General features: G+C 36.8%; 29 protein-coding genes and 1 pseudogene across 40 annotated transcripts in view; 13 read left to right on the top strand and 17 right to left on the bottom strand.

The window, feature by feature from the left end:
• LOC18008067 (kinesin-like protein KIN-14Q) overlaps window positions 1-363 on the top strand; it is a 5424-nt gene extending 5061 nt beyond the window's left edge. The window contains exon 18 of the mRNA XM_024151933.1: window positions 1-363. This exon is cut by the window's left edge and continues 551 nt beyond it. Coding sequence (XP_024007701.1) covers window positions 1-220 — 220 coding nt within the window. The 3' untranslated portion in view covers window positions 221-363.
• Window positions 364-732: 369 nt separating this feature from the next.
• On the bottom strand, window positions 733-3615 carry LOC18008227 (endoplasmic reticulum oxidoreductin-1). Its single transcript, XM_006390618.2, has 9 exons — window positions 3324-3615; window positions 2773-2904; window positions 2329-2590; window positions 2100-2210; window positions 1903-2021; window positions 1713-1817; window positions 1417-1619; window positions 1196-1319; window positions 733-1115 (listed from the first exon to the last, which is right to left on the bottom strand). The coding sequence occupies exons 1-9, from the start codon at window positions 3492-3494 to the stop codon at window positions 930-932; spliced, it is 1413 nt and encodes a 470-aa protein (XP_006390680.1). The 5' UTR covers window positions 3495-3615; the 3' UTR covers window positions 733-929.
• Window positions 3616-6647: 3032 nt separating this feature from the next.
• On the top strand, window positions 6648-7132 carry LOC112082775 (annotated as a pseudogene).
• A 2572-nt stretch (window positions 7133-9704) lies between these two features.
• On the top strand, window positions 9705-10582 carry LOC18008404 (cysteine protease inhibitor WSCP). The gene has a single exon (XM_006390617.2). It carries the CDS (start codon window positions 9745-9747, stop codon window positions 10426-10428), a length of 684 nt encoding a protein of 227 aa, XP_006390679.1. The 5' UTR covers window positions 9705-9744; the 3' UTR covers window positions 10429-10582.
• Window positions 10583-14531: 3949 nt separating this feature from the next.
• On the top strand, window positions 14532-19160 carry LOC18008071 (putative DNA (cytosine-5)-methyltransferase CMT1). Its single transcript, XM_024152699.1, has 20 exons — window positions 14532-14687; window positions 14798-14894; window positions 15073-15180; window positions 15267-15386; window positions 15473-15575; window positions 15734-15903; window positions 16026-16091; window positions 16179-16451; window positions 16554-16612; window positions 16699-16765; window positions 17035-17364; window positions 17443-17514; window positions 17608-17694; window positions 17788-17875; window positions 17945-18063; window positions 18161-18265; window positions 18340-18383; window positions 18482-18551; window positions 18645-18748; window positions 18857-19160. The coding sequence occupies exons 1-20, from the start codon at window positions 14545-14547 to the stop codon at window positions 19002-19004; spliced, it is 2373 nt and encodes a 790-aa protein (XP_024008467.1). The 5' UTR covers window positions 14532-14544; the 3' UTR covers window positions 19005-19160.
• A 3759-nt stretch (window positions 19161-22919) lies between these two features.
• Window positions 22920-26828, bottom strand: LOC18008940 (tyrosine-sulfated glycopeptide receptor 1). Its single transcript, XM_006390615.2, has one exon. It carries the CDS (start codon window positions 26355-26357, stop codon window positions 23088-23090), a length of 3270 nt encoding a protein of 1089 aa, XP_006390677.1. The 5' UTR covers window positions 26358-26828; the 3' UTR covers window positions 22920-23087.
• Window positions 26829-37193: 10365 nt separating this feature from the next.
• On the top strand, window positions 37194-39011 carry LOC18009356 (RING-H2 finger protein ATL3). Its single transcript, XM_006390614.2, has one exon. It carries the CDS (start codon window positions 37875-37877, stop codon window positions 38856-38858), a length of 984 nt encoding a protein of 327 aa, XP_006390676.1. The 5' UTR covers window positions 37194-37874; the 3' UTR covers window positions 38859-39011.
• Window positions 38914-40989, bottom strand: LOC18009357 (F-box/kelch-repeat protein SKIP6). 3 transcript variants are annotated; one of them, XR_002897655.1, is made up of 3 exons: window positions 39694-40989; window positions 39211-39296; window positions 38914-39097 (listed from the first exon to the last, which is right to left on the bottom strand). XR_002897655.1 is itself a non-coding variant. In XM_006390613.2 (2 exons), exon 1 carries the CDS (start codon window positions 40948-40950, stop codon window positions 39805-39807), a length of 1146 nt encoding a protein of 381 aa, XP_006390675.2. In that variant the 5' UTR covers window positions 40951-40989; the 3' UTR covers window positions 39022-39102; window positions 39777-39804. The 3 variants fall into 3 exon arrangements, 1 of the variants encoding a protein (XP_006390675.2); XR_002897656.1 differs by lacking the exon at window positions 39211-39296 and having other exon boundaries at window positions 39013-39097; XM_006390613.2 differs by lacking the exon at window positions 39211-39296 and having other exon boundaries at window positions 39022-39102; window positions 39777-40989.
• A 4424-nt stretch (window positions 40990-45413) lies between these two features.
• On the bottom strand, window positions 45414-46100 carry LOC112082774 (uncharacterized protein At1g43920, Chloroplastic-like). Its single transcript, XM_024150206.1, has 4 exons — window positions 46058-46100; window positions 45826-45977; window positions 45545-45742; window positions 45414-45446 (listed from the first exon to the last, which is right to left on the bottom strand). Exons 1-4 carry the CDS (start codon window positions 46098-46100, stop codon window positions 45414-45416), a joined length of 426 nt encoding a protein of 141 aa, XP_024005974.1.
• A 903-nt stretch (window positions 46101-47003) lies between these two features.
• On the top strand, window positions 47004-47626 carry LOC18009062. The gene is made up of 2 exons (XM_006390612.2): window positions 47004-47366; window positions 47483-47626. Exons 1-2 carry the CDS (start codon window positions 47125-47127, stop codon window positions 47544-47546), a joined length of 306 nt encoding a protein of 101 aa, XP_006390674.2. The 5' UTR covers window positions 47004-47124; the 3' UTR covers window positions 47547-47626.
• A 33-nt stretch (window positions 47627-47659) lies between these two features.
• LOC18009462 (pumilio homolog 23) lies at window positions 47660-51739 on the bottom strand. Of its 2 annotated transcripts, none has more exons than XM_006390611.2 (11): window positions 51533-51739; window positions 51070-51342; window positions 50606-50969; window positions 50186-50488; window positions 49903-50073; window positions 49559-49702; window positions 49304-49423; window positions 49017-49202; window positions 48756-48904; window positions 48380-48562; window positions 47660-48210 (listed from the first exon to the last, which is right to left on the bottom strand). In XM_006390611.2, the coding sequence occupies exons 2-11, from the start codon at window positions 51321-51323 to the stop codon at window positions 47835-47837; spliced, it is 2250 nt and encodes a 749-aa protein (XP_006390673.1). In that variant the 5' UTR covers window positions 51324-51342; window positions 51533-51739; the 3' UTR covers window positions 47660-47834. The 2 variants fall into 2 exon arrangements, with proteins under 2 accessions (XP_006390673.1, XP_024006655.1); XM_024150887.1 differs by having other exon boundaries at window positions 51070-51313.
• A 2655-nt stretch (window positions 51740-54394) lies between these two features.
• LOC18009264 (alanine aminotransferase 2, mitochondrial) lies at window positions 54395-57877 on the top strand. The gene is made up of 14 exons (XM_024150888.1): window positions 54395-54664; window positions 55142-55192; window positions 55306-55356; window positions 55491-55556; window positions 55646-55707; window positions 55800-55878; window positions 55971-56075; window positions 56178-56288; window positions 56369-56506; window positions 56595-56790; window positions 56869-57023; window positions 57121-57195; window positions 57292-57495; window positions 57606-57877. The coding sequence occupies exons 1-14, from the start codon at window positions 54434-54436 to the stop codon at window positions 57720-57722; spliced, it is 1641 nt and encodes a 546-aa protein (XP_024006656.1). The 5' UTR covers window positions 54395-54433; the 3' UTR covers window positions 57723-57877.
• Window positions 57878-58032: 155 nt separating this feature from the next.
• Window positions 58033-60031, top strand: LOC18008978 (translation initiation factor eIF-2B subunit alpha). Its single transcript, XM_006390609.2, has 5 exons — window positions 58033-58458; window positions 58585-58737; window positions 58877-59018; window positions 59278-59519; window positions 59598-60031. The coding sequence occupies exons 1-5, from the start codon at window positions 58063-58065 to the stop codon at window positions 59802-59804; spliced, it is 1140 nt and encodes a 379-aa protein (XP_006390671.1). The 5' UTR covers window positions 58033-58062; the 3' UTR covers window positions 59805-60031.
• A 406-nt stretch (window positions 60032-60437) lies between these two features.
• Window positions 60438-61249, bottom strand: LOC18009461 (MADS-box transcription factor 23). The gene is made up of 2 exons (XM_006390608.2): window positions 60625-61249; window positions 60438-60442 (listed from the first exon to the last, which is right to left on the bottom strand). The coding sequence occupies exons 1-2, from the start codon at window positions 61247-61249 to the stop codon at window positions 60438-60440; spliced, it is 630 nt and encodes a 209-aa protein (XP_006390670.2).
• Window positions 61250-62398: 1149 nt separating this feature from the next.
• On the top strand, window positions 62399-63658 carry LOC18008979 (ethylene-responsive transcription factor ERF073). Its single transcript, XM_006390607.2, has 2 exons — window positions 62399-62748; window positions 62868-63658. The coding sequence occupies exons 1-2, from the start codon at window positions 62511-62513 to the stop codon at window positions 63512-63514; spliced, it is 885 nt and encodes a 294-aa protein (XP_006390669.1). The 5' UTR covers window positions 62399-62510; the 3' UTR covers window positions 63515-63658.
• A 655-nt stretch (window positions 63659-64313) lies between these two features.
• LOC112081417 (40S ribosomal protein Sa-1-like) lies at window positions 64314-66539 on the bottom strand. The gene is made up of 5 exons (XM_006390606.2): window positions 66261-66539; window positions 65346-65608; window positions 65070-65267; window positions 64703-64919; window positions 64314-64602 (listed from the first exon to the last, which is right to left on the bottom strand). The coding sequence occupies exons 1-5, from the start codon at window positions 66403-66405 to the stop codon at window positions 64532-64534; spliced, it is 894 nt and encodes a 297-aa protein (XP_006390668.1). The 5' UTR covers window positions 66406-66539; the 3' UTR covers window positions 64314-64531.
• A 569-nt stretch (window positions 66540-67108) lies between these two features.
• On the bottom strand, window positions 67109-68904 carry LOC18009059 (40S ribosomal protein Sa-1). Its single transcript, XM_006390602.2, has 5 exons — window positions 68650-68904; window positions 68075-68337; window positions 67799-67996; window positions 67446-67662; window positions 67109-67352 (listed from the first exon to the last, which is right to left on the bottom strand). Exons 1-5 carry the CDS (start codon window positions 68792-68794, stop codon window positions 67282-67284), a joined length of 894 nt encoding a protein of 297 aa, XP_006390664.2. The 5' UTR covers window positions 68795-68904; the 3' UTR covers window positions 67109-67281.
• A 423-nt stretch (window positions 68905-69327) lies between these two features.
• LOC18009460 (DNA-directed RNA polymerase I subunit RPA12) lies at window positions 69328-71348 on the bottom strand. Of its 3 annotated transcripts, none has more exons than XM_006390601.2 (6): window positions 71212-71348; window positions 70441-70561; window positions 70303-70343; window positions 69762-69830; window positions 69616-69672; window positions 69328-69524 (listed from the first exon to the last, which is right to left on the bottom strand). In XM_006390601.2, exons 2-6 carry the CDS (start codon window positions 70556-70558, stop codon window positions 69450-69452), a joined length of 360 nt encoding a protein of 119 aa, XP_006390663.1. In that variant the 5' UTR covers window positions 70559-70561; window positions 71212-71348; the 3' UTR covers window positions 69328-69449. The 3 variants fall into 3 exon arrangements, with proteins under 3 accessions (XP_006390663.1, XP_024010931.1, XP_024010932.1); XM_024155163.1 differs by having other exon boundaries at window positions 71207-71300; XM_024155164.1 differs by having other exon boundaries at window positions 71109-71234.
• A 193-nt stretch (window positions 71349-71541) lies between these two features.
• On the top strand, window positions 71542-78430 carry LOC18009057. Its single transcript, XM_024155451.1, has 13 exons — window positions 71542-71749; window positions 71838-72004; window positions 72206-72275; window positions 72358-72422; window positions 72541-72618; window positions 73196-73276; window positions 73760-73897; window positions 73984-74082; window positions 74166-75496; window positions 75659-75876; window positions 75959-76107; window positions 76433-76471; window positions 76557-78430. Exons 2-13 carry the CDS (start codon window positions 71876-71878, stop codon window positions 78213-78215), a joined length of 4056 nt encoding a protein of 1351 aa, XP_024011219.1. The 5' UTR covers window positions 71542-71749; window positions 71838-71875; the 3' UTR covers window positions 78216-78430.
• Window positions 78431-80486: 2056 nt separating this feature from the next.
• On the bottom strand, window positions 80487-82121 carry LOC18009351 (chaperone protein DnaJ). Of its 2 annotated transcripts, none has more exons than XM_006390598.2 (6): window positions 81793-82121; window positions 81568-81652; window positions 81412-81479; window positions 81192-81248; window positions 80911-81102; window positions 80487-80753 (listed from the first exon to the last, which is right to left on the bottom strand). In XM_006390598.2, exons 1-5 carry the CDS (start codon window positions 81880-81882, stop codon window positions 80944-80946), a joined length of 459 nt encoding a protein of 152 aa, XP_006390660.1. In that variant the 5' UTR covers window positions 81883-82121; the 3' UTR covers window positions 80487-80753; window positions 80911-80943. The 2 variants fall into 2 exon arrangements, with proteins under 2 accessions (XP_006390660.1, XP_006390661.1); XM_006390599.2 differs by having other exon boundaries at window positions 80586-80749.
• Window positions 82122-83050: 929 nt separating this feature from the next.
• LOC18009150 (probable complex I intermediate-associated protein 30) lies at window positions 83051-85766 on the bottom strand. 5 transcript variants are annotated; one of them, XM_006390596.2, is made up of 8 exons: window positions 85591-85766; window positions 85013-85086; window positions 84600-84713; window positions 84344-84400; window positions 83905-83990; window positions 83699-83779; window positions 83517-83615; window positions 83051-83419 (listed from the first exon to the last, which is right to left on the bottom strand). In XM_006390596.2, the coding sequence occupies exons 2-8, from the start codon at window positions 85062-85064 to the stop codon at window positions 83228-83230; spliced, it is 681 nt and encodes a 226-aa protein (XP_006390658.1). In that variant the 5' UTR covers window positions 85065-85086; window positions 85591-85766; the 3' UTR covers window positions 83051-83227. The 5 variants fall into 5 exon arrangements, with proteins under 5 accessions (XP_006390658.1, XP_024008667.1, XP_006390659.1 ...); XM_024152899.1 differs by having other exon boundaries at window positions 85013-85124; window positions 85591-85760; XM_006390597.2 differs by having other exon boundaries at window positions 85013-85077; window positions 85591-85760.
• Window positions 85767-87553: 1787 nt separating this feature from the next.
• LOC18009353 (auxin-responsive protein SAUR50) lies at window positions 87554-88207 on the bottom strand. The gene has a single exon (XM_006390595.2). The coding sequence runs from the start codon at window positions 88057-88059 to the stop codon at window positions 87703-87705; it is 357 nt and encodes a 118-aa protein (XP_006390657.1). The 5' UTR covers window positions 88060-88207; the 3' UTR covers window positions 87554-87702.
• Window positions 88208-90489: 2282 nt separating this feature from the next.
• Window positions 90490-96236, bottom strand: LOC18009263 (CCAAT/enhancer-binding protein zeta). Its single transcript, XM_006390594.2, has 16 exons — window positions 95376-96236; window positions 95178-95250; window positions 94963-95082; window positions 94622-94697; window positions 94305-94373; window positions 94135-94215; window positions 93971-94042; window positions 93609-93701; window positions 93270-93416; window positions 93078-93161; window positions 92845-92988; window positions 92521-92610; window positions 92305-92387; window positions 91830-92222; window positions 91429-91651; window positions 90490-91336 (listed from the first exon to the last, which is right to left on the bottom strand). The coding sequence occupies exons 1-16, from the start codon at window positions 96091-96093 to the stop codon at window positions 90671-90673; spliced, it is 3132 nt and encodes a 1043-aa protein (XP_006390656.1). The 5' UTR covers window positions 96094-96236; the 3' UTR covers window positions 90490-90670.
• A 319-nt stretch (window positions 96237-96555) lies between these two features.
• LOC18009295 (protein TIFY 11B) lies at window positions 96556-98920 on the bottom strand. Its single transcript, XM_006390593.2, has 4 exons — window positions 98608-98920; window positions 98015-98138; window positions 97477-97827; window positions 96556-96880 (listed from the first exon to the last, which is right to left on the bottom strand). Exons 1-4 carry the CDS (start codon window positions 98759-98761, stop codon window positions 96673-96675), a joined length of 837 nt encoding a protein of 278 aa, XP_006390655.1. The 5' UTR covers window positions 98762-98920; the 3' UTR covers window positions 96556-96672.
• Window positions 98921-102682: 3762 nt separating this feature from the next.
• On the top strand, window positions 102683-105078 carry LOC18009195 (pollen receptor-like kinase 3). Its single transcript, XM_006390592.2, has 2 exons — window positions 102683-103748; window positions 103854-105078. The coding sequence occupies exons 1-2, from the start codon at window positions 102852-102854 to the stop codon at window positions 104895-104897; spliced, it is 1941 nt and encodes a 646-aa protein (XP_006390654.1). The 5' UTR covers window positions 102683-102851; the 3' UTR covers window positions 104898-105078.
• A 1858-nt stretch (window positions 105079-106936) lies between these two features.
• On the top strand, window positions 106937-109198 carry LOC18009355 (exocyst complex component EXO70A1). 2 transcript variants are annotated; one of them, XM_024153182.1, is made up of 2 exons: window positions 106937-108174; window positions 108256-109198. In XM_024153182.1, exons 1-2 carry the CDS (start codon window positions 107030-107032, stop codon window positions 108905-108907), a joined length of 1797 nt encoding a protein of 598 aa, XP_024008950.1. In that variant the 5' UTR covers window positions 106937-107029; the 3' UTR covers window positions 108908-109198. The 2 variants fall into 2 exon arrangements, with proteins under 2 accessions (XP_024008950.1, XP_006390653.1); XM_006390591.2 differs by having other exon boundaries at window positions 106938-109198.
• A 109-nt stretch (window positions 109199-109307) lies between these two features.
• LOC18009459 (transmembrane protein 87A) lies at window positions 109308-111683 on the bottom strand. Its single transcript, XM_006390590.2, has 4 exons — window positions 111419-111683; window positions 110010-111024; window positions 109792-109928; window positions 109308-109718 (listed from the first exon to the last, which is right to left on the bottom strand). The coding sequence occupies exons 1-4, from the start codon at window positions 111616-111618 to the stop codon at window positions 109535-109537; spliced, it is 1536 nt and encodes a 511-aa protein (XP_006390652.1). The 5' UTR covers window positions 111619-111683; the 3' UTR covers window positions 109308-109534.
• A 558-nt stretch (window positions 111684-112241) lies between these two features.
• LOC18009354 lies at window positions 112242-114112 on the bottom strand. Its single transcript, XM_006390589.2, has 6 exons — window positions 114107-114112; window positions 113923-114001; window positions 113146-113750; window positions 112887-113052; window positions 112729-112788; window positions 112242-112629 (listed from the first exon to the last, which is right to left on the bottom strand). The coding sequence occupies exons 1-5, from the start codon at window positions 114110-114112 to the stop codon at window positions 112769-112771; spliced, it is 876 nt and encodes a 291-aa protein (XP_006390651.1). The 3' UTR covers window positions 112242-112629; window positions 112729-112768.
• Window positions 114113-119022: 4910 nt separating this feature from the next.
• LOC18009152 (inter alpha-trypsin inhibitor, heavy chain 4) lies at window positions 119023-122443 on the bottom strand. Its single transcript, XM_006390588.2, has 11 exons — window positions 121969-122443; window positions 121603-121761; window positions 121298-121513; window positions 121136-121225; window positions 120671-121057; window positions 120428-120587; window positions 120263-120340; window positions 120061-120161; window positions 119810-119980; window positions 119653-119727; window positions 119023-119565 (listed from the first exon to the last, which is right to left on the bottom strand). The coding sequence occupies exons 1-11, from the start codon at window positions 122347-122349 to the stop codon at window positions 119113-119115; spliced, it is 2271 nt and encodes a 756-aa protein (XP_006390650.1). The 5' UTR covers window positions 122350-122443; the 3' UTR covers window positions 119023-119112.
• Window positions 122444-127298: 4855 nt separating this feature from the next.
• LOC18009151 lies at window positions 127299-128533 on the top strand. The gene is made up of 2 exons (XM_006390587.2): window positions 127299-127707; window positions 127794-128533. The coding sequence occupies exon 2, from the start codon at window positions 127812-127814 to the stop codon at window positions 128316-128318; it is 507 nt and encodes a 168-aa protein (XP_006390649.1). The 5' UTR covers window positions 127299-127707; window positions 127794-127811; the 3' UTR covers window positions 128319-128533.
• Window positions 128534-132551: the final 4018 nt, after the last annotated feature.

The raw sequence follows: 132551 nt of genomic DNA, 5'->3' as shown, positions 1-132551 counted from the left end.
ACTGAGACGAAGCATGCAGAAGAGAATGCAAATGAAATCTACGCCTAGACAGCAACCGTTGAGAAGAGGTGGCATTAATGTCGGAATGGAGAAAGTTAGGTTGTCTATAGGAAGCAGAGGAAGGTTAGCTCACAGGGTTCTGTTGACTAATGCTCGTAAGGCAGGTCTAAAGGAGACACCACTGAAACAGATACAGAAGGAGAAAGAGAGATGGATCTGACGCAGGCCCGTCCCTTCTTTAAGCATGTAAAGCATTGGCTTTAGGCCACATTATATGAAAAAATTGGCCAACAATTTCTAATGATGTTCGTAGCATAGATGGTCAAGTATGATGCTCATTTCTCTTATTTTTTTCTTTTAGGAATCTCGACATAATAGTTGAGACTTAACATTTTCTCTTTGATGTAAAAAAAAAAAACCGTTCCTTCGTCGCTTCTGTTTTCGCCGACATAGATTTTTATCATTGCTTCGTCATGTAAATTAGAAAGTTTGGATTTTGATTTTGACAATTTGGATATTTATTCATTTCAAGATATGCATTTTTTTCTCTTAGTATCTTCCACTTCTTTACTTTGCATTGGTTATCAAAATGTGTTTTGGTTATCTCTGCTGAACCTTCTCAAGAACAGGGACTATTAACTAGATTCGGAGAGAAGCGACAGAGTATATTTTTCTAATGTGCAAGAGCCAAGAGGGCATCAAAGTATAGCTTTCGACATACTCTTGCATCTGTATAATAAATTTTGTTATCTCCAGAATCTCTATTCTTTTTTCATCTGTTAACCAAAATCTTTTGTATGGGTTTCTATAATGATTTTTTACTTAATTTGTTACAACGATGACTATCCATCCTAGGCTTACATTTACTGAGCATGAATGCCTCAAAGCTGGATAGTTCCGTTGTGTTACTGAGGAGAAATGGGAGTAATTCACCAGAAAGAAGCAGCTAAATCCCATATTCTTCTCAATCTGCCAGGTTTAGCTGATGCCTTAGCTATCTGATCCTCCATTAGCCTCTCTACGTCGGGTCCCATGTCATGGACCATTTTAACCGACTCAGAGAGACGGTTGAGCAAATTCACAAGTGCAATCACCTCATTCCGTTGCAGTTGCAGCTTTAAAAAAGATATGAACATTTCAGACCATTGATGCCTATATACACCAAAAACATACATATACATGTTAAGAAACTCACTGTTTGGTCACCCTTGTCTTGATTCCCAACAGAGAAGAGAATCTTCAATGCTGTCCCGAGACCCTGAACCTGAAGTTTCCCCCAAAGGCGGCATTTTTCACAACCTACGCAATCCATCAGTGCACTGCAAACACAATACATATTAAGCTGTATTACTATTGACACACTCTCTCATATTACGCTCCAAGAGTGTGTCATTTTCAAGAAATATAAAGACGAACCTTATATTTCTGAATTGTTTCTGGATCTGCTGTTTCAATTCCGGTCCACTCTGACCTTGCCACAGCTTAGCTTCATCAAACGGAACAGGACATGCTGTTTGAAGTTTTGGACTATACAATAACTGTTTAATCAAGGACTGTGTTTTCAGATCTTCAGCATGGTTTCCTGTGTCATACTCTGCCTGCTCCAAGTATGCTTTTGCCTGCATAAAACGTTGTAAGACTCAGCCCTCATAGACTGATTCAGAGAAACATGTCAAAACTCCAAAAGGCCGACTTGCAGAGAAGTTACTCACTTTAGTTACAGCACGTAGCACGAAGAGATAAGTGAAGTACATATTTCTGACACGATCCGGATGTCTCAAAATACGATCATACATCAGCTCGATATTCTGTCCCCACTGCATTTCAATCAAAACATTTCAACCATTACCATAATTTATTCACGTTGAGAGCCTTGTCTATCTTTTCCTCAGAAACACAAACCTGGTTGCGTGACTCATCAAGAAGATAGTCACCAGCTATGTGCATCGAGATTGAAGAATGAAGACCGGATATAAGTTTGTACAAAACCTTTTTCTCTGGACATGTCTCCCCAGAAGAATCTGCAAAAACATTCACACACATCACACTACAAGCCTTTGTCTCACAATACCAATATGGTTGGGAAGGAAAAAACTCACACTTTGGGCAGTTCTCCGAATATATGGAGTCCCAAATCCTTCTAGCAGAAGGTCCAGTATAACCAGTAAACCTCTCAGGGTTTAGTTGAAGATTGACATAAGTCATCTCACCTAGACATAAGCCAGTTCCAACCATCAACACATAAGACACACTTAAAAGAACCAAAGTTCTCAGAAAAAAATGCTCTTTTTACAAGCATTGACTATAGTGTTCTTGGTAACTACGTACCACTATCTGTGTCATCGTCATGCGTCCATGGATTATGGGTTTCGACCCAACCTCTGAACGCTCTGTTATCTATGGTACGGTCAACAGCAGCTTGCGGTTTTCCCTCTTGACAAATCAGATTATCAGAAGGAAGACCCGCAATATTATATGGCCTTTTAAATGGTTCAGGGAATTCATTCTCTGGACATTCACAGACACTGCAATCACGCAAACGACACATTCCATCGTCTGGCCAGAACGGGCAGTCACACCACAGTTTAACCTACCCAACATTTGAGGGATCAAAACGATGTTATAGAGTAATGGCAAAAGTTAGCTATTCAGAAGAGTAACGTCAAAGAAAAGAATTTATCCACATCCAAGAAACTAGACCACTGATTCACAATTACCCAAATTTGTAATTTTTTTTCCAGCAAAATCGAATTCTAAAGCAGAATCACTAACCTTAAAGTACCGGAAAAATGGGGTTGAGACGAGATCTTGAAGCAAAGGATTCAAAACCTCACTATTGAGATTGTCCACTGTTTCGTAATCACAGCAACAGTCCTCAACTATGCCTTTGTATTTACCAGTTTCCTGTGTATCCAAATGGAAAACCAGAAAGAACAAAATCAAATACTGATCAAATATGAGTCCACTGAAAAAGATTGAATCTTACAACATTACTGACTATCACACATCTTGCATTTAAAAACAAAGCGTTGGCACATTTCAGGAAAACGATTCAAATTTTGGCTAAAGAGTGTCAATACCATCAAAAGATTCAATTTTTATCACCCTGAATCAAAAAGCAAACCTTTTTTTTGGCCATTAACAAATGAAAACATCCACTATTCTTCTCTTCTCTATTCATCAACATTCCCTCAATACTTAAAAAACTCCATCAATTCAAGCACGAGAAGGCACTTGAGACCCTTAATTCAAATTCCTTCATCAAATGATCAAACTCAAAGCAAAAAAAAAAAGAAGAAGAATCTAGAACAGTAATAAAAAACCTGAAGTGAACAGCTGCAAGAATTCCGATCGGTGAAGAAAAAACCAACATTAGAAGCAGTCCTAGAGCTAACAGCAACTGCCAATAACACAACAACCAAAGCCGCCAAAGGCCATCGCCATGTTTTTCTCTTCCCTTGCCTCTCTTCTTCTTTGATCGCGCCTTTTCCCATTATTATGAATAATAGGAAACAAATAATCAAAATGGGAAAAATAAAACCTTTTCACAAGAAACACGTTTTATTGCGTCTTCCGGAAATTCTCAAAACCCCATTGTTGTTGTGTCTGAAGATCGGCTCATATTAAGCAAAAAGTCATGAAATGCGTTAGTCTCAATGCTGCGGCTTTTTTTATTTGGTTTGACATTTCAGCAAGACACGGGGTTTGAATACCACGCGCCACGCGTTTAGGCGGCGCGTGTTGGAGACATTTATTTCGTTTGTCTCGTGACGTGCTTTAACCAATAGGATCCATTTGTTCTTGTAATAAACATCATGCCGTTCCGACGCTTCTCGGTCAACGAATGGACACGCCTCTCCTGTCGTTTTGATTGGCTTATGAGTTGAAAATGGTCGCCACGTCTGCGATCTCCATGATTTATATATATTTAATGCATCCAATTTCTCTGTTTCTTATATTTCTAGTTCGATCTATTCTTTTGTCGACCCCAAATATATTATACATAAATCTTGTCAGAGTTAATGCATATTCTTCTTTTCTTGTTTAAAAAATATAACTGTTTTTTTTATAAAAAATTAGAAATTGGAGAAAATTGCTTTATTAAATCTCCAAAACAACAAAAATCAAACACAAAAAATCTCTAAAACAACGCTTTATCCAAAATATGGTCGTTCTTACAGAAATAAGAAATAAGAGTGATCACGTTGTGAGTGGAACTAACCAAACCCAAGTCTGATTAAAAAAGGAGTTAGAAACTCTTTAATAATTATTTAGGATATGAACCAAATCCTAATTATAGTCACTTAAGGTTGAGTCTGTTTTAGAGAAAGCATTGATCTCGACTTCAACCTTGAGCGCATTTTCCACCACTAAACCTTTAGATGCTTTCTTTAAGGTCGGCAAGTGGTACAAACTTCTCAAAACCCCATCCATTATTATTATATGTTGCATTACGCCATCCCTCCACTGTCCATAAGAAAAGAGACGAGAAATCAATCAAAAGTTTTGGCAGAGAACAACATTAAAGGACATAAAGATAGCGTGAAACACTAACCTAGTGTCTCCACGTGGTTAGATGGGATTGATCAAGAACTCGTAGCTTGGCTCGAACAGGAGCCTTATCATTACGCTCACTAGCTCAACAAGTAGAGTGAGCATGAATTGCCCTTTACATAACCATCTCTATTTGGATATACCTTCATTAATATCCTATTTCATTAGCATTATTTCTAGAGAGAGAGGGAGAGAGGGAGAGAGGGAGAGAGGGAGAGAGGGAGAGAGGAAGAGAGAGAGTCACCAGTTACTTCTTCCGGAAGAAAAAAAAAGCGTTGGATTTGTAAGAGTCACTAGAGAGTTGAGAATTTGGTGAACTTTCGTGCATGTGAAAATGAGACTCGGAGATGAGACTAGACTTATTCATCTAGTTGCACCCAAATTATTTACATGATATACTTCATACTTCTGGCTAATCAGAATGGTTTAGGCATTTGGTCCATATATAGTCTCATTAGATTGATAAATTCAGAAATATCATCATTTTCCAAACATAGCAATAAACTCGACGTAAATTAAGATCTGATTAAGTTCAGTTCCTGTTCTAGGTCTAGGGTCCTTATGCAAAAAGTCCACAGATGTTGGTTAAAATTGACCATTGTGCATGTTCCTCATGCTGAAAATCTAATGGTCATTTGAGTCTAAAGTCTAAACCCATATATTCATATTTGATATATATACATATATATATACATTCTCCAATTAATATTAAGTGATTTTTAAGAATTTTGTTTTGTTTCAAATTATATGATGCTTTCAACTTTTATGCAAAATTGACTAGTTTTTTTTTTGTTATCACCATTTATATTTTACAGATTGTTTTATAATTGGTTAAATTGTGCTAAATATACGAGTAATAAATGATATTTTAGTTCAGCAAAAAACAGAAATCAAAATGATTTTTTTAATCGGTTTAGAAAACCTTAAACATCGTTTATAATGAAATGAAGGAAGTAAAAAAAATGGTGGAAGTAACACTTAAGAATTATTTACATTCTCACTCAACCATATAAGTTCAGTGAGTTGAGAAAAAACCGTTTGTCTATAACATTATTAGTGGTCTTAAGCTAAAATGAGTATGCTGTCATCAAACAAATATTGTATATTCGATGTACACTATATTTTCATAAATATACTTACATTCCCACTTAAAAAAATCCGCATGCAGTTCAATAAGCTCGATGAAATACCACTTGCCTACATTTTTGGCACTCGTTGGTAGCAGTTGAATCCTTAATGTTGAACACCACTCTTTGTTTCACCCAGGTTAGTTTTCTCTCTTTGAGCTTTTGCTAACTTCAACTCTCATTCTCATTATTCTTTTTCATACATTGTTCTACACTCCTCTTCTCTCCTTTTCTTATACATATCGCGATTTTACTAGTTACCTTCATCCTTTTTAGCTCACTAGACTTAATAATTTCTTCTAGTTTCTAGACTAAGCTCACAAGAAACAGTTGCTCTGAACACTAACAACTCTTACTGACTCTTAACTACTACAATTTAGACTAACTTAGACTAACTAGGACTTAGTTATTCTAACCAAAACAACTTGGGCTTTAGACAGAAAACGCAGGCCCATTGATCTCCTTTGGGCAATTCTACTCTTATGGCCCATCTTCTCTTTTGTTGACTTTGTTGACCTTTTCATCTTCTTCCGTCTTCTCTTCGACACTTCTCTTCTTCTTCTTGATCTCTTAGCTTTAGACTTTAGTTCTTTGATGTTGAATGATTCTTGTTTGCCTTTTCCTTTTCAGGGACAATCAAGGAATCATTGCTCAACACTTAATGACTGACGAGTGACGACAGTGTTAGTACATATAAGTAAAATAAAAAAAAAAAATCCTTGTTCGACAATGATAGTCCAGTCTTTAACCAAAAAGCGACAAGAATCAAGAAGAGTAAGAAATGGACAGAGTAAAAAAAAAAAATACACTTGCTCTGCAATATTGTCTTATTGATCGTCCTTTTCTTTTTTGCTATATATGTTGTTAGTTAACAACTTAACATGGACCATTGTGCATGTTCCTCGTGCTGAAAATCTAATTGTCATTAGAGTCTAAAGTCTAAAACCACATACATCTTTAATCATAATGTCAAATGTGAGGTGAGGAAAAAGCCAATAATATTTAGAGTTGATAATTTTGAGTTTTATTAACAAACACTCCTTTCGAGCCAGCCGGGCCTACCGGTTAGTTTCCATTATCAAGGCTACCACCACGGCCGGTCAAGTTATGGGAATTCCATGATTCCTCATCGGCTCGTGAGGAGCGGGCGATTCTCATCGGTGGTAGCCGGTTTAGCCATAATAGCTCGTTTAAGATTGAGAAAGCTGGAGAAGGAAAAGGAGAAAACACTTACAAGTTGACCACCTCTACCGGAACCGTTGGAGCTATATATCCCAGGGGGCTGGTCAGGTGCACAACAACTAGTTGTCACCAATGATGATGTTAAGACCTTAATCGTCAAGTTCGTCAAGGTCATCGGTGATTATGCTACTACTACTTCAACTTCTCGGGTTGAGAAGTTAGGTCTAAGGATGTTCCCATTCTACTAGTCAAACGACAATACAAAAATCATGTAATATTGTAAAGCCTGAGACTTGTCCATGGCCAAAAATAATGGGTTGTTTTACAATAAGTTGAGAATACAATAAGTTGTTTTACAGAATACCCGCATGCACGCATGTATTACCTGAACTTTTCTTTACTTTCATCATAAAATTAAATAAAATTATGTTTTCCAGCGCTTTATGAGACACAACTTTAATTAGTATCAGATATTCTAGTTCTAGTGACCTATTACCAATGACCTATTTGTTAAACTAACCAGTAAAAGTTGAATTGCACTCCAAGCCTCTGATTTTTATTTAATTTGTCTTTATACATCGGTAAAACACCGTGATTATATAATTGATTAATCCAGAGTTTTAAACAAAGTTTCTCAATCTCAGATTTGATGTAAACAAAAAAAAATCTCAGAATTTCTGAAAACTATGATACCTATTGGATACAGGCGCTGCGTTAAATGACACATCCAAAAATGCCTTTTCTTTGTTAGTTGTCGCATTCTGGTTCAAGACAAAAAAAAAAGGATGGAGTATTAAATGCTTATATTCTATCTTCTTTCGTAAAGTATAAGAAAAACAGAGCATCATTTTATGGTTATCTTAATTCTGATCTCCTTAGCAACTAACAACTCTTCTCTAATCTTACGCTTATGGTCATTTGTGAGCTCTTAAAATCATTTTTTAAGAGAGAGAGGGAGAGAGAGAGAGAACTTCACTAATTAGCATACAAGCTACTGTCCGATAACCATGGACAATATGAAGATGGAACTTTAGTCCGAATATTATTATTTTTTTTTTAAATAAAAGTCGAATATTATCTATTTTCTATCCTCCAAATTAAATTACAAAAAGAGTTATTGTTGATTAAATAGGTTATAAGAGTATATTTATGTAGGAAAATCTTAAAATGAGAATATGAGAGGATCGTTACAGACAAGTAAAACACAACTTAATTAAACAGTGGCCGGGTATAGTCATTGCATTAATTTTAGGAGTAAAATGCTCGAGTGGTTACGTGTTTCTTCGTGATTGGAGCAATGAAAGGTTATAAAACTAGGAGGAGAATATGTATAATTGATTTATCAAAAAATTAAATAAAACACCTATACAGAGATTTTGTATGCTGTATACATATGTGTTATTATTTTTTTTTGTGGAGAAAGCGTGTTGTGTATGGTGTTATGTTAATTCCAAAAAAAATATGGCTCTACTCGTAGATTATGCGAATTCTTCTAGATTTTCTCTCTTATACTGTAAGGTTTAATCAGTCTTGTCTTCCTCTTCTTGATTGTTTTCGCTTTGTGATTATTATTGTAGTGCTGGATTTTGTAGGAAAAAAAACAATTTTCTTGAATTTTCGCTCTTCATTCCTTTTTTCTTATGATTTCCATCATGTTCTTACCATCACACACAATCATTCGTACGTTAATTTTCTAATCTCTCTGTTTAAAAGCTTGTCTTCTTCCCATGAATTATTCTATATATCGTCCTCAATATTTTAGTTAACATGAACCATGTTCCTCGTGCTGAAAACCGAAAGTTTGATTCGACTACTAGAGTATAAACCCCTATTTTCAACCCTCTCTGTACTAAGTTAGAAATCAATGATCCGTGTCACCTATCACGAGACTTATCAGAATGTAACGTGAGAAAAATTTGTTTGCTTCACACTTGTTTCACAAGTTATGTCTTGTTTGTATTTTATTTACATCTTGTGCTAAATTTGCATTGTAGTTTCAAAAGATGCCCTTTTTGGGGAAGAAGATTAATAAATTAAGTAGGCTCTTTTATAAATAATTTAACATTATTTATAGAGAGAGAGAGTCACCAGTTACTTTCTCCAGAAGAAAAAAAAAACGTCGGATGTGTAAAAGTCACTAGAGAGTTGAGAATTTGGTGAACTTCCATGCATTTGAAAATGGGACTCGGGGATGAGACTTGAGTTATTCATTTAGTTGCACCCAAATTATTTACATAATATACTTCATAAAATTCTGGTTAATCAGAATGGTTTAGGCATTTGGTCCATATAAATATATACTCTCCATAGATTGATAAATTCATAAATATCATCATTTTCCAAACATAGCAATAGACTCGAAGTAAATTTTTAGCTCTAGTTCTAGGGTGCTTATGCAGAAGTCCACAGTACATAGTAAAAGCAAATATGCGTGTTCTACAATAATAGTCCAGTCTTATAACCACAAAGCGATAAGAATCAAGAAGAGTAAGAAATGAACAGAGTAAAAAAAATGTACTTGCTCTGCAATAAATGTCCTATATTGGTCGTCCTTTCTTTTTGCTAAATATGTTTGTTAGTTAACATGGACCATTGTGCTTTGTGCATGTTCCTCGTGCCGAAAATCTAATGGCCATTAGAGTTTAAAGTCTGAACTCATCTTTAAAGCTTATCAGAATATCAAATGTGAGGTGAGGAAAATAATATTTCAAGTTGATAATTTTAGGTTTTTATTTAACAAAAGTGACAGATTCATCTCTTCATTTTACCATCAGACGCGGTTTAAAACTTGACCGCATAAACTTCCTATAAATACCGACACAATGGGTTTGCTCTCTACATCTCAACTCACTCAAACCCTAAAAACACAAAAACAATCACAATGAAGAAACCTTCAATGCTCTCTTTTCTCATCACTCTCCTGTTGGCTGCAGCTGTTTGCACCCAGGGATCAGATGAACCGGTGAAAGACATCTCCGGAAATCCACTTACAATCAGTCAACAATACTTTATTCAGCCGGTTAAGACCGAAAGTAACAATGGAGGTGGTCTTGTCCCAGCCGCCATTACGATACTTCCCTTTTGTCCACTTGGCATCACCCAAACACTCCTTTCGAGCCAGCCTGGCCTACCGGTTAGTTTCAATTATCAAGGCTTCACCACGGAAACCATCGTCCATACATCTGCACAAGTAAACATAGAGTTCGAGTCCAATATCTGGCCGGTCTGCACCGAGTTTTCCAAGTTATGGGAATTCGATGATTCCTCATCGGCTCGTGAGGAGCGGGCGATTCTCATCGGTGGTAGCCGGTTTAGCCATAATAGCTCGTTTAAGATTGAGAAAGCTGGAGAAGGAAAAGGAGAAAACACTTACAAGTTGAGCACCTCTACCGGAACCGTTGGAGCTATCCCAGGGGGCTGGTCAGGTGCACCACAACTAGTTGTCACCAATGATGATGCTAAGACCTTACTCGTCAAGTTCGTCAAGGTCGTCGGTGATTATGCTACTACTACTTCTACTTCTCGGGTTGAGAAGTTAGGTCTAAGGATGTTCCCATTCTACTAGTCAAACGACAATACAAAAATCATGTAATATTGTAAAGCCTGAGACTTGTCCATGGCCAAAAATAATGGGTTGAGATAATACCCGCATGCACGCATGTATTACCAGAACTTTTCTTTACTTTCATCGTAAAATTAAATAAAATTATGTTTTCCAGCGCCTTATGAGACACAACTTTAGTATCAGATATTCTTATTATTTTAATGACCTATTACCAAAGATTCCATATCCTTGTTTTTGTTAAACGTAACCAGTAAAGGTTAAATTGCACTCCAAGCCTCTGATTTTTATTTGTCCTTTCACATATCGGTAATTAAAACATTGTGATATATAATTGATAAATCCAGAGTTTAATCAAAGTTTCTCAGATTTGATGTTAACAATTTTTTTTTTAGAATTTCTGAAAACTGTGATACCTTTTGGATACAGGCGCTGTGTCAAATGACACACACAAAAATGCCTTTTCTTTGTTAGTTGTCGCATTCTGGTTCAAGATTAAAAAAAAAAGATGGAGTATTAAATGCTTACACTCTATCTTCTTTTTCGTATAGAAAAACATCTTTATAGTTAACTTGATTCTGATCTCCTTAGCAACTAACAACTCTTCTCTAATCTTAGGCTTATGGTCCTTTGTGAACACCTAAACTCATTTTTTAGAGAGAGAGAGAGAACTTCTCTAATTAGCATACAAGCTACTGTCCGATAACCATAGACAATATGAAGATGGGACTCGTTGGAATTAATATTATTATTAATTTTTTTAAAACTTATATATTATCTATTTTCTATCCTCCAAATTAAATTACAAAGGATTTGTTGTGTTGTTGATTAAATAGATTATAAGAATATATATTTAGGGTGTTATGTTCATTCCAAAAAATAAAGATATGGTTCACTACTCGTAGATTATGCAGAGTCTTCTGGATTTTTCTCTCTTATACTGTAAGTTTTAATTAGCCTTTTTCTTCTTGATTGTTGTCGCTTTGTGATTATTATTCTAGGGCTGGCTTTTATAGAAAAAAAAAACATTTTTTTGAATTTTCACTCTTTTTTCCTTTTTTCTTATGATTTCCACCATGTATTTACCATCACACACAGTCATTCATACGTTGGTTCCCTAATCTCTGTTTTAAATCTTGTCTTCTTCCCATGAATTATTTTATCGTCCTTAATATTTTAGTTAACATGAACCATTGAGCATGTTCCTCGTGCTGAAAATCGAAGTTTGATTCGACTACTAAAGTATAAACCCCTATTTTCAATCCTCTCTGTACTAAGTTAGAAACCAATGATTTATGTCACCTACCAGGCTATCACGAGACTTATTAACGTGAGAAAAAAATGTGTTTGCTTCACACTTGTCAAAAATTATGTCTTGTTTGTATTTTATTTACATCTTGTGCTAAATTTGCATTGTAGTTCCAAAAGATACCTTTTTGGGGAAAAAGATGAATAAAGTAGGCTCTCTTTAAAATAAAAGAATAAAGAAAATTAACATTATTTCTAGAAAGAGAGAGAGTCACCAGTTACTTCCTCCGGAAGAAAAAAATGCGTCCGATTTGTAAGAGTCACTAGAGAGTTGAGAATTAGGTGACTTCCAAGCATGTGAAAATGGGACTCGGGGATGAGACTTGAGTTATTCATTTAGTTGCACCTAAAGTATTTACATGATATATACTTCATACTTCTGGCAAATGTTTATATAGGCATTTGGTCCATATATATACTTTCCCTAGATCAGCGGCGGAGCTAGAAATTTTTTTTATCAATCTTAGGCTTATGGTCCTTTGTGAACTCCTAAAATCATTTTTTAAAAAGAGAGAGAGAAGAGAGAGAGAGTGAGAGAGGGAGAGAGGGAGAGCTCAGAGAAAGAGAGCTTAAACTTCACTAATTAGCATACAAGCGGTACTGTATGAATATGGGACTTTAGTTGGAATATTATTATGTTTTTAAAAAACTCAAATATTATGTATTTCTATCATCTGAATTATTTTACAAAGGAGTTGGTTTGTAGTTAATTAAAGAGTTTTTACATTCTATATCACTTTCTGATTTTTAATTATATTCTATATCACTTTCTACTACTCTAACATTTTCTTACTTTTTATATTAATTAAAAGATAATTATCTCATTCTTCTATCATTTATAATTTATTAGCTAAAGATAAAAAAAATCTCTTTCTTTTGTTTCCTTTTCTCTTGTAAAATAAAAAAAATATCTGCTTTCTTTTCCATTTTATTTTTTCTCTTTTCTCTTTTTCCTCCAAACTTATATACCACATATTTTATTTTTATAAAAATTAATTTAACAATAATTTCTACACTATCAGTTACATCGAAATTATATCTATATTTTGAAACCCATTTTACAATATATTACTTATATATATAATTCACATAAATAGATAAAATGTACATGTATTTATATAGTTAATGTGAGAGGTTTTAGTGAAAAAACTCCTCAACTAAGTTTGAATCGGATAGAAACTCCTCAACTATTTTTGTAATGTAAAAATCTCTTAACTAAGTTTTCGTAATGATTTAGCCCCTCTGTAAACAGTACCGTCAAATCTTAACGGATTACAGTTAAATGAAAACGTGGTGTTTTGTATTTTATAAAAAAAATGACTTCAATAAAAAAAACTCAAAATCGATTTGAAACTATAAAAATCCCCAATTCAAAAATTAGGGTTCCTCATTCAATTTGAAAATCTCTTAAATTCTTCTTCTAAGTAAATTCGTTGAAGGAAGAAGAACAAGGTTTTAAACATCAAAGTAAAACAGTTGCCTCATCTTCTTCAAAGCTTCAGATTTTTGATTCTTTCTCTTTTTTCTCCCAATTTACGAAAATATTTCTCTCAATTCAAAGGTTTTTCTCTCAAATTCATTTTAATCAACACAACAAATCATTTCCAAGCTCACCCAATTGACTTCCAAACCATAAAAACTACTTAGAATCACACTTTCAAAATTTAGGGTTCATTAATTTAGGTTTAAGAATTTGAGGATTTTTGAGCTTAGGTTTAATTTGGGATTCTTATAACTGGTTTTCAAAAAGTTTGTTATTTATAGTAAAAATCGTGTAGTTTTTGCTAAAAAAAAACGATTTGTTAAGATTTGGCGGTGCTGTTCACGGAGGGACTAAATCATTACAAAAACTTAGTTGAGGTGTTTTTACGTTACAAAAATAGTTGAAAGGTTTTTATCGATTCAAATTTAGTTGAACAAAAAACCCTTAATGTGATGCGTACATGTATTTGTATACGTATCTTATACTGTAAGTTTTACTCTGCCATTTTCTTCCACTTCTTGATTGCTGTCGCTTTGTGATTATTATTGTTGAGCTGGCTTTTATAAGAAAACAAAAAAATTGAATTTTCGCTCTTTTTTTGTCTTATGATTTCCACCATATGTTCTTACCATCATTCGTACGTTGAAACCCTAATTAATCTATCTGTTTGACATCTTGTCTTTTTCCCATGAATTATTTTATCGTATATGTTAGTTAGCATGAACCATTGTGCATATTCCTCGTGCTGAAAATCGAAGTTTGATTCGACTACTATTTTCAACCCTCTCTGTACTAAATTAGAAACCAGTGATCCATGTCACTTATTACGAGACTTATGTGACGTGAGGAAAAAGCCAAAAAACATTTAAGTAGGGTTTTTTACTAACATAGAATATATATATATATATATATTTTCTTTGACAGGGTCTTAATTTTAACCGCACAAGCTTTCCCATCTCACCAAATTTGTAGGAATCGTGATGATTCTAATTGCTATTTGTCACCTAGTTAAGACTAGAAAATAATAACGAATAAAAACCGTAATTGTGAAAATAATAATCTTTACTTAATTTCCCATTCCTTTATCTAGTTTCCTATATGGGCCCTTTATATTAGGCCCAATAAAATCTAACTTAAATAGAAATAGAAAAATGAATAAAAGAAACCGAGATTCTCCCGCTTACTGATTTTCCCAAAATTTTGAAGATAGCTCAAAAGTTTTTTTTTTCTTTCTCCATTTCCCAAAAAAAAACACACTCCCTTTTCTTCTTCCTCTCTGTGCCGCTTTCTCTTCTCTTTCTCAGACGCACGAAGACCAGATTAGTCAAATGGCTGGAAGTACAAAAAAGCGGGCTGAACCCGAACCGAATCCGTGCTTTGTTGGAGAACCCATCCCGCTCGCCGAAGCTATGAGCAAATGGCCATTTCGCTACAGTTCTTCAAAGGCGCGAAAATCCGTGAATGTCGACTGGTAATTGGTTTTTTTTTTCTTTCACTGTTAAAGTCATCTTCGAAATTCCTTTTCTGATTCGTTTCTCTAATGATTTTGTTGCTTATCTGCCTTCGTGGTGCTCAACACAGTGGCGAGGAAGAGGAAAAAATGCAGGCAACGCATCATTATCGCCGAGCTAATGTAGATGGAATTCAAATCGCTCTTGGCGATGATGTCTACGTTAAGGTACCGATTTGTTTTGTTTTATGTCGCTGCGATTAGATTACTGAATTAGGTTCAGGAAAACTTCATATTGTCATTTTGAGTTAGAGATAGATATTTCTACTGTACATTTTGTTGTTGATATGAGTTAGATAGAGAGATAACAATGTATATGGTGTATGAAGTAATGCTTTCAATGCAGGCTGAAGAGAATAAGCCTAACTATATCGCTAAAATTGTGGAATTCTTTGAATCGATCGACAAAGAAGCTTATTTTAGAGCTAGATGGTTCTATAGACCTGAAGACACGGTGAGATGTTATTGCCTTGATTAGGTTTTTCCCTTTCATTTGAAACAATGCCTCTTGCTCCTGCTGATGGATTCTCTTAATTGTAGGTGATTAAAGGCCTTGCACATTATGTGCAAAGAAATAGAGTTTTTCTTTCTAATGTTGAGGATGACAATCCTCTCAACTGCATCATCTCGAGGGTGGAGATTCTTAAAATTCCTCCAAAGGTGTAAATTATTCTGAATGAAAAGTCTTCTGCTGTGTCTTTTTATGAATGTATTCAATCTGATGCTTAACACACTTGTTACAACAGGTCGTTTCAAGACCTGAGGAGAGAATAATGCCACAACCATGCGAATACTACTATGACATGGGATATGACTTGGACCACCTCACCATTTCATGTGTAGATGATGGTAAATTTCTATTGCACATGGTTACTGTTTTAACTAATGTCAACTTTAGTCGTTCAAGGTTTGGTTTCTGTAGTTGTATCATTCATAGCCTTACCAAATTTCTTGATAGTGTTTTGAAGAAAACTGATGAAGTCTGTCTTGCCAAAAAATGTTAACAGTTAACACAGATAGTGTACCATCATCAACAATTTCGAGTGGTTGTGACACCAATTGCATTGAAAACCCGCAGAAGAATGAAAAATACTTGTTGGATCTGTACTCTGGCTGCGGAGCAATGTCAACGGGGTTGTGTATGGGAGCATCCCTGGCAGGCATAAAATTGACTACGGTATACATTTTTTCATGAATGCTCATGTTTCACTTTGTTGGTTGTATGAAATGTGTTCCCCACATTGAAATTTTTTGCTGTATCTGAGCAAAAGATTTACTTTGCTATTTCTGGTTTTGCAGAAATGGGCAGTAGACATCAATAAATTCGCTTGTGCTAGTTTGAAACTTAATCACCCTGAAACCGAGGTTATACTATAGTGGCGGTATTTATATAGTAGATTCAGTGTCCACACATATAATCAATTGATTTAGGAACGTTGAGGCGTTGAGCAGGTGAGAAATGAAGCTGCAGAAGACTTTCTAAGATTGCTCAAAGAATGGAGAAAGCTATGCCTGAAGTTTGCACTTATTTCCAGTACCGAGAAAATAGAGTCAGATAAAGATTTAGAAGATGAAGAAGAAGATGGCGACAAAAAGGATGATGCATACGGGGACAGTGATGAGTCTGATATTCCACCTGGAGAGTTCGAGGTAGAAAAGTTCGTTGCTATTTGTTTTGGAAATCCCAATGAAGTTAAGGATGCTTCTTCTGTACTTCATCTTAAGGTACACCCACTTGATTATAAAAACCGGAATCTCCGTTAGGTACACACAAATCTATTTTTTGTAATTCAAACATTAGCTTTCATTCTGTTCCAATACTTTCAGGTGCACTGGAAAGGTTATGGTTCTGAGGAAGACACTTGGGAGCCTTATGATGGAATACGGTAACAATTCCATATTACTTTATTTGTCTCCGTTTGCATTGATATTTTATGGTTATTGATATGGTTTACTTATATATTTACACCAGTGAATGCAAAGATAAGTTAAAGGAGTTTGTCACAGAAGGGTTTAAGTCGAACCTATTGCCACTTCCTGTAAGTCTTTTTACTTGCTTTAAATAGCATTTTTAGCTATTTTTAATCTGTAGCTTTTTCATCAAGCTTTACTACACGTTTGATGTATAAATCAAATCCTATTGTAGGGTTTAAGTCGAACCTATTGCCACTTCCCCTGAATTGTACTGCTACCAACATTATCATCACTATATATAAGATTTTGGTTCATAAAGAATACATCCTCTGAAGTTTTCTGGTTTTCGCTTTTGAAATAACTTTAGTCTTTTCAAAATTTGTTTCCATCTCAGGGTGGTGTTCATTTTGTGTGTGGAGGTCCTCCATGTCAAGGGGTTAGTGGCTTTAACCGTTTCAGAAATAAAGATGCACCGCTTCAAGATGAAAAAAACAAGCAATTGTTGGTATATATGGACATGATCAACTATCTGAAGCCAAATTACGTGCTCATGGAAAATGTCGTCGATCTGCTGAAGTTTTCGAATGGGTTTTTAGCCCGTTATGCTGTGGCTCGTCTGGTTGCGATGAACTATCAGACGAGACTAGGCATGATGGCTGCGGGTTCTTATGGTCTTCCTCAAATCAGAAACAGAGTATTTCTATGGGGCGCTCAACCAACAGAGGTAAATAGTTGTTACATAATAAGTTAGGACTAATATAAGGACATGATCTTTATTGCTCTCTCATAATTTTGTTAACAGAAACTGCCTCCGTACCCTTTGCCCACTCACGAGATTCTCGGAAAAAGCTTATTAGCCCCTAAAGAATTTGAGGTAAGTCATTTTCTTTTGTGGACGGTTTTACTTTTAAATCTCATAGACTTTTACTATCATTTGCATTGCTTATTCATTTAGTTGTAAATGCAGGAAATACAAGTTGGACATAGCCAGAAGAATCTTCTTCAGTTAGAAAAGGCTCCTACTCTTGCAGATGCGATAAGCGATCTCCCACCAGTGTGTATCTAAGCCTTAAAAATGGTCATATTTGACTATAAAATATTATGTGTTCAAAGTTCACTGTTCAATGCGTCTTTTTTTATGCTGCAGGCGACAAATTGTGAGGAGAAAGATGAAAGGAGCTATGAAACAGAACCCCAAACGGACTTCCAGAAGTTCATAAGTCTTACAAGAGCTGGTGAGAATCTTAAAATCCAAAGATTTTCCATAAACGCTGACCTAATAGTAACGAATATTCTTGTTTCAGATTCCCTAATCCCAATGGGTGGTGGAGATGCTTCACAGTCAAGAAAGCTGTATGACCATCAACCACTTCAACTAAATGAGGACGATTTTGAACGGGTTTGCCAAATAGAAAAGAAGAAGGTGTGGCTATCTTTTGATGCTATATGTTATAGTACTTGCTTACTGGTTCAGTGTGTAATAATCTCTTGTTCATGTTATTGTACTCTTACTGCTACAGGGTGCCAACTTCAGAAGTTTGGCTGGTGTTTTAGTTAGAGACAACAATACAGTAAAATTTGACCCTTCTGTAGAGCGACCAAAACTGAAATCTGGAAAATATCTGGTACAAATGAATTCATCCCCAGCCTTATGTTTTTTTCTTCAGCTTCTTTATGACATGGCGTTTGTATTCTTCAGGTTCCTGATTATGCAGTGTCATTCAAAAACGGAACATCAACAAAGTGACTACCTATTACTAATATGCTTCTCTTGGATTCTATTTCCATTACCTGGTAATTTTAGATTCAGTAAAGTAACTCATTTGCTATCTGAATGTCAGGCCATTTGGTCGATTGTGGTGGGATGAGATTGTTAATACGGTTGTGACAAGAGCACAACCTCACAACCAAGTAAGTCTTTTTTTTTCTTACATTTCCATTTTCTTTTTGTGCACCCCTTGAATTATTTAGTAACCACTTTGTCATTAAATTTGGTTTCTGCAGACTCTAATCCATCCGTTGCAAGATCGTGTGTTGACTGTCCGTGAGAATGCCAGATTACAGGGGTTCCCTGATTTTTACAAGCTATGTGGACCAATAAAGGAAAAGTAAGCCATTAGTTCCTGCTCCTTTACAAGCATGTTTCTAGATTTTGCTGTGTGTTTGACGTTGGAGATTTCTAATATTAAAATACTTGTTTTGCATCTGAGTTTCAGATACTGCCAGGTTGGGAATGCGGTGGCTGTTCCTGTAGGGATTGCGTTAGGATACGCGTATGGCATGGCAAGTCAAGGGCTGTCCGGTGATCAGCCTGTAATAAAGCTCCCTTTCAAGTATCCTCAATGTCTGCAGGGAAAATGCTGAGGAGCATTCTGCTTGAGAAGGTAAAAAGAAAAAGGTCTTGTCATTTTATGATCTCAACGAAAAAGATGATGATTCAAACACGAAGAGGACGATCTTGTTTGGTTGTGTGTAAGTATTGGATTTTTTACGCTGATTCTTTTGTCAGCCCTAACAGTTTCTGACCGTCTCTAATACTTCAAAACTGAGTGATTGATGTTTGTTACTACAGCTTTGCATCATCGATTTGCAACCATATGCTTTAGATTAGGACCAAACAAAAACACAAAGTGGCATCAATTCCGATGAGAATTTAGGCATCCGCCAAGTTCATTGACCAGATTCCTACAAAAATCTAAGAACATGCACCTTTTCATAATTACAATTGTGGATTGGTTCAAGCAATTTAATGAGAAAAGCTACAACCTGTCTAAAGCTGAGCCTCCAATTCCTTCATTCCTCTAAAGCTAAGCCTCTCGAAATCATACTTTCTTCTCAAGTGTACATATTCTTTTCTCCGTCCTGGTATAAGCGCTTCTTCAAGGTCCAAAGTACGAGATGGTTAATCGTTATTTGAAGAAAACGTGCAAAGCCTCCAATTCAGTAACCAATACATTCACAGATTGGGATCCATTACTTGGAATCACAATGAAAACAGCTTATTCATCCTCAGTTGTTACCTTTTTTCTGCAGAGGCGATAATTTGGAAGCATGTTTCCATAACTGATAAATTGATGAGAAATATTAGCCTCTCATAAAAATAATATTACAAGATGCATTCTCTTATATAGAGATAAGCTAAACCTAACTTTCCTAATTTAAGATAAACATAAATGTAAATAATATATTTAGAGATAAATGTAAATTTCTTAAACTAAGATCTTCCATAATCTTCTGAATCCTTATCAGTATGGTCGATCTCATCGATCTCCCAATATCCTCCCGCAAGCTCATATGTGGTAACACGTATGAGATTGGACATGTCTTCAAAATATCGGTGTTATACTCCACCGTCGAGTCAATTGGCTTCAACACCCAGCCGTTAGGTCATTAACGACGTTTATACCCGGTCGTAGGGTTCTTCAAATAGTAGAAAGGACAAAACTCGCAACTGCGATGTCCAAAAATAATTCGCGATTGCGAAATAACAACTCACGAGTAAAAGAAGTTGAATCAAAAGAATATCTTTGAGAGGGCAGAAAACATCATCAAATATAAACGAACCAAAATCAAAGGTCCATGCTCATAAAAAATTGCCATACATGTAATATATGGGATCATGAAATCATAAAGAGAAACACCATCTTCGGAACGTGTTCTCCAAAAATACTAGCAATTGTGCTAGCCAATTAAAAATTCAAATTGCCTTGATATGACTATTTATTGGCCGAAATAATAAAATAAGCTACAAACAGACTTCAACTTTGGTGTCTTCAGCACCACCACATACGTGAAGAAGATAGAAAGAAAAACAAAAAACCACAATCCATGAGAATTGGATCTAGGTTCTGATACCATGATTAATTGATGAGCATAAGAACACAAAAGTGTTTAGAAAGAATTATATTAGACTCTCATAAAAATAATATTACAAAATGCATTCTATTATATAGAGATAAGCTAAACCTAACTTTCCTAATTTAAGATAAACATAAATGTAAATAATATATTTAGAGATAAATGTAAATTTCCTAAACTAAGATCTTCCATAATCTTTTGGATCCTTATCAGTATGGTCGATCTCATCGATCTCCCAATAATAACTGATAATAAAGCTGGAAGCGTGTATCAAGAATGGAATATAAAAGTTATAGCAGATATTTTAAAGGTTGACACAATTCAGTACCAAACATCTGTTCAACAATTAAAAGTCTCAAAATTTCCATCTGTAATTACTAAATGAAACGTTCTTCTCACACTTTCGTTTCTAACATAAACATTTTGTAGGCATGATAATATCCAACATATAATTTGCAAATGAAGTCTTTACCTTTTCTTATTTTATGTATTAGCATATCTCTTATATCCGAATCAATGGGGATTTATGCCTATCTTAGAGGAACATATACCTTGTTCGAGGCAAACAAAAAAAGTGAGGAAAGATAGAAATAATCTCTACACATATCTTCTTAGAAACTTCTTTGTTCCACATCTCGTTGACATACATCGAACATCAACTAGCTAGTCTACTCGAGTAGAACTAGAACTAATATAGAATAAGAAAAGGTAAAGACTTTTAAAAAAAAAAACCGTGGAAGCAAAATTGTATGTAAGACGCACAAATCTTGGAACTTTATTTTTTTTTATTAACTCTAAGTGTGTGATACATGTAAATTAAATATCTTGATACTATCACATATATATTGTATGTTACAAGTAAACTCCGTCCTCGTATGGCGAGATATTCCTTCTCGGGCAAATCCCTTGATTTTGTCGAGACCAAAATAAGACCATGTTCAGTCCCTTGCGTTTCCTTCATATCCAAGAAAAATCAACGTTTCTTGGTCTCTACGATACCTTTTTTTCTAGCTCTTATCATTATCCATTAGCTCCATAGACTCCATTTTCTATGTAAATCAAAATTCGAGATCAGACGCATATATATAGTAATATAGATAGCTACATCCTCATATCTAGAATCAGACAATTAAATTATATCCATGGCTGAATTTCCGGCGAAGAAAAAACCTAATTCCAAATCCCGGATTAGCTCCACAACCAAATGTTCTTCGTTGGTGAAACAGCATCGTGCCCGTCTATATATACTCCGCCGCTGCGCCACCATGCTCCTCCGCTCATACATTGATCACGACGACGACTACTAAAAGATTATAACCTTAAGATATGAGTCATAAGGCTATATTTGATTCAACTAAATTCATTCTTTTGGTTGACCTCCAACACATCTAGAGTTTCTTGTGTGCCTTTTTCCCTTAACATGAACTAGGGTTTTGGCTTCCCGCCTGCTTACTTGCTTCACACGTGACTTAGAAAAAACGTTCTATTGGAGATTTTCATTTCAACAGATGTTCCACCGACATCGTTGATGAGGGTTTCTTCGGCCATATTTTTATAAGATCATGAAGACAGAGTATAGAGAGGGTTTCTTGTTAATCTTGATCTAAATCAGATTAGGTGTTTTGGCCTCTAGCTCCCTCTATATCATGTTCTTTTAAGTTTTATTTTTTTTCTCCCTTATTTATGGTTGACTTGTAATAATTAAGAAAAATATAATGTAACCAATAAGAGATTCCATAAATGTCAATTTTGGTTTTTGGTCTTGAGGGCTACAATTGTCAAGATCACAAAAGTGAAGTTATCAGCTATGGTCTCAAAAGTCAAAAATACCTAACGAAATTACTTTTTCAAAGTCGGTTAGTTGCAGCATCGTTTCTCAGTTACCACCAAACGACGCCGTTTTATTTAAATGCATATCCAAACACACCTTAAAAGTCCAAATCTAACCGCTTATCGTTTGACAAACATTTCATAATTTTTTTGCAAAAACTCTCTTTCTTTCTCTCCGTCTCTGCGTCCTCCATTGATGCTTAGGTATGTCTCGGCTTCTCAGATTTAACCTCTCGTTTGCTTCGTCTTTGCCTCGGGTCATACCACTCTTTGCCCTTTTCTTTGTTGCATTTTTTCTTTTGCTTGATGTCTCTTCGGTAACTATGCACACCACGTATTCGTTTAAATGCCGCTTACAAACCTCACACACTTCAATTTTACAGTCGTATGCTAAGAGCATGATAGATCTAGCGAGAAATTCAATAAAATCCACTGTGATTTCAGAAAATTGGTTTTGAAATCCTGTGATTCGATATGACACATTCATTGATTTATTATACAGGCATCTGTTTTTATATATATCATATGGAAGCTTCAAATGCTTAAGATGTTGTGTGAAATAATAAAGAAGTAGTTTTGAAAGCCACAAGCTGCAAAATTTCATGTTCTTTACATTATCAAAGCTTCTGTTACCATCAAAATATAATTTACATGGAAATGATGGTTAAGATATGCATTTGACAAGAAAAAAATAAGTGTATATATTTACTTATGCAGATGTGTGTTTTTTTAATGATGAAAGTAGAAAAAGGCACACAGTTATGTCTCTTCTTCGGGTTCTCCTCTGTTACTTTGGTTTGTGTTCTCCGTTTCTATGTCTTTAAGCCAGTCAACAACTTGTTGGATGTTTGGTCTTTTCATAGGATTTTGGTTCACACACATGCAGGCTATGTCAAGCACACGAAGCATCTCTCCTTCATTACCACTTTCCCGCAGCAATGGATCAAAAACCTCCTCTGGTTTCCCTTCCCTTCTCGTCTGATGAACCCACGCGACCAATTCTCTCGACATCTTTGGCCTGAAAACCTCCATTGGTCTTTTCCCAGTGAGAAGCTCGAGCATGACGACACCAAAACTGTACACGTCACCTCTCAAAGTGGCTACCCATGCTTGTCCATACTCTGGGGGAATGTAACCCAATGTGCCCACAAGCTCAGTTGTAACATGGGTGCGATATGGAAGGATCAATCTTGACAACCCGAAATCTGCCAGGTACGCCTTGAAATTTCCATCCAAAAGGATGTTGCTGGACTTGATATCTCGGTGCACTATGTGTGGTTCACATATCTGGTGCATGTATGCTAGTCCACAACTTGCCCCCCTGACAATGTGAAGTCTTTTTGGCCAATCCAGTTGGGCTGGACCCTCGGGATTTTCATGCAGCCAATAATCAAGACTTCCGTTCTCCATGAACGAGTAAATAAGTATACGTGCGCTATCATGGACGCAATAACCTTGTAGAGCGACCAGGTTTTCATGTTTGGCCCTGGACAGAACTTCTACCTCTGCCTTGAATTCTTTCTCCATCAGACCATAGTCTCCTGTGAGTTTTTTAACCGCCAGTTTCGTCCCGTTATCCAAGATAGCCTTATAGACAAGGCCAAACCCGCCGCAGCCAATTATATTAGCTTGGCTGAAGTTGTTGGTAGCTTTCAAGAGCTCAAATATAGTCAGGTCTTTAACTTCGTATCTACTGTTTCCAAACAGCAGCACGAGGCTTATGTCTTTCTCCGAACCTGGAGGAACTTCAGAGTACGAGGCGTTGGAGTTTATCTCCAGTTCGGCGTTCTCAGAGTCTCCTGGATTTACCCTCCTCTTCGACATCACCCACAGAGCGAGCAGCACCAAAATCAAACTGACGCCAAAAAACAGCCCAATGACAAGCCCCAAAACAAGTGGTCTGTTGACCTTTTTATCCACCTTTGTTGTAGAGTGTGGAGTTGGAGTTGTGCAGGGGGTTAGCAGTACACCACCGCAGAGCAATGGGTTTCCTTCAAAATATGCTTTTTTGAAGGTATCGAACTGACTCCCTGTGGGTATCGGCCCACTGAGAGTATTGTTTGCAACATTGAAATAGGACATAAAATGGAGGCCAGTGAGCGACCAAGGGATTCTACCAGATAGACTGTTGTTGGACAGGTCAAGCCTCTCTAAGTTTGTGAGGTTTGACAATTCATCTGGGATACTGCCAGACAAATTGTTTTGCAAAAACTCCAAGTCATGGAGAACCCTTAGCCGTCCAACCTCGATCGGTATACTCCCGGTCAGTTTATTCTTTCTGATGTATATCGCAGGTGGGAGGCTGGAAAGCTGATTGTATTGCTGAGTGATGGTGACATTATCAGGACTGATAAAGACAGGAAGCTCTAGATAGCTCCGCTCTGTTGCATCGTATGCTCTTTGGGACATCAGAGCCCTCAGCTGAAACAATTCCTTTGGAAGCTCTCCTGTAAGAAGGTTATCAGAAAGATCCAAGTAAAAGAGGTTTGGAAGAGTTCCTAGCCAACCGGGAATCGACCCCTCGAGTCGATTTAGTGACAGGTCCATAACTTCTACGCTCTTGAGCTTGACCAGCCAAGCTGGTATTTTACCTTTCAATCTGGATCCACCCGTACCGAATATTTGGAGACTTGGAAACCCATCTGACGCAAGAAAGTCTTCGTTGCTTGGTATTGTTTCGTCGTAAAAATTCTTTGCAATGATGAGAGTAGACAGCTTCCTGCAGCCTTGCAGAATGCTGATAGCGCCTGTAATGTTCGTCATGTTATTGTCTGAAAATGTAAAGAACGACAGGGACTCCAATTTCAGTACTTGCGGGGATATCTGTCCCGTTAACTTGTTGCCTGCAAACCTCATTGCTGTGAGCTTTTTGCAGGAGTAAACCGTCGAGGGGAAATCGCCGATGAAGCTGTTGTTTCCAAGGTCCAGAACGCTGAGGCTCTGAAAACGAGAAAAGTCTAGCTCCGATAAAGCTCCTCCCAGCCGATTAACCCGTAAAATCAACTTCACAAGTTTTGTGCAATTGGCAAGAGAAACCGGGACAGAACCTGTGAGGTTATTGATATGGAGCTGGAGGCTGCGCAGATTGAAAAGCTTACCTATATCCGCTGGTATTTCTCCTTCGAGGTGATTGAAGTAAAGCTCAAGCAATCTCAGTTTGGTGAGACGAGTAATCCCATCATCAATCTTTCCAGAAAGATGGTTCACTGGTAAAAAGAGTTGCTCCAGCTCAGAAAGGTTGTAGATTTCTTTTGGGATCTCACCAGAGAGCTTGTTGAAGCCTGCCCGAAGAACACTTAGCCTCAAGCATCTGCCTAATCCTTGAGAGATATCGCCGGTGAAATCGTTATAAGAGAAATCCAATTTGGTGAGCTGAGGTGAATTTGTGCACATGAAGGAAGGGATTGGACCCGTGAAGCTGTTGTTGCTGACATTGAAACTGGTCAAATTGAAAGCACCCTGAAGAAAAACAGAACCGCCGAGTATTTCTCCCTCAAGAAGATTGCTGGAGAGATCAACGGTCTGAATTGGGAAGTTTCGGTTGCTTCCACTGCCAGATGATTGTTCAAGTGGCAGTTCACCATTGAAACTGTTGTAACTAAGATCAAGAACCGTGAGCTGATCAAGAGCGGAGAAGAAACCTTGCGGGAGAGGACCAGAGAGACGGTTACGGGAAAGGTCAAGTTGAGAGAGACGACGGATATCCAAAACAGACGACGGGAGATTGCCGGAGAGTCCTCTGGAGGGCAAAAGAATCGAAGTGACTCGATTTTCGGGAGAATCATCGCAGGAGATTCCTTCCCAGGAGCAACAATCAGTGGACGAATTCCAATGCAAAGGAGAGACTGAAGATGATACGTTGCCGGAGAACAAAAGGAGAGAATCTCGATCTTGGAGATTACAGACAGCCTCTGAAACTGTAAATAAAAAGACAGAGAGGGAAAGAACATAAAGGAGGAGGAAGAGAACCATGTGTACTGGTCTCACAAGGAGACAGGTGGATTTAGATCTCATCTTCTCGTCAATCATGGCGAGAACAAGAAGAGAAGAAGAAGCTGAGAAAGATTAAGCTTAAAGAAGAAGAAGAAGAAGAAGAAGAAGAAGACGAAAGACAGGGAAAATAAGCAACAGACATCATTATCCAATCTGGGTTTCTGTGTCGAAGCTTGTAAATGGCTCTCAATACCACCGTTGACCATAGGGAATAGTCAGACCAAACAGAAGAAAACTTCTTGTCACACCCAAAGTTACCTTTTTTCCTTCTTTTTTCTTTTAAATTTTATTTAATCATGTTATCTTTTTTGTCCCGATTGTGGTTGTGGCTTGTGGCCAGTGGGTATTGTTTTTTTATATAAAGTGTTTTCTTTTTATTATTCCTCTTGTGATAAAAGTTTTTGTTATGTAAAGTTTTTTCTTTTATAAAGCTTTTATTGGGTTATTACTCCTGTAATAAAAGCTTGTACAGCCCTATGTAAATAACTGTTAAAGTCAGCGCTATATACTCTATATATTTCTTTTACTCATCTATATAATAATATATCCATGAATATATTATAGTGAGTTAGCTATGCGTTGACATAAAAAAAAAAAAGCGAGATTGGTTATGTTATGTCATCTATTCATTGGTATGAATATATTTTTGTATATGCGTTTCAACTATTGATCTGTTCAGATTCATTTAAGAGAGGAAAATACAAAAAAAAAAAACAAGCAGGAAATTGGGTCATTTCATGTTTGGAGATGGAGGTGCGTGCGTGCGTGCTATGATGTTGATCATGAAAATTGAATTTGATGATATTATACTCATGATGGGCACAAACATTATGATTTGAAACAAATTAAAAAATTACCGAAAGGGAAGAGATGGTGAGGAATAGTATGATAAACATTTTTGTATTTTTTTCTGTGTATAAAAAATGAGAGGAGTTTACCTTTTGGGGCGGCTGGTTAGTGGTGGCTCGTCGTGGTGGTGGTGTTACACACCTTTTTTTGCTTTTTCTGTATAATCATCATTTTATATTTCGTGTTTTTCTTTATTTGCTTTTTAGCGGATCTTCTTATATTTTTTTAGTATGCCAAGTGGAAGCCACATTTAACATTAGATAGTGGTCATAAAGAAAGAAAGGTAGATGAAGAAATCAAATTATACTAATTTTGTTGTGAAAACTTAGAAACTTTATTAATTACTGGAAAATGTATATATAGAGTACATAGGGAATTTAGGTTAAGTACAATGCCCTGATGGGCCTAATGGGCCGGTATAAGAGTCCATATATGATATGTGTTATAACACTCCCCCTTGGACGAGTGAACCGGGCCAGCTACTCAATCGGGATCTCGATAATGCGCTGGGGAATGTTGCCTCATTAAAACCTTACCAGGAAAAACCCAGTGGGACAAAACCATGGTGAAGGAAAAAGAGTACAACACGCATTACTCCCCCTGATTGTAGCATCACTGCAGATCTCTAAGTCTATACATTCCTATCTGTTTGACGAGCTTCCGCTGTGTTGAAGTAGGCAATGATTTGGTGAAGAGGTCAGCTGAATTCTCACTGGATCGGACCTGCTGAACGCTGAGAGTGCCGTCCTTCTGCCAGTCTGAAGTTGAGAAGAACTTCGGTAGAATGTGCTTCGTCCGATCTCCTTTGATATATCCTTCCTTGAGCTGAGCTATGCATGCCGCGTTGTCTTCATACATCACCGTGGGCTGTGTGTCTTCGTCCATACCACAATCTCTGCGGATGTGCTGAGTCATGGAGCGCAGCCAGACGCATTCCCTACTAGCCTCATGAATGGCTAGGATTTCAGCATGGTTTGATGAAGTGGCAGTGAGTGTCTGCTTCATTGATCTCCAAGAGATGGCTGTTCCTCCATGCGTAAAAACGTAGCCAGTTTGAGACTTGGCAGTGTGCGGATCTGATAGATATCCTGCATCGGCGAAGCCGACTAACCCATCTTTATTTTTGTTAGTATAGAAGAGTCCTAAGTCTTGAGTACCTCGAAGGTATCTTAGGAGATGTTTTATACCGTTCCAATGCCTCTGAGTTGGGGATGAACTATATCGAGCGAGGAGGTTCACGGCGAAACATATGTCTGGTCTAGTGTGACTAGCCAGGTACATTAACGCTCCTACAGCACTGAGGTACGGCTTTTCAGGACCAAGGATTTCTTCATCATCCTTTTTGGGACCAAGAGGGTCATCACTTAAGCTTCTAACTACCATTGGGCTGGTCAATGGGTGAGCTTGGTCCATATTAAATCGCTTGAGTACCTTTTCGATATAAGCCGATTGATGCACAAGGATTCCTCCTTTGATGTACTCAAGTTGTAATCCCAAACAGTACTTTGTTTTGCCTAGGTCTTTCATTTCGAATTCTGCTTTTAAGCAGTCGACTGTTTGGGAGATCTCACCAGATGTTCCGAGGATGTTTAGATCATCCACGTATACTGCTATGATTACAAATCCTTTGTTTGAGTACTTCTTGATGAAGATGCATGGACTGATGGGGTCATTTTTGTAGCCTTCTTTGATGAGGTAATCGCTGAGGCGGTTGTACCACATACGCCCACTTTGTTTCAGTCCATACAAGGATTTGTTCAGCCTGATGCAGTATTGATCTCGAGATGCATTTTTGTCTTTTAGTTCAATGCCATCTGGGAGTCTCATATATATTTCGTTGTCCAGGGGCCCATAGAGATATGCGGTTACAACATCCATTAACCGCAGATCAAGATTTTCTCTTATGGCCAGACTTATGAGGAATCGGAATGTTGTTGCATCCACCACTGGAGAATAAGTCTCCTCATAATCGATTCCGGGTCTCTGTGAGAATCCTTGTGCTACAAGCCGTGCTTTGTATCGAACGACTTCACCGAGTTCGTTCCTTTTGCGCACAAAGACCCATTTGTGGCCCACTGGCTTGATGTGTGATGGGGTCCGGATGATCGGACCGAACACGTTTCTGAGTTTGAGACTCTTTAACTCCACGTTTATGGCTTCTTTCCATTTTAGCCAATCTGTTCGATGTGTACACTGTGTTATTGACGTGGGTTCTAGATCCTCTTGCGTGAGCGCAACATCAAGTGCTACTTTGTATGCAAAGAGTGCATTTAAGTCGACTTCTTTTCGATTCCATTGTATTCCGGACATATTGTAATTGATGGAGATCTCATTGTTATCTTCTGAACCTGGAGATTCGGCGTCCCGAACTTCCATTGAGGGTTCATTAGATTGAGTCTCAGCCACGGCTATGTCTGATATTGCAGGAATCCCGGTTTCGGTTATTGCACCTTTCTTTGATTTCCGGAGATTCTTATCTTTGGAACCGAGAGGTCTGCCCCGTTTGAGACGTGGTGCAGACTCTGTAGCAACTTGGGTCTGTCCCGTTGGGACGGCTATTCGTACTGGTGCATTACAAGCTGGGATGTACGATTTGGTTACTTTGGTCGGGTCAGCAAAGGAATCTGGCAATTGATTAGCTAGCTTTTGATAATGAATAATCTTTTGGATCTCTGAATCACATTCTAGAGTCCGAGGATCTTGCCAATTTAATGATGTTTGATTCCATGAAAGATCTTTGACCAGCTTGTTTGTCTCACCACCTAAAGAGGGATATACCGATTCATCGAATTGGCAATCCGCATATCTGGCCTTGAAGAGATCTCCAGTGGTTGGCTCGAGATATCTTATGATGGTGGGAGAGTCAAAACCAACATATATTCCCATCCTTCTTTGAGGTCCCATTTTGGTTCGATGTGGTGGAGCAATGGGTACATATACTGAACACCCAAATGTTTTGAGATGGGAGATGTCTGGCTCATGACCCGAGAGTAGTTGGGATGGGGAATATTTGTGTTCACTAGATGGCCGGATGCGTATGAGTTCAGCAGCATGTAATACTGCATGTCCCCATGCTGAGGCCGGGAGCTTTGATCTCATGAGTAATGGTCGGGCTATCCATTGAATGCGTTTAATGAATGATTCAGCCAATCCATTTTGAGTATGGACATGTGCTACAGGATGTTCCACGGTTACCCCCATGGCCATACAGTAGTCATTAAACGCTTGTGAGGTAAATTCACCAGCATTGTCAAGGCGGATAGTCTTTAGTGGGAAGTCAGGGAAATGGGCCCGCAATTTGATGATTTGGGCCAAGAACCTAGCGAAGGCTTGGTTCCGAGAGGACAAGAGACAAACATATGACCAACGGGTCGATGCGTCTATAAGGACCATGAAGTACCGGAATGGTCCGGAAGATGAATGTATAGGTCCACAGATATCGCCCTGGATTCTTTCTAGGAAATGAAGTGTTTGTTTAGAGATTTTAACTGGTGAAGGCCGAGTGATCAATTTGCTTTGAGAACAAGCTGTGCACATGAGGTGTTGAGGATAAGCTCGGTTTTCTTTGAGGGTATGCCCTTGAGAGTTTTGAATTAGTTTACGCATCATATTTGCACCGGGATGACCGAGCCGGTCGTGCCAAATAGTATAATCAGTAAACCGGGCTTTGAGAGTGGTATTAGCTTCAATCATACTGACTTTAGCATGGTAAAGTCCAGTAGAGAGCGCGGGTATGGTTTCGAGGATTTGTTTATGGCCGTCTACGGTTTTAGTGACTAGGAGGGATTCTTTGTTCCCTTGACCTTGGGTTTCTATGTGGAAACCATTCTGTCTTATATCCTTGAAGCTCAGAACATTTCTCTTCGAACTAGGAGAATATAGAGCATCTGGTATTTCAAGTTGTGTGCCATTTGATAGCAACACATAAGCATGGCCATATCCTTCGATAAGGTTTGAGGGACCCGCGATGGTGCTAATATTTGCGGTTTGATAGGTTAGGTTTATGAAGTAACTTTTGTTTCTTAAGATAGTGTGGCTGGATCCACTATCTACGACTATGGTTTCCATTTGCTGGTGTGCTTCATTATGAATAGAAGATAGAATTCGGTATTGAGGAATTCAGAAAATGTGATAAATCATAAAGTAAAGCAGTGTCTGAGAATAAAGGCAAATGGAAAAAAAAAAAAAATGAAACAAATCCCAAAATGAAAAAAAAAATAAAGAACAAAATCAAATTGTATCAGAGTTTCAGATGATTGAATTAATCGAGGAGATCAGCTGTTTCATAGTCCATGGGGTCGGTCTGCTCGTTTGTGGTGTTCTCATCATCAAGGAGGTCGTCACCTTCCAGGTTAGCAGCATCGACTGGCTGAGTCATGTTGGCTTCAGCAGGAGCTTTTCCGTACTTCTGGTATAGATCGCAGTGGATCTTGGGGGTGCGACATTGCTTTGTTGGGTGGTTGAACATCCCACATCTGGTACAAGCAGAGTGATCGGGGTTGGTGTGGCGGGTCGGCTTGGTGATGCCTCGACCACGACCAGGAACATAACTGAGGTTAGGTCGGTTGCCACGACCATGTCCGCGTCCACGTCTTCCACGTCCATGTCCTCGGCCATTACCACGTCCATTACCACGTCCACGGCGGTGATCTGAGGATCTATCGGGTTGAACATGGTAGGACTCTTGACGAGAAGCTGGGACAGGAGCCGATCCCGGGGGCCTCATAGCGCTGTTCCTCATAAGCAGCTGGTTATTCTTCTCAGCGAGGAGAAGACAGGACAACAAGTCTTCGTACAATGTGTGTTTCATTGCACGGTATTGTTGTTGGAGCACAACATTCTCTGTGCTGAATGTGGATAATGTTTTCTCGAGGAAATCATTATCTGTCACATTCTCGCCACAGAGTTTCCGGATGGCAACAATACGAAAGAGTTCGTTGTTGTAATCATCTACGGATTTGTAGTCCTGGAACCGAAGGTTCTTCCAGTCGAAATCTGCCTGAGGCAACTGGACCATTTTCTGATGGTCATATCGCTTTTTCAGCGCTTGCCACAATTCAAGTGGATTCTCAAGAGTGAGATATTGCTGCTTAAGGCTCGGGGCCAGATGATGGCGTATGTGACATATCGCCTGAGACTGTCCCTTACGGGATGCGGTGTTACCGTCGGTAATACACGCATCGAGTTCTTTCGATGCAAGGAACAAGCGCATGTCTAGGGCCCACTCGAGGTAGTTATCCCCGGAGACGTGAAGGGCCTCGAATTCACATTTCTGAATGTTTGACATCTTTGGATTTCTGACAGGCTAATGAAACTGGGAGCTAATAGACCTCAGTTAGCCGCTACAAATTCCAAGGATTGATCACCAAAACTGGAGAAGCTGCTGGTTGAAGAAGGAAAAACTCGGATCTGGTTTTTTTTTTTCGGTTGATCGTCGTGTACTGTAAGTGTGCGTGAGGGCGCGTCCGACGTTGGATCGACAAACGGTTTTCACCAGTAGATTCGTCTCGTCGAGGGCTTCGATTTGATATGTAGATCGTCTTCTGGTTCCTCACGGTTTGGAAGATATGCGTCTTTTAAGTTTCGACTTGCTTTTAAGGTTTTGGTGGTGGCCGGATTTATTAGGGTTTTTCGCTCAGAGAGTCTTATCGTGCTGATAACGTGTTGTGAAAACTTAGAAACTTTATTAATCACTGGAAAATGTATATATAGAGTACATAGGGAATTTAGGTTAAGTACAATGCCCTGATGGGCCTAATGGGCCGGTATAAGAGTCCATATATGATATGTGTTATAACAAATTTTTTTTTTTGGGGATAGTATTTATTTTGTTTGACTTTTGATTTTATGGGGTTATAGAAATACTCGAAGCTGTTCATGTGTTGTTTTTTTTTTTTAATTTACTAATGGGCAAATGGCGTACATAGCTGACAAGTTAATTTAAACAATATGGTATTAAATTTATTAAGGGTCTTTTTTGGATATTGCGTTATAAATTGATAATTTAAAAATTGAGTAAAATAAATTAAATTAAAAAGAAAAAAAATTCAAGTTGCTGTTGAGATTTTAATAAAAATAATTAAAAAGAAATAAATTTATGCTTGTCTGAGTTCTAGAAAAAAGAAACTGCTTCCGAGTCTAAATAAAAAGAAGCTATCATGATTAATACTTTAATTAGTGTTTAGTAACAGTAAGTAATGATAGTGTGAATTTGTTTTTTTTTTAATAATTCATTTACATTATGGATTTTTGAAAGAAATCCTAAGAATAGTTATCTCTTCAGTGGAATCGAATATAAAGGATTTCACATTAAATAATACCGAAAAATCTTAGGAATTGGGATAGAACTCCTTTTTATTTGCTTTTTTATCTCTATCATCTAAAATAAAAAGGGAATTTAGAAGGCTGTGGCTCAGATTGATGCTTTACAAAACGATAAGTCGATAACATATAATTATTAGCCGGGTATAAACCGATAATGTCTAGTTTGTTCAGGTAAATAAAAAATGAAGGGAATTCCATCTCCGTTATTGTTTTCCCACTGAAGTCTTTTAGATTAATTCAAATATAGAGAGAGAATCTCTAATAATTTATTCTCAACTCGAGCTATATTTTATATATCTTTGATTCATATACCTGAAATCCAGGATTAATCAAGTTTGTCGTTTTCTCATCTCACGATGGAATGAGGAATAGCCAATAGCTACTGTATTTTTTATTTAGTTTATTTAATTGTTTTTGGCTATCTTCTTAGTTTTATAAATTGTATCCATTTTAGAACACAGCACATCAGCTTATCTGTTTCTCTATCTTGAAAAGAACTCACCCAAATATATTTTGTTCGTCTGACAAATTCTTCTCCTTTTCTTCCTAATTTACAATTTCAATGTTACTCACTTTTTTTAATTGATAAAATAATTTTGTAAAACAGATCAATTCAACGGCTTGGATCAGAATATTCCATTTTTCTTAATTCTTTACAATATAGAAGATTGTCGTGGTTTATTTTGTACTTGACATTTTTTTAAAACGTGAACTCTGTGATATATTTCTTGTCCTTTTGTAAAATGCACCCAGCTATATTTTTCCTTTTCCGGCTCCAGATACAGCTAATAGTATTAGAATATAATATAACGTCACCATTTTTTATTAGATTTTCCGAACCATTTGCAAATATTTTAAGTACTACTTAAGGTTTTCAAATAATCGACAAAAAATACAGCCAAACGGTAATAATACAAGCTCTCTTTTTTTTTTTGTACTACATGTGTGAATAGCATTATCCTTATGTTATTAAAATTTTCTGACGACCCAAAATCTATACTGTCGTGAAGTTTTCTATAAATCAAGGGAGATAAACGTTTGACTTTATACAAAAAATAGTATCCAATGCCATACATATTATATACTACAATTGGAGATAGTTTACTTTCTATATTGATCGGCTAAATGATATAACATATAGAGGCTTTGAGTTGGACCCGTAAGATCAGGCAAAAGAACAAAATCTAACAACTTGGCCTTTTAGAATATAAGATATATAAAAATACATGCATGTTTGTGTCTCTTAAACTATATGGCTTTTAATGGTTGTAGTTTTTAGATATTTTTTTAATATTTTTCCCCACAAACTCATTTAATCATTCAGTCAATTTTTTAGAAAATGTTGAAACCAATACTAAAGCGAAAGCTAAATTCGAAAAAACAAAACTAAAAAAAACTAAACACCAAAATCCTATCAAGAAACTAATAACCCATTCAAAGTAAAATGTGATCAAATGTTTTAATAAAGATCCCGTTTGCAAGATTCCATTTACTTGGTAACTAGTTGGTATACCCAAAACAAATCATGAGATGTTTGAGTAAAGTTAAAGCAAAACTAGCCTAGCCATATATATAGTGCTAGTGATACTCTGTAAATAGCCAATAAAGGAGACAACCGCCTACCGGTCAGACCCTTTCTAGTGCAAATTTGACCACCGAAAAACGGGTCTGTGAGAGACTCGACCCGTTTATTCAATTACAACTTATTTGGGCCATAAATTGATCTGGCCCATGCAGTAAACAAGCTACGGCCCCACCCGATTGCCCATTGCGGGAATTGATAAGCCTGAATCCATGATCCATATAGTAAAGCCTTTGAATGTTACAAATTTTTTATTCAAGTGCTTCTCTTCGTATATGTTAATTCAAGTTGGCTGCTGATAAATTATAGCGCCCGTAATAGCTAGTTACAAAACTGCGTCATGGTCATGGACTCATGGTCCGTCCATGTATTGCGTATGCTCATGGTCCATGTAATGCGTCATGCTCATGGTACATGTAATACCTAATCGGGGATATATAGATCTCTTAGCAGGAGTTTATCTCAACCCCACTATGATTTTTTTTAAAAAAAAAACCATTCACTATGAATTAAGCACATGAGCCGAATCTCATAAATTCCATAAGTCTAACTGATCAGACTCAGGTGCACTAAGATCAGAGAGGACAATCTCGTTTTCATTAGTCTGGGCCCGACCACCTTGTTTGGATTGACAAAAGTACTCTTTATAACCAAATTTCTGATTTCTGATATTTAATTTTTAAATTACATATTAACTCTTTGAATAAATAAATATATATATATATATATTGATTGTAATATAAGAATGTATTAGCCATAGGAATCTAGGAGAATGATTTAAAGATTAAAGAGGAGAATATGTTATGATAGGAGGGATTAAAGAGGCGAAGGAGGTCATAATTCAGCTCTCATAATTTTGCCTAGTAAGTAGTAACCATAATCTTTTGACTTTCGGGTAACTAGCATTTCTGAGTAGTGAGGACTTAGAGAGAGCACTTATAAAAAAAATATACTAAGTTGACGTTGCTTTTCTTTACCAAGAAATCAGGTTGATATGTTGTTGGTCGACGAATTTTGATTATGCTATGACTTCTCGCCAAAAGTGACTCAGGGTTCAACCAATTGAAATACTATGTTTGGTTTATACTAAGTTAAAAACACGAATGAAATAATCTAAATTTTATACAGATTTATTATATTAGTAAGATTTGAAGGCTGATTAAGATATTTGTTGTTGTTTATATATGACACACCATTTTTGAGTTGTTAAAACTTTTCCTTTCAATAGTTTTATTCTGTATATATATATATATATATATATATATATATTTATAAGTGCCTGAAAATGCAAACATACGGTTCCACTTCATGAAAAGACAAGATCCTTAAACATAGGACTCGAGCAGGAGGATTGTTCTCCACATTCTTTGATCTTGGAAGAATAAAAAGCTCTTCATTAGCTCAAATATGTAGACATAATATGATTTTAATCATCTATTTTTTAAAAAAGTTAGTGCATGTCATGATGTCATATTGGGCATCTATTACCTTTGACTTACTTATTCAAATTTTTTTAACGCAGATAGGAGAGTAGGAAAGAAAATGTAATTTTAGTGGTGGATTAGCGATATCGTGGAAAGACTAAAAGAGCCTTAAAAGATGTGTAAATCAGTGCACACCATCATTTTTAGCTTATAATAAATGCATTACATATTCTTAGAAATTTTGCTTCTTAAGAAAACATTCATGTTTGTGGTAGTTACAATGTGATCACATACCATCCATTATCCATAAGCTGCAAATAGAAAATTTCAGTACTAATATAGCAAAAACATTAAACCAGTATACGAGTTCACTCAATTCGCATGTTCTTAAGGGAATAAGCCCCTCCAAGAAAGGCAATGTAGTGATTGGTACAAGTACAAAAAACATTACATGGGTGTGACCGTGACACAACGGTTCACATTAGCAAGTTGCTAAATAGTCAGGCATACTCATTAATACAACGGTTTAGGTTTAGTTAAGAGTGAAATCAAGTTTATTGTATAAAAATTCGGTATTATTCAAAGATTTGAGAAAGAATAAGGATTTTTTTTTTTTCTTTTTCCATTTTCGTAACTAATTTTGACCATTGGCTTCCAAATTTCAGTTAAGTAATAATCAAGTAATTAGTGAGAAAAGAATAATAATGTTTCCTGTATTAGTAATGGAAAAACAGCGTACCAGAAAAACTGAGTTAATGGAGAAGGAAGAAATTAAGAAAGGATTTTAATTGTGGATTAAGTTAAGTAGGAAGAGTAGCTCCCCAAACCCTAAGAGCTTGTGGGCCCCTCTAACTCCTCGATGTCATCTCCTTCAATTGCTTCTTTCTCTTATCATCCTCCTTTCTTCACTGCCTTCGTCTTTCTTCCATGACCATGGCAGAGAGAGAGTGAAAACAGAGACCTTTCACAGCTTCTCATTTTGTTTTGCCTCTTGTCTCTTCTATTTAGCTACTACCTCCAATAACCCTAATCATCTATCTAACTCTCAGCTCCACCATTAACACACAACTCCTCTCCATCCTGAGCTCTGTTTGCTGCAAAAAGTTTTTCTGGGTTTTTTTGTTCTCTTGTTTATAATTCGATTTTTCTTCCATTTGGGTACCCAACAAAAGAGTCAAAGTGATTTCTTGCTTTTCCCTTCCAAAGCCCTAATCTCAAAGACAAAGTCAGACAAAGTCTCAACCTTTTCTATGTTTTCCTCTGCTCAACTCGCAATTCCTGCTTTTGGATTATCCTTCTCCTTCAGAAAATCGAGCTGAGTGTGTTGAGTTCCCCTGCTGATTTCTGATCTATCTAACACTCCTTCGCACACCAATGGACGATGATGGATCTGCTCATAGCTCATTGTTGGGAGATCTATCAACCGAAGAGGTCACAAGCAAGATCATTCTCACAGCAATCGTTGTTCTGTTCATGGCTGTTCTCTTGGTCCTTATCCTCCACCTCTACGCCAAACTCTACTGGTGGCGAATAGATCAGCTCCAACAACAGCAGCAACAACAAGAACAAGAACAAGAACTAGAACTAGATGACCAATCATCCATTGCTCCACCAGTAATCACTCGCCGCCAACGACGCCGTTTCATCTTCGTCCCGGGGCAAGACGCTCCATCCAACACTGGTCTTACCCCTTTTGAGCTCAGTTCTTTACCAGTTGTCTTTTTCAGACAAGATAGCTGCAAAGATGGGTTGGAATGTGCTATTTGCTTGTCTGAGCTTGTCAAAGGAGACAAATCGAGGCTGCTTCCAAAGTGTAGACATAGCTTCCATGTTGAGTGTATTGACATGTGGTTTCAGTCTCACTCAACTTGTCCCATCTGCAGAAACACGGTTCTTGGTCCTCCTGAGCAAGGTAGCTCAAAGAGGATTGAACAAGTTCTTGAAAATGCTGATGCTGGAAGCACCAATATCAACCATGATGCGTCCCAAATTTCAACTTCTGTCTCCAATTCTTCCCCGGAATTCCCGACCAATGTCTTGGTGTGGGGTCGCCAGGATCAGGTTAGTACCGGAAACACCAATGTCGGGCCTCAAGAAGATGCTACTGGTTCTGCTTCACAGAGTCAAGAAGCTGTTGTTCTGGATATCAATGATTCTACTACAGTTAGAAGCCAAAATGTACCGTCTTCTTCGTCATCGATGAGGTTTATTGTTGAGGATGAAGAACCAAAATCTCCAATGACAACGAGGCTGAGATCCTTAAGGAGGTTTCTGAGCAGAGACAAGCGAGTCTCTTGTAGCAATACTAGCAGTAGTAGTAGTAGCTCCAATGCTGTTGCTTCTTCTGTTGATCCTTGAAGATTTGTGATTAGATTAGCTGAGTAAAAAGATTGCCTGAAGATGTCACACTGTATTGGTCTCGGCTCTGATTGGCTTTGTGTTTGAGAGCTTTCTTTGTCCTCTTTAAGTGAAATATCATTTCTATATATTCCAAGGGTTTTTTAAATTCAATGCTTTTTGTCTTTTCTTTACTCAGAGCAACACCTCTAATCAGCTTCTGAGATTTAATAGACATCAAACGATTGCTGGAAACTCCACTGCACTAACGAAGAGAATGTAAAGTTAAACCATATGTATTGTGATCTTAAGCTAAAACAAGACATGAACTGAGAGAAGTTTTTCAAGAAGCTCTAGAACTAAAATGACTTACCATAAAACTAGACAACAGAACTAGCAAGCGGCTGATTTAGAGAAAACGAAGAGAATCAATTGAGCATATGCATTTGGTCTTTTGTACTGCATAATTAAACCAGTTAGGAGGTATTTGTTTCACTGTTTTTTCTTTCCTCTCTTCAAGGCTAATAATTAAGAAAGGAAAAAAGAAAATAATGAGGAAAACAGACATGAGCTATTAACATGCAAAATGTATTTTTTTTTTTCTGATGAAGTTGTTGTTAACTAATAGTCTCATACTATAAGAAGCAGCATAAGTAACCACGTGCCCTATCACATGATCCTCATCTTAATCACATAAATTTTCATGGCTAATACGTGTGAATGAATGTGTATGCAACTTTGCATATGTGTATATTCATGTAAGGGCTAATCATCAGTGAATGGTCTAGAATTCATTAGATTTACGATAAATATCCTCACTATCTGTACAAAATTGAGGAAGCAATCAAAAAATTACCTAGAACAACTGGATGATATAAACAATAGTGAGTCTGTGAGAAGCTTGGAATCTCAGACAAGGACAGAGGCAGAATATAAGACCTTAACGCCAAATGAGTGTGAGAGAGGATTAAATTTGAAGACAGGAGCAGATCTTCCCCCAAATCTCGCATCCCTCGCGTTTCTCCATGGAAATCTCGGCAGACCAAAGCTCCAAACCTCCAAGATAGGCGTTCCAGAAGATAACAATGTTCCCAGCAGAGTTGCTGCAGAGTCTGCAGATATCATATTGGAAACTGGTTGTCCCCGAACATGGTTTAAGAGGATAGGAGACTTGTGTAGAAGCAGAGGAGCGAGACAAGTGTTGCAACTCTTCCAGACCCTTGACTTGTTTCCAATCCAGCTCGTGTGGCTCACACCACAGTATTCTCCCACGAGAATCACGACAGTATAAAAGCTTCCCTAGAGCACACCAGTCGCTCCTGTGTCCTGGCTTAGAATCCATTTTCCGTAATGTCCAAAACTTACAATTACCTGGGGATAAGTAGGAGACTCGTCGTGCCTCATCCACCACGTAAACCTTCTTCTCCTCCTTTATCACCACACTCTGATGGATTTCGTCCATGTTGGGGATAAACCAGTCTTCCCAAGTTTGGGTCTTGAGATGGAATATCTCTCCCCAGTTTTGGGAATCAGCGACCATTCCGCACCCTCCAATCACGTATATCTTCCCGTCTACCAGACTTGCCGATGCAGAAGCACGAGCCATCCTCATGGACGGGACGAGTCGCCATGTGTGAGAGAAGCAATCGAGGAACCAGACATCGGATGTGCGATTGCCGTTTATGATGCCTCGACTCACCACCACGAACGAGGATGATGATGATGATGATGATGATGATGATGATGATTCTGGGTTCGAGGGGATCGGGCAAAGGCGACGCTGCGTGGGATTGAGGACGAACCAGCGTGGGATTGGGTCAGGAAAGATGCGTAAGCATACGTAGAGAGATGCTTCGGTGAAACCCATCTGCAATCTCAAGTCGTAGAGCTCTCGGGAAGCTACTAGAGAGCGGTGCCTCTTGGAGGAGATAGCTAAGGCCCCGAGGTCAAATCTCGAGACCTGAGCCAGGATGCTCACAGCTAATTCATGTGGCAACGACGACCATAACCCAGAAAGGGACGGAGACAACTTCCTCCGCTTATTCGGCGGTTCATCGGAAATTGAACATCTTGCTTTCATCATTGTTCGATTACCGGAGCCGGAGGGATCCATTTGGATTGTCGATTAATTTCAAAGTTACGTTTTTTTTTTTTTTTTTTTGAGGGATTCAGACAGAGACATTATTTATTTATAAGAAAAACTTGTTCCTTTTCTTATTCCCGAACTAGCTAGTATCGGATTACTAGTAAGAACGCGGAATTTCCTTTTCGTTTGTTTGGGTTTAATAGTGATTTCTTCCTTTTCACTTCTATTTATTGAGACACTATTTTTGATGGAAAAAATAAATAAATCCATCTAAAGATTTTCATTGGAGAATTGTAGTATTTGTTTCACTCTTTTTATTTCCTCTTTTCAAAAGCTTGTAGTTAAAAACATTGGAAAAAACACACATTCCGACATGAGCTGTGATTATTATTGGGAAAGCGGCCTATTCGTACCTCAACTGGTCTCTCTGGTACGATTTACTGTCTGTACTCTTGAGCTGTGCCTACGCATACCTCAACTTCTAAAAATTTGAAATTTCATACCCGTACTGACTTCCGTTTGGCCAATTCATGCATTGACAAATTCCCCGTTAGTCAACCCCGTTAAGCTGTTAACGGATGCTGAGTCAGCTGACACGTAGGAATACACGTAGGAATTTCTGTTGGAACGGAAATCGAATACGACGTCGTTTTTATCGAATCTGAGTTAAAATTTTTTTTTACAAACTCGGGGAATCGAACCCGCAACCTGTTTGCGTTCAAACGGACTTCAGAACCAGTGGACCAGACGTGAAATTAATAAACCATCACCAGTTAATAAATATAAAGCTGATTTGCATTCGTCATTAAAAAACAAGTTAAACGACGTCGTTTTACTTTGCAGGTATTTTCAAAAGATGTCCAACCTCTAGGACTCGAACCAATGACATGCTTGTGATAAAACCAACTGCAGAGCCAGTAGGCTATGTTAGATAATCGATAAATATTGCTAACCTAATTAATATTAACTCTCAAAATTCTTGTTTTTTAAAAAAAAATAAGACGACGTCGTTTCAGATTTATGTCTGTAAAGAAGAATCGATCTTCTTCTTCCTTCCTCTGGGATCCTCTTCGAAAGCTTATTCCTTCGAATCAATCCCGATCTTGGACGCCGACGGTGGCAGCGGTGGTTTAGCTTGGTGAAATTGGTGGGAGGCTGGAATAATTGGAGGCAAATTCGGAGTGTGGGAACTCAATTGCCCTAAAAAATGAGGTATTTTGAAAATCTAGGGTTAAGGTTTTCGATCTGATTTTCAAATTTTATATTGGTCTTCAATTTTTTAATCATTTGGAATATTAAATTCGTGTCTTAAGCAATTGTATATTCATATTTCAGCGACGACTTGGATTGTGTGTTCATCATATATTATGGTGGAAAGTTTCAAAATTACGAAGATGGAAAGGTTTATTACGATGGTGGGTCTGCAGTCGAGCATGTTGCGACGCCGGAATCTGGTTTTGAAGCTTTTCCTGTGAGTTTGTACAGGCAGAGGAAATGGTTTAAACTGCCATATGAAGATTTGAGTGACCTTAAGATTCTCAGCGATGGTACTCAGAATTTTCAAAGGATGTGTGCAGCGTGTAGATGGACTAAGACTGCTGAGATTTATTTGGAGAGTAATGAAGATGAAGAAATAAATGAGGTAAGAGATGAAGTAAGAGATGAAGGAGTAGCTGAAGATAGACAAGATGTAATGGATTCAGGAAGAGATGATGGAAGAGATTTAGGAAGAGATTCAGCAAGAGATTCGGAAGGGGATTCAGGAAGAACTGATGTAAGAGATGAAGGAAGAGAATCAGAAAGAGATTCAGGAAACAAAGGAAGCGACGAAGCTGAGATGTGTGAAGAGGAAGCTCGTGTACAAGCCATTGTTGCAGCATTTGTCGACGAGGAGGAAAATGATGAATTCGGAAAACAAACTCCACCTTCCTCCGACAATGAGGGACCAAATAAGGAGTCATGCTATTATGATCACTGGAGAAGAGGCAGTGGAGAGCTGAAGATAATGCAAGTATTTGAAAGCGTGAGTGAGTTTAGAGAAGCTGTCTTAGAGTATGCTCTGAAGGGAGGTTGGAATATCCAGTTTAACCGGTGGGGGTCTATTAAGCATGGCGCTAAGTGTGGTGTTGAGAAGTGCATGTGGAAGATATATTGCTCATACGACAGCTCAATGCCTAAGTGGATGGTGAAGACGTTCCAAGACGAACATACATGTCACAAAGATGGTCGTTGCAAGATTTTGACAGAGAGTGTCATTTGTGACATGTTCATACACGAGCTGAGAGACAATCCTAAACTGAGGCCGAAAGACATGCAAAGTAGAATCCATGAACGTTATGATGTCGCTCCATTACATGATCAGTGTCGAAAGGCAAAGAGGAGAGCTTTGGATCTCATTGACCAGGAGTATGATGAACAATATGCTAGGATCAAAGACTACAAAAATGAGATAAAAGAGTAAGTTTTTTTTTTATTTAAATAGTATGAGACATCTATTACAGTTTACACATCTAATATAACACCTTTTTTTGTTGACTTAGGACGAATAAGGAATCCACAGTTGAGCTGCGAACAGAGATTGGACCAACTAGCAAAGAAAGGTTCGATTCATTCTACATGTGTTTCGACGGCCTTTGCAATACTTGGAAAAAGTATTGTAGACCCATTTTTGGGATAGATGGATGCTTCTTAAAGTCAAATACAAAAGGTATACTATTGGCAGCTGTGGGGAGAGACGCAAACAATCAAATATACCCATTTGCTTGGGCAGTTGTTCAAGTGGTGAATACAGCCAGTTGGATATGGTTCATTCAGCACCTCAAAAAAGACTTGGATTTAAAGAATGGTGAAGGATACACCATCATATCCGACAGGCAGAAGGTATATTACTCATGGTTTATAGTTTGCTTGAAACGTGTTTAGTGTTTTTTGGCGAGTTTAACAAGCACATGTGTTTTCTTTGCATGGTTTACTTAGAGCTGTCACTGAAGAGTTGCCAGAGATAGAGCACCGAATGTGTGCCAGACATATCTATGGCAATATGAAGAAGGTGTATACTAGGGACCCTCGGATGAAAGGCTTGTTTTGGCGAGTGGTGGATAGTTTCAACAAGGCAGATTATGATGCAAACCTGAAGAAGATGCAGGAGTATGATGAAGGTATCTTTCAAGAATTCATGAAGCAAAATCCATAAAATTGCAGCCGAGCATTTTTCAAGACTACTTATTGTTGTGAGGATGCTCTAAACAATAATTCGGAGTCTTACAACAATGCTATTGAGTTAGCATGTGCAATTCCGGTGGTTCAGAGCTTGGAGACAATGAGGAGACAAGCAATGGCTAGGATAGGGATAAGAAGGAAAATTACCGCCAAACATAATGGCAGACATAGTAAGAAAGTGGGCCTTGTAATCGCATTAGAGGAGAAACAAGTGAAGTGGTGCAAGTCGCTTCCTGGTCGTGATCGTGTATTTGAAGTGTCAGAGAAAGGGGTATCACACACTGTTAATATGAGAGAGAAGACCTGTAAGTGTAGAAGATGGGATCTCACCGTAATACCTTGCCGGCATGCACTTCGTGTTGTCTTTGACAACAGCAAGGTTTTCAAGAAAGAAGATTTAGTGTCAGATTGGTATTTGACTTCTCTCTGGCGAAGTCAATACATTGATTCCATCGAGCCTGTAAATGGAATGAAGTTTTGGAAGACAAGCTCTGAACCAACTATTGATCCACCAGAACGAGTGAAAGAGAAGGGAAGGAAAAAAAACCCGCAGAAACGGCTCAAATCAGTCACGGAGTCACCAACCAAGGGTAAAAGAGTTACCAAACATGGCAGGACAATGCAGTGTTATCGGTGAAATATGGAAGGACATAATTCTCTTCATTGTACTAACCCCGGCGCACCATTCAAGCCTAGGAAGCCCAAGAAGAGAAAGACAGGAACCGATGTTCCAGAAGTTCCAGATTTTCCAGAGACAATGACACTTGATGAAGGAGAAGGTCCATATCAAACACAACAAACTCAGCCATCGTTTGCTGAAGACTTTGGAGAATGATCAGGTATTTTCTCACAAGTTTCTGAGATGTTTCTGATATTGGTAATCTGAAAAGTAATGTATGTGATGAATACTACTGTCTATATTTTGCAGGTGGAGCTTATTGGTAGTTCAATGTAGTTCAATATGCAGGAAATCAGAGTAATTTTTTGGGTTTGTGATCTCCTGCTCAGTAGAAAATGTCGGCTTTAGGTGTGCTTTTAAAAAAAAAAAAACTTATTGCTCTTATGTCTTATTTCCTTTTATATTGTCGGCTTTAGGAATGCTTTTGTATTGCACAACCTTTATATCGGTTTCTTATTACTGGCTTGGATGCAACTTTATATTGGTTTCTAAGAAGTTTGGTTTCAATCCTTTTTTGGTTCTTTCAAGTTTGTCTTTCTCTTATTGTCATGTTACGTAGATGGGATAATAAAAAAGGCTTAAAGCCATCACATTACTTAAAACCTGATACACCAAAGTTTAAAATCTGATACAACAAGAGTTTAAAAACACAGGAAGCCAAACACATAGAGCTCCCTAAACCCAAAAACAAAAGTAAGCACCTAAGAACCCAACTCCACAAACAATCACACTCTTCAAGACATATGTATCTCCTACCAACTCCTTCATTTCTTTCTCACATCCTTGTATCTCGGTTTTCAGAGAATCCATGTTGTTTTTCATATCTTCAATCTTCTTCTTCATATCTTCAATCTCTTTCTTCATGTCTTCAATTTCTTCTACCATTCCTTCATCAGTCCATTTAAACAAATGGTAGTTGTCCTAGCACCAGATCAGAGTAACAAAATTCAGATTTAAACCCAGCTACCACAATAAAGTTACAATCATTAAACTATTCTCTTTACCTTTTCAGTCCGATTAGGACAACAATGGAATAATCTTCCTGGATTTTTTGAGGTTCCTGAAGTTCTTATCCAAGTGGAGCTTCCACAAATACAAGTTCTCGGCATTCCTCTAAATCCTTCCGCACCACAAGTTCTCATACTTAAACTATTCCCTACAAATTGACATTCAAATTGTAACTAAACCCTAGATCCCAAAATCGAATTTACTTCACATTAGAAGATTTGGGCATACCTGAATTCTCGGAAGAAGTCCTTTGGCTCGAAGATGACGCCATTCTCTTATGTCTTCTTCTACACCCCTAAACCCTAGTTTAGAGTTTTCCCCAATTTTGAATATAGATAGACATCGACGAAAGAGAGAAAGAAGAAGAAGATCGATTCTTCTTAAAATACTTGCAAAGTAAAACGACGTCTAACTTGTTTTTTAATGACGAATGCGAATCAGCTTTATATTTATTAACTGGTGATGGTTTATTAATTTCACGTCTGGTCCACTGGTTCTGAAGTCCGTTTGAACGCAAACAGGTTGCGGGTTCGAGTCCCCGAGTTTGTAAAAAAAAATTTTAACCCAGATTCGGTAAAAACGATGTCGTATTCGATTTCTGTTCCAACGGAAATTCCTACGTGTATTCCTACGTGTCAGCTGACTCAGCATCCGTTAACAGCTTAACGGGGTTGATTAATGGGGAATTTGTCAATGCATGAATTGGCCAAACGGAAGTTAGTACGGGTATGAAATTTCAAATTTATAGAAGTTGAGGTATGCGTAGGCACAGCTCAAGAATACATACAATAAATCGTACCAGAAAGGCCAGTTGAGGCACGAATAGGCCGCTTTCCCGATTATTATCAGACATGAGCTGTTGTTAACCACAAATTTTCTTCTCATCAAGTGGAACTTAACTAATGGAGTGAGTCTAATACTAGTAGAAACAGTATCAGTAACCACGTGCTCTATCACATGATCCTCATCTCAATTACATATCATATATACATCTTCATGGCTGATACGTGTGAATAAATCTTTGTGAGGTGAGGACTAATCATCAGTGATCTAAGATAAATATCCTCGAAATTAAAATAATTGGCACACCAGTCATATTAGATCACGTGATTAGATCCAAGAAAGTATCTTGGAACATTTATATATTCTACAAAGCAACAAGAGTTTCAATCTCTCTTTCTTTCTTTTAACTCAAATATAGCTTGCTACCCAAATAGTTTTCTCAGTTGCAGTCTCACATAAGAGCTCCCACCAAAAAAAAAAAGAAGATCAAATTAAAAACCAGAATTTTGGCAATGAAGAGATTCCTTACATCGGTGTCAATTTCAGCAGCTCTGATACTGTTACTTGTAGCTTTGTTTAGCAGCGAGAATAATGTAGAGGGTCGTCAGATGGCGCCAGCTTCCATGGATTCAGCTTCTGGTAAAGATATGAGAGATTTGCAGATAAGCAAGGAGATGAAGGAAAAGTCTCTAAGAGGTGAAAAAGATAGCTTCCGAAGAATTCCAAGGAGTGGCTCCAGCCCTATACAGAACAAGTAAAAGACAATACCACACCAATCAGTTTTCAATCTTTACATATATCTAATGGTTCTCACATATCTCTCTGTAAGTGTTTATGATTGACACCATGATTGTGTACTTTTTGTATCAGGAAAGGTCCCTTAGCAGATATAAGAGGAAGTAGAAAACAGCAGATCACAACAAGAGAACCATAGATTTCATTTCTTTTCTCTTGAAATCTTTCTGATTTCTTTTTCTTTTTGGTAGTATATACAGTATTTACACTTATTTCTGGATGTTGTAATGTAACTGAAAAATAAGGAATCATCTTATATGCTTGCTACTTTTAACAGTTACTAGAGTAGGCATAAACCTTTATAAGTTCTTTTGGAATGTAATACGAAAAAATGAGGAAAGGTCAACTATGCTGTCATCTTCCTTAAAATAAGTGAAAAAGAAGTGTGGCACAGAGAGGCAAAATTTGATAGAGTACACAGTATAATTTAAATTCTCAATTTATTCGAGTGCCGATTCTTCATCTCGCCAGAAAGGAAAGGCCTTTTGTTGGTAACTGGTTTATCTGTGGCTTCATTAGTTTTGATCTTCCTCTGTTTCGTCCTTTTTTCACCTGCAAAATGTTCATCCTTATCCCTTGCATGTTCTTCTCGGTGGCGCTTAACCCCGGAAGTAGGACGATGGTCAATCTCTTTCCTTTTGTTCTTAAGTTCTGCCTCCTGAGATGCATCCTCAGATGCGTCAGAAACAAATGTGTTCTTTGGAAAATTTGATTTGCCGGACCCAAATGCAGAACAGAATTCGTTATATGTTGATTGCTGAGCTTCTTGTCTTGATTTCCACTGTTCAGGTCTGCTGGCATACCTGCAACAACAAAAAAAAAATAATGAATGAAGTAAAAGATGCATGCATCCAAACTATAGATATGCTACCTTTCAATGGCACTATGGTCACTAGATCTCCTTGACTTATTCCTGATGTGTTACAACTTCCATCAAACAAAGCAAGGTAAGTTTTGTTATCAAGATCTTACCCATCGATATCTAGTTTCCTAAGTAGAAAAGGCCCTTGCTTTGTTTTTGCGAGATCAGCTTTCACATCCAACAGTTCAGTTGCTATGGCTTCCCTTAGTGACAAGTTGCATGCATCGAAGCACTTCTCAACAGTAAATGAGCCCGACGTATGTAATGAGAGCTCGCCAAAATGTCCACGTAACCTGTCAGTGAAGTCATCGGTGAAAAGAAACATCATCAGAATAAAGAAACAATTGCTTGATGAAAACTGACAAAAAGCCAAGAGCATGAATTGAGAAAAGCACAGAAGCAAAAACAGAATAAAAGAAAACTCTAACTTTCCCTATATAATTCCCTATGGTTCAGTTTTGGGTATCGTAAAGAAGCAACGCATACTTTATAATTAGTCTGCGCTTCTGTTTTGTAGCAGCATTTGAGGCAAGAAAGGCCTCGATGACACGTGCTCCGCTGGAATCTTTTGCTGTTTCAATAGTATGCTCAGCTTGCATAGAAGTTAAGCTTGTTATGTATGGCTGTATAAGATCCTGTGACAATTGAGCAAAAGTTGGGAAATACTGTGAACGTGCATGAACAGCCAAACTTGGAAGCTAAACCAATGAAACTATTTTGTCAACACAAGAAGAGAAGGAAACATACGCTAGAACACTTGAAAATCTCCTGAAGGATCAAACAACCCATGACATGCATCTTTGCACCGGGTGACCATTCCCATGTAGACTTGTCTTGGCAACCAAAGTAGTTATCAAGAAACAATAACCGTTGAACAATGAAGCTATGGGATTCATTTGTGGAGCATACTGCACCAGCAAGGGCTTCACAACACTGTAAAATCAGCATGTATTATCTGTATGAGTATCTTAAGCACAACAATTTTATCACTAGAGAAGAAGTAAAATTTCAGATGAATTTAGAAAACATAAAACCTTATGTTCGTGACTTTGAAGCCTTTGGCTAACCGCTATCAGAGAAGCCACAACACCTGACTTTCCTTGTTCAAGAAGATCCTTGAACTTTGGAGCTAATTCTTCCCATATCAAACCCATCTTGCAAGCAAAAGCATTGAAGCGTAAGTTTACCGACTTCAAATGATAACACAAATACGTTGAGGCTAAAAAGACCTGGAGTATTTTTTTTCTGACACAACGGAGCAAAGATGAATGTTGGTCGAATAACAATACCTGCTCTTGGTCTTTCGTATGGGAGATTAATGCTTGAATAACAAAATTTGCACACCGATCAAGTGAAAGCTCAAATAAAGAATTCTTGAAAACTTTGTTCAACATTTCCTTATACAAACTTTCAGGGGCCACTTCCAAAATCACCTGAAAATGGCATACAAATGCATTTAAAAAGACGAATAAGGTACCCAACAGATAACTGACGATCTACAAGACAAACCTCACATTCTAGATAGTGTATTGCATGGTCTAAAGCAGGCATGTCCATAATAATCAATGGTTATTTGCAAAGTAACATAATCAATAGGTATAAACAACTCAGTCAGAGGTTGAAACTCTGTTACCTCCACCAAATGACTGAATGAATTATCCTTCATTGACTCTAAAATTTCCTTGGCAACATCAGTATCTATATGAACCCCCTCTTCTTTTTTACTTGTAGAGTTGCAGCCTAGAATAAGAGGAATGATTTCAAGTAACTCCTCATCTTGTTTCAGCATTAGTCTGAGAGCCGTCTGTCAAGAGAAGATCAGTTAGCATTACCAGGAGATGAAAATAAATAACAACCAATACTAAAGAACCTGATTGAAAATAAACAAAAAAGATTAGACAGGGACATAAACATACCTGTAAGACCAAACTGCTAAATTGATCGACTTGAAGATACTTCATGTCCTCTCTGCTACAATTTAACAGCCCGGATATAAGGTACTTGAGCACATCTGGAAACCCTTGATGAGGGAACTGTTCATTATTCTCATCCAGCTGAGACATCTTCAAATTCAAGCGTTTTGCAAGAGCTTTTGATGATTTTGCGCCATGAAGCTCAGGGGAATCTAAAGAGACTCCTTTGCAAAGACAAAGAAGCCTTCGGAGAACATGAGAACCATAGCAGTTGCACATCATATCAAGAGGATTGTCCACGATAACCTGACCAAGGGAAATATTTTACCGTCACAATCGAGGTCAATTACCAGCTTCATAACTAAAGCAATATTCTGAATATTGCTATATGCTTGTCAATGCCAGATAATAATGTATAAGTACCTTGCATATAGAAGTTAAAGCCTCTTCAATTACAGAATAAGCATCTGGGTTTTCCAAATGTGAGGCCAGGGATTTGAGAGCAGACTCAGCAACATGAGAACCGGATCTATCCATTGCAATGGCTGGGAACACCGTTGCAGAATTTCGCAAGAAACTGCAAAGTTGGTCAAGTTGACATCCCTCGAGTAGAGTTTGCAAGACATGACTTATGATGTAGTCTGTTGCAATTTCATATTCCCTCCCTCTTGTTTCCTCAAGGGCGTTTCCACATATAACTGAACGTTCCTCTATATCAACTTCATTACTATCAAAGAGATTGGCAATCTCAGAGAAATACTTTGAAGTTTCTGGATCAATCTCTTTCCTGCAAAAGGTTAAGCCCGATTCATTACCACTTCTTCTGATAACAAAAATTACCAATTACAAGTTAGAGCAACAAAACCTAGTTCAAAGTCTCTCATTACCTGACAAATTGATTCTGATGTTCAAACTCGGATTGTTTCTTTGGCGCTGCCTTCACGTTAGCGGCACCACTGGATTGATTCCTCTTGTTACTATCTCCATCGAATCCACGACTACCTTTCTGGGCCTTCCTACCCATTCCCTTTTTCCTTGAACTGTGATTGTTGCTAGACTTTCCTCGTTCACCCATTAAGCTATCTTCCTCGATGATCCTGTGCCTCCTAGATGGCAATGACTTTGACCCAACTGAAACCATGTGAAGCCCTAGTTAAATCCTACAAAATTTACCCAGGAAACACAAAAACCCCAATATCAAAAAAGCACACCACAAAACTCACAAAAATACCAGCTTTCAAGAATTATATTCCCCAAATTACACAAATACACAGGCCTATAAGTAAAGGAAAGGTTGGATTTTTATAACTAATCTAGGTAAAGTTTGCACAATAGAAATGGAACACAAACCTGAGGATGCGAAAACAGAGTTTGGTGTAAGAGAAAAACCCGATGAAGCTTTGTACTTGAGAGGGAATGAGACAGAGGACGCGGCGGAAAGAGATGGAGAAGAATCACAATCGAAAAAATCAGAAATAAGAGAACGGTGTCGTTTCTTCCACTTACTCCTAGTGTTAGTAAACGTTGTTTGAATCAAAAATCTTCCATGTTTATAGCTCAAGCTGTACAAAATTTTATAATTTCTAGGGTTTTATTCTCATCCTGTCAAAACGACGTACTATAAACCCGCAATGGTTTTGATTGGGCTTTTAAGGCCTAGTCTGAGTAGCTCGACCCGTTTCCGGTATTTGCTTTTTATTTTGTAAATGTAAAAAAACTCAAAAACCAAAAAAATTAATATAACAACCTTTTAACAAAAAAAAAAAACTTCATAGTTTTTGTTTTAACCATCACGTACTTGTTTAGAAAGACAAAATAACAAAAAAAGTTATTCGTAACAATATTGATATTATCGACATAGTTAAAGAAGGTGCAGCAAAGAAGCCTCATGTTTTGAGGCGGAGAAGGAAACGAACTCGTTTGAGCAAAACATACAAGTGAAATAAAAGATATAACGAACAAATAAATAAAATATTAGATATAACGAACAAATAAATAAAATATTATTTTTATTATTCTTTCAATAGACTAATAAAACCAATATGGTAAATTCATGACCCAAAGACTTATAAAACCAACTAAAATACAAATATTGTAGTTAAATTAAAACTACTTATCTAAATAAATATTAGAAAATCTCTAAGATATTTATAAAAATAAAAATAAAATAAAAGTAACTAACTAATACGCTGTAAATAGAATATGTTAGAACTATTAATCCAACAAATTCCAATTAGATCGTTTGTTTGGAAACTATTTGTTTTGACAATTGCGGACCATCCTGCGCTAAGCATATAACTTCCATGTATTTCTTTTTTAAAGTTACAATGTATTCTTTTTTATCTACAACAAAAACCTTCATTTTAATACTGTTTCTTAATCTCTGGATCAAATCACCTGCCATTTTTGGAATTATAAAATTTCAAAGTCCTGTCTCGATAAATTAAGCCTACTTTATTGGGAAAGGTCAGTGTCGCATAACGTCTTCTTTATGAGCATCATATGGAGCTAACCCAATTCTAGGTTGAGTTCTTGATCTAGGTTATGTTCTTGATCTTGAGTCATAGTTTCTAATTTGTAAACACTATGAATATATGTTTTTTTTAATGTGAAAGATGAAAGCGATATTGAAAAATAAAAAAGCTCATCCCTATGTTCTTATATATAGTTTGTTGATCAAAACAGTTATTCCTTTTTTTGTTTGTTAAAAAGCATTTTTCCTTATTTCTGCATTTTTCTATTACATTAAAGATTTTTAATAGGTCAACAAATATTTTAAGAAGTTTTCATTTTTTTTTCTATTACTCTACAAGTATCTTGTCGAAATTTACATTTTTTTTATTAGAAAGTAAGTCTATATGTACAAAAATCATTTGGGATGTTTTAAGAGTTTTACATTTTCTTGTTGTGATCACTAATTTCGTTTTCCTTTTTACCAATTCTAAAACACACACATATATATATATATAAGAATGAAAGTTTACATTTAAATATTTGAAATTATTCTTATATCACGTCTAAAAATGCTTTTGTACGATTCTTGTGGAAGTTTTACAATTCCTTTTACGAAGGTTTTTCAAATATTAACACTTAAATAATTTAACACTTAACACATATCATAATAGGCTACACGTTCACACAATTCCTTTACGAAGGTTTCGAATTCGTTGTGGAATTTGTTTGAGATTGATGATGATTTAGTTTATAGCTAGGGTTCGTGATCTGTGGTTTCTAAAAGTTGTGTGGAAATAGTTTTCTGCAAAAGTCTCGGTGGTCTACTGAGACAATGGGTTGTTTCTCGGATCAAAAATACTCTAGTTTAATCTTTGCTTGGTTCTCTCCAGTACATGTCTACCAAGCTTTTCGTTTTCGTTGGAAGTAAATAGATCTTGTTCAAAAAATAAATATTTGAGAAATAGCTAATTGGCTACTATGCGTTGACCACCATTTCTCTCCCTCTCTTTTGTATGCATTTCCTCTTGTGTCGTTACAACATCTTGATCCATTTGATGCTATTGTGGGATATGATCCATTGGACATTGCCACAAAGGCTGCATTCAAGTGCATACCGGAAGGGGGTTACAAGCATTCAATTGCAACATATGATTTTAAATTGCGTTTTGACTTTTGAGTGTTTCTTTTAAGTTATATACATCATCAGACTAAAAAAATATATATATATTTTCATCAGTTTAGTATCATAAGATTGTCATATTCCATACTATATTTAATCATAAATGACAATTTGGAGGATTTGCATTAAATAAAGTTAACTTTTAAATTAGCTTTAGGACATAACTTTTAATATCTACAAACAGTTAATGCTAGTTTATCCCAGATAAGAACTCAGTTGTGATTGGATGGATTATTCGGTTTTTTTGTCTCTTTTAGGTTTAAACCAATAATGATCATCTGTCTGGAAGATAGAGAGACTTCAGACAAACTTTAAATGACATGTCTTTTTTTGGATTAGCCGAGTTTTTTTTTCTTACTTAACAGATAATTAAAAAATAAATAGCCTACAAATATCGAGTTAGGCTTTGGAGCTAAAAAAAAAAAAAATCTAATTTGACAGTTTTTCGAAGAGTAGTTTCGAGATTTGACTAAAAGAAAGAAGAAAGCAAAATCCGTGGAAGACAAGGCAACAATAAAGGTAGAAGAAGACTCGTGGTGGTTTTAAAGGACATTGGGACCCTTTGGTCAGACTTTTTGATAATCTTGAGCAGCACGTCCTGTAAAGCTGATCGCGAGATGCGGAGATTCTTGTTTAGCCAAGCTAAAAGGAGCGTCCTTGACCAAACTCGTCGTCAACATCACACAAGCCGACGCTTTCTCTCTTTTCTTCCATCTCTATCTCCACATCTTCCTGCTCCTGCTCCTCCTCTTCTTTCTCTGTCTCGTTTCTTGTCTTCTACTTCGAAGATGTCTGCTTCTGATTCCACTTCCTCTCTTCCCGTTACCCTTGACTCCATCAATCCCAAGGTGGGTTTCGAATTCATTACCTATTTGATTTGATTCTCCGGATTAATCTCCTGTTTTTGAAAAGTGGGTTTATTTCTGTGTTTTTTCATCGATTTGTCTGGTTTTGTTTCTCTTTCGTTCTAATTTTCAATTTTCCAACTGTGCTTCTCTTTTTTTTTTCCCAGTGACGAAACCGACAAGCTTAAGTTGCTTAAGTTTCTTCCTTTATCTCAGCTTAATCTGGGGTTTATTGGGCATCTTCTGAGTTTGATTCTGCATGTTGCTTACGTTGCAGTTCATTTGTGTATCGATTTTAACTTGTCATATGATTTTAGTTCAACTTATGGCTTTGTATGTATTCTAAAAACATAAAAAGGCTCTTCCTTTTTTCTCTCGGCTTCGTCGACTCAATCCTTGTGATGATTATATGATTGTCTGCAGATTTCTCTTTTCCGAATTTAGTAACAAAGAGGACTTTTTTTGTTCCCCGGGTGGCAGGTTCTGAAATGTGAGTATGCTGTTCGTGGAGAAATTGTCAACATTGCTCAGGTCAGAGATACATGTCCTTTGTCTAGTAAGAAATCACGACCCAAGTCTGTAAAAAAATGGGTTTTCAGCTAATTGATTTTTTTTTATGTTTGCCTTTTACTTCCATCTTGCAGAAGTTGCAAGAAGACTTGAAGTCTAATAAGGATGCTTATCCCTTCGATGAGGTAAAAATATATTTTTCAACAATCGGCATTACATAGAGTGAATAGTTTAGTGTTGATCTTATATGTTTTCTCCAACTCTTTATAATTCCATACAAGAAAGAGACTTACAAGTCTTCACTCACTGCTTTTGGCAGATAATCTATTGCAATATTGGGAATCCTCAGTCTCTTGGTCAGCTGCCTATAAAATACTTCCGAGAGGTAAGCGAGCAGTTTTTTTGCTGCTGGTTTTGTTTCATCATATCAGCTCCAAGATATTAGCTATATCTTGTATCATTTATATCTCTCAGGTTCTCGCGTTGTGTGATAACACAAGCCTTTTGGACGAGTCTGAAACACATGGTTTGTTCAGGTATCCAACTTGATTCTGAGGTTTTCCCTCGCCTTGTTTTAGTTTTAGGACTAGATTGCTTCACATTTTGATATCTACTCTGCTATCATCAGTACCGATTCAATTGACCGAGCATGGAAGATTTTGGACCAAATTCCTGGAAGAGCAACTGGTGCTTACAGTCACAGCCAGGTTTTTGATCTATTGAAAAGTCCTTAAAACTCTATGATTTTTGAATGACTCTAATGTTGTTGAATGATTCCATTTTTTTTATTCTGCCTCAGGGTATTAAGGGATTACGTGATACAATTGCAGCTGGAATCGAAGCCCGTGATGGTTTCCCTGCTAATCCAAATGATATTTTCTTGACCGATGGTGCAAGTCCAGCGGTAACAATCAAAGCAAAAACATTTTGTGTCATGGTTTTATAGAGCAAATCCTTTATAAAAGGTTCATGCTAAATGTTTTTATGTTTCTTTATCATTCTCTAGGTTCACATGATGATGCAACTTCTCTTAAGCTCAGAGAAAGATGGAATTCTCTGCCCAATTCCTCAGTATCCATTGTACTCTGCTTCAATTGCCCTCCATGGTGGATCTTTGGTATGTTCATGTAATCATAGTATTGTCTTTCTTCTTTAAAAATTTTGTCTTTCTTTTGATTGTCGTTTTTTGCTGCTTAGGTACCGTACTATCTAGATGAAGCAACAGGATGGGGACTTGAAATATCTGACCTTAAGAAGCAGCTAGAGGAAGCTAGGTCCAAAGGCATCAGTGTAAGAGCCTTGGTTGTCATAAACCCTGGTAACCCAACTGGACAGGTAAGAACAGATTTTGACAAATACTAGCGTCTGCGATGCCAAATGTTGATACATTTCTCTAATAATCTGCGTTCTTGTTCTCGTTAAGGTACTTGCGGAAGAAAACCAGCGTGACATTGTTGACTTCTGCAAGGAAGAGGGTTTGGTTCTTTTAGCTGACGAGGTCTACCAAGAGAATGTTTACGTCCCTGACAAAAAGTTCCATTCTTTCAAGAAAGTAGCTCGGTCTTTGGGATATGGAGAAAAAGATCTCGCCTTAGTCTCGTTCCAATCAGTCTCCAAAGGTACAACATTTGTTGTCTAACAGTGAAATGCTTGCCATTTAACAAAATTGAGAATTTTCTTCTTATGGCTCTTGACAGGATACTATGGAGAATGTGGAAAGAGAGGAGGGTACATGGAGGTTACAGGATTCACTTCTGATGTAAGAGAGCAGATATACAAAGTTGCTTCTGTGAATCTTTGTTCCAACATCTCTGGTCAAATTCTTGCTAGCCTTGTCATGAGCCCACCCAAGGTATATCATTACAGTTCTTTGTCAACAGGTTCTCGCTAAGTTCTTTATTTCTTGCAACCGATGATGACTAATTTAACCTCTTATATCACTTGATCAGCCTGGTGATGACTCATATGACTCATACATGGCAGAAAGAGATGGAATTCTCTCATCCATGGCTAAACGTGCAAAGGTAATTAGTTGAAGAACATTACAGTACACTCGGAAGACATTTATTCCAGTCTCTTGAATAGTGTTCATATATAAGCTTGACCAATGAATTGTGCAGACTCTTGAAGAGGCTCTTAACAACTTAGAAGGCGTAACATGTAACAGAGCCGAAGGAGCGATGTATCTCTTCCCTCGAATTAATCTCTCTAAAAAGGCGATTGAAGCTGCAGAGGCCGCAAAGACACAACCGGATGCGTTCTATTGCAAACGAATTCTTAACGCCACAGGAATAGTTGTTGTCCCTGGTTCTGGCTTCGGACAGGTAAAAAAGACACAAAATCATCACCAAAATGAAACCTTTTCTTAAAGTTTTCAAAAAAAGGATCGAACTTGAATCTTTGTTTGTGTATGTTTTGCATTCATTGTGGTTAGGTTCCTGGAACATGGCACTTCAGGTGCACAATACTTCCGCAAGAAGACAAGATTCCGGCGATAGTGAATCGTCTTACAGAGTTCCACAAGAGCTTCATGGACGAGTTCCGCGACTAAAAGCACTGTCATGACCCACTGAAGATGAGCTCAATGACCTTTACATAGATCGTTAGAGTGTGATCAATCTGATCAATAAAAGTAAAAAAGAGATCTTTGATTGTTTAATCAGGCAATTGTGATTAAGCAAAACACTTCTGCAGTTAAATTGTACTGAGCTTGATATATAAACTAATTTAATTTTGATAAGTCCTCTTTTTTAAAATGATCATTGGGCTAATAAATGGGCCTAATATGGATAATCCGACCTAGAACCGAATAAAGATTTTCTCGAGAAAACGACAGCTTTTCCCATTTTGAAGAAAATTTCTTTCTAAAGACTGAAAAACACACAAAATCAATGTGGCGAAGATCAGCGTCGTTTATCCTCGACGAACGACGAAGCTCGAATTCACCTCCCATGGCAGACACTACGCGAGGCCCTTTCCCAAACCCTGATTCCATCTCCGCCTACTACCAGACTCGAGCGGCGCATCACGGCGTCATTACAAGCGACTGGCTAGCTCAAGCTCAGGCCGCCGTGGGCGGCGTCTCAGGCGAGGAGCATTCCGTCGCTGAGCTCGGGAAGGAGAAGTCGTTTAATGTGATTGATGAGTTCAACAGCTGGCGAAAGCAGCCGGATCTAGCGGAAGCCGTCGCGGCTATCCGAGCTCTGGCTGCGGTTATCCGTGCGAGCGAGGCTACCACCATGATGGAGCTTGAAATTGAGCTCAAGAAGGCTTCCGATACACTGAAGGTGAATTCAATTTCTGAAATTTCTGCAATATTGGGACTTACACTTCACTGTAGATTGGTCTTTGATCATGTGTTCATTCTCGATGTTGATTAAGGAAAAAACTTGTTTCTGTTAAATTTTTGGCAGTCATGGGACAAAACATCAATCTCCTTGACTGCTGGATGCGATCTGTTCATCAGATACGTCACGAGAACGTCTGCGTTAGAATACGAGGATTTCAATTCAGCTAAGTCTCGTCTCCTCGAACGTGCTGAGAAATTCGGGGAAATATCTTGCAAGGTGCTTCCATTTATGTCCCCTTTGGCTCAGTTTAGTAGTTTTTTGCATCTTGAAATTATAGTATTTAATCAATGAAGTGTACATCAAAATCCATTTTCATCGAAGAGGAAAATCTAAAGGAATGTTCGCTATTACGCAGGCTCGTAGGATTATCGCAATGCTTAGTCAAGATTTTATATTCGATGGTTGTACCATATTGGTTCATGGACTCTCTAGAGTTGTTCTTGAAGTTCTAAAGGCAGCTGCACAAAACAACAAGCTCTTTCGAGTTCTCTGCACAGGTTCCCTTTTAGGAAACACCCTTTACACTTCTCTCTCTCTCTCTCTATATATATAATTTGTGCCCTGTCAATATTGTTTAGCCACTCTTATCACTTTGCTTATATTGGAACTTAGTCTAGTCATAGCCTGTTAATGTCTTGCCTCTTAATGTCTTGCCTAGTCATAGCCAATCTGTTTTGAGACACTTTGTCTCTTAATACTCATTCTCCAATTATAGTAGTCTCTCGCTGAAACCTTTTAAATGAAAAAAATTTACAGAGGGAAGACCCGATGGAACCGGAGTTTTGTTATCGAGTGAGCTATCGAAGCTCGATATCCCGGTGAAACTGCTGCTTGATTCTGCTGTGGCGTATAGCATGGACGAAGTGGATATGGTGTTTGTTGGGGCTGATGGAGTTGTAGAAAGTGGTGGTATTATCAACATGATGGGAACATACCAGATCGCACTCGTCGCACACAGCATGAACAAACCGGTCTATGTTGCCGCCGAGAGTTACAAGGTAACTGAAATGGTTTTATAAGATCCAAGAGAGAGAGAGAGAGAGGTTAGTTAGTGATATGAAGTTGTTGTTTTGCAGTTCGCTAGGCTTTACCCGTTAGACCAAAAGGACATGGCACCGGCGCTGAGACCGATCGAGTTTGGTGTAAAGATTCCGGCAAAGGTGGAAGTAGAAAGGTCAGCTCGAGATTATACTCCGCCTCAGTACTTAACGCTCCTCTTCACTGATCTTGGTGTTCTCTCTCCTTCCGTAGTTAGCGATGAGCTTATTCAACTCTATCTCTAAAATTTAACTTCTAACTTAATAACTCATTAGTTGTGATTGCTTACAAAATTTTTAGAAGTGGAAACTATAAATTTTGTTCCTTTAAAGATCGTCAAAGTTCTTTTTTTATATCTTAAAAACCTTGTTTCCGTTTTTGGATTATGAATTGACGATGGTCACACATGTAGTCTAGTTGTTTTTCTATTGTCACGTATGTATTTTGTTTTGAAGACATCATATGATCGAACGGTTTTCTTTCACTTTAAACAACTATATTTTGTCTTTCATATAACCAGAGTATGTGTTACATACGGTAATTAGTCTTAGGTGGTTGTCTTAACACCAACATATTTGTTTGCGTCTAAGTGCGTTTAAATTGTTATGTTGGTTGTAACTTGTAAAGATTATTCAGAAAGACGAAAAACTGGCACTTACAAGGTACAAGAATTTTTTTTTAAAAAAAAGCCAAATACTAGATCATAAGAAATTAGAACTTCATATACATACAATAAAACTTCTATATATTAATAATGTCAGAATTATAGTATTTTATTAATTTATAGAATTCTTAATTTATCGATATAAAAATCAATTTAAAAAATTAATTTGAAATTCGAAAAATATATTAATTTATCAAATATTAATTTATAGAGATTATACTGTATAAGAAATATATCAAAACAATGTCCGCCATAAAAGTTGTAGCAATCTTCAACTTGAAACCATATTAGATAATTTCAGTTCATTGTAATATATTAAAGAAGACACTACACTTCATTGTCTACGCTACGGTTTTGAGACAGCAGAACCGAAACTGTAACTATCCATCGTTACCACTTACCTGCATGACCTTGATCGTTCCTAACCGTCAGATTTTCATCCGTAATTTTCCAGTCAGTCGGAGCCATCGGATTTGGAAATGCCTGAGCATTCATCTGAACCGTTGGATCTCCACCCATCTCGCAGATCTTTTTCCACAAATTCTCCCTTAAACCATGCAACCCCTTCATGTACTCTTCCATCTCTTCTTCCCGAACACTCTCCACCGCCCTCTCCCACCACATCCTACCGTCGACGTCCTCTTCTCCGGTTAACGCTTCACCGTCGAGATGTGACCTCAGCATCACCGGAGCCTTGCGCAAGTACTTTTCGATGAGTGTGTCCACGTTACCGAACGTGTAAATCCTTTGGAAACGTGAAAACGTTATGATACCAATCTGCGCGCCGCAGAGAACGCTTAATTCAGCCGCTTTTTTGAAAAGCCCGGTTCGGCGTTTCGAAAACGTCACTTGCCTCCGGTTTTTCTCTTTGATCTCTTTAATCTCTATCTTCTGTCGACCTTTGGTGGTTTTAGAGCTTTGTAGTTTCGTCTCTCTTTGTTGCTTGATCGGAAATGTAAGGTTTTGAAGAGGATTTTGTTCCGTGGACGGCAAGCATGTGGTGGATGAGGCTTCTCCGTGCTCCATATTGCCGACAAGACTGAAAGATGATTATAAAGATCACAAGTGTTCTTTGAGGTAACAAAAATATTCTGATTTATGTTTTATATATATATACATAGTTTTGAAGTAAATAAGGAATGGTTGCTTGTTCATAGTAAATGTTAATTGTGGTATTCCATGCACACGTCTCAATAATTTAACATGTTTATGGAACTATTCCATAAAAACCAAATATAGTGTTTTTTTAATTTAAGTTTCGTGATATTATATCCCAGATTTACGAGATATACTTACCACTTTCTATTTTACTTATTTGTTAAAAAAAACAACTAATCAATCAAATATATGCATAACATCAATATTTATTACAAATTGGTTGCCAAATGGAAGGTTCATCCACAAATCTCATTTGCTCAATATATCATTCAGTCTTAACCACTAAACAATATTAATTAGCTTGCTGAAAAAGATTCAAAGCAAGGTTGATAGATTAGTTTAGATTTGAAAAATGATTAGTGGAGAGAAAACCATGGGTCAATTAGTCAGTATATTAAAGACTACTTCTGGTTTCAAAATTTAATTCTATAGCCAACAAAGCCATAGTGCCCTACAGACAACTAGTATTACACTTTAAGTAATTTATTTTCATATGTTACATATATATATATATATCAAGTTGTAATTAACAACTGTTATTATATGTATTTCATCAGAGTTATTTCCATATAGACTTGACTAGATTCAAATAACCCTTGAACAATTTGACGAAAAGTCTAAAACCCATGTCGACATCTTGAGAGGTGAATAACCAAAGCAAGGCATATACTACAAATTAAGTCTTGTTATTTACGACACATTAAATGGGGTAGCTAAAATCTACAGTCATTAAATCTACATAATACAGTGACAGAAAAGAAGCTCAATACAAAGAATGAAAAATACGATTGAAGATAAGGTCGAATATTAAAATTATTCATCCAATCCATAGTTCATCTAATTGCATAACATTGCAGAGGCCAACATCTACTCTTTTTTTTTAGCAACTGGCCAACATGTAAATATTTTAAATTTACAACGGACCTATGCCAAGGGCTAAACAGTAAATTGGCAAATGCCCGGTCTTTCGTGGAACACGCGTAGTTTTGCATATAAAAGAGTCGAGCAACGAAGCTAAAATGAAAAGAAAAAAAAAAACACAAAACCACCTTCAACAATTGAGAAATTTCAGTTTCAACCCAAACTTTTTGAATTATTAGATTCACACCCTTGTTAAAAATCTAAGAAAATGTGCGGAGGAGCTATAATTGCCGATTACATAGCGCCGTCGCGTTCCGGCAGATCGACAGCCGATCTGGGGAAAAACGTGAGAGCTGGGAATTCTTCATGGAGACGCGATGATGTCGTCGACTTGACATTCGACGATTTCGAGGGAGATTTTCAGGATTTCGAATCGGAAAACGATGAAACCGGGAAATTTTCTCCGGCCAAGCCGTTGGTCTTCTCCTCAACTCGAAAACCTGCAGGTGAGAGTTACTCGGATTCGATTCTCACAATTTGTAATGTCAATGATTCCAAGTTGCAGCAGTGAATCGGTTTCCAAGACTGTTTGTTGATGAAATTAGAGTTTTGTGTACTTTGTTAGGCTCAAATCGAAGCATAAATGGAGAAGATGAGAGGAAGAAAAAGAGTAGTCGATACAGAGGAATCAGGAGACGGCCATGGGGAAGATGGGCGGCTGAGATTCGTGACCCAATCAAAGGAGTTAGAGTCTGGCTCGGGACTTTCAACACTGCAGAAGATGCTGCAAGAGCTTATGATCTTGAGGCTAAGAGAATCCGAGGAGCCAAAGCCAAGCTCAATTTCCCAAACGAAGATTCAGCATCATCATCATCCTCTAGAAAGCGTAAAGCGTCACCACAACCTGAGGTTAAGCCTGTGCAGCAGATACAAGAGAAGCACGAGGCTGGTGATCTTGGATTGCCTGTGGCTAGCTCGGTGCTTAGTAGTAGCTGGCTTGATTTTCTCTGGGAGGAGAATAATGCGGAGACGCTTCAGGTCGATACACAATGGCTCGAAGATGTTATCATGGGCGATGATGCGAAGAAGAAACAGAAAGGTTGTGATGGTGAAGCCAATGTGAACGCGCAGCTTTCTGAAGAGCTTCTAGCGTTTGAGAACCAGACCGAATGTTTCTTCCAGATGCCGTTTATGGGAGTGAGAAACTGTGGTTCCACAACATCTCTGAGTAGTCTCTTTGATGGATGCAATGACAATGATCTTTGGTCTTGAAAGGACTTGAGTCTTCCGTGTTCCACATTGTGAAAATGACATGAGTTCTTGTTCTGCTTAAGTGTAGCGAGTGTTTTCAAGTGTTGTTCTTACACTCTTGTCAATATTAAATAAAACTAGCCTCTTTTTCTTTGGGTAAAAAAACTGTACCTTTAAACTTCATTCAGTAGCATACGTTCAAGCCTTGATCAACATCGACAAGCGACTGTAACATAGGATCTAAAGTCTGAACTTGTGGTAAGGGAAGCACAAACATTGCAACCTCTAGGAGAAAAACATCACCTTGTAGTAATTAAAGTCCATCGCAAGCTTTGCCAGTCATCATCACTTGATAATCCAAGTTCCGCACACAAAGAATGCTCAATCTCAAAGCTTACGCTTCGGCTTGCACGGGCTCCACCATAATTATCATGTCCCAACCAGTACCACAAATATCTCCGTCCTTCTTCCGTGTCTCATCAACCAATCACATGTGGGAGGAGTCGAGGAGAACCATTTAAATGCGGCTAAGGGCAGAGGGAAGAACATTCACCTGATCTTTGTAATGCCTTACGCTTGCTTCCCACGATTCCATGTGCTCCATGGCATTTTCCTTTTGTAGGGCTAGGGCCACAGCTTTCACAAGGTCTTTACCGCAACGAGGGAGAAACCTAATAATTCGCTAGCCAGAATCCTTTGGAGGTTAAACATATCAGTTCTGATCCTGAAGTAGATTGCAGGTTTAAATAAAAGTAGCCTTTTTTGTTTGTTTTGCATAAAATTGATCAGAATGTGGAGGATTGTTGCAAGAAACCGGAAGCTCAATTTATATTTGTGATACTTGAAGGCTGAAGCGAATGAGATAATTATAGTAGAAATTCCATTCAAAACCCAAAAAAAAAGTGCGAAACAGAATATTAATCTAATTGTCTTGAGAGAGATAAGCGAGAAGGAAAAAAGTTGCGGTTCGATAACTCTTCAATCCAAAAAGTAACAAAAAAACCATGTCTATAACCAGGATTGTAAAGCCTATCAACTTTACTCCCAACCGGTAGCTGGAGCAGTTGGGGGTGGCACAGCCGTATCCCATCCATCTGCTGCTGGAGCAACTGTAACCGCAAGAAAAAACCAAATAACAAACTTTAAAATCAAGATCGTAGATTTAGTGATCCTGAGCCAAAATAGCGTTTCAGGTAAAATTTAACTCACCGCTTGAATCGGTCCAAGAAGCAGCGGCAGGAGCAGCAGCGATTGGCTGCTGGGCTTCCCCTGGCCATGCAGCATCAGGGATCGCAGCAGTGGTCCATTGCTCTCCACCAACCATTCCATATTCAGGAGCAGGTAGCCCAAAGTCTGCCTGAGGTGCAGACTCATCCTCATCCTCTGGCTTAGCCTCCTCTGGCTCTCTGTAGAAGAACAGATCCACCTGTACAGCACAACATATGAACAATACATCAAACATGAACAACAGGAAAAAATTAAAAACTTCATGTCGCCTACATAATCAAACTCTTCTCTACTCAACAATGTAAGACTTTGCAAGAAGGGCAAAGAGTTACACAAAAAGTCCTCTTACCATGACATCCCATTTCTGTGCAGGGCGGATGGTTCCACGCATCTGAAGGACCATGCGAGCAAGAAGCCAGAAAAGACAACCAATGCTGTGCTTTCCCTTGTTGTTGGCTGGGATACCAATGTCAACAAACCTCATAGGAGAGTCTGTGTCACAGAAAGCAATGATGGGGATGTTTCCCAAAGCACCTTCCTTGATGGGCTGCAACAACACATACAAGATGTTAATCCAGAACAAGACATAACATAACCATCCGTGGTATTAGGAAAAGGAGTTTACCTGGTGGTCGGTACGGGGATCTGTAAGAATCAGAAGCCTGGGCTCACTGAATGAGGTCTGCATCTGATTAGTGAAGGTACCAGGAGTGTGCCTTCCAGCAATGGCATTGGCTCCTGTGTACTGAGCGAACTTCAGGACAGCTCTCTGACCATAGGGCCTAGCAGACTGGACAATGATGTCCTGTGGGTTCTCAATAGCAACAATAACTCTAGCAGCCATCTGCAGCTTTTCCCATGTTTTGCCGAGGTTGAATATGTAAATACCTGAAAAGGAAAATCAAACGTCAAAATTGACATGCAATATGCATTGTTGAGCATATAAAATCAAACAGAAGTAAGAACACTAGTCGATAAGAGTAACAAAAAAATAAACACTTGCATCCATACAGTGTCAAACATCAGTCTCGAAGAGGATTATCTGCCATTGGCTCAGTTTTCCATTCGTAAGCTTAGAATCAAGAAACCAAATGAAACCCGTGAAATACTCATTTCTTCGTAAACACTAAAACCACTCTTGTGATCATGAATACAATAAAAGACACAAACCATCCCTTTGGTAGTTATCTAGACTTATTAATAGACGAAATGTTGACAGAAATGGATAGAGTTCAACGCTGAAGTATTTTGCTTTTGTCAGCGGCTACTTAGATCCGTGGTAGCGGCTAAACTCTACTTTGGGGATAAAAGAGTGAGGAACTAAAACGACCTACAAATCCATAACTCATCTAAAACAAAGCAGCATGAGCCAAAAAGAGATCATAAACAATCTATGGGGAAACAAAAACTCAAAAGACACAAAAACATACAAATCCGCAATAGCAACACGGAATCACAATGCCTAATCATCTACATACACACATAAATATTGGTATGTTTATACAAGTAGCAAAAAGAAATACACGAGATGTATAGTTACCATCGTTGCGTCTCTTGAAGACGTAACGCTCCATTTGGTAATTGCAATTTTTGGTTCCAAGGTGAACCTCAGCAGCACACATCATCCTGATGTCAGCTTCCTTCTGGGAAAGCTGTCCAGAGCTAGCAGTTAAGTCAGTCGCCATACTGTTTCTTTTCTTCTTCTTCTTCTCCGGGACCTAATCGCCGAGATAGGTTTCTGCAGTGTAAATCACACGAGAGCGGCGAGGGGAAACTAAAAGAACTGTGAGGGAGACGGCAATTTATCAAGCGAAACCCTAATTCGAATATAAAGTCTGTTTTGCCCTCATGTTTATCCCACGTATTTTTACCAATGACCGTGGTAAATTTATCGGAGCTAGTAAATTAACATTTTTAGAGTTGATGAAATAAAAACTTAGCCAATAACCACTGGTTCAATTTCCGGTTTGTTTTTCTTAAACCGGGCTCCAAGTGTGTACAAACTTGTTAGCAAAAGGTATCCGTTTAGCGCTGGAAATTTGGGTTCGGGAAGTTTAAATTGTCGTGAAATCTGATTTTAAAAATTCTCTGCGTGAAGATATGATCTTACATCACTGTGAAGTGTGGATCGAGAAAGAGATACTGTTTTTTTGCCTTGTAATTTAGATTGCCAAAATCTATTCTCTTTGATTCAGGCCAATGTTGAAAGCTATAAAATCTATTCTGTTTGATTCAGGCCAATGTTGAAAGCTAAAATCTATCCTGTTCGATTGTGGCCAATATTGAAAGACATCTCCACTTTCATATTGTGCTATATTCGAGAAATGTTATATTAGCCTTTATATTCGTACTGCTTCCAAGTAACTTCCATGAGAATGTGGAGAAATGTTGCAAGAAACAGGAAGCTCAATTTATATTTGTGATAAAAGCGAACAGAATAATAATCTAAGTGTCTTGAGAGAATGATGCGAGAGGAAAATAAGTTGCGGTTCGATAATTTTTCAATCCCAACAGTAACAAAAAACAATGTCTATAACCAAACATTGTAGAGCCTATCAAATTTATTCCCAACCGGTAGCTGGAGCAGTTGGGGGTGGCACAGCCGTGTCCCATCCATCTGCTGCTGGAGCAACTGTAACCACAAGAATAAACCAAAATCAAAATCAACATCGTAGACTAAGAGATCACTGAGCCAAAACAGCGTTTCAGGTTATATCTAACTCACCGCTAGAATCAGTCCAAGAAGCAGCGGCAGGAGCAGCAGCAATTGGCTGCTGGGCTTCACCTGGCCATGCAGCATCAGGGATCGCAGCTGTGGTCCACTGCTCTCCACCAACCATTCCATATTCAGGAGCAGGTAGTCCAAAGTCTGCCTGAGGTGCAGACTCATCCTCATCTTCTGGCTTAGCCTCCTCGGGCTCTCTGTAGAAGAACAGATCGACCTATACAGAACAACGCATGAACAAGTCAAACACCAAACATGAACAGTAGGAATATGAATTGACAACTTCATGTCGCCAACATTATCAAAACCACAATGGACACATGTAAGCTTTTGCAAAAAGAAATGCCTCTTACCATAACATCCCATTTCTGTGCAGGGCGGATGGTTCCACGCATCTGAAGGACCATGCGAGCAAGAAGCCAGAAAAGACAACCAATGCTGTGTTTTCCCTTGTTGTTGGCTGGGATACCAATGTCAACAAACCTCATGGGAGAGTCTGTGTCACAGAAAGCAATGATGGGGATGTTTCCCAAAGCACCTTCCTTGATGGGCTGCAACAACACATACAAGATGTTAATCCAGAACAAGACATAACATAACCATCCGTGGTATTAGGAAAAGGAGTTTACCTGGTGGTCGGTACGGGGATCTGTAAGAATCAGAAGCCTGGGCTCACTGAATGAGGTCTGCATCTGATTAGTGAAGGTACCAGGAGTGTGCCTTCCAGCAATGGCATTGGCTCCTGTGTACTGAGCGAACTTCAAGACAGCTCTCTGACCATAGGGCCTAGCAGACTGAACAATGATGTCCTGTGGGTTCTCAATAGCAACAATAACTCTGGCAGCCATTTGCAACTTTTCCCATGTTTTGCCTAGGTTAAAGATGTAAATACCTGAGAAAAAAAAATCAAACTTTAGAATTGACGTGCAATTCTAAGCATCTAGCAGTGTTGAGTACAAAAGGGAGCAGAAATTAGGTTCCTTGATTCTAAGCTTCTGAAAGTGGAATCACAATCATTTCTTCATATACAACAAAACGACTCTTGTAAACACATAAGAAAAATGACACTAAAACCAGCCTTATTGTTGTTTAGATCCGCATTATCAACTCAGAATCACAATGCTCTATTCATCTATATATACACACATACATGTTTACAGAATCACACAAGTAACAAAAAGAAAAACACGAGATGTATAATTACCATCGTTGCGCCTCTTGAAGACGTAACGCTCCATTTGGTAGTTGCAATTTTTGGTTCCAAGGTGAACCTCAGCAGCACACATCATCCTAATGTCAGCTTCCTTCTGGGAAAGCTGGACAGAGCTAGCAGATAAGTCAGACGCCATACTGTTTCTCTCTTCTTCTCCGGGACCTAATCGCCGAGATAAGTTGCTGCTGCGTAAATCACACGAGAGAGGCGAGGAAACTAAAGTGCTTCGAAGGAGACGGCAATTTATCAAGCAAAACCCTAGTTTGTATATAAAGGCTGTTTTGCCCTCGTGTGTAACCCTCATAAGTCGTAATTATCAATGACCATAGTAAAATTCTCGGCGCTTGTAGTTTATCATTTTTACTGTTGATGAAATCGAACTTAACCAATAATTAGTGGTTCAATTTCTGGTTTGTTCTCTTAAACCGACCTCCAGGTGTATACCGTTGAATACGTTGAATCTATACGTTATCTGTACCGAGATTGACTCGAACCGGTTTGGTTCCGGTCTGGTCCAGCCACTTGAGTGATTTTGCTAAAGGATTTGATGACATTGAATATAACGGTCCAGCGATCATGTTATTGATGATTTATTATAATGACATCGAATAGTTTGCAACATTAATGATTAATGTAAGAAACAATACAAAAAAGGTTTTTATGATGACACTGAATATTTTGACCAAAAAAATAAAAATGATGACATTGAATATTGAGTTTGTTAAATAGATGTAAGAAACAAAACTGGCATTCTCTGTGAATGGAGTCGCATACTGGAGATAATAGTAGTTTCAACCTTCTGTGAATCTATGGCTACAATTGGGGCAAGTATAATATGTTGTCTGCCCTTCGTCTGCTGATCTTGTCTGCAAATAAGAAAACTCAAGATGAATATATTCTTTGACATGAAAGAAAAGACAAGAACTTGAAACACAGACTTCAAAAGCTTGGAGTTACCTGTCTGGTTGTGTAGACAAGCTCAGGGTGCTGACATTTCTCACACGCTTTTTTGATCTGCAAAGAGAAATCATCAAAAACAGACGTCAGAGATTGAGAAAAAGCGTAATATGTTTTTGCTTCATTTTATTTTTTTGGTCATAAACCTTTGGTAGCTCAGCGTCTTCCTGCGTTTTTTCACCAAACAGAGATATTCCTAGTTCTCTTCTGATGTCCTACAAAAATAAGCAAAGATCATGAGTTGTATACTAACTCCGCATTCGGATAGTGTCTGTAGCACTCCATAAGAGAAGGAAAACACCCAAGAGAAGGGTTTAGAGTGCTCAAGATGCAATGTTCTTGCAAGAATAACAAACCAGTGTCCATTTTCAGGTTTGATACTGATTACATAGCAAGCAAGGGTCTGTGTGTGCGTGTTCACTGCCTAGTAGTAGTGAGTAATAACAATGGACGGAAAGAAATCAAGAGCAACGCCTTCGCTACTCAGTGAAACAGAAATCAAATGAGATTGATTTACACACATCTTGTGAGTGACATAGAAGACTATATGATGCAGCCAAACTAGCCAACAGATATCACATGCGATTGATTTATAGAGATCTTGTGAGTAACATATAAAATTTTATATGATGCTGCAAAACTAGCCAGACAAGAATCCACACAGCTGGATAAAGAAAAAAAACATACCTCAGCAGAAACTGTGTAAGCTATTTCCTTGCCAATGATTTCTGAAAAACAATGACGTTTAAATCACAATAAAATTAACCAAACCAAGACGTTCCATTTGATATATTACATATGAATCCAAAACGAATTCATGGATACCTTTTGCATTTCGTGTTGTTTGGCATAGTGGACATTCTGCAGACGTAGCTGATTTCAAGATGAGCATTGTCCCACACAAGTTACAGAACAAGAAACCACTTTCCCGAGATTTCTCCATAACCTAAAACGCAAAAGAAGTAACATAACTCATCTCTACATGTATCAATTGCTTACAGAAACCAAATTAATGGGAATAGAACTCAAGGGGAGAACAATGGATTCTACAGGAGAACGATTAGGAACTAGAAACAAACTAACCGAAATTAAATCCTGTAATAAAGCTAGTAGTCTCTAAGAGTCTACAGAAACACAACCAAACCCTAAAAGAAAAACTTTAATAGAATAAAAGTGACCAGCACAAATTAAGAATCAAGGAAAACCAAATGAAACCCGTGAAATACTCATTTCTTCAAAAACACCAAAACCCCTCTTGGAAACAAGAACACAAGAATAGGACAAAACAGCCCTTTTGTTACTATCCAGACTTATTTATACACTAAGTGTTGACAGAAATGGCTTGAACCGTGATGGCTGCTAAACTCTACTTTGAAGATAATAATGTGAGGAACTAAAACGACCCTACGAATCCATAACCCATCCGCAGTAACCAAAAACAGATCATAAACATAGAAATCCGCAGTAAACACTCAATAGACACAAAAACATACAGATCCGCAATATCAACACAGAATCACAATGCTCTAATCATCCTAATGTCAGCTTCCTTGTGGGAAAGCTATCTACAGCTAGAAGATAAGTCAGTCACCATACTGTTTCTCTCTTCTTCTTCTTCTCCGGGACCTAATCGCCGAGATAAAGCTGCTGCTGCGTAAATCACACGAGAGAGGCGAGGAAATTAAAGAGCTGCGACGGAGACGGTTGTGTTTACCCCTCGTAAATGTATCACTGACCGTAATAAATTTCTCGGAGCTAGTAATTTATTATCATTTTTACTGTTGATGAAACCGAACTTAACCAATAATCACTGGTTTAAATTCCGGTTTGTTTTTCTTAAACCGACCTCCAAGTGTGCACAAACTTGTCAGCAAAAGATTATCTCTCTGCCTGACTTATTTTTTTTTCATCATTCATTTTTTTTTTTTTTGAAAGTTAGAACCCTAACGATGTCTCTCCTCCCTTTCTCTTCTGATCTCATCTACTTCAGATTTTCAAACCTGTGTTTGGAACTCCTGGGTTTGTAAATTCTCTGTTGCACGGTCCTTACACCTCTTTTGATTGTTCTCGCTTTCTATCCGATCCAAACGCATTTGGAGTTGTTTTATGATCTTCTCCGAAACGAGCTCATAAGGTTTCATTTGCCTACTCCTTGAGAAATTCTTCCTAGTTTTCTTCAATTCTCGGTTTTTCATTCATTTTGATTTCGTTTTTTTTGGTAGTGCCCAGACGGGTTGAGCTTCATCTCTGGAGAAAATTCATGGGTGTCACGTTTAAGATTTCGAAAACTGGTAGAAAGTTCCGGCCAAAGATTTCTACTGAATCGGCTATTCCTCAATCTCCAGAACAGCTGAATTCGAAAGCCATCGTTCTATCAGGGAAATCAAAGGTATTTACTGAGAATGTTTCTAAATTTCATAACCTCCCGGGAAGTTGAAATCATCGTGAAATCCGAATTTATCATTTTCTGCGCTGAATTTATGATCTTACATCACTCTGAAGTGTGAATCGAGGAAAAAGAGTTTGAGATATCAGTTATACCATGTTGCCTTGTAATATAGATTGCCAATATCTATTCTGTTTGATTCAGGCCACTGTTGAAAGCCATGCTGGTAATGTTTCTGGGTTTTCTCAGCCATCTTTGCATGATGTATCTCCAGGTTAGCATCTAAACCACTTGGATAGCTCATATTTTGCTATATTCGAGCAACGTTAATTTCATTGCTTTTCCTTTCTTTCCAGGACATGAAGTTTCCTTCATATTGAGCCTCTATCCGAATGGGTACTCTGTAGGAAAACCCTCTGAGGTATGTAAGCAGAACTTCGTGTACTTGAGAGTCTATATGAGTTTATTTATCTAGTAGTTTCTTGTATTTGATTTAAAAACCCCTTCACATCTAACAATTGTTAATAACTTGGAACCAGGTTGTGCAACAGACATCCTTTCGAGATGCTCCAAAGGTCTTACATCCGTATGATAGGGCATCAGAGAGTCTACTTTCGGTAAATATTTCGTATGAGGAAATATAATTTATAAGAATTACATCACATGCTTCTATATATTAAAGATTTGGTGAATGAATTCAAAGTAACTGGAAAGTGAAGTTTGACTTTGTCCTTGTGTTATTAATGAGAGTCACTAGATCTGTATTCTTAGTTGTTGGTTAAGGTTTCTGCTCCAAAGGTTTCTGAAATCCTTACTATGGCCGTCTGTTTTCAAGAATTTATTTTGAGTTGTAACAGTTGGGACCTTATGCCAGTGTCTATGTTATTTTTTGTAGTAAATTTAGTATTTTGACTAAACAGCACTACTTGCTCGAATTTCACTAAATTCATTTCCAAGTTATTTCTGAAATCCTTAATATGGCCGTCTGTTTTCAAGAATTTATTTTGAGCTGTAACAGTTGAGACCTTATGCCAGTGTCTATGTTATTTTCTGTAGTAAATTTAGTATTTTGACTAGCACAATGTTTTGACTAGCACAATGCTTTGACTAGCGCTATTTAGAATTTCATTAAATTCATTTCCAAGTTATCTTTCCTCTGAGTGAATGTTCTTAATTCCTCTGGATGCTTTATAGGCTATTGAGGCTGGCAGACTTCCCGGGGACATTTTGGATGATATACCTTGTAAATTTCTGGATGGGGTGGTCATATGTGAGGTGAGTTATTTGCAGTAAATTATTTGAATAGAGCCTTCCATGACCTGCCATCTAGTCATAGTAAACTAGCAGTCTCAAATGGTCGTTCGTTCCAAAAATTAAGAAAATATTCCTAAGCCTTGAGAATTAGTTGTTATCACCATGGTTTCAGTTCCGGTGCTGCCTTCCATACGTTCTTGGAAACAGTCTAAACTTATTCAAATATTCACATCTCTATAACTTGTACTAGAATAAAAATGGGAGTTTGTCTTCCGAACACAGTTGTACCTCTCTTTTTTTCTGTCGAGGCAGATCCATTTTTGATTGTTATTTGTTTGTGGGTTTCTCATAGTATGTTTACCACGACCTTCTAAGCACATTGGAGGAATTGGAATCAGAAGAAAACATAAATTAATCTAGTTTTATTATTCCTCTAATTGACTGCTCAAGTACTATCTTACATAGCGTCGTGTATTCTTAAAAATTTGTTTCATACTATTGTAGGTGCATGACTATCGGAAACATACCCCAGAGCAAGTCTCTCCTGTGATTAATAAATTGAGTCTTAAGATGTCACTTGAGAATGTGGTAAAAGATATTCCATCAATGTCAGACAACTCATGGACATATGGTGATCTCATGGTAATCACGGTTGCTCTTGGATTATAGGTCTTATATCCGAACACTGAAAATATAATCCTCTATACTGATCCTTACATTAACTGTAGGAAGTGGAATCCAGAATATTAAAAGCCCTACAACCTGAACTCTGTCTGGATCCTGTACCCAGACTTGATAGGCTGAGTAAAAACCCTGTGTCCGCTAAGGTAATATCCCAGAAAAGACTCCTTGTGCTTTCTCTTCTCAGTGCATTTATAACGTCTAAAAAGGTTTTGTTTCTACTCCATAGCTCGATTTGTGTCTTTCTACTTTGCGGAGAAAGAGATTAAGGCAAATGACAGAAGTGACAGTTATGTCTCAGAACAAGATTCATGGGAAAAAGGTTTGCCTTGAGCGGCTTCCGGAAATTTCAGAGCGAGGAAACATGCCGGGACATTTGTTAATGCATCAAACCCATAACAACCAGGCTATTCAAAATCCTGGTACTAATATGGTGGCAGGATTAAGAAGTCAGACCTTGCAAGAAGCGCCAACTTCCTCACTGCCCTTGGTACCAGCTCAGCAGCAAAGGTACATGGGAACTGGAACTTTAAGAAACATGCAGGATCAAGGATCAAATTCTGTCAGCGTCCCTGGAGCTTCACCTGGGGGACTAGATGGGATGTTGCCTTATGCCTCTGATAGTATGAACCCCGGTACATCTTTTCATAGAAAGAGAGAAAGTCAAGAAGGTCAAATGTCTTCTATGCCTAGTTTGAATAAGCGGACAAGGGTTCCACACATGGGTCCTGATGGGGTTCCACAGCAACAGTTAGGGCAACGCATGGATAGCCTTAATGGAACCGATACAAATTGGAAAACTGCGCTTCTACAACAGCAAGACATGCTAGGGAGAAGTATTCAATATCCAAATGCAAGTATTCAGAGGTTTTCACCGCAGCAAATTGAAGGAGTTATGAATCAGGAAGGTGGTCCCATGCAATTTCCAACTTCACAACAGGGGGCTATGCGATACACTTCGAAAGAGGAGCCATTTGAGACTGGTAAAATTGATGGTAATATCAGAAACAATATGGCGGATGCAAATGATTTTCAGTCAAGGATGCCCCATAATGGATTCACGAGATCAAACTTCCCTCAAGCATCTTGGAATGTTAATCCTGGCCAGCAGATTGAAAAAGACCCGAGAAAAGAAGAACAATTCAGTAGAAGGATCGCGGCTCAAAGTCCTCGTTTATCAGCAGGTGCTCCACCACAGTCCCCACTTTCATCGAAGTCAGGTGAGTTTTCTGGTGGTTCAATGGGGAACCACTATGGAGCAGTTGCAGCAGCTCAAAAGGACAAGGCTGTTACTTCTATTCCTGCTATTGGTGCTACTCATTCAGTGGGTTCTAGCCCTAATGATGCTATGCAGCAAAGGCAACACCAAGCCCAAATGCCTGCTAAACGGAGGACAAATTCTCTTCCTAAGACGCAAGTTATGAGCACTGTTGGTTCTCCTGTTAGTGTCAATACTATGAGTGGCCCAGTTAATGCAAGGAGCCCTTCAGTGGGAACCCAAACTTTGGGCGATCACGCAATCCTCGACAGATTCTCAAAGATTGAACGAGTTGCTGCAAGGTATGAATTTTATGGAATGTTTTGTTGAGGTTATTCCCATCAAATTCTTCTCCATGTGGCTTGTGGTTTACTTTGAACTATATAACAGCTATAGTTTCGATGCTGTATGTCATAGATTTTATTTGTTGTTGGTTGATCCAATTTTTTGCGTTCTATTTCTAGGTACCAACTAAACTGCAAAAAGCATAAAGTGGATGAGTCCTCTCGAAGACCTCGCTCGTATGCTCATCAGTCCCTGATGGTTTGTTTTTCGAACTTGTCTAACAACGAGGACTTCAAAGATGAGGAAAAAGCATTATCAAAATCTATTCTTGGGGGCAGCATGAATACATGCAAAACTAGAGTCATGAACTTTGTTCGGGTAGACCGTGTAATGCTAGGTATGTTTCTTTTATAACCAGATATCTGGCTGTTGGTATATTTCTCGCTACATGATTGACTCTAACCTCTGCATCTTTTCAGGTACTGTGTCTTCCATCGTCCCTAGGATAAGAACAAGACTGGTGATGTCAGAGAAGCCCATCGACGGGACAGTAGCATGGTATCAAGGGGACATAGATGATGGTGATGTTTTTCCGGCTGAAGATCATCTCTTAGCGTTGCCCAATACAGTAAGTTCATCAGAAATATGACAGTTATTAAACTCCCCCTGCATCCTAATTTTATCAGCGATATATCTTCAGCTTGCATGCAGTAACATTTACTGTAATGCTGACTTTACATTCATCAATATCTATTGGTTGTTGGGTCGTGCTCTTTGGTTTATGTCACTGTTGCGAATGCTGTGTTATTTTGAATATGGTTTGTTTATGGAAACATCTCTCTTGTCCAATGCGATAAAAAGGAGATGGACACGATGATTAATTGTCCTCTTATTACACCACTTTTTTTCTGGGAATTATCCTGACTTGCTTATTTTTCGTCATTTTGTCGCAGCACATCGCCGATCTACTTGCTGCTGAATTTAAATCACTGGTATTTTTCGAATTCTGAATCGACTACATCAAGTAACTGGTTCTATGGGAAAGGTACTTACAGATTGATGTATACGCTTATGCAGATGGCCCGTGAAGGATACCTCATGGAAGAACATATTCAGGCAAAGCCAACTCGTGGGGATGCTGGGCCAAGCGGCAACCAACCGCATTCTGCGGGTGGCTTTCCAAGGGGTAACTCTGCAAATGATATGCAACAGTATGGAGATGCAGTTGCAGGACAAGCGTCCAGTGAGGCATCGAAACAGGGGAATGCGCCTATTAACTCAACCCAGAATATTCTTGCAAATGCGAGGATGCTTCCTCCGGCAAATTCTCAAGCCTTGCAAATGTCTCAAGGACTGCTGTCCGGTGTCTCCATGCCTATGCAACCACAACAACTTGACCCACAACAGTCAGCGCTACTGTCTTCACAACTACAGCACAAAAATCAACAGTCAATGTTTACACAGCAACAGCATCCACAAATGCAGAGAGGATCTATGTTACTGCCTACAAACCCGCTATCAGCTATCAACACGATGAGCCAGAGCTCTGGTATGCAGCCTGGTGGTCAGATGGCCAACAAGCATTCCCCTCATCAACTGCAGATGCTACAGCAGCACCAGGCGGCAATGCAGAAGAAGATAATGATGGGGCTAGGATCAGGTGTAGGCATGGGTATGGGTATGGGCATGGGAAGCATGGGCAACAGTATTGCTGCGCTCGGAGCTTTAAACAACCAATTGAATATGGCAGGAAGAGGGATTGGTGGAACCGGAATCTCATCATCGATGTCTGTTCCTGGCATCAGTAATATGGGCCAGAACCCAATGAATCTGAATCCAGCATCAAATTTGAATGTTATAAGCCAGCAAATCCGATCTGGTGCATTAACACCACACCAGAACGCTGTGTTTACAAATCTTAGGATGGGCTACCGAGGAGGTGTAATGGGTGCTCCCCAAGCCGGAATAAGTGGCGTGTCAGGTGCCAGGCAGATGCACCCCAGCTCAGCTGGTCTTTCTATGTTGGATCAGAATACATTAAGCCGAGCTAACCTGCAGCGAGCTGCTATGGGTAACATGGGCCCACCTAAGCTGATGCCTGGAATGAATCCTTACATGAACCAACAGCAACTCCCGCAACAGCAACAGCAGCAGCAACCCCAACAACAACAGTTGCAGCATCAGCAACAGTTACAGCAGCCTATGTCTCAGCCACCTCAGCAGCAGCTAGCTCAGTCTCACCAGCTACAACAACATGAGCTGCCTCAACAACCACAGCAGCAGCAGCAACAACAACAGCAACAACAACAGGCAACAGCCTCCCCGCTTCAGTCTGTGCTATCACCACCCCAAGTAAGTTCGCCATCAGCTGGAATTTCCCAGCAGCAGCTGCAACAGTCCAGTCCCCAGCAAATGAATCAGAGAACTCCTATGAGTCCTCAGCAAATGAACCAAAGAACTCCTATGAGTCCCCAGCAAATGAACCAAAGAACTCCTATGAGTCCCCAGCAAATGAACCAAAGAACTCCTATGAGTCCCCAGCAAATGAACCAAAGAACTCCTATGAGTCCTCAGATAAGCTCGGGTACGATGCATCCCATGAGCACCAGCAACCTCGAGGCTTGTCCAGCGAGTCCACAGCTAAGTTCTCAGACACATGGATCTGTTGGTAGCATCACCAATTCCCCAATGGAGCTTCAAGGTCCCATAAACAACTCTGCTGGCAATAATCCCTAAACAAGAAACTTATCATTTGGTCAGGGTCGTGTCTGTGTATAGAATAGAAAGCCTATTTTTAATAAATTTTGAAGAGTCTATTTGATTATTTGCTAACTTTTAATTTTCTATAGAATAGAAAAATGTGAGTTTTGTTTACATTAGCAAATAACACCGTCTTATATAAACGCCGAATCAATTAGACAAATTACATTCTAAATTTATTAGATTCACCTTTTTCACTGTCTCATTGCTGCAATTTTGAAAATTTGTAATTTTTTTTCCATGACAACTACTAAATCCATTAGTATTTGCTAATTTTGTTAAATATTTTTATTCATAATAAATTTGTTTCATCTAATATTAGATTCGCTTACTGGAAGTAAAGAATATGCTGTGTATCTAACTTACTTTAATTTATGTCATGGAGATTACAGTTTCGCATATGTATGTCATGGAGTTCACAGTGTCTGTAGAGAAAGTAAAGAATCTATGTTGTGCACTTGTGCTTTCCAAGCGAAAGTGCCATTATTGTTAGGTTGTTGATATATGTTACCACTGCCTGCTTCAGGCGATTTGAGATCTTTGTTAAAGCTCGATCTGTAAATTTATGTTACAAACCCGCCTATATAATACAAGAGTAAACAAACGTATAGAATGCTTTATTAATTTTATTAGTAAATAGAAAATCTAATTTTTGGGTTAAAACTATCTGAAAAACTATAATCATCTTACATGCCGAATAAACAGGAAAAATGTTTTGTTTAAGTAACGAAATTAAATTAAGCGTGAGCATCCTTTCACAAGCTGGAAAATAAAAAAACTATAATACACAGTATGTGAAATAAAATAAAAGTAATGGACACGAGATTCAGAGTAAAAGGACACAAATTATTCTCAAGTTGGAAATAAAAAGCACATTTATTTCTTAATTCGTCCAACTTGTAATTTTGTTCAACCATATATGAAGTTATAGTAGTTGATCACATGATTTTAGTTTTTGTACATATATATATTATCTACTTTCAAAATAGAAAAGAAGGGAAGAGAAGAGAAGACTTCGCGGTCGCAGGTCTGAGGAGACAGACAATAAATTACGAAAGCAAAAAAAAACAAAACAAAACAAATGACAACTTGTTGTGAACGTGAGTGTAGCTTTTGTCTCCTGGTCCCACTTCCGGAAAACTTCCACAAAATATCACATATATTCCCAACTTTTTTGACTTTGCCTTTTACAGTGAAGAAAGAAAACTACAGTTCTCAGTGTTGTGGCCGCGTTTTCGAACAGACTGATAAATTGATAATTATCGTCTCATGTTCTTCTTCTCTTTTTTTTTAAGTAATAGACTTGTAGGAATACTATGATTGCATTGTATATTCCTTTTACTTACGGCTTCGCGAGTTATTTATTCAATTTTCTCTTTGAAGTGATATTTATTATAATTCATTTAAAAATTGTGTTCTTGAAACTCTCTCCCACTCTCGAAAAACGTAATTTTTGAGATATTTGATAGTTATACTTTCTCTATTTCACAATAAATACCGTTTTCTACTTAATTTTAATTTTACAAAAACTGACTGATTTTTAGACAAACTTTCAATTTTATTTTATTTTTAAGTGGAAAACAAGAAATAATGTAATTTATATATTATATACTAAAAATTATAATGATTTGTTTGAACTTCTGTAAATAGTCATAGAATTTCTAGAGAATGAATGGCATTTTGGGATTTAGTCATCAATACTCCCTCCGTTTTATAATAAGTGTTATTTTAGATTTCATTTTTTGTTTTTAAAAAAGTGTTATTCTGCATTTTTAATGTAACTTTTTACCCGTATTTCTTATTTTACCTCTTATTTAAAAATAATAGTTTTTGTAATTAAATGTTATTCTATCCGTTTCACGAAAAGTGTTGTTTTAAGGTTTTATTTTTGTTTCACTTTTTTTGTTTTATATTTTCAATGTAAAATTTTAAATAATATTTCAGTTTTGACCTAATTGATTTAATGTATTAATTAAAGAAAAAAATTATTAAATACATTAATAAAAGCTAAATAGTATTTTTAATAATTTTCTTAATAAGTGTGAAAAATATTAGAATGACATTCTTTGTGAAACGGATAAAATATAAAAATATATTAATTAGAAATATATTTATATATTTTATTAATTTTTTAATTTGTGTAAAATTTTGTAAAACGAAGAAAATATAAAAATATATTAATTAGAAATATATTTATATATTTTATTAATTTCTTAATTTATGTGAAATATGAATGACACTTTTTATGAAATAGAAAATATTATTTTGGTCTCTACTTCCAAACTGAATCATTTAACAACTAGTCCACCATTGATTTCTCGAACATTAAATTGAGATTTCGAACGACCTAAAAGTTTGAAGACATTGTATACAAAAAAATTTACATACCACATATTCTAGCACCACAACGAAAAATAAATAATTTATATGAAGAAGTTCCCAAATGTAAACGTGTATGCTCTACTTCTTAGATCTTCTATTGCCAACCCGGAATCTCGTCGATGGACCACCTACCTTTATTAAAACAAACATCAATATAGTCAACATCATTTAAACTGAAATTTAATCCTACACTATACATTATCATTTACAAAGTTTTTTTTTTTTGGTGGCTGTACAGTGTGACACAAGGAAAATTTTAAAAGATGGAGAAAGAGTGTAAATTAAATACCTCATTAGAACTTATAACATACAGCGATAGTTTTCAACGTTTATTCGGAATATCATTTGATGAATCGTCTCCATGGGCCGAAGTAGAAGAAGTGCCATTTAAAGACGAAGATGAACGAGTTTTGAATTGATACACATCATCCTTCAACAATTCGTCAAATAACTCTTCAAATTCTTCTAAAGTTTCGTCCCCCTGTTCCAAATTATGCAAAATCACCATCACCATCTCCATTACCATTACCGTCGACATAAATCATTAGCCTAATAGTAATGATTTGTTACCGTGGATTGAGTTTGAGCCATTAGTGTCACCATCTCATTTATGAAATCAGCCATTCCCTACAACACAAGACAATGATATTCTTTTAGAATAAATAAGTAAATTTTGACGTTAAGAATTTGTTTGAATAAAGATTCTTTCTTGTTTAAAAAAAAAAATTTTTGTTTGAAAAAAAAAAAACAAAAAAAAGAGAGAGAGAAAGAAATATCTGCGAGAACATACAGTTTCGTCGTCATCACTATCATACGCTCCGACGTCATACAACAGCCTCTTGTTCGAATCCGACAAAACTGTTGTGAACACAACTAATTACTAAACCGGGAACAGAACGCTAAACAATCAGACCCGGTTCAGAAGAAATACCGACGAAAATTTTACCAGAATAGGCTCGTTGAATTGCTTGGAATTTCATATTGGCTTCGTCTTTCTCAATTTCTTCATGAAACCGATCTGGATGCCATTTCTACACCATTGAACAAATACATAAATAAAAAGTTACTCCAATTTGAAGGTAGAGTCGAATTCGCATAGAAACATAAACTTATGGGGCAAAAACGAAAGAAAGGAGAAAAACAGAGTGAAAAAAAGATTTAAGAAAATAACCAGAACAAGGTTCTTGTAAGAAAGTCTGAGATCTCCTTGTGTACATTCGTTGTTCAAATCCATAACAGCGTACAAGTCTTCCTTCTCCATTGATGATATTTAGACTGAGTTACAAAGAAGAAAAAGGCAGAGATCTTTGTCTGATTTAATGTGTTAAAGATCAAGTCGACGATTTTTTTGCAAGAAACAAAGAGAATAGATCGAAATTAATGTGTGTATAAAACTTTAGATGGTGTAGATACTGTGGATACGGAAACGTGGAAAAAGAGAAGAAGAGAAGAGAAGAGAAAAGAAGCTGAGTTTATAATTTTTGGGTATCGTGCTTTTGTGTTGTATAATAAAGAAAGTAGTATATATATACTTTGTATTGGAGAGTCACCAGACAAAGAATGATCGAGAAACCCGCCACTTGAACTACTTGTTTTTATTTTATTTTTATCCTCGTTTTAGCCACCATTTTTTTTCAAACTAAAAAGTAGTAATATATTTTAATTTCTGTTTTCTTAAGCAAACAATTTTGCATGACGACATCTTTATTATCTTTTCGTCTGTTTTGTTTTAAAATCAAGTGAAACGAAATATTTTCCGCAAGTTGTTCCTTGACGCAGATGTTTAAATTTGAGCGACGACTCTATAACATCCAAATCTCTTTTTATTTTTTATGCTTAAATTTTTTTTTGGTCGAGAACATCTAGATATTGTAATGCTCTGGATGCATTCTTCACGAAAGTTTTAGAATTTTGGTAAAAAACAAAGTTTTAGAATTTGCATGTAATTTTGACATAAAGTATGCTTGTATTAATGCATTTTTCTCGCAACTCTATATTCCGATCTTTTCTTATTAAAATTCGAATAAAAGTTTTGCATGAAGAAAACTTTAAAATAAAATAAAATATCACGGACTTTTTGCTTTTTTTTTTCTAATATCATACAACTGACACACATACACCTTCAAGTTTAAATCTGGTTTATAACACAATGACGGTGTTAATATAAAACTATAGCTTACACACTCCGATCGAAAGCTTTGCTTTGAAAATGAGAACTTTGTATATTTACCCCAAAACACAAGTTTAATTAGATGCTAAATACTTCATTAGAGATGTGATGCCGTGACCCTACGTTGTACCCAACCCTGTTCTTCTCGGTCCAAACGCGCTAATATCTCATTACAATTTTATTATTTTTCTTTAGCGTCAAATTATTAAGGTACAGAATAGATTATCAATTTGACCAAGTTGCTAATATATGGCCCATGTAATTTATTTCTTTACTTTTTCTCTTTGCTTTGCAGGAAGTCAATTCACGAACGTTGTTGTCAATTCAGCTTTAGATCCGATTAAACCGAATCCCGGTTTACAAGTAAACCAGAGAACATCAATTTCTTCATGGTTCTCAAATGCGAAAGTTTTGTTTTTTTCATTTTCTTCATCATTCATGGCATTCTCAATGCTTTGATCCAGTCAATTTCGACTCGGAAATCGCCTGCGCCTAATTTAGCTCCAATAAAACCACCTCCTTGCGAATTAACATATAGAGACATACCCACAACACGACCTGGATTCATCTCCATCTCTGCATCTATCACATTTCCTTTCCATGTTGGTAAGTACCGAGCAAGAGGAACCTGAAAAAAATGAAAATTTTCTCACTCGGGTTGGTAATAATAAATGACCAAACCCTTATACATCAGTTGCCTTGTAGAAAGGAAGTATGAGACTTGCCTTAACTGTATACCAGTTTCCTTTTGGAGCAAAAACAAAAGCTTGCCATGAGTTATCTTCTGCTTGTCCTGGCGAGTTCACCCAGTTCTCCGTATATATCTGAATTAAAATCACGGTTTAGTTTAAGAACCGTGTGTTTTTATCTGGAGCAAAAGGACGCTAGTGTTGAGCGTGAGACTCACAGTAGAGATATAGCATCTTCCATCTCCTTTGAGCCTCAGGGCTATGGAATCATACCCGTCGAGATCAATAAAGCCATCAAACTACAAAACAGGGGAAGGTGGTTTGAGTTGAGTTGTGTTTAAGGCCTTAAACTCATTCAAATCTTTTGGTTTTGATCGATGATGTGTTGATTAGTAAGAAAACCAAAAAAAATTATGTGTTCAACCTTCTTTGATCTCATGCCACAGAAACCACTCCGATTCCATTTCGAGCCTTCGCTCATCTCTGTAGAGAGGTTCCCAGAGAAAACACCTAGGAGGATATATAAGGTGAAAATGGTCACAGACTAATTGCAGATTTAAACATGACGAGACTTGAAACAATGGTACAAGAATCAAGAGACCTCATACTTTCATTTCCATGCAGGTAAATTCACGAGATGCACTATAGAGAACCTAAACGGCTAAAACAAAACAAATTGTATAATTTGTAGATCAAGAGCTCAAGAGAAAATATTATTTTTTGTGTGGAGAATGCTCATTAACGTTCACATGCCTTCCTATATGAGCAAATGACAAGTCTATTTGAAAATTTTTGTGTCAGAACCAAGCGAAAAGTAACAAAAGGAAAAGGCTAAGCACACTTGACCACTGTATAAAACTAACCAGTGCAATCTGATCCATTTCCTCCATCTTTAATTTCCAACGAAGCTGAAGATAATCCTATGAAATAAATATCCAACATTGAAATGAGCAGATCACAGGAAGAATTGCTATGTATGTACTGCATATATTCAGAAATCATATTTCGTCTCAGTAACTTATGATAGAAATCAATGAGGATTGAACATAAAAATAAAAAGAAAAATTCAAAACAGAACATGACTATGAGCAGATGCCTGAGCCTGTGTGTTTTAAGTACCTCCATATTGAGAATCAGAATACAGGTGCCATGTCTTCAGGTCTTCTTTTGAATTGAACTTGAATATACACTTCTCCACAGGCGGTACCCATTCTTCGAGTTCCCAGGTTAGAGCTAAAGTGTGTACATTGGTGAAAATAAGTTAAAAGACTTAGCTAAAAGGCTGCAAAGCAGATAGGTAAGAAAAAAAATTTCATCCTCAAGAGAGCCTAGTCTTGAAACATAAGCTTTCTTTCGAATCAAATGCAATTAATTATGAGACCAGACGAGAATATATAAGGTAATCATAACTTTTCTCTGGACACCCAATTTAATACAGGACATGGAAACCAACAGCAAGAAATTCAATAAGATACAAGAAGTGTTAAAAAATCTTAATTGACTCGAATGTGAAAGCAGAAGATGGAAAATACCCCTCTTTGTTGCATTCACCGAAGCTTGCCACAATGATCTAAACCGTGACATTCTTCTGAAGTTCCTGGATCAACTGCGAACAACTGGTCAATTGCTTTACCAAATAATACTCTGTACAGTAGAGTAACAAGAATTCAAACGCTGGCTGCAAGTTTCAACTTCATACTCATAATCTAGAGACCGTATGATTAAAAAAAAACACAACCCAAAGGTAAAGTCTCATAACTCTAGCACAAATAAAAAGTTCATGCATCTAAACCGATGAGATCGATGTGCTTAGTAAGTTAATTAACTTCAGCTAATTCGGAACCGAAGCAAGGATCCAATCCAAGACTTTTTTGAAAAATGGATTCTTTGAAAAACCCACATTTGCGGAACAAGAATATTACCCATTGAGGCATTTCAGCAAACACTTGAAAGACAAAAATTGTTAAAATCATCATCTACCCACGACCTACCAAGACATTCGAAGCCAGTCAACAAGAGTGTAAATTAAATTGAACATTAATCACAGAAAATATGCACAAACAAACACGAGAAATCAAAACATCAAGACAAAGAGATGAGTTTGTTTCACCTGAGTTTTGTTTCGCCTGAATTTTGTTTTATACATACAAAATCAAACTCCGTTAATTACGCCGTCGCCGTCTCCGCCGTTGCGCAATCACTGGCAACGTCGGCCACCGATTAGCGTCAGTTAAACTCGAACGACCAACTGGAAGAGCCACATCGGTCGTTACGCCGTCGTTTCATGAGCCCCATCTTTAGCCTTCATTTCATCATTTTAGCCCATTTGGCCCACTAAATACCCAATAACGTTGTTGGACTTTTAATGTTTTTTTTTATTACTAATCTTCTTTCTTTTTCTTATTTTTCGACGTACTAATCTTTTTTCTTACGAGTCTAGAAATCCATTATTTTTAACATCAGTTCGAAGCCAATTTAAATTGGAAGTGTCATCCGAATATTTGGCATTATAGGCAATCAACTCTTGTCATATTATAATTTATATATAAGTTGAATAATAAGTATCATAACAATTTAATTACCAACCTAATTTATACACACACAATTCCTTATTTTCTTATATATGTATAGGGGAGATGTAACGAACAAGACAGATTAGAAAGTCCCATGAAGTTTGCGGAAAGGACACACCGAGTGACTTCTCAATCATTAGCGTGTCGGAATCAATTAAGAAACTTAATTAAACTTAACGACGAAACTTCTCCTCTTCATTACTTATATTTTTGTAAGAGCATGTAATGATTAGAACTTCGTCGTACTTAATCAATCGATATATTTTTTGTTTTTAATTAGTTACTTTTAAAATCCCTATAGACCCTTTAGCAATATTCCATGCGTCCCTTTCGTCACCACCACGACAAATTAATATCAGGTTTTATCAACAAATTTTTGGATACAAATATATACATGTACTTAACTTAAGTATGTTGAACTAATGGTAAGCAAGTAGAATTAACTATAATTTTACTATGTTGAGTAACTAATCTGTAAACTTTAGTATATTTATTACAAAATTAATATATTTTGTATGGCTGGAAAGTTCAGAAACATTAAAAATAAAATTTATAATATCTGCAACTAGAAAGGAGAGTAGGACCATGAAATTGGGACCAGGTCACCAACGCGTCATGAGAGCGACCATTATTATTTCCATTAGAAAAAAAAATTGAATAGTGAAACAATTATATAATTGAAATGGACACCATACATATGATATATAGATGACCGTTTCTCAGATATGTCGAGTTTTGACTGATTTTTTTTTTTAGATGGAGTTCAACTAATTAACGTAAAAAAACTACAAAAATATATTTTAAATAACAATTGCACAAAAATAAGAAAAATGTTTTTCCGTTTGTATAAAATCTGTTTCTCAAATTTTTAATTTTGGATCATTTCGAGACTAGTTGCCAATGTTTATGTAGTAGTAGTACATATGTTTTCTTTAACAAGTTCACGAAAAAAGAAAAGGTTTATGTAGTATGTTTTAGGTACTGTCCCGCCGTCCTGGATTATAAACAAAACACCATAAATATCAATGATATAAAATCATTGCTAGTAATATTTTAAAATAAAGCAAGATAGATAGATAGTTTAATTAACTGGACTACTCATCATATACATATTCAGGCAATCTCAAACATGGTTAACGTCCATTTTTATTATGTCATGAGACTCATGACTCACGAGAAAGATCTCGTTACAAAAATAGAAATAAAAGTTACAAAACCGCCACAATAAAATAAATAATAGAAAGAAAGCCAACCATAATAAATAAGTTTCTCTCTCTTTACATATATATCCAGTAAAAATATTAGTTTAAAATTTTCGTATTCTTTTAGTTGTCTATTACAGTAGTTAGAGGAAATACTCTCTATATTAGCGTACATTTTAAAGGAAATACTGTATAAAGATTAATGTCGTTAAAAAAAGAATTATTTGTTGGTCGTAAAAAAGTAAGAAGAAGCTACATATGCTCATCATCATCATCATCTTAAAATTGCTCGAGAAAAAAACAGAAGCAAATGATATGGTTTACGAGATCACCTTTTGATCACACACCGCATCGAATCAAAATACATATCAGCAACAACAACAAAAACAATAACAAAAAGAAGTATGTATTAAACGCAATAAATGTATAAAAATCAATCGGTCGATGTCAATAAGTATAGAACTCAGCCAATTCTTCAACGGATCCTCCTTCTTGACCAGTCTTGAGCATCCACAACAAGTGCTCGAACAAAACAACTTCACAAGCTACAACGATCTCCCGATCTTGTTCGACGGATCTAGAAGACCGATCCACTAGTTCTTGAAAGAGTGGGTGCGAGATGATGTCTGGCCTAAGCATGTAAGGTCTTCGAGTTTGACCAACATAAACAACATGGAGATTGTTATCCTCTGAGAGCTCATCTGAGACAGCGGCAGAGGAGGATGAGTGGTGGTGGTTCTTGGCAAAGGAAGGCCATTTCTTCATCGCCGACTTGAGTTTTGTCAGCTTCCCAACTTTGGCCATTGCTAATGAGATTTTATTGGTTTGGAATATATAAGTAGTTGTTGGAACTAGGTAGGGTTTAGGGTTTTATGAGGAAATTTATGTGTTTATGTGAGTGTGTGTGGGTCAAAAAATTGAATGAAGAAAAGAGAAATGTTTTGAGATGTTCTTGGGAGGAAATAACGAGGAAGGTTCGTGTATATATATTGAGTGAGATAGAGAGAAAAAAAAAACGTATACATGCATGACCCACCGATTGATGCATAACAGCTAAGAGAGATGAGGACATAAATGGCAAAACTAGCATCTTCATTGCCCATTGTTTTTTCCTTTTTTTTTTCATGAACCACAACAATGTTGAAATAATATTAACTTTTAATAATCTTTGGACCAATGTTTCAAAAAAATTCATTAACAGTAAATATATAATAACAGTTAAAGAGAACCAATTAATCTTGATATTAACATGACAAAACTATTGAATTATATATATAACTTGCCTATAACACTTTGTTTTGAATACAAAAATCTAATACAGCATAAATCAAGTTTTGAAATTTTTTAATAAACATATATACATGTTTATTATGTAATAAGTTTTATTTTTATTGGATATTAGATGTAAAAGTTACAATATAATAAAGAAACTGATTTATAATAAGGTTGAAGATATATACGTATACGTGTTTGTGGGTGTGTGTAGATGTGTAGGCAACCTCTTATTGCGTGTTGTTGTCTAATGATCGGACAAAGAGTGATGTTTTTAAGATAACGATTACATCTTGTCCACAATTTTGTTGAATATTACCTGATAATGCTAATTGTTTGTCGTTCATATATACCAAAATGACAAATATGGTCTTCATCTGTCGACTAAATTTGTTATTCTAGAATCATTTGAAATAACTTGTATTATATATAAATATTCAAAACAACCATAAACTAATGAAAAATCGTAAAATCATATATTGTAAGCAAAATAGGTTTTTCAGAATATTATTTTTTATGACGGATGCAACCACCAATCATATCACAAGGCAAATTTTGTTCTTTTAACAAAATACAGTCCTCTTATTCAGTGCAAATGCATTTTTTATTCATAGATATAGTTATAGAGAGCAATATTTATCAAATATGCTGAGAAATTCTTAAAGTTAGTTAGTTTGGTATTTCCCGAGAAATTAGGTGGAGAAGACCTTAGTACCTTACCGTCTGTCTTTATCGAACAAAAAAGTTGTGGATGGTAAGCTAATCATTTAAGGAATTTTAAATACTTCTTTTTTAAATGGTCGAACATATACTTATTTTATTATTTATGGCAAAATTAATCAAATAGTAAGATAGTACTGACTCATCATTAGACATTAGATAACTGTCCAATGTCATATACTTATGTAGACATAAAAAAGACCTAACAATTTTGATCAAGGGTGATTGTTTCTCTTTTTTTTTAAGTAGTAGGGATTTTTGTTTTGTTTAAAAAGTGAATTAACTGAAGATTAAAAAAGGAAAATGACACCAGCACCTCTCTTTTTTTTTATGACACACGCACGTATATGCATAGCACATACTGTATATGCTTATGCATATATAATAACACATGCATTACATGATAGAGACAAGCAGACTGAATTTTGGAATACTAATTACTTCCGATTTGTAATCATTGTAATGATTTGCTTAAATCGAGTTATACTCAGTATTCGAAGGTATAATACTTTTAGCATTATCTTTCTATTTTAATTTGTCTTCAGATTGAAATATATTACCATAAAAAAGTTAGAAAATTATTTCTTTATACTTATATATAATTTATTTAATTAAGAGAACTTCTTAGGTTATACTTTAATTTTAAACTAAGATCGAACATAAAGTATAGACAAGCCAGTTGGGATGGTTGTTCATGTAAGTGCGCGGCAATTGTGCAACTAATCTACTTTAAGTTTTTTCGGCTTCGTCTAATTATAATTATCCATATTTCATGCATTTCTTACATCGTCATAAATTATAAGTTATTGTTTTCTTAAAGAAGTGTGTCTATAATTAGTCATGATACATTTTTAGTTTAATATTTGTCGATCTATGAATATTCATTTTAAATTGAGATGTCTAGTACTGGTGTATATTGATTTGACCTACTACATTTATGGGTTTGGAAATGTTATTTTAAGCATTGAAATAGATTGTAAGGTTCGCTTTCTTCCCCGGTAAAGTAGGATTTAATGGTTACATATGAACTAAGCATGTCTTAATCATACCACTCAATTGAAGATCTAAGACGATATAACTCACTAACCAATTAGTATTACCACTATATCAACTTGGACTCGCACGCCTGTCATAATGCCATCACTATAATAAGGATAAATTATCAGAACCAGTAAATGTAACGAAAAGAACTAGTACTCAAAACTGATGAAACATTTATTGTTAAGGTTAGTTAATTTTGAGAAATGGTCTTAAGTGATTAAATTAAAACATAATCGTACAATGTTTTTTCCAAAGATACTCAAAATATAAAGTAGAAGAAACAAAAAAAAAATAAATGTCACAAAATTGGAGTAATTATCTCCAGCATTTCGGTATAATAATAATCAACAACAAAAGGGCCTTGCATAGCAAGCAACGAATTTTACTCTGATGCTTTGGTCTTCTTCTTTTTCTTCTTTTTGGGCTCTGAGGTTACTTTTTTCTTAGACTTTGAATCATCCTTCTCGTCTCGGTCTATCAAGTGCTCGTACTCTTCAAGACTCGCAAATGGAGATTTCCGTTTTCTTTTTTCTTGCTTTTTCTTCTTACCACCATCATCATCACCATCACTATCATCATCACCATCATTCTCAACATCTTCATCAACATCGTCATCAACATCTTCACCATCAAGCATGTCCATGTCTGTGTCCATTTCTGCATCACTCACATCAGCCGCAAGCTCTTCATCATCATCGCCGGCTACTCTATCCAGATCATCATAATCATATTCACCACCCTCTTCTTCCACAGCATCATCATCAACATCATCCAACATATTCTCAATCTCCTCATTGTCACTCTCATCACCAGCCTCGAATTCAACATCACTATCGTAGTTTCCGCCACCATCACCATCATTCACATCGTAAAGTTCTTCAGCAGCTTCTTCTTCAGGTAGCTTCTTTTTCTTCTTCTTTTTCTTTGATGGCTTTGTACTGTTCATTTTGTTCACATAGAACTTGTGGAAGACTAGATCTTCAGGAGACACATCTTCTTCTGCTAACGAAAGAATCTCAGATCCAATCATATGGTTTGACATGTCAAGCTGCACATGAAAAAGAAGAAAACCGTTACAGGTGAAAGTAGATAACAAAATGATTTCAACTTTTGGTTGTTGAAGCTTGAACTTTTTTTTACCTTCTTGGAAGGTTCGATCTGAGAGCCACCATGCCAGGTGTTTTGCTTTGGTTTCTTCTCCATGAATTTATCCAAGAAAGCACTTAGAGATAAATCGTTCAATGGGTTTCCGTTGTAAACTATAGTAGTTCCTGAGAGAAGGGTTCCAGCCATTGTAGCAACTGAGGGGTGGGCGTGTGAAGAAAGAACCACCAACTCCCACCAGCTCACACGGTCTCCGTTACTGTTAATTTGAGATCAATGATTCAGTTTCAACCAAAAAGGCTATAATAATATCAAGAAAGTGCTCAACTATTTAGATGTGAGTATGTAATTATCGATACTCCAAACCTAGCTTCTGAGATTTAATTGGGACAAAAACAGTTTAGTTTTAGCTTTGATGAAAGGTAAGATAAACTAACCAGTAAGAAGGTTCTCTATGGCGAGGATCGTATCCTCCAGGAAGGCAACTTGATTTTAATGGCGGTTGGTTTCTTCTTTCGCTATCATTAGAAACCTCCATGGTTTCTTCAAGCTCATGGGGCGTTTCTTTAATGAATAGCTCCTCCTCATCATCAGAAGCATAATCATCTTCTTCATCAGATTGCCTGACCGCCAAGGCCTCTTCGTCATCCGAAGAAGCATCATCATCTCTACTTGTGAGTTTGCCACCGTCACCGTCATGATCAACTTCAACATCATTCCCTTCTTTCTCTGCTTCTTTATTGGGATCAATATCGTCTTCCTCTTTCACATCCTCAAAATGTTCTACATCTTCTTCTTCCTCAACTGATTCCCTCAGGACCACCATCTTCCTGCATGGTTATTAGAAGGACCCATTGAATAAGCGGAAAATATCCATGGATAAATATGATCAACAGAGCGAAAAAAGCTTACCATAGAGGCGGTCTTGCTTTTAGCACCTCAGACAGAAGGAAAAGGCACCCACAGGCGTACTGTGGTGGCTGCTGAAGTGCAACCTACGCAAGTATTCAAGAATGAACTTTAGAGATAATAGACAAATTTCCTATACAGTGTGCTATTGCCATCACTATGAATGAAACTAGAGCGACCAAAGGTGGGGTTGATGAATCATGTATTCATGTTACCAACCTGCAAGACTCTTTTGGAGAAGGCAGCCACACGCTTCACATTTATATCGTTTTTCATGGCTCTGAGAAGAAGCCCAATAAACATTTCAGCCTGAAAATTAGGAATGGCAGATTATTAAACAGGGGAATGGAACGTAGAATCTGACATACCAGTCGAGTCACCTTAATGTTTTGATCATAAGATAAAGTAGCTTTTGCAAGATTAGAAATGTGTGAATTGTACGTATGAGAACATTCTGAAACCAATTACGGGCTCTACCTAATTATGAGAATAAATAGACGCGATGGAAAAGTAGGAAAACAGAAGCTTTAAAATTTGGCTTGCCTTGGAAGAATTCATTGCGGAGGGAAGTAGAAGTTTTGAGTACAATGCACGGTAAAATCTGTCACTGACAATCTTATTCTTAGATGAGATCTTGTCAAGAAGCATCAGTGATTGAACTCCCACATTGAAATTCTTCGAGTGTACCTGCATACATTTAAGAAGTCATTTTTTATTCATAGTTTCTGGTTGCAACTAATGAAACTTAACTTATATGATGAAGCTTTAGGAGTTACCAGTTTAAAAAGCACCGGCGTCTGGGATTCAATTATATCATCGGCCTCGTCAGTGGAAACATATGGAAACGCTCTGTTAACTCCCTGAAATAACGGAGTAATAAAGCTTAAGTTGATCAGTAAAATCTCAATGCTATATAATTACATGAGAACATCATATATTTTTCAAAAAGAAAACACATCCGGACTAACCGTCAGTAGAGCTGATAAAATTCTGGAATCCAATTCAACAGGTGAATCAGAGGACTCCTCTTGTTTCGTGTCATTTGGTTTGGCATTTTTCTTATCAGCCACTTTGCCATCTGCGCCTGGTTTCCTATTTGCTTCTGTGGTTAAAACCTACAAGAATGGAAACACAATCATGTGTCTCAGACTAATGACACTCCAAACCAAACATTAAGGGGAGGTAGAAGTCTCGGAGCTCATGAAAGGAAGGTGGAGATGGCGGGGAAAAACTTTGAGAAATAGTTAAAAAAATGTTTGATTTCTCATATATATCTACTATCTAGAGTTTGGATGCCAGTGATATACCTTAAAGAGAGCAAAATATACATCAATTAGGCGTTTTGCAACCTTTGGATCATCTCCTTTGTGGCTCAATCGAATCTGACTCAGAAAGTTAACCTGTGAAATTGACAAGGGTTAATAAGCATGGTTTCAGAAAAGCTAAGCATTGATAAATTTTATACTTCTCTTCTTCTGTCGAGTCTCAATAAAATAATTTCCCATTCCAGTCAAAAGAAGCCAAAACGATAACAATATCAGATGAATCAGTTTAAAGATGCGCAAGAAAATAAAGAAACGTGGTTATCGTGAACCTAAAAAGAGTAGAACAATAATAAAAAGAAAAAGAAATCTGTTTGAGAATATGAACAGTAAATAAAAGGACATACGGCGTGATACTTTGCACGTAACCCAAGATGAGGACGAAAGAGAAAGGAGTCAACTTCATCAATCACCACAGCCTGCAAAAATAATTATACGCTTAAGCCAAAGAGAAGAACCCACCAAACAACGAAATAATGAACGAATCCCAAAACTGGTTGAATAGCCGTACCTTCATATTAGGATGATCAGCCAAAAGATTCGTCAGGTGAAAATCAGCATTAGATGCACTCTTGTTTTGAGGATCCCCCAACTGTGTAAAGTAATACATTGAACAATTATAGTGATTACAGTTGATAAATCTGATTACATACAGATAATTCAATGAACATTTGACAATACCTTGTTCACCAATGACACCAACAATTTCCGCTCTTGTTCTGATTTGCTTGTCAACATGAAATATATAGTCTGAAACCAAAATAAAAATAATAATCAATAACAATAGTAAAGAACTAAAGATCCTGATCATGTTACTAAGAAAAAAACCAATCGTATCTACTGAAAAACCAGACCTCTACCGTGAGATCATGCATCATCCAGAGAACAGTTTACAATGATACATCCAAATGTCTAATATGATAACTCATCAAGAATAAAAACCTGGAGACCAGTGCTAGTAAAGAGGCTATGGGGTGGAGTGTGGTCATAAGCTATACCTTTAAAGCCCTGTCTTTTAGCTCTGGGAGCATATCCTTAGATGATTCATCAAGAGCGGTGACAAAGCGCTCATACCTACAAAGTCAGCATAGTAAGCTGTTCAGTGAACCATCGATCCAGAACAATAATCGATAAAAGATACAGATCTTCGACACATCCCTCGTGGCATGATTTAAGCAGAATACATTTCGAAAGCTTTTGGAGAGTATATTCTCTCTGGTAGTAACAAGGCAAAAGTTCTATATTTTTTTCATTTGTCTAGTGAGGCCATAAAGAAACTTAACAAGCAATGTAATTGGGAACGGACAACTGAAAGCAAAGTGATAAGATTATTTTTTACCTCTGTTTCAAGCATTCCTCCCAGTACCAAAATAGCAATAGCGAGTAACCATCCTTATTTTCCGGAATGCTGTTTAAGGGTCGCTGCAAAAGTGTCTTTAGCTTGCGATCAGGTAACAGCCTGGAAGAAAGCTCAGTTAGTGAGACAAGACCGGATATGATTATGGACGCATACACATAAATTTATAGCTCAACGAGAGAGTAAGAACAATGTGCCTGATCAAAATTTCTGATAGAGCCTTAAGACCCCTAAATGCAAATCGCTTTCCAACCTTTGAGGTCACCATTCCTGCAATGAAACAGCTCCAACAAGTCAACAAGTGGTTGAGTAAAGCATCAAAGAAATGCTTCAGAGGATTCAACTAGATAGGCACTCGATTCGCAATTAAATTATGAAGATAACCAGAAACATACCCAATAAGGCATCAAGAGACCTCATATTTGCAATGGGGTTCTCTCCGACCATGATCTCAAAGGCAGTGATTTTATCAGTTACTGTCCCTGACTTTTGTGCAGAAATCACCATCTTCATGTCACCGCTCTTCCCTTTCGATGTTACAAAGTCCTCTGCGTATTGCCACATCAATCTCTCTCCAAGCTCCCTCTTCTTCTCCACCACACCCATCAAATCCTCCTTGTTCGTCACCGCCACTTTCCGGTGATCTCCTCCACTAAAGACCTTCTCCTCCAGCTCCTGTGCATCATTATACCACTCCGAGCTCAATAAACTCGCTTTCACCAATGGTAGCTTAGGCAAAGTCTTGAACTTGTCGAAACGTTTCGCCTTAAAGCCGGTGTTCTCATCGTCAATCGATAAAAAATCAGGCTTTGGCTTCGGATTCACGGTTTGTTTCGCCGCCGTATCTTTAGGGGTCTGCTTCCTCGCACCCAAATGCTTGCCAGCTTTATCTCCAATGTTCGATTTCGGCTTCCTTGCGTCTCCCTGAGTAACCTCGTTCTGGTTCTTCTTCTGATCAGAGCCGTCCTTCTTAGGCTTTTTCCGTTTCTGGGTCTGGGATTTTCCGGGTTTCCGGAAATCAGTGTCGTTGAAACCCGAAGAAGGCAGAGAGGAAGCCAAGCCGATAGAGGAAGAGAATGATGCGACCTCGGCTTTGAGACTATCCAAGTCCATCGATGGCTGTGATTCCGACTTTTTTTTGTGTTGTTTCAAAGCATATGCACAGGTTTAATCAATGTATGTGCTTTTGAGATCAGACACTTGAGGAAGAAAGAAAGAAAAACTTCAATACGGGAGGTTCTACAAAAGCTTTGCTAGGGTTTTAGGAAACGGCAACGAGAGAGCAGACCAAGAGAGTATGGGCATAAGGGTAATTTTGTATTTTATGAGATAAGATAAAACAGAGGCTGCGCTTAACAATTTTGGATTTTGGACTATCATAAGCCGGTTTGGTTAGTTGGGCTCCTGAGACGGCCCAGCCCAATCGTTTGTAAATCCATAGGATTAGAGTGACAATAATCTTCCGACACAAAAGAAAATGACAGGTTCATGAATCTAAATCAATACATGTATAGAAGTAGAAGTATGAACTACGTAAACTAATACACTAAGAATCGCTTAAAGATAAGCCAAAAGTATGGAATAATATACCTTTAGAAAGAGAAGAAAAATATATTGAAGAATGTATAAAATCATAAATCTGTGACATCAAATCCTAAATAAATGTGAACTCATGAAATTTGTTTATATATCCTAAAGTTTGAGTTCGAGATCTTTCGAACACCGTCCTCCTTCTTCGTCCTCTTCAATTAACATACTATCGTTATGTCTCTTCTGTTTGGGAAGAGTCACAGGCTGTCGCGAGGATCGTCCTGGCTCTACCGATGGATCAACCATTTGTGGCTTGGGAGGAAGATGACCACCGTTTTGGTTCACTTGATATGGAGCTCTAGCCACAGCCCTGAAATTCAAACATTATATACTTAAACTGGTAAATTATATAGTTCTTGTAGTATATGGAAGCATCCAAACCAAAATACAACAAACTAGAACGCCGAATGTTTTGTAACAATATACAACATGATCTTTTTACTGGTCATATACTACAAGTAGTTAGAATAGTTAGGTTTGGTTTTAAGCAAAGCAGAAAAACGTGGGTTGTTAAATTTTCACACACACACACACACAAAAACCCTTAGTTAAGCAAAAAAAAAACAAACGTTTTAGTTTTTTACTAATAACTTTCCTAATCCATTTACATTTTTACCAAAAAAGAAAAAAACTTTCCTAATCCATAACGGTAAATAGTTTTTCACTAAACATGATACTAGATCCTACTCGAGCATTGAAACATCACTCTTCGAATAAGTTGAGCTAATTGTATTTAGCTTATATTAGCTATCAATTATAATTTCCTAAGTAAATTTTGGTCCTATATATAGTCTATGAAAATATTTCCGAGACGCAGCTTCAAAAGAGTGTAACCAGCTAATTCTCAGTATATGCTTTCTGACAAATCCTAGGTAAATAAAAAAACAGCTTCCAGTTTTGGTTCACCTGTCTTTTCGTTTAGCAAAGAACCGATGAAGAGAGGCTCTTCTTGCAATGCGTTCCACGACTTGATGTTGATGTTTTGTCTGATCATGATCATCGTTGTTATCAGAACTCGTTGGCTCGTTCAGATCAGGTATCTCCACGCTGCTTTTGTTGCTGGTGGTGTTCATGTCGAGATCCATGTGACTCTGAGTTTTCTTTGAATCAACAGCAACTAAACTCGCTTCTTTCGCTGCTTCCATTATCTCCTTGGCTTTGTCTTCAGGAAACTCGTCGTAAACCATTACTTTTCCTCCAAAGAATATGGTCAGCTGGGAATTTTTAGGCTCCGGTACTATGCTTGCTTGTACAATACTGAAACCAAATCAAACCCATTTGTGCATTGTTCAGACTCCACAGTCCACACATCAAACCAACCTTTCTCTAATTCAATCGCCACAAAATGCAAATTTTGAACTTATTAATTTAACACTAGATGTCTCATATATCTAAAATAATAACCTTGAAAACCAAGCACATATGAAGTATTTGTCTACGATACCTGAGATCGTCACCTCTGGCTTTGCCTCCGGAATAAGTAGAGGCTTCACCAATGGAAAGTTTCTGAGTAAACTCGAAGGGTCTGGTTTCCGACTCATCTGCCTTCTTTATCGCATTTTGTTGACCTAAAAACAATACAAAATAATACATTACTAAAAGCAAAAAGAAATGCAGTTTTCTCTACAATATAAAATAAGCTAATTTCCAGATCTACAGAAACATCATGTAATTTTTTCCATTTAAAACATGCTACAATAGCTTTAACTGAAATCGAATTTAATGGATTCCAACATTTGTTCTTCAACCCTATAGTACCTAAAGTGTAAACTATTCAATCACCAAATCATCCCAAGTTGGTTAATGATTTTTTTTTTTTTAATTAGATTTAAGGGAGGATGTTAAAACCTTTTACATTTCAACAAAGAAACAAAATTGGATTTTTTTATTCCTTTCAATTTTGGCCACAATTTTATAATAATACACGGCTATTCTGGATAATCAAGGAACCAAAGATTATTCAAATATAAGAAGATATAAAAGTCGAGTCTTTGTCGGCGGCGGCCGTCAGATTAGGAGAAGAAGAGAAATAAATACCTCTGATATTGGATTTTCCGGCGAGCACAAGATCGGATTTTCGAGCCAACTCAATATCTATATTCCCGAAACTTCCCTTCTCCTTCAAGTAGCGACTGAGCAAACTACATCTCCGGGAAAAAGTAGACTTCTCCGGCGCTTGTCCGGTAGACATACTGTGATGATGAGATTACAACAGCTCCAGATTCTTGTTTTTTCTGTGGGTTATACACGTATAATCGAAGATTACAACTTGCAAAATAAAATGTCTTATTGTCTTGAGCTTTTTTTGCTCATGTGCGTTTTATAAATAACCCATTCAAGCCAATAAAGTTTCTGTGGCTTTAACCCTCTCCCGAATAAATAAATAAGAAAACAAATAACATGTTTTTTCCTTTTTCTTATTTGCTTTCTGAAGTAGTGACAGTGACGCGTGTGCAATAAAGAAAATTTTGTCACGAGTCTATTTTTACACCTAACATATATACTATATGCAAAATCGCTCTACTGACACAATTTTCTTAGCGATCAGATCTGTGATGATTAAAGTCTTCCATTGTGGTGGTGATTGGTATAATAATATGATGTTTTTATTTTTCATAAATTCTTGTTATCCCGACGGTTAATCGGCTATATGCACTCACTTATTCGGCAATCTTTTTTTTTTTCTTATTTTGTTGGTTAACATATTTTTAGGCTATTAATTTTCTATATATCATCATAAACATAAAAGCTTAACCGCAGAAATGTCATCAAACTCTGGTTTATTTTTAAAACATAACATAAAAGAACTCCGGCTTATTTTTTTAATAAAATCATCAAACTCGGGTTAAGGAATGGATTATCTCTGAGAGGGAAAAAACATGATATTTTATGAAATAATTCATTTGTTTTGTACCGAGTTATCAAATTACAAAATAAATAAATGAATTCGTTAGCTCGAAACCAAACAAATTTCCGATACACAACTTGCAGCACGTTTTCCTTGCGCATGCCGTGAAATTTTAAAAAGGAAAAAATGGGTAGAAAGAGTTGACGGCGACGTTACTGAAAGCCGTTAACAATATCTGCCCACACAATATCTTCAGGCTTCAAGGTTTGATTGTTAAATTACGAGTTTGTCCTTCTGTGATACCCAAAGGCCATACTAACTGACGGCGTTTTCCAATAAAACGATGGTCTAACGGAGTGAAGTCATCACGTCGGCTTGATGGATATTTATAAAGAGATTAAATTTTTGTGGGACCCGTTAACAGTGGAACTTGTGTATCGATATTTAGAGAAGCTGACGAATACTTATCCCCGACACAGTTTTAGGGCACGTGAAAATATTGTTCTTTAGACTATCATTATTTAGCATGTCTACACGTGTCAAAATCTTAACGGTACACCCATAATACATGCATGATTTGCATTTTCCCTTACTTTTTTTTGGTTACGAAGGAGCGATGATTCAACTTTTCCCAAAATAATTTGTTTGCTAACCAAATGAACTTTCGTTTTTTTATCACAACTGAAAGCTTTGGTAAAACTTCACATATATCGAAATTCGAAACTCGAAAGTGAAAAGAGATAATGGAAACCTGTAAATATTTTACAAACATCTAAACTTCTCCAACTATATGACGCCTCAAGAGTCGTATATATCTTGTATTACTTTTATGCATTTTAATTTGAAAAACCTTTGTCAAAAAAAAACATCTAAATTTCTTTAATGTATATGAGCAATTTCTACTTCGCAAGTAGTCCTTATGATTTTCTTCTTTTTTAAATCGAAACATTACTACGACAAATTAAATTTTAGTCGTTTTGTTTAATGAGGTGTGCGTTGAAATTTCTTTAAATATTCTATAATAAATGTCGTAGACGATGGTGCCAAGGGGAAAAAATCATTATTATCTATCGCAACTTGAAAGATCTTATCGATGAGAACATACTATTTCTTCTTACTTTGATGGCTCTTCCAAATCTTCAACAGTTGAACAACAACTTGCATATCTATATATATATTTATAGATGTATTGCTGCTTCTAAATATGCTTACACAAGACAACAGCGATATTCATATCCATATATCTCTAATTTGGCACAAAAAATATTCATATATCTCTGAAGGGTGAAGGATGCCAAAACAACCATATCATAAGTTCATAACTCCGAAAATTCGTAACTACAATCATCATATCAGGTTATTTATAGATGGACCCCTAATATAAAATTGATCAATGTTCGAACACAAAATTATATAAATCTCAATATATATAAGACCACCAAAAAACCGGCTGATTAATCTTCACCCATGTTTAAAAACTTTTATCCTTTACTTTACTGTCAATTTTTTTATATTCCACCATGAAATATTCATTTGGTTAGTATGTTTTGTAAAATATTACAACATCTCATTACATAATGAAATTCAGATCATGCTTACCAAACAGAAACTATCATCTCTATATCTAAATTGTTGTAGCTTAGGTAATCTGAAAAAAATGACTCTGAAATTGTATAATTAAAGAGTTTATATGCTACAGTCAACTCAAACCTCTAAAAATTAATAGTTTATAGAACTATTCATATATCGAACATTATTAGGTTGATAAATAATTTAGAGAATGAAAACTTTTTAATTTAGAAAACATTTACTGTATTTAATGTATATACTGTATATGACGACGATATCATGAGTTTGTAAATATTTTTATTTTGACGTATCTTTCATATTTGCACAATTTTGAAAGATAGTATAAACACTCCTTTGCATTAATGTGTGACGGCCAAATAGATATTTGCCGTTTGCGTTTCAAACTTAGGGTGAAACGGAAGTAGATAGGTCTTTTACGACAGTGGCTAAGGCAAATAATGGGTTCTTTGACACCGACATATACTTTTGATGTGAATACCAAAATATTGCAGTTTCTTCACATGCTCCATATGTAATTTGACAATAACATATGCCTAGCTAACGATGCTAACAGTTTTTTTTGTCTCTTTTGTCAACAGATTTTAATAGTACTTTTTTAAAAAAATAATAATAACTTAAAAGTTGCAATATAGCTAGTCGTTCAATAATGTCATAATGAAAATGGCTTTAGAAGTAAAAGCTTTATAAGTTTGATTTCGTCCGTCAATTTTTTTTTTTTAAGATGCGATCATATATTTTGAGGTACACGTTTCTTTGGAATTGAATAATAAATAAAGGATTTGATGCAAATCCATTGCATGGTTTAATATGCTATAGTTTTGGTTTGGATTTGATTGTGTCATAGCTTTATAATTGAGTTACAGGTTCATCGATTATGTTTCTTGTACAGTAAAAATAAAAACAAATCACAATTCAGAAATGTCAGTACAATGGATTTGGTCATAGTCTCATAGAACATCCTTGTCCTCGTTGTCGCCTTGCCTTCCTCGGCTTTCTTGTTCGTCTCCATTCCCATTAACCCATTTGTACTTTTCAAAGCCTTAACATTGAATTCTTCTTACATCCTCCTTCCAAATAAAAGAAGATAGAAAAGGAGGATGAGAAGATGATATAAACATTATACATGATGTCACATAAACAAAAACCGTTATTACTAAGAGATTATAATCTTCTTCTACTTGTTATTAATTTCGAAACTGAAATCCATCGTTATAAACATAAAGATACATATGTTTGAGCTTCGAAATCAAAGTTATTTGGCAATGAATGAATTGACTTGTTTTTTTTTATATCAGGTTGGTATATTCACACAATTCAGACATGAGATCTTAACACACATCATAGAATAATAGTTTGGCTTATCCATCTCGAACCAAATTCCTTCTTTTATTTTGTGTGTGTGTCACTAATATTCATTTGGGGGTTACTAAGCTCTTATACAATGTTAAGCTTTGTGAATTTTCCATATGAATTTTTCTAAACTAACTGAAGATAAACATAAATCCCAAATAAAAAATCCTAATAAATAGTAGCATTGGGCCATTGGCCAAACAACAAAAAAAAACACATTTCCCAATTATTTCGTAATCGATTTTGCTTTTCTCAATCTTGACTCTTTCAACTTACATTCGCGCCATAAGCTCCTAAGTTTCTCTCATCCAATGGATCACAAATGACAAAGAAAAACACAAGACAGAGAAACAGAGTCAGAGCGAGAAACAAGACAGAAACAGAGAAAATTAGTAAATCGAATCAGCGACAAAAAAAACTACTCTGAACAAGAACATAAAAAAACACAAGTTTCTAAAAAAACCCCGGCGGCCTAGCTCCGGTTAAGAGTTAAATGGCCGTGGCCTGGCTAATCTGGCCGTTCGTGCTATCTCTAACAGCACTTTCTGCAAATTCGAGAACCGAATCAGAAGCATTGTTGAAATTCAAGGAGTCATTAACCAACACCAAGTCTCTCGATTCTTGGACACCAGATTCAGAGCCTTGTGGAGGAACACAAAGATGGGTTGGATTGCTCTGCAACAAAAACACAGTCTTTGGCCTCCAGATCGAAAAGATGGGTCTCTCGGGGAACATCGACGTCACACCATTAGCTGACCTACCCGATTTACGCACCATAAGCATAATGAACAACTCATTCTCCGGTAATATACCCGAGTTTAACCGATTAACCGCTCTGAAATCGATTTACTTATCAGGCAATCGATTCTCTGGTAACATCCCTTCTGATTATTTCGAAAACATGGTCTCTCTAAAGAAAGCTTGGCTATCCAACAACGAGTTCTCTGGCCTCATTCCTCTTTCTTTGGCCACTACATTGCCAAATCTAATGGAGTTACACCTCGAAAACAACCAGTTCATCGGTGTTATACCGAAGTTTAACCAATCGACTTTAGCTGATGTCGATCTCTCAAACAACCGGTTATCCGGAGAAATACCACCCGGTTTATCCAAATTCGACGCGAGGATTTTCGCGGGGAACCCTGGCCTTTGCGGTGCGAAACTAGCGACTCCCTGCACGCACACAAGAAATCGGAGTGCATCAATTTCTATAGAAGGAACAATGAAAGATGCAAACAAGAGCAAATACTATATAGCATTCGGTACACTAGGAGTCCTTTTTATCGTTATCATCATCTCCTTAGTCTTCAAGAAGAAGAAAAAGAAGAGACGCAGGAGGCGGACGCGTCGTACCACTGAACAAGACAGCAACGACGACCACCAGATTCAGGTTTATTCACAGAGCAATGCCTATATATATGAATTCACTGCTATCAAAAACGCTAAAAGAGAGTTTTTGTAACTCACAAACACTAATTCTTGATGTGGTTGATAGGTAACTGTTGATGGATCAAGAACTGGTGGAGAAAGGCAGAGTAAGACCAGTCGCTCCGGCGAGTTGACGAATAAATCAACGGCGGATTTGGTGATGGTGAACAAAGAAAAGGGTGTTTTTGCTTTGTCTGACTTGATGAAAGCAGCGGCTCACGTTCTCGGAAATCCCGGCGGTGGAAGTAGCCGTCCTAGCAGCAGCGGAGGCGTGGGGTCTGCTTACAAGGCGGTGATCGCGAGCGGCGTTACGGTGGTGGTGAAGCGTGTGACGGTGATGAATCAAGTGAGTACAGATGTATTCGACAAGGAGATTAAGAAACTAGGAAGCTTAAGACACATGAACATATTACCTCCTCTTGCTTACCATTTCCGGCGAGACGAGAAACTACTGGTGTTCGAATTCGTCCCAAATCTGAGTTTGCTTCACCGATTACACGGCGACCACGGCGAGGATTTTCAATTAGATTGGCCGTCTCGGCTTAAAATCATTCAAGGAATCGCGAGAGGGATGTGGTACCTCCACGAAGAGTTAGGGTTTCTAAGCTTGCCACACGGAAACTTGAAATCGAGCAATATATTTCTCTCCGACGACGGCGAGCCTCTCGTCTCCGAATTCGGACTCCAAAGACTGATCAATCCCGACGCTAGATCTCAATCCCTCGTCGCGTATAAATCTCCCGAAGCGGAACGCGACGGAATCGTCTCTGCGAAGTCCGATGTGTTCAGTTTCGGAGTCGTGGTCTTAGAGATCTTGACGGGGAAATTCCCGTCTCAGTATGCCGGTCTGAACAGAGCCGGCGGGACGAATTTGGTGGAGTGGATCGGCTCCGCCGTGGAACAAGGTGGCTGGATGGATCTGCTCCATCCGGTGGTCGTCGCCGCCGCCGCCGCCGATGATAAAGCGTCGTCGGAGGAGATTGAGAATGTTTTACGGATCGGTGTGAGATGCACAAGAGAAGATCCTGATCAGCGACCTAGTATGACTGAAGTCATCGACGAATTAACGATGGAAGATTCTAACGACGACTTCATCACCATAGAAACTTAGTTTCCACCGTCGCTTCTGGGATTCGATGAATATCAACCGTTAGATTCGTCCAGATTCACCAATTTTTGTTTTAATTATGCTTTTTTTTTCTCTTTAGATTTGTATATGATTCAAAAATTAAACTGAGGTTACTTGTAAAAGGGAGTTTTAATGTTTGGGCATAGATTAATATCAGATTGTTTTCGCGGTTTTTATTATAAACTTCGGTATTCAAATTCAAACACCTCAAAAACCCATTAGCGATAATGAAACTACGAAAGTCACAGATTACTAGATTAGTGAAATGGAATCAATAATATGCCTATATCACGTGTTTGTGTATACGTACGTGACGAAAAAATGATTAAAATAAAATATTGAAATTGTAGGACAGCTAAATCCAGCTGGAGATTAAACGAATCGTGAAATTATTATTGTTTTTTCTTTCGCTCACAAAATGATTTAATTATGGCCAAGATTTATAGACGTCTAACTTAGCAGACAACAAAAGACCCATCACTGTATTTGTTTTAATCACTCATATTCTTGGAACAAAATAATTATACTGAATACAATAATATAATAATATGAAATAGAAAATAATTATACGTGCATAAATCATTTTATTATTGGTTAAATTGTTTAGATAAAAAATAATGGATGTTTATTTTTGAAAAATAAAGAAATTTTTTAAAATTTTATATTTAAAAATCTTAAATATTCATTTTAGGAGTAATAAAATGTATTAATAGGTTTGACGCGATACTATATACAATAAAGTAACTCTAATAATAAATCTCTGCAACACTAACCGGGATAAATGAATATGAAATTAGTGCATTTCTCAAACATCATATTCCCTCCGTTTCATAAAGAGTGTCGTTTTAAAGTTTTATTTTTGTTTCACAAAGAGTGTCGTTTTATATTTTCAATGCAAAATTTGTAACAATATTCCAGTTTTAATCCTATTAATTTAATGTTTATTAAATGAAAACAAATTATTTAATGTAGTAATAAGGGACAAAGTTGTATTTTTAATAATTTTCTTAATATATATGAAAAATGTCAGAATGATATTCTTTGTGAAACGGATGGAGTATATACAATAAAATAAAAATACGTGATAATTATTAATCGACACATCTAATGACATTTGCTTACCCAATAAATGTTTTGCAAAGTGAGCTGTTCACATTCATATTTTAAGTACATTTGCTTAAAAAAGTCGTCGAATTGAACTCGTATTCGTATTTATTTATATGAAAAAAGACTTGAGTAATTCTCTCACTGGCTGAATCCAGCAGAGCACCACTCGTGCAACATTATTTTCTTCTCTATTAAATTGACTTCATGTTTCTAGACTTCCCATATCATTAACAGAGGATAATTAATAATGTTTCCCATGGTAAATTAAGGAAACGAAATGATTAAAATTTTAAAGTTATCCAGAAATTATAAGGCTCACCAATTATTATAAACTTATTAAAAAGGACAATTTTCTGAATTATATCCACCTAAGACTAAGCATTAGCTAATATTTCAAATCACAAAAATATATGATGTTTGCAATTCCAGGGAAAAAATAATTAGGATCTTTTAGTTTTTAATATATTTTGTTGTCTGAGTTTATGAATAAATTTGATTTGTCACCGTGAATCTTTTAAAAAGGCATAATGCATGGGAAATCGGGTGCAAGCACGTGAATGTCGGCCCATTGTAGCAGTCGAATAGTTGACTTAATTCATATGATTCTGGTTATTTAAAGAAACCAGATTAAAAAACAAAAATTACAGTAGAACTTGCACTAATTTAATTTGCAAAAGGACATGATTTTCAAATTAAGAAATTAATTACAGCATTACATTTGTGGTATCGATCAAAGTGAAGTGTTCTGATAAAATTGAAAAAGGCGCCTCGCATGGCGGTTAAGAGCTGTTAAAAGCATCTACAATTATATATAATCTGGATTTTATTTGTCCATTTTATTACTAGTACTATTAAGTTAGTAGTAATGAAAAAAGCATATATGATCATGAGTATAAAGCATCTAAATTCTACTGTTGCTTTTTCCAGTCCCTACCATTAGAAAAGGAAATCTCTCTATTTTACGCTTTTTGTTTGTTTCTTCTGTGTTTGTATTTTCTTATGAAACCATGGAACCTCAGGACCAAAGTCACGGCGGTGACGGAGGAGACTTTTCAGTCTCCGGATTCGACTCGGCGGAGAAGGTGATTATGCGGTGGGACGCGACTGCTTCTGAAGAAGCGAGGGAGAAGATGATATTCACCGATCCACAGGAAGTGAAGCTTTACCTCCACGCCGTCGATGAAATCCAACGGTATGTATCATCCGGCGGAGAAATTGAAAACCGAGCAAACTCGGCAATCCAGATCGCTATGGCTCGTCTCGAGGACGAGTTTCGGAATATTCTCGTTTGCCACAGCTCTCCGATCAACGCTGATTCTCTAATGTCGTCTTCCTCTTCTGCTCACCTGGAGGTTGATGAAGATGGGAGTAATGGTAACTGTAACGAGGAAGATGATCAGCAGGAGGAAGAAGAGACGGATCTTCTGAAACGGACCGGGTCTAGCTCCGGTTCAAGTTCGGGGACGGTTCGGTTGCCGACCGGACGAGGTAGCTACAGTAGATCCACTAGCAGCATACGCGAGATCGAGCTGATTCCGATCGATGCGGTGGTTTATCTGAGCTGGATTGCTCGGCGTATGGTCTCCGCCGGTTATCTCCGTGAGTGTATTCAGGTTTACGGGAGCGTGCGCAAGTCCGCCGTCGATTCGAGTTTCCGGCGGCTAGGGATCGAGAAACTGAGCATCGGAGATGTTCAGAGGTTAAACTGGGAGGCGCTTGAGCAGAAGATCCGTCGATGGATCCGAGCAGCTAAGATCTGTGTGAGAGTTGTGTTCGCGAGCGAGAAATTGCTCTGCGAGCATGTGTTCGAAAGCGTCGGAGCCGTCAACATCCACGAGGCTTGCTTCATGGAAACAGTCAAAGGTCCGGCGATCCAGCTGTTCAACTTCGCGGAGGCGATCAGTATCAGCCGGAGATCACCGGAAAAGCTCTTTAAGATCCTCGATCTCCACGACGCTCTGATTGAGCTTTTGCCAGACATCGAATCGGTTTTCGATCTGAAATCTTCGGATTCGATTAGGGTCCAGGCGGCGGAGATACTGTCGAGATTGGCGGAAGCGGCGAGAGGGATATTATCCGAATTCGAAAACGCCGTCCTCCGTGAACCTTCTAGAGTTCCAGTTCCCGGAGGAACGATACATCCATTGACGAGGTACGTCATGAACTACATTAGCTTGATCTCAGAGTATAGACCAACGTTAATCGATCTCATCATGTCGAAACCATCGAGAAGCGATGCAAACACACCGGAAATCGATTTCTCGGAGCTTGAGAACAAAGGTCCATTAGCTCTCCATCTGATCTGGATCATACTCATCTTGCAATTCAATCTGGAAGGAAAGTCCAAGTACTATAGAGACGCAGCTTTATCGCATCTCTTTGTCATGAACAACGTACACTACATTGTCCAGAAGATAAAAGGGTCGCCGGAGCTACGAGAAATGATCGGAGATCTCTACCTGAGAAAGTTAACGGGTAAGTTCAGGCAAGCCGCTACGTATTACCAAAGAGCCGCTTGGGTCAAAGTCTTGTATTGCTTAAGAGACGAAGGGTTACGCACAAAAGGAAGCTTTGCATCAGGCGTCTCCAGAAGCGCATTGAGAGAGAGGTTCAAATCTTTCAATGCTCTGTTTGAAGAAGTTCATAGGGTTCAATCGCAGTGGTTGGTCCCAGATTCTCAGCTAAGAGAAGAGCTGAAAATCTCAATCTTGGAGAAGCTTAGCCCGGCTTACAGATCGTTTCTCGGGCGGTTCAGAAGCCACATAGAGAGCGGGAAACACCCGGAGAATTACATCAAGATCACCGTTGAAGAGCTAGAGACCGAGGTTCTTGACTTGTTCGAGGGGTTATCTGCAACTCAGCATCTGAGAAGACGATCAGAATGAGAGATATGTGAGTTTTTTACTCTTTCTGATTTTTAGAGTTTCACGGAAACAGATTCTTTGAATTCTTTTCACAAAATTCGGGTTCTTTGCGGATGAGCCAAAAACCGAGCAAGAAAGAAGAAGGATTGATACGACTTTGATTTAAAATTTTCAGATTCATGAGTTTGTAATGTTGTATGAACTTATAATATCCCTGTTTGGTTACTTGCCAAATTCCTAGCTTAAACCTTTTTGGTTCATTTGTCCATATATGATGAAACTGTATTGTGTCAATGTCATATCCATTTTGTACTCTTATTCGCCATGGTTAGTTTTGGTTTTGGTTTGATCTATTCTCGTCATTCATAGACCAAAGCATATGTTACAAGGAAAAAACCAAGTTGTAGTGTAAAAATGCAACTTAGGGAAATGAATTTTAAACATTACATTGTGACAAAAAAAACATGGCACACAAACTAACACTACAACACCGAAGACAAAGGCTGCTTTGGTCTCTTGACCTTTGTATTGTACAAACTAAACTCACGTGACCTAAAAGACTACATATAGTAAAAATTTGAGGTGTCGATAAAGAGAGAGAGAAGTGTTAAGTAGAAGAAGATCGTTTGTGACTATAGTCTCATTACTTTACTCCCTTTTGTCTTCCTCCAAATCTTTGTCTGGTTCTTCTTTGTCACCTTGTAAAGATCTGGTTTCTGGGAGGTTCTTGACTTCATGAGAAGGAATCGGAGATGGTTTAATGAGGGTTAGTGTGTAATCGTCCTTCTCGAACTCCCCACTTGAATCACCAGAAGATCCAGAGAATGCATACCTATAAGCAGATAATGACGGTACATCAAGCTTCATATCGCATTTTCAATTGTGTTTCTTGGATATGGCCTTACCTAGTCGAGTTGTGAGATGGAGCCCAGAGAAAGCAGATAACCATTAGGAGCGAGAAAGAGAGAAGTTGCCAAAAGGCTGGGATGATCCAAGCGTTTTGCCAATGTTCGTTGTAAACATCCTTCGACTTGAAATAAAGCTGCCAAAAAGTTAAAAAAAAACTTTAGATACAGATCTTATTCTAGATTTTGAATAACAAGACAGTTGTTTGTTATATTACCTCGTAGCAAATCCAACCCACGGAAACCAAAATGGCTACAGCCAAAGCATTTGTGAACTTTCTGTATATATCCAACTTAACCAACAACCTTCTCGCCTGAAGCTTCTTGAACGTAGCAGAGAGCGATTTGAATATCCAAATTATGAAGAAAGCATCCAATATCGCAACAGGAAGAACGAAAAACAGTCGAGCTTTCCCTGAGAGATCGCTAATAGCACCAACATTCTCCATCAGTTCAAGCCCTTCAGATGCAACAAAGAAAGTGACCCCAAGCATTACAACCTTTGATGTAAATCCCCCGAGCGTAGGTCTGACAACACCGTATCCCATTGAAACCATCAGGATGATAATACGAGCACATGTACGCTTGATAGAACCGAACGTGACTGCCCAGATGGTGATCACGGTTGGTCTGATCCCTGTCTCGTTGAATTCCGCGTAATCGAAATACCAAAGTGCCATCTCACACATCCCTAATGTTATCACCAGGGTTAAGCAGTTCTGCAAGGGAAGCACCTCTCTCCAGAATCTAGCACACTGAGAGAACCAGAAGATGCCAAGCAGCACAAAGGCAAGCGACATGAACCCGTAAAAGTACATCAATGGAGCCATTCTACCTGGTAGGTAACCGCTAGGGTTTTTCCAGATGGTTTTCCCTTCTACAACTAAATCCTTGAGATCAGAATCACAATGAATGAAGTAGAGGTTGTACATTCCGGTCCTAGTGATCTGGATCGATCTTGTTGGCAACGTACCAGACAACTCGTTCTCACCCAACGAAACACCAAACACTTGTGGCCAACCTAAATCTTTAGCAGAAGGATGATGAATGATCTCTCCGTGTGAGCAAACACCGAGTTTCGCCAGATCAGATGTGCAACACACAGCTCTTTGCCCACCATAAGCTGATCCCCCAATGTTTTCCCGGTCTTCTACCTCAAACACCACGGCGTGGATAGGTAATGAGGATCGGTTAGAAACTTCCTCAGGCCTCCGGAATGTGATCTTCTCAAAACTGTCAATGCATTTCACCGTGGAATCAAGGTTTACACAAACAAACGAACACCGAGTTTCAAATTAGAAACTTTCACAGGAAAACAGCTAAAAACGTTACTCAAACACGACGTAAATTTCAACTCAGGGCACATGGTAATGTATACAAATAAACTGAGTCAGCTGCACAACTCGATGATGGAGAAGAAATGGCTTGCTTATCTTTAAGATCTAAAGCCCTTAAAGACTCGTCTGGTAACAATTCTCCAACTAATAATGACCCAATCGACGAACATTGCTCTAATTGAGTTCTGATCTCAAAATCAGATCCTAAGTAGATTTAAAAGAGGAAACTAATGGAATTACTCTGAACTTTAGAAATGGAATCAGATAGCTAAAGAACCCCTTAGAATTACCGGATAAAGGAAACGGAATCGGAGTCGGAGGTGAAATTGTCGGAGGGAGAAGAGGAGTAGATGCCTTCGCTGCCGCCATGGAAGACGAAGGCGTTGCCTTTGGTCATGAATCTCTCGCTTCGGTACTCATGCACCGACGCTTGGACCAAAGAAGACGTCAGGCATAGCAGAAGAAGAAGAGGAAGAAGATGGAGCAACATTGATAGCGAGTTTTCGCAGAGATCTGAAGAAAGAGTAAGGAGAAGAGACTTGATGACTGAGGAAGTCAGTGAGAAACTGAGATGTGTCAATGGGGTCGATCGTACGGCTATTAAAGGTTGCTACTTGATCGTTCTTCCAGATGTTCGAAGTTTTCTAAGTTGCAGTTGTAAAGTCTCTCGTACAGCCAGAGGTTTATAGCTGGTTAGCTTATATTTTCAAAAATGGGCCTTTTTAGGCCCATGAAAACTCGATTTAACTTTTGAGAAATAAGCCTGAGAAATTACCCAGCTTACAAATATACATCATAGTAGTTTAATTACTGAAGTCTCTAGTCTACTATTAGTTTGTGGAAAATGTTATATACTGCAGGATTCGTTTTAATATTTTTGTAACTATATAACTTCAAACTCTATAATAACTATAGTTTAATTTTTTTGTTGTCGTAATTTTATAATTTAATGTTTATTTTATATGTTCAACGAATGGATTATCTATGGTATACTAAAACTTTTTTTAAGTACTTGTATTTGCCCTTAGAAAGAGATTACAAAATGGTAATAACAATTACAAGGCTCAGAGAAAAGTATTATTAACTGAGTACGTAGTTGTCTTGTCTGTGTTACAAGAAGAGAAAAAGCATGTAAAATTACTGAAAAATGACAGAACAGAGTGTGAAGAAAAAGAGGAACTCTTTAAATAAACTAAGGTGTCTTTAAATAATCTAAGGTTATCCACCTGAAAAATACACGAACTACATACATGTATGTATATATATTTTTCTCTTTTTATATATACACACATGTATGTAACAATATTCAGAAAAGTACTACATCTGATGTTTAGTTTCCAAAACATGTTTGGTATTATGGACCCAACCATGCAAAAAAAGGGAAATTTATGGGGATCTGCTGATAGATACCCAAAAACTTTCATCAGAAAGAAAAAGAAGCTTGATTGAGCATTTCTTTTATGATTTTTTGTTTGTTTTGATATCAGTGAAGATTCTCTATCTGCAAAAACAGAAGATCTAATATCAGATTCAGCATTAGAAAGAAGCAAAGCTAAAGATCTAATGAAATTACGACTCATTGATCAAGTTATATTATTACCTGTACTTTCTTGTAAGAACTTGAAAAAGAGAAAAGTGGATCAGATCTCAAGAACAATGACTGCAAACAAAAAAATGAAAAAGAAGAAAATCGAATTAGTTCATGTATTTTTCTTGTTTAATTTCTAAGGAAATTAAATCAAAAGATCTGAAACTCACAATCAGAATCTGTTTTGACCCATTTACCCCCATCGCTACTACTTCGTCCTTCTTCTTCCTCATCCTTCAACGAAAGCTGTTGCTTGTCTTGCAAGTATTGCATCGTTGATGTTTGCTTCGAGGAAGCTTGAGCGTTAGTCTTCTTGTGTAGCATCATTCTCAGCAACTGCATATTATACAATCCATATATTTACATATACATATAACAAAACTAATAAACACTTCAAGTAGTATTCGAAATCGTGTTAGTTAGTTGTACCTTCTCCATTCTCGATTCATGAAACGTGTCTCTCAAGCTAGGGCTAGGAGCAGGAGCGAAACCCTCTGTACAGACAAACATCTTCTTAAGAAGATAAGAAACAGAGGTTTTACTCAAATCTCTCTTACTCTTCTTCTTCTTGTTCTTGCTCTCTGTCGAAATCGCTTTGCATCTCCCCAAAATAACACTGATTGTACGCTCAATGTCTTCTTCCTTCTCATCAGAATCCCCACCAGCAGAAAGCGCGTTGCTGATTCGTCTATCGACTTCAAGACTCGAAGGACAGTTCAAGAATCTATCCAAAGGAAGATTCGCAAGTTCTCTATTCACATCGGACTTCCTCTTCTTGCTCCTTCTTGTCAAGAGCTTCGTCAGCTCTTTTTGCAGTTTCCCAACTTCCTCGGGAGTGAAATCTTCTAAATCATCGGAAGAAGATGAAAGTTCTTGATCTCTATGATCTTCCACGTTCACGTTAGCCGACGTTTCTTCTTCTTGAATCACTTCTTGATCTAGTTTTTGTGGTGTTTGATCTTTGTTCACACTACCGAACGTTCCAATCGCTAGTAATCCGTGAGGCCAATCGCTGAACTCCTCTCGCGGTTGATCTTAAAACAAAAGAAAAATATATCAGAGAGCCAATCGATGGAAAGGAAAAATGTTGGGAAGTGTATTCTGGAATTTACATGTCCCTAGTAGACAACAACTTTGGTTATCAAAATTTTTGTTTTCAACGAATAAGCAGACAATAGAATCTAGTTTGTTTAGTCTTTAACTTACGAGAAGGAGCAGAGGATATGCTTGGTCTATGAGTATTCCCTTGTTTCCCATGTAGCTTGTTCTGCATCCACCCAAATAACTAAACAAACAAAAACAAAAACAAAAAACAAACCCAATGTGAGTAATCATGTTACATTATCTGAAATCTATCGCTGAACCAGATCATATGAGTGATTTAACGAACCTTCATGTTTTAATGACCCAAAAGAATACGAAGAGGAGGAAAATGTAAGAAAAAAAAAAGAAACGAAATAATCGGGTTTCTGATGAATCAAGAAGCTTAAATACAAGTAGAAATTTAAAGAACTAAGAATTTGATATTTTTTTGATGAATTTGATGGTTCAAGTTCCAAAATTCACTGTATTAGTTCTTCGTCCAGATTCACTTCTTCAAAAGAAAGAAAAATAAGGAAGAAGAAAAATTCTTTGTTTTTTTAAATAGAAATAATCTCTAGTTGGTTGGTTTTGGTTTTAACTTCTATTCAGATAAAACCCTTTTGCTCACACTCTTCTTTATACAGCTCACGACGTACGGCTCATATCCCCATGCCTACGAGCGAGGTCCAAAGAAACATTCTTCCGTGCGTATTTAAAATAAAATTTAGCTTAATTAATATTTAATGGAGTATTATAACGATCTTGTATCGGAGAGAACGTCACGGCTTTGATCACAATTCATATAAAACGGCACTTCGTTTCATCTTAAAGTCCCAAATCTCTTTTTAGCATATTTCGACGATCCATAAAAGGAGAAAAAAAATAGATTGAATCCCTAGAAAAAAATTGTATCGTCGTTGAATGGTTACTATGCTGACACGAAGATATGGAGGCTTCTACACATTTTGTGTGTGGTTTTCCATGGATTTATCATTTTTAATAGATTCTAATTTCTATATGGAATACTTAATTTCCAGAGAGTCTATGTGGGTGAAATATAGGTTTTAACTTATAAAATAGGTAGAGATATATAAACTGAAAATGTTGAATATGTTACTTAAGATATATTTTTGTTGTTGTTTGAAAGTGATACTATAAAACATGACAAATCAACAAAAATGATGAAGAAAAAACTTAATTGTGTGACCTTTCACTCCCAATTGTAAACTAAGGAGTATTATATAATGGAGAGAACGTTTATACTAACCTAATTTATTGCAATAAAATACTACATTTTGCGTTTTGCTGTTTGTGTGTGATTTACTAACAACTTAATACTATCCAAGTTTAGTATATTTTGAACCATTCGCTTTGGTTCTACGTGTAAATTGACTATTTGTAATTGTTAAATCCGTATGATGCAGATGGAACTTATAAAATGATTACGTAGTAATGGAAAAAAATATGGGAAAGAAAGTTCTAAATACTAGCTATCAAATGTCTTAGTTACCATAAAAATCAAACGTCATGAAACACAAGCATTTTGTATGACTTGTCGTTCTAATTTGTGATCCTACCTATTATTGTGAAACGTGTTCTCGACCTAATATAATTGCACTTTAAAAATTTGATCCACTCGTACCCTTATCAATAAAAGACTATATGAACTAATATGCACACTATTATTGTATGGCTAAGATCAAATTATAGAGAATTTTAGAAAATTCTAAGAGGGAAAGAGACAGAAAGAAAGAGTGAAATTAAAACAAGCAAACCCCACGAAGGAACTCATGCCATTGTCCCCTTGCCCTCTGGATTTCTCAGATATTAGTCTCTCTATACATTGTATATGATCTAATTCTCTGTTGTCCATCAAATAATTGAGTCATATGTTAAGATAAGTTGTAGGGCGCGTAACACTTTTTATCTAATCATCGATATATTACATTTTCCATGGTGCATGCCACTTAATCTAGTGTTACGAAGCTGTGTATATATCACCTTTCCTTCCATTAAGTACATCAAAACTCTTCGTAATGAAAACTAAACTCAAACCAATCACGAGTTTTATAATGGCCATATATCTGAAAGAGATTTGTGCATATCTAACTATATCGATTTTTGATTTAATAAGCCACTGGATTATTACCGGCCTCCTAAATTAAATATGATACTGCATCGTTATTTCATTCATCATCCGGTTGACAATATGTTTAAAAGATTTTATTTGCATATACGTATTTCAAACAGTTTTGCCTCGTCACTTGGTTCTGAATCTTCTTCGATCGTGCAAAATCTCACGCAGGAAGTTGCATTAACTTCTATTGCATTAAAAACAATTGACTGTATTATAAGATTAATCTTTATACTAACAACAGGGAAAATCGTTATTCTTAAAGTATCATTGTTAAGTCTTTTATTAAAAAAAAAAAAGAGATTGCTTAACAATTATGTACTCAATTCTTTTTTTTTTTGGGGTTATTTCTCACTATTACTTGTTTTTTTTGCCCAAGTACCCTTCTAGTTATCAATTTAAAAGTGAACTATGAATATATTTTTTTGACATCATAGTGAACTATGAATTAAATTACATAATAGTACTATAAAAAGAACCAAAAAAAAAGGAAAACAGAGTGAGAAGTGAGAGAGAACGAAGAAGAAGAAGGAGACAGAAGGAAAGCAATAAAAAGCAGCCCTCGCTTTATCATCGGAGATTTGAGCCCACCCACACCACTCCCAATCACGTGAACTACTTAGGTCCAATCGACATTTGCCACGTTGTGCCTGCTCATGCCGTGTCACTTGTCGTAAATCGAACTATTTCTGCTAATTAATCACTTTTGTAAAATAAGTTAGTACAATTTTACTGTAGATAAAATGATAAATAAAATAAAAAATGGTGGGAGAAATACTGTAATGGTCCATCTGGGTGGGTCCAAGTGTGTATCCCTTTTCCCAAAGAGGTCGGGTTGACTTTCAACGGCTACTATCACGTCCACATGCACTTAGCCAACTTCCAAGACGTAATCGTATAAGTGTAAAATGAGTTTGATTGGTAATATTTTATTGTAAGTATATTGTTTGAATGATAGAAATGAATTATAGCGATGCTTTCTCTGGAATCGATTTCATTCTCATGTTAAATTTATGCGTAGTTAGCATTGATACCTAATATATAGAAGCTATATATCCGGAATACATGTAAGTTATATATAGCTCGTGTTCGTTTTACACATAAAATAGATAAATGAAAGAGGGTTATCAAAATCCAATGGCGTTTCATGTTACCAAATGAACTAACATCATTGGAGGAAACATGCATATCTTATTTTGTCCCCACGAAACTTTGTTTTTACTTCTACTTCTTCTCTCGCCTTCTTCTCTTTGATCTCATTTGATTGTATTAATATTTAATCAACAGTATCTTTAGCAAAATCGAGAGTAATTTAATTAGTGTTTGTGGCGACTTGACGCTTACACGCATGCAATAAGAGTCTATTACAATTTATAAATGGTTGCATTGGTATATAAAATGAGAGGGAAATGAGGGTAATAAGTGGATTAGGGACCACTTAAACCGCCATTATTGCAACGAATGTGTGGTTTATATGGTTACTACGCTGCCTTAAACATTTGCTAATCGTGATTAACAACAAAAGTGAGGTTTTCAGATGTTTTGTGATTTTAAACAGAACACGTGTAAGGCATCTGAACTAGAAATACTTATTTTATGAAATCACCGCTAGTATTATCAATGTACTATAACTTAGCAAAAATGTACTTATGTACTACTATATACACGAATTAATCGTCATGCAACTCGTCAGTCAGATTTGTCAAAGAAGGAAAAAAAAACAAAAATATAACTAACTTTACATTAAAACTCAAAAATATCACTTATTTTTTAGAAAACATATATATTTAAGATGACAGAAAGAGAATATATATATATATATTCGTGCTTGTTTCTAATTAATGCATTTTATGCTACTACTAGCTGAATTATTTTTATAGAGACGATAAATGATGATGTTTTAATATTAAAAATGATTTTTGAAATTTATATGCAAAATTCATAAATATCTTTTACTTTGATATAGAAAAAAAATGTTAATTCGTGCGAAACACATCAAAATGACACTTAATTTTAAATTGAGAAAGCGTAAAATTTCAACCAGAAATATTTGTTGACAACTTTAAAACAAACTGAAGTAAGTTGGAAATTGACAGACGGTCTAGTAGTTGTAAGATTAAGAAGGAAAAATTTTAAATTACTTAATTAGAGGGAGATAGAGAGAGAGAGAGAGAGACATCGAGATGAGAAAAACAGAGAAGAAAGAAGAAGAAAATGGGGTGGAAGCACATGGAGTGAGCATGACGAGGTCTCTTTGTGTTTTGTAACCTTTCCCTTTTGTTCTACCAAATCTTTCCTTTTCTGGAATGTTTTCTCTCTTCCGTTTTCCTTTCTCTCAATCTATTCAATTCTCCCCCTTCTTCAATGCCCTTTAATAATCTACTGTTATCATTAATATATTTTTATAAACAGTCATTCTCATTGGATCTCAAATCTGTTTGTCTACCAGTCAAAATTTACAGGCTAATAGGAGATATAAAAGAAAATAATGTCGGGGAATTTGTTTACTGTCTATTGGCTTATTGGTACTTGTTCTTCGTCTCTTTATGAACCTGAGCACCGAATTTGTATTTGGATCTGTACTGATCATTATCCTCTTTCCAATATTTGTTTTTTTTTTTACATATGTAACTTAAAGTACTTGCCTCGTTGTAATTCATATACAATATTTTGTTTACCGATCAAGATCATATTACAGCTGGATTCAAAAGTATTGATTCTACGATTGCCTATATTATAAATGGCAACACGTAGAACATATACATAATTTTAACTAATATCTGCTAAGGTGTCTGTTTATATAAGCGTTATATAATTTTAACCATTACCACTAGAGCTCCATTACCTAAAGAGGGAACTTGAACAGAGATGAGATTCAAAAGATGATCAAATCATCAATGTTAGAGTCCGATATGAAACCCAAATTTCACTTAATTTTTCACAATCAAATCGACAATCAAAAATTCAATGACTGTATATTAGTAGTCTAACTACATTAGTAATATGTATTTTCAAACTTGGTCTACATCACAACTCTGATCACCACATATATACAGATTCTACACATTCTAATCATATTACTTCACTTTTTTTTTTTCCTCAAGAAAGTAAATCCATCTATTATTGAATTTACATTTACATTTTATATTTGTGTTTCTTACATAGCAATGTCCTGAATTTTAGAGATCAAGACAGCCACAGACTTCGAAACAGCAGCCAATACATTGGAAACAAGCCAATGCTGCACAAAGCTGTGATAAGACGATTGTACACTGATCGCTAACCTTGGAAACGCACCGCAAGCAACACATGCAGCAAACGCGATCCACCACTCCCGACGCCGCTCTTATCAGTATCTCTGCTCCTTCCGGCTCCTTTGGCTCCTCCATCCACGGCGGCACGTTCTTTAACGTAGCCGTCACGTTACCGAACCCAAAACCTTGCTTCCCAAGCAAACTCGTCTTCTCGCTGTTCCTCTGCATCTGCTTGTGGATTTGGTACGATGGATTCCTAAGAATCTCCTTTATTGAAACTGGTCTCTCCATAGTCTTCTCTTCCTCGTTTTGCTGGAGTGATAGAACTATTTGCGTGTATTCGCTAGGAAACCCTGTTTGTATACTCAATCTAGTGACCTGATGTTTCAAGAAAAAACAAAGATAGAAAATTAGTTAAAAGAAACAAACAAGACCAGCAATGTCATCAAATCACAATCCTTGCACCTTCTCTTGTAGCTCTTTCTTGTCTTCGAACCAAGCTTGAGCAGTGAGTTCATCGATTTGTCTCCTCGCAAGAACCTGTTTCCTTAGAGGTTAGAAAAACAAGCTTTGCTGCGTTGCTTACATTTTTCAGGTTTATATATGATTGTAATAAAGTAACCTTGTCTAGAGGAATGTCTTTAGCTTTCTGCACAGTTAACTCAATAGTGAAACAGCTCAAATCAGCCAGTGTGCCTCTGAGTTCAACTTCATCTGGGAACTGTCCTTTGTATCTTCCAGACAAGATCAATGGCTGACCGAGCGTAATGTCTGGAATCTGAGAAGGAAACATCTGCAAAAGACGAGAAGACAAGGAGAAGGTGAAGAATTGAAATCCAAGAAGTTGATTTTGTATTCAAAGCTGTAAAGTACCTCGACTGAAGGGAGGAGTTTGAGAGCATCGAAAGTGGTATTGGCTACGATTGTTGAAGAAGCTGAATCAAATAGCCTACTCATCTGATGCTCGAACGAATCTGGCTAGGTGTATTGTTAATACAGAGTCTTGATTCTGAATTAGCAGTATCAGCGATAGTAAAAAAGAAACAGAGCAAACCAGTGGGGATAACAATTTTACCTGTATTGTTTGTGCCATCATAGTAACCATTCCCTATTCGTGCTAGCATTTGCAAGAAGTAATGGTTGCAAAACGAACCTGCGGAATGTTTACAAATCAAGATTTATGATAATTTTTATGAGAGAAACAAGCAAGCAAAAGAAGAGTATATATACTTTTACTTACCAATGCCAAAGGTAGATATCCTTGGAGAAATCGATTTTTCGTTTCTGCTACAACATTCTTTCATTGCATTACATATCTCTCTCTCATTTTCAACAGATCCATCAGTGACAAGGTATACAAGAGGAACTCCGTTCTTGCTTCCTTCAAGCAGCTTCATTGCCTAAACACACATGAAGAGTCTAAAAGTCTTAACTTATGGTCTTGGCAAGAAATCAGATAGTAACAGAGGTTTTAGACAAGGACCTTTTGGAGTGGAAGCAACATGTTTGTTCCACCACTTGCAATCAAATTACTATCTAGCCATTCAGTCACAGCAGAGATAGTTTCGTCTGTTGCAAACTCCATTAAAGTTGAGAACTCAAGAATGTCGTCATTGAAAGCGATTATGTTGAAAACATCTTCAGCTTCTAGCTTAGCCAAAGACTCTAACAAGGCTTTCTTAACATCCTCGAGCGGCTTCCATTTCATGCTTCCACTAATGTCGATCACAAACACAACTCTTCTTTTGAAAATCTGCTTATGCTTGGTGGTTCCAGGGAAAAGATACAAACAGAACATCCCTCTTTCATCTGAATCCCACGGAGATGGAGACTTGACCAAAACATGGCCACTAAGATCACCAGAGGAAACCTGAAAGGAAATATCAATCTTAAAGCAAAAAGAAGAAGAATAGAAGAACGGTTCAGAGAATTAATCAAGAGCCCTCACATTGAATGAAACACCAAAATCAACCCTTGACCAAGATGATACTTCAGCTTCATACTCGCAGCTTAATTTACCGGCTTCACGGTGAATCACCTGAGAAAATGGTCACACATTACACAATCCGTATAGTACCATTCTGAAGAAGTTGTTGATATAAATTACTACCTTCAAAGGATGGCTTGTATAACTGCAAGCTATCTCGCCGCCATTAACACAAGAGTTGAGATTTAACACAATCTTTTCTCGTTTACAAATCTCTTTTCCTACAGGAGTCACATAAGCAGGGAATCTAAAAGGCACGTTGAGATGAAACTTGCCGTCTCTGTAGACCAATTTCTGTGACCAATTCACATTGACCGAAAAGATTGATCCTCCATCAACCTATTACATTAATAACAACATCCAAAAGCTTTTAGCATTTAATTTTCCTTGATATCTTTAACAAAGAGGGCAAAAAGGATATAACTAACATGTGGGATCTTGAAAGTAAAGATTTGAGATTTCAAGAAACGTGAATCTTTGTCTTTTTGAAGGTTATCAAAGTCAGCAGTTTCTTCCTCTGTAACTAGTTTGGTCTTGTAAGATTTCTCATTGCTCAGAACATCAATCTCAGCACCTAGAAGTGAACCCTGTTAGCAAAATCAACAACAAAAAAAATGCCTTCGATTATCCCCCCTAAAAATATCTACAAAAAAAAATTGTGCATTTCAAAAATCTCGAGAATATATTGGAATTTGAAAATAGTAAAAATATCTGTAAAGTAATGCTATAAAAAGCAAAAATAGATAAAGTAGATTTTGTCGTTTATTTTTGGTTGTAAATTTTTAGTAATTTACCTTCTCCCCCATGGGAACAGCGAGGCAGCAGTCAAAGCGTTTGCTATTCATAACGCAGTGAACGCGCCACCGTCCGGAGACGGTGAAAAACGCCGTGTCGAGCCAACAATCTACTCTCATCTCTATTCCGAGCATCTGAAGCGGCACGAGCGCCGACGGATCGCACCGTGCGTGAACGTAAGGCTGGTAGCTCGGAACGTCGGGATTATCAACAGCCACCGGATCTGTGATTGAAGCGTAGGCAGTAATCGCCGTCGGAAGAAAATTCTCCGGCGATGAAGGAGGATCCGGGAGTAAAGGAGGAGTGATGCCTTTGCCGTAGTATATCCTTCTTGAGAGCTTAAGACCTTGCTCTACTCTGATTGCGAATTCTTCCGACATGTTTTTTTTTTCCGGCGATGAAAAAAAAAAAAGAAGGTTAGGGAGAGTGAGAATCTGAAGAGATTATCTCAGGACCGTGATTAAAGGGGGGGAATTAAATCGGCCGGTGAAAGGAACGGCAACAGAAGATTTTAATAAGTGGGATGATAAGCCAATGGATTTTATACACGTGGAAAGTATCCTGCCGCCACAACAGTCACGGATTTTTTTAATATATACATAGAGATAATTTTATATTGGTTTTATTATGGTGAAAATATTTTTTTTTTCTCTCTTTTTCCTTTCCCATAAAATAGTGTTTTTCTTTTCCCCCACCAAATCATTGTTTCTATTCTAGTTGTTTCTATTCTCCAAGATGTTATTTTGTCAAAAAGAAATCCCCCCTTTGTATCATGATTATGTATCTTCTCAATCTATATGAGATATCATTTCGCTTAAAAAGAAAGTTTATTTTTCCAACTGGTTTAAACTTTGAAACTAACTCAATAATAGTTTTGGAGGTTTTTGTCCTTTTAGGCATAATGTTGCAATTGATAGTTGAAATGTTGAATATCAGTGTTAAGCGTCAAAAATACATTCATTCCGAAAAAAATATATATACATTCATTTCAAACGAAGATGAAAGAAAAATGCTTTCCTTGATTTTTGAATATTAAAAAAACTTTGGTGTTTTAGAGAAACGTGTTTTTAACCATTTTATTGTTTGGGCATTCAATCTCTCAAAAAAACTTTGGTGTTTTAGAGTCAAAATATATAGTCAAAAGAATATGTTTTTTTTTGGTGATGTTCATAGAAATAACGTTGTTGTAAAATTTTCCATCATTTTCTTTCCATCATTATGCTTCCACCTCCGGTCCAATGTAGTATTTACATGGCAGTTGTAGTTTCTATATATCAGTGTGTCGTTTTTGGATCTTCGTTTATAAATCATACTTTTATGTATAAAATTTAATTACAAAAAATAATTTGACTATATACTGTACCCTTTTCATTTCGATAAGAAAATATTTAAATAAAAATAGTTAAAAATACTTTTTTAGAATCCTCCACGTCGAGATCGGACCACGATCAGCTTCTCAATATGGGCGTACCAAATCTTGAGACATGTAGGCCATATACAATAAATTACAGTTATTATTACTTCTAAATAAACAAACAGTTTTGGTTTTTATATATTGATTAGGTGTCTGATCTAATTTCAAGCTATGATTCCTTTGATGGCTGAAATGGTTTTTACTGGTTGCAGATGTTTTTTTAAAAAAAAGGATTAGTACTGGTTACTTATTTCTATCGGAGAGTTTCAAACAATTTTTGTTTGCATAATTAGCCAAAGTGTTGGCATAAATAAATTCATTAAAAATAAATAGGTTTAACTTTTAATTAAGAGCTGAGTAAAACCTGATTTAACGGATTGCTGTCTGCCACACTTTCCATTACTAAGGAGAATTAATGGAATTTGACCAAAGTTTTCATTACTTATTTTTATATGATTTTGGTCCACTAAAGATTCGAGACGGACCAGACGGACCTACCTTATTTATAAAATGAAGTTGTAACCACTAATCAGTCGGCGTCGGACCAACCACAGTGCTGACATTTTAATTTTTTTTTTTCTCTACTCTATGATTATATATTTTGTTTGAACGAAATGATATTATTAATTTGACTGATTTATTGTTATCTTTTGATAATCCAGTCAATAAAAAAAATATAACTTTTAGTTTCAACTTCGTGCCATCGACTGAAATAATACTAAACATAGGCGTGAAACAATCTTTGTTTGTTTTTAAACCGTTTGTTTATTATAATAATCACTTCCCCATTAACAAGCTGAGTACAATCATTTGAAAAACGATATGAATGTGCGTGTGAGCGTGTCATTACCAACTCTGTTGTCATTGAATATAATTTTGTTTGTAAAACTTTAACTAAGTAAATGACGTATGCTTATACTTCTTAATTCTTTATCTTGAAAGCGAGATTAGGATTACATGATAGGTTTAATTGGTGACTCCGTATTGATACCGATTTAATAATTATTAATCTCAAAAAGGTAAAAACTAGTGGTATTTTCAACTTTCTGTACTATTATTTGATCACCACTACTTCTTACCTCTTTTTACTCTTTTCAACTTTATCTCTTCCCACTTACCGTTTTGTACCCTATCGGATCTAAAGATTTCATGTTTCCACTACTCGTATGGTTATAACAAAATAAAGATGTCAATGCCTAAGCTTAGGCCCAATGGACTACCTAAATTGGGTTTACGGCCTAAGGCTCGAAGTCAAATGCTTCTAAATATCCTAGTTCTCTTTTTTTGCTCAGATTAATTTAGTTAGGAAACCAATGTTTCTTTTTGACAAAAAAAAAAAAAAAAATCAATGTTTCTTGATTGTATTTATGTGTAGCTTGAAAGGTGAAATTTGTATTGTAGAGGTAGTCTATATTTTTCTAAAGTTTCGACTAAAAAGTAAAAGTCAAAATCTAAAAAAAAAAAGATTTTTGAAATCATATATACTAAAAACTCAGTCTACTATATTCTCTGATCACCGGTGAAAATTTGTGTTTTTGGAGTTTTGCAGGCTTTTGTGTGATGGCCCTTCACTTCCGGAACTTCTTTTTGTCTTCACTTTCTCCATGTCAGACTTTATGCATAAGTAAGTAGTCACGTCAATATCTTACTTTTAATGTGTATTACTATTACATAATATCTTTCTTTTTTTCTTCTTTATAATTTGTATGCTTCATCCAGTTTCGGAGTTGACCTGTATTAAATTACACTAAACCCCAGACGCCAGACTTAAGCCATGAAATTTCCAAATACTATTTTCTTAATATTTACATGAATTTTTTTAGTCATCGAACTATCGAGAAACATGAGTAAAAAAATTTATGAAATGGTGAAAGGAGAATTTTTCCAAAATCAAAGACACATCCAAGAATCTGTCTCTGTATCCGTATCATGTATGGGTTGTGTGAATCTATCATCCACGTGAAACACACTTTGAAGAATTCCCATCCGATCAATGTGAAACACTTTTAAATATGACGGCTTCCATAATTGATAATTTATAATATTTGGTTTATAATAGACGTATGCTTTGTATATAGGATTCGAACTGGATTGATTTGGTTAACGACTTAACGTGCAAGATCTTACAAATCATATTTTTGTAAGACAGGTTTCTAGAACATACTAGTATAATGGACGCTAAAGATTAATGATTATTTAAGAGAAGAACAATACATTTCCTGAATCATTAGAGATAGTATTCTATACAATTACAAGTTTTCGATTTGGAAGATTTTGGCTTTTAATTTATAGTCTTTATTAGTCTCGGATTAGCTATATATATATTGGTAATACGTGCACAAACATACACCTCTATGTACCTGAACCTGAACCTGAATCGGCCAAACCGAAACAATTTATTTGGCTATTTCTATCTGCAGTTGCTTGGCAAAATATTCGCCGATCTGTTTGGTTTTCTTTTTGTCAACGTCGATGTATTGTTTATTGTATCAAATATAAAATATATAATGAAAGTAACAAGGAAATTATTTAAAAATTATTGCAACTTGCTGTTTCCTCATTGGCCATAAGGTATATATTGGATCTAAAAGGAATCGCCAACAAGGCATATCCTTTCGTTTAATTATTCCACGCAATCATTCAACTAAAGAAATGAATTATATACGTGGCCATTATATGTCTTTTGCTAAATTATATTTTCATTTCATTTTATTTTACTTTTGCAAGCCACTTCTGAGAATAGCATCATAGGAGGATTTATATTTATAAGGGTATGTGTAAGCATATATACAGTCACAAGATGTAGAGTCCTATTTAACTATTTTCGAATTGTTTTTATTTTTTTCTATTAAATTTTGCAATACTCTCGTAAATCCCGATATTCATATGATTAAAATGTAGGCGAAACAGCTCACAATAGGAGTATTCACACGTATAGTCAGAAGCCTGAGGTACTTAGTTAATTGTACTAATTTCGAATGAATAAGAATTTTCATAAAACGTTTTATAATCAAATTCCAATTTTTTTTTTGAATAACTCGTACTTCCAAATTGAATGTATTTATCAACATTTCTAAAAAGAGTATGTGTAGCAGTTGAACTGTAATGCAATTTACTAGTAACTCCGTTTACTAAGAGTTAATGATATATCTTTTGAATTTCAAGTTTTTATTCTGATCATAATCCAGTCGTAGATGAAATTATGAATGGTTTCTTCCAAAAAAATTCATGATTTCTAAGTCTCGTTAATAAATATTTCAATTATTGTATCTAATCGATAATTGGCTACTGCTGAAGACACCGCATTGGAACATTGGCGGCAGAAAGGTGATAATTGATAAATTGTTACCACGATTAACACGCAATTAATAATTAACGATTTCACTTGGTCGTATACTCTTATATCATGTTTTACCTCAAATTTTAAAACATTTTCAAAACATGTAAGAAAAAAAAATATTTTCAAAATTACTACAAACTAGGCCAACAAATTGAAATCTGCCTTATAATAATAGGATTAAAAACTCAAACTTGGAGATACAATTTGAATATTAGCATAATTAATGCCGTGATAATACTATATATGTTGTTTCGTGCATAGCTGAACAATAAAATTGGTTGGAAGTGACAGCATAAACAACGTGTCAATCTCGGATTAGCTAGATTAGTCAAATGAAAACCAAACCGAAACGGCTGAAGTAAATAACATAATTTAAAATTCGATTTTTTTTTGTTTAGTGTGTGTGAATATGTTTGGAGAAGGGGTCGGTCTCGTCGCCAGCTGGCTAACTCCAGATAGACGGTGAGGATTAAGTTATCAGAATATCAAATAGCTGACGTGGCTTATACTATTCTTCTTCCTTTTTCCACAGTTTCTTTCTACCCTTTAAAACACCAATCATTGCTTCTCGTCGCCTGCACATTCTCTCTCCCTCTCTCTCTAAAAGTCTAATTTTTTCCCAAAAAAAATTGGGTTCTTTCTTTCTTCTGAAACGAGCTTCGTGTGTTTTTACGAATTACCAGGGTTTATTTCCGTAAACAAGGGTAAATTTTTAAGTTGATATCAAGAGAAACCAAAGAAAGAAAGAAACGTTTATTTTGTGTGTTTTTTAATTTACTGTTTCTGCAATGGTTTTGTTTTGTGAAATTTTTCTTGGAGAAGAAGGGTTAGAAGACGGAGAGTGGAAAAACGAAAGATAACTCTTCAAGAAAATCCAATAAAACACAGTTATTTCTTTTTAAAATCTTTCCTCTGTTTCAGAAAACAGAGACAAACGAGAAGATCATTAGCAAATTGCGTTGCTTTCTCATCTCCTTTCTCCTGGTAAATTCTTTTCTTCTTGATTCTATTTTTTGTTGTCTTAACGAGGAAACCTGAAGCTGATTACTTGATCAAAATCTTTCGAACAGGGTTTAAATCGAGAAACCATGACTACAAGTCTACTAAGCGATCCAACGATGCTAATTTCAACACCAGAGGTGATGATCGTCTCGCATCAGCCATCTCCGTCGTCGACGACACAAGTATCCGGCGACGAGCCAGAGCCGGTGACGTGTGATTGCTGCGGATTAACCGAGGAGTGTACACAATCTTACATAGAGATGATCAGAGAGCGTTACATGGGGAAATGGATCTGTGGACTCTGTTCTGAAGCCGTGAAGTACGAGGTTATAAGAACAAAACGCTTGCTAACTACAGAGGAAGCCATGGCAAGACACATGAACACGTGCTACAAGTTCAAATCCTCAAGCCCACCTCCTAATCCAACCGGACATTTGATCTCTGCTATGAGACAGATCTTGAGAAGAAGCTTAGATTCTCCAAGGATGCTTAGATCAATGCCTAGTAGTCCTTCTAAAGACGAAGATGATGATGATGCTTGTGTTTCAAATGTTTTGTCTAGGTCGGATAGCTGTTTCGCCAGTTTGACTTGAAAAACTCATCGTTGCAAGAAAAAGAAAAAAAGTTTAAACCGGTGGCAACCGTCGGTTTAGCGACCACCACCTGGAAAGAATCCGGTTTTCTGATTGGAAATTTTCGTCAGTAACCAAAATTGGTCTCTGTATGTGTTTTCTTGCCGGATTTGTGTACCTGTGGAAAATTTTGGGCTAAATGCTTTAAAAGAACAATTTGCTCGGTTTCTTTTTTAGTACTTTCTTTTTTCTTTCCCCCCAATTGATAATAATGGTTCGGAGTTGTGTCATTGTTTAGCTTAGTTGAACAAGAACAAAATAATGTGGATACTATTCGATTAAAAATAGATGATAAAAAAGAAGATTCTTACTAATTTATTTATCATTTTGAAAAGACATGTATGAACAGAAAACATCGAAGGTAGTAGCCAGTAGGGTCATGCTTATCTTTATGATGATTCTCTATCACAAAATTGAAACGAAAAAGGTGTTTCTTTAAACTGTGAGTTATTTTGATCAAAATGAATATAATGTAATGAATCGGTTAACAACATGTACAAACATTTGAGATATGTTTTATTGATTTAAAAGGTAAGTAGATGGGTTGGTTGTCCAATAATCACTACTACTCACAATAGGTTCTAAAATTTGGAATCTATTCTATTATGATAAAAATCAAATATAAGAATCTTATTTGAGCATAATTGTAACGTGTAGGCATTCACAAATTGGCTAACTACTTTGATTCGACATTTCGACTACATGAACATATAAATTTTACTTCAACTTGCTAACATCTTAGAATATAATTAAACCGAGAAAAAATGAGAAATACAAGTTAGAAGGTGGAAGGATAAAGTTGAAGGGATCACATGCAATAAATAAATGTAATACATGCGTAATACGTTTCTATATATGTGTATTGAAAGTCTCAAGTTAACAATGAATTTAGCCTAGAAGATAATTTGAACTCGAAGTTTTTTTTTTTTTTTTTTTGAACGTGAAGTTTCGTTTTCTATGTTTCTTGATTAGAAGTTATTACAATCTCAATAGGCATATTGCAGCATATGCACCATGGAGGCATGGACTTTTACCACTATTTTGCCTATGTTCGATTCTGGACGAGTTGTTCTACTAATGTTGTTACTTCAGTTTGGGTTTCTGCTAAACTGTGTTTTGCTTTGGTCTAAACTATATGCTCTCTTGGTAAGATATTTTTTTTCGTTCGATCGACACTTAATGCATTTTTTACTTTCTGTTGCTCTGGTATGTGTATGTTTGCACTGGCAAAGTAAGTTGAGAAGGAGGAAACTGATATAAGAAGTCTTTGGGTGTTACAGAATTTGGATCATGGATTGGCTCAAAAACATTAGGAGAGCAACAATAAGGAGCAGAGTGGGACGCGAGCTGAAGAAACAATACTTATGGCAAGGGATATATTGGAGAAGATTCAAGTAGAGATTTAATCGGAGTAAAGGTTGAAATCACGTATGTATTAAAGAAGTGATTCAATCATTAAGAATATGCACACATAAGTTTCTATGTTTGATTGGGAAATAGAATTATAGAAACGAGAGAGAAATATATGTGGTTGAAAGATTGGGTACATCATATGCACCATCAATTTCAACCTAAAACTTATACTTGTATAATTAGTTCAACTAATCACTTCATAAAGTAGTGGAGTCATACGTATATCGTCGCATTTTTTTTCGAAGTCCTTTACTTCGAATTTCCATTTGCATAAAAAGAACTCAATAAACATTAAATCATTAATATGTACATATAATCAATGGGTGGGTACTGATACCTGTTACCGTCCTTGACCTGTTACTCGACTTGTATCCGCTTCAAAATGTTTTCGAAACTTTTTATGATTAGTTCCACACAATTTTTATGATTAGTTCCACTAGTCAATTACTAAAATAATGGAGTCATACGTACGTATATCATCGCATTTTGTTCTAAGTCACTTACTTTACAATTTCCATTTTCATAACAGGAAGTAGGAACAATATACACTAGTTGTCCAAAAAAACTATAATATAAAAGGAACTAATAGTTAACCAAAAGAAACTTCATAATTATAATAAAATAACATCTAATCTAGTGTACGGTAGTGTTGGGCATTGATATCTGTTACACCGTCTTCAACCTGTTACTTGACTTATATCTGGTTTATCGTCGCATTTTTTAGTAATTTATTTTAGAAATTCTATTTGCAGAAAGAAACTTAATAGTTATGCATAAAATAACATCAATATTAGTGTATGGTAGGTCTGAACGCGTTACCCATCTTAGATCTGTATCCATTTCGTACCCGTCTCAAAAAGATATTCATAGCTATTTCCAACTGTGCAAGTATAACACACAAATAGATATCAAAATTACAGTTTTACGATTCATTTATACGGGAGTATTATACCAATATATCGTCATCTTTCGGTTCATAAAATCATGGCCACATCTAACAAGATGCATACACGTTGCCAACTTCTTTGAGTTCTGAAGTATTTTGTCTGGGATGTATCATAGTGGCGGATCCAGGTGTAACAGGATGGGAGCAGCTGCCCCAGTAAAATATACAAATAAAATTATTGGTCCTAGTTGGTCCAAAGACTCTATTTGCACCAAGTGGATTATGATTCAAATCTCTTCAAAAACAATTTTTTTATATGCCACATTAAAAAAAAAATTCTAAATCCGCCACTCTGAATACGGGACAAGTACTTGCCATTTTTGGTATACTTGATACTTAACCCGCCCCATTCAAGTATCAAGATATTTGTACTTGTACTTGATTTGTTAATATCAAATACTTGCAATTTCTATTACTTGCCAAATTTTCATTATTTGCAAATTACTTGGTTTGTTCCGTTACTACAAGTAAAATACTAAAAAAACTATAATTTCGGGTCATATTTAATTAAAACCCATGATATTTTGATCTTTATGCTTTTGGAAAACTAGCTTTATATATTGAAGTCTAGCAACTTATTTGTCTTTTTATAAGCAGACTCTTCTTTCATTTTTTATGTTGTATTCGATGTGGAATAAAATTAAAAAAAAAATCAGAGATTAGAAATGAGTAACGGGTTAATAAAACCAAGTAGTAACTTTTTTTTAATACTTGATACTTACCTTATACTTGCAAGTAATGCCTTATACTTGCAAGTAATTTTCTTAAAATACTTGATACTCGACTTGATCAAAACAAGTACTTAGTTTTACGAGACAAGTACGGGTCAAGTAACGAGTACGGGACTAGTACCAAGTAATTGTGCCCAGCCCGACATCTATGTGTCAAGCATAGTATTGGCATTTATATCTATTCTCGTTGCAACTATATTTGAGGGAGCGTATTGCATATATAGTCCATTGAGGCTTCAGACGTTGGTTCTTGATTACTTTTTTCTCCTCTGATTATCGTTTGATAAAGGCTCCGATTGATTATAGTTATAAATTGCAGCGACAAAATAGTCAATGTACTCTAGCATTGATAAGGACCCACTACAAATTAAGCGTGACATCTTTTTTGTTTAAGTATTTTCTTAAAAGTGCATGAGAGTTGAAGTTCAATTAAATCCTAATGACCCGTGGATAGACGTGAGCATAAACAAACTCTCCGATAGTGGGAGTCTGGGAGACAACTTGTGGCTTCAAGCATCTTGACAGGCCTCATCACGGAGGGAAGTATCAATCTTTGTAATTAGTTTCATTGTTTTGTTAGCTAGTTCCGTTTGTTTTGGAGCACCACCCTTCTTGGTCGGTACTACACTACCACGTTTAAAGCATAGTTGCTTTTTAATTTTCGTTTCCTTTGGTCGGAGATCATTGATAAGAAAAATTTAGGGAGTTAGTACGTTGGAGTAATTCGCAGCCCATCAAAATAGACTAAATGATATTTTCTCATAATCGGTTCTTTCTTCATAAGGTATTTTTTTATATGACAAAAGGACTAGAATGTTGAAAAAATGGGATTAGATCTTTGCGTGGCCCACAAAGGCGTCCACAAAAATGTGAAACATCACTGAGTGTCTCGCGCACACAACTTTATTTTTCACGTGCTTGCATTTTTTTTTTTTTGAACATTACGTGCTTGCATTTTTGTGTGTTCAATTAATTTTCCATTTATAACAAAAAGATGGAAACATTGATTATTTGAATATTTGCCGTTGAAATTCTTTGTAAGAAAGGTGTAGTTGAAATGGAAAAAAAATATTCAAACGTGTCATGATATTATTCAAAGGTAAT

Source organism: Eutrema salsugineum, unplaced genomic scaffold, assembly GCF_000478725.1.
Source record: "Eutrema salsugineum unplaced genomic scaffold, Eutsalg1_0 scaffold_9, whole genome shotgun sequence".
In the NCBI taxonomy this organism is placed as follows: domain Eukaryota; kingdom Viridiplantae; phylum Streptophyta; class Magnoliopsida; order Brassicales; family Brassicaceae; genus Eutrema; species Eutrema salsugineum.
The sequence above is the reverse complement of the archived record's forward strand: the minus strand, read 5'-3'. Positions and strand labels throughout refer to the sequence as shown.

Bases quoted from the DNA above. Each gene is read 5' to 3' on its own strand.
- LOC18009295 (XM_006390593.2), bottom strand. From the start codon at position 98,761: ATGTCTACCGGACAAGCGCCGGAGAAGTCTACTTTTTCCCGGAGATGT. The intron at 98,139-98,607 runs GTATTTATTTCT...TATTGTTTTTAG, and splicing joins CGGAAAATCCAATATCAGAG to GTCAACAAAATGCGATAAAG. The intron at 97,828-98,014 runs GTATCGTAGACA...ATTTGGTTTCAG, and splicing joins GCCAGAGGTGACGATCTCAG to TATTGTACAAGCAAGCATAG.
- LOC18009462 (XM_006390611.2), bottom strand. From the start codon at position 51,323: ATGGTTTCAGTTGGGTCAAAGTCATTGCCATCTAGGAGGCACAGGATC. The intron at 50,074-50,185 runs GTATGTTTATGT...TTCTCTTGACAG, and splicing joins TTAGCAGTTTGGTCTTACAG to ACGGCTCTCAGACTAATGCT. The intron at 48,211-48,379 runs GTAAGATCTTGA...TTGTTGTTGCAG, and splicing joins AGGAAACTAGATATCGATGG to GTATGCCAGCAGACCTGAAC.
- LOC18009353 (XM_006390595.2), bottom strand. From the start codon at position 88,059: ATGGCCAAAGTTGGGAAGCTGACAAAACTCAAGTCGGCGATGAAGAAA.
- LOC18009356 (XM_006390614.2), top strand. From the start codon at position 37,875: ATGGACGATGATGGATCTGCTCATAGCTCATTGTTGGGAGATCTATCA.
- LOC18009351 (XM_006390598.2), bottom strand. From the start codon at position 81,882: ATGGAGAAGGAAGACTTGTACGCTGTTATGGATTTGAACAACGAATGT. The intron at 81,480-81,567 runs GTAAAATTTTCG...TGTTCACAACAG, and splicing joins AATTCAACGAGCCTATTCTG to TTTTGTCGGATTCGAACAAG. The intron at 81,103-81,191 runs GTAACAAATCAT...AATTTGGAACAG, and splicing joins TGGCTCAAACTCAATCCACG to GGGGACGAAACTTTAGAAGA.
- LOC18009151 (XM_006390587.2), top strand. From the start codon at position 127,812: ATGACTACAAGTCTACTAAGCGATCCAACGATGCTAATTTCAACACCA.
- LOC18009357 (XM_006390613.2), bottom strand. From the start codon at position 40,950: ATGGATCCCTCCGGCTCCGGTAATCGAACAATGATGAAAGCAAGATGT.
- LOC18009062 (XM_006390612.2), top strand. From the start codon at position 47,125: ATGAAGAGATTCCTTACATCGGTGTCAATTTCAGCAGCTCTGATACTG. The intron at 47,367-47,482 runs GTAAAAGACAAT...TTTTTGTATCAG, and splicing joins TCCAGCCCTATACAGAACAA to GAAAGGTCCCTTAGCAGATA.
- LOC18008978 (XM_006390609.2), top strand. From the start codon at position 58,063: ATGTGGCGAAGATCAGCGTCGTTTATCCTCGACGAACGACGAAGCTCG. The intron at 58,738-58,876 runs GTGCTTCCATTT...GCTATTACGCAG, and splicing joins TCGGGGAAATATCTTGCAAG to GCTCGTAGGATTATCGCAAT. The intron at 59,520-59,597 runs GTAACTGAAATG...GTTGTTTTGCAG, and splicing joins TTGCCGCCGAGAGTTACAAG to TTCGCTAGGCTTTACCCGTT.
- LOC112082774 (XM_024150206.1), bottom strand. From the start codon at position 46,100: ATGGCGTCATCTTCGAGCCAAAGGACTTCTTCCGAGAATTCAG. The intron at 45,743-45,825 runs GTAAAGAGAATA...ATCTGGTGCTAG, and splicing joins GTCCTAATCGGACTGAAAAG to GACAACTACCATTTGTTTAA. The intron at 45,447-45,544 runs GTTTGTGGAGTT...TTGTTGTATCAG, and splicing joins ATGTCTTGAAGAGTGTGATT to ATTTTAAACTTTGGTGTATC.
- LOC18009152 (XM_006390588.2), bottom strand. From the start codon at position 122,349: ATGTCGGAAGAATTCGCAATCAGAGTAGAGCAAGGTCTTAAGCTCTCA. The intron at 120,341-120,427 runs GTAAGTAAAAGT...AACATTCCGCAG, and splicing joins GATATCTACCTTTGGCATTG to GTTCGTTTTGCAACCATTAC. The intron at 119,566-119,652 runs GTGCAAGGATTG...TTGAAACATCAG, and splicing joins AGAAAGAGCTACAAGAGAAG to GTCACTAGATTGAGTATACA.
- LOC18009057 (XM_024155451.1), top strand. From the start codon at position 71,876: ATGGGTGTCACGTTTAAGATTTCGAAAACTGGTAGAAAGTTCCGGCCA. The intron at 72,423-72,540 runs GTATGTAAGCAG...ACTTGGAACCAG, and splicing joins CTGTAGGAAAACCCTCTGAG to GTTGTGCAACAGACATCCTT. The intron at 75,877-75,958 runs GTATGTTTCTTT...GCATCTTTTCAG, and splicing joins GGTAGACCGTGTAATGCTAG to GTACTGTGTCTTCCATCGTC.
- LOC18009195 (XM_006390592.2), top strand. From the start codon at position 102,852: ATGGCCGTGGCCTGGCTAATCTGGCCGTTCGTGCTATCTCTAACAGCA. The intron at 103,749-103,853 runs GTTTATTCACAG...TGTGGTTGATAG, and splicing joins ACGACGACCACCAGATTCAG to GTAACTGTTGATGGATCAAG.
- LOC18009460 (XM_024155163.1), bottom strand. The intron at 70,344-70,440 runs GTATCCATGAAT...ATTGTTTTTCAG, and splicing joins AACAACACGAAATGCAAAAG to AAATCATTGGCAAGGAAATA. The intron at 69,673-69,761 runs GTTTATGACCAA...TTCTCTTTGCAG, and splicing joins AAGACGCTGAGCTACCAAAG to ATCAAAAAAGCGTGTGAGAA.
- LOC18008404 (XM_006390617.2), top strand. From the start codon at position 9,745: ATGAAGAAACCTTCAATGCTCTCTTTTCTCATCACTCTCCTGTTGGCT.
- LOC18009461 (XM_006390608.2), bottom strand. From the start codon at position 61,249: ATGGAGCACGGAGAAGCCTCATCCACCACATGCTTGCCGTCCACGGAA.
- LOC18009263 (XM_006390594.2), bottom strand. From the start codon at position 96,093: ATGGACTTGGATAGTCTCAAAGCCGAGGTCGCATCATTCTCTTCCTCT. The intron at 92,989-93,077 runs GTAACTCCTAAA...AAATGTATGCAG, and splicing joins CGCCGGTGCTTTTTAAACTG to GTACACTCGAAGAATTTCAA. The intron at 92,611-92,844 runs GCAAGCCAAATT...CCTAATTTTCAG, and splicing joins CCGCAATGAATTCTTCCAAG to GCTGAAATGTTTATTGGGCT.
- LOC18009264 (XM_024150888.1), top strand. From the start codon at position 54,434: ATGCGGAGATTCTTGTTTAGCCAAGCTAAAAGGAGCGTCCTTGACCAA. The intron at 56,507-56,594 runs GTAAGAACAGAT...GTTCTCGTTAAG, and splicing joins CTGGTAACCCAACTGGACAG to GTACTTGCGGAAGAAAACCA. The intron at 57,196-57,291 runs GTAATTAGTTGA...TGAATTGTGCAG, and splicing joins CCATGGCTAAACGTGCAAAG to ACTCTTGAAGAGGCTCTTAA.
- LOC18009354 (XM_006390589.2), bottom strand. The intron at 113,053-113,145 runs GTACAACTAACT...TATAATATGCAG, and splicing joins ATGAATCGAGAATGGAGAAG to TTGCTGAGAATGATGCTACA. The intron at 112,789-112,886 runs GTGAGTTTCAGA...TTTTGTTTGCAG, and splicing joins GGTCAAAACAGATTCTGATT to TCATTGTTCTTGAGATCTGA.
- LOC18009059 (XM_006390602.2), bottom strand. From the start codon at position 68,794: ATGGCGTCTGACTTATCTGCTAGCTCTGTCCAGCTTTCCCAGAAGGAA. The intron at 68,338-68,649 runs GTAATTATACAT...TTTTTTTCTCAG, and splicing joins CTTCAAGAGGCGCAACGATG to GTATTTACATCTTTAACCTA. The intron at 67,997-68,074 runs GTAAACTCCTTT...GTGTTGTTGCAG, and splicing joins ATCCCCGTACCGACCACCAG to CCCATCAAGGAAGGTGCTTT.
- LOC18008979 (XM_006390607.2), top strand. From the start codon at position 62,511: ATGTGCGGAGGAGCTATAATTGCCGATTACATAGCGCCGTCGCGTTCC. The intron at 62,749-62,867 runs GTGAGAGTTACT...GTACTTTGTTAG, and splicing joins CTCAACTCGAAAACCTGCAG to GCTCAAATCGAAGCATAAAT.
- LOC18009355 (XM_006390591.2), top strand. From the start codon at position 107,030: ATGGAACCTCAGGACCAAAGTCACGGCGGTGACGGAGGAGACTTTTCA.
- LOC18008071 (XM_024152699.1), top strand. From the start codon at position 14,545: ATGGCTGGAAGTACAAAAAAGCGGGCTGAACCCGAACCGAATCCGTGC. The intron at 15,576-15,733 runs GTAAATTTCTAT...AAATGTTAACAG, and splicing joins CATTTCATGTGTAGATGATG to TTAACACAGATAGTGTACCA. The intron at 16,452-16,553 runs GTACACCCACTT...CAATACTTTCAG, and splicing joins CTTCTGTACTTCATCTTAAG to GTGCACTGGAAAGGTTATGG.
- LOC18008940 (XM_006390615.2), bottom strand. From the start codon at position 26,357: ATGATTGACGAGAAGATGAGATCTAAATCCACCTGTCTCCTTGTGAGA.
- LOC18009459 (XM_006390590.2), bottom strand. From the start codon at position 111,618: ATGTTGCTCCATCTTCTTCCTCTTCTTCTTCTGCTATGCCTGACGTCT. The intron at 109,929-110,009 runs GTAATATAACAA...ACTTTTTGGCAG, and splicing joins TGGGTTGGATTTGCTACGAG to CTTTATTTCAAGTCGAAGGA. The intron at 109,719-109,791 runs GTAAGGCCATAT...ATCTGCTTATAG, and splicing joins CCATCTCACAACTCGACTAG to GTATGCATTCTCTGGATCTT.
- LOC18008227 (XM_006390618.2), bottom strand. From the start codon at position 3,494: ATGGGAAAAGGCGCGATCAAAGAAGAAGAGAGGCAAGGGAAGAGAAAA. The intron at 2,905-3,323 runs GTTTTTTATTAC...TTGGATACACAG, and splicing joins CTTGCAGCTGTTCACTTCAG to GAAACTGGTAAATACAAAGG. The intron at 2,591-2,772 runs GTTAGTGATTCT...AATGTTGGGTAG, and splicing joins CATTTTTCCGGTACTTTAAG to GTTAAACTGTGGTGTGACTG.
- LOC112081417 (XM_006390606.2), bottom strand. From the start codon at position 66,405: ATGGCGACTGACTTAACTGCTAGCTCTGGACAGCTTTCCCAGAAGGAA. The intron at 64,920-65,069 runs GTAAGAGGACTT...TGTGCTGTACAG, and splicing joins CACAGAAATGGGATGTCATG to GTGGATCTGTTCTTCTACAG. The intron at 64,603-64,702 runs GTGAGTTAAATT...TTGCGGTTACAG, and splicing joins TTCTTGGACCGATTCAAGCG to TTGCTCCAGCAGCAGATGGA.
- LOC18009150 (XM_006390596.2), bottom strand. From the start codon at position 85,064: ATGTCACGGTTTAGATCATTGTGGCAAGCTTCGGTGAATGCAACAAAG. The intron at 84,714-85,012 runs GTATTTTCCATC...TACACACTTTAG, and splicing joins GGTGAATGCAACAAAGAGGG to CTCTAACCTGGGAACTCGAA. The intron at 83,780-83,904 runs GTTGAACACATA...CCTGTTTTGTAG, and splicing joins GTGGCATGAGATCAAAGAAG to TTTGATGGCTTTATTGATCT.